Source organism: Columba livia, chromosome 5, assembly GCF_036013475.1.
Source record: "Columba livia isolate bColLiv1 breed racing homer chromosome 5, bColLiv1.pat.W.v2, whole genome shotgun sequence".
NCBI lineage: Eukaryota > Metazoa > Chordata > Aves > Columbiformes > Columbidae > Columba > Columba livia.
Genome location: NC_088606.1, coordinates 24165792 through 24295867, shown reverse-complemented (window position 1 = coordinate 24295867; position 130076 = coordinate 24165792). Strand labels below are relative to the sequence as shown.

At 47.1% G+C, this 130076-nt stretch overlaps 9 protein-coding genes across 17 annotated transcripts; 3 read left to right on the top strand and 6 right to left on the bottom strand.

The window, feature by feature from the left end:
* Positions 1-4715: 4715 nt before the first annotated feature.
* Positions 4716-34903, bottom strand: POMT2 (protein O-mannosyltransferase 2). Of its 4 annotated transcripts, none has more exons than XM_065063798.1 (21): positions 34683-34902; positions 33977-34061; positions 33058-33162; positions 31782-31890; positions 30818-30926; positions 29028-29187; positions 26323-26429; positions 25292-25374; positions 24079-24188; positions 21922-21988; positions 20981-21053; positions 19179-19257; positions 18167-18318; positions 16406-16497; positions 15252-15328; positions 14008-14079; positions 13733-13792; positions 13421-13526; positions 11387-11527; positions 10632-10746; positions 4716-10052 (listed from the first exon to the last, which is right to left on the bottom strand). In XM_065063798.1, the coding sequence occupies exons 1-21, from the start codon at positions 34895-34897 to the stop codon at positions 9947-9949; spliced, it is 2223 nt and encodes a 740-aa protein (XP_064919870.1). In that variant the 5' UTR covers positions 34898-34902; the 3' UTR covers positions 4716-9946. The 4 variants fall into 4 exon arrangements, 3 of the variants coding, with proteins under 3 accessions (XP_064919870.1, XP_064919871.1, XP_064919873.1); XM_065063799.1 differs by having other exon boundaries at positions 20981-21050; XM_065063801.1 differs by lacking the exon at positions 34683-34902 and adding an exon at positions 34477-34623.
* A 14-nt stretch (positions 34904-34917) lies between these two features.
* GSTZ1 (glutathione S-transferase zeta 1) lies at positions 34918-44230 on the top strand. Of its 3 annotated transcripts, none has more exons than XM_021287490.2 (9): positions 34918-35075; positions 38153-38204; positions 38890-38957; positions 39778-39858; positions 40326-40451; positions 40994-41069; positions 41890-41942; positions 43150-43199; positions 43841-44230. In XM_021287490.2, exons 1-9 carry the CDS (start codon positions 35055-35057, stop codon positions 43965-43967), a joined length of 654 nt encoding a protein of 217 aa, XP_021143165.1. In that variant the 5' UTR covers positions 34918-35054; the 3' UTR covers positions 43968-44230. The 3 variants fall into 3 exon arrangements, with proteins under 3 accessions (XP_021143165.1, XP_064919890.1, XP_005502418.1); XM_005502361.3 differs by lacking the exon at positions 34918-35075 and adding an exon at positions 37540-37637; XM_065063818.1 differs by lacking the exon at positions 38890-38957 and having other exon boundaries at positions 35006-35075.
* Positions 44231-45191: 961 nt separating this feature from the next.
* Positions 45192-53826, bottom strand: LOC110358734 (uncharacterized). 2 transcript variants are annotated; one of them, XM_065063802.1, is made up of 13 exons: positions 53615-53820; positions 53079-53255; positions 52691-52796; positions 52071-52193; positions 51314-51533; positions 50276-50299; positions 49349-49471; positions 48167-48354; positions 47205-47404; positions 46794-46885; positions 46429-46483; positions 45656-45753; positions 45192-45510 (listed from the first exon to the last, which is right to left on the bottom strand). In XM_065063802.1, exons 1-13 carry the CDS (start codon positions 53725-53727, stop codon positions 45296-45298), a joined length of 1734 nt encoding a protein of 577 aa, XP_064919874.1. In that variant the 5' UTR covers positions 53728-53820; the 3' UTR covers positions 45192-45295. The 2 variants fall into 2 exon arrangements, with proteins under 2 accessions (XP_064919874.1, XP_064919875.1); XM_065063803.1 differs by lacking the exon at positions 46794-46885 and having other exon boundaries at positions 53615-53826.
* A 1638-nt stretch (positions 53827-55464) lies between these two features.
* Positions 55465-68644, bottom strand: TMED8 (transmembrane p24 trafficking protein family member 8). The gene is made up of 6 exons (XM_065063814.1): positions 68288-68644; positions 66916-66994; positions 64248-64368; positions 63193-63334; positions 62640-62939; positions 55465-61633 (listed from the first exon to the last, which is right to left on the bottom strand). Exons 1-6 carry the CDS (start codon positions 68556-68558, stop codon positions 61416-61418), a joined length of 1131 nt encoding a protein of 376 aa, XP_064919886.1. The 5' UTR covers positions 68559-68644; the 3' UTR covers positions 55465-61415.
* Positions 68645-68646: 2 nt separating this feature from the next.
* On the top strand, positions 68647-71987 carry SAMD15 (sterile alpha motif domain containing 15). Of its 2 annotated transcripts, none has more exons than XM_021287493.2 (3): positions 68647-68980; positions 69063-69161; positions 71485-71987. In XM_021287493.2, the coding sequence occupies exons 1-3, from the start codon at positions 68708-68710 to the stop codon at positions 71749-71751; spliced, it is 639 nt and encodes a 212-aa protein (XP_021143168.2). In that variant the 5' UTR covers positions 68647-68707; the 3' UTR covers positions 71752-71987. The 2 variants fall into 2 exon arrangements, with proteins under 2 accessions (XP_021143168.2, XP_064919891.1); XM_065063819.1 differs by having other exon boundaries at positions 68663-68921.
* An 890-nt stretch (positions 71988-72877) lies between these two features.
* NOXRED1 (NADP dependent oxidoreductase domain containing 1) lies at positions 72878-74246 on the bottom strand (the record flags this gene model as incomplete). Its single annotated transcript, XM_021287495.2, has 2 exons — positions 72878-73377; positions 74014-74246. Coding segments are annotated over 2 exons (525 nt in total), but the record flags the coding sequence as incomplete, so codon positions are not given.
* A 4607-nt stretch (positions 74247-78853) lies between these two features.
* VIPAS39 (VPS33B interacting protein, apical-basolateral polarity regulator, spe-39 homolog) lies at positions 78854-93486 on the bottom strand. 2 transcript variants are annotated; one of them, XM_065063813.1, is made up of 20 exons: positions 93358-93486; positions 93159-93251; positions 92573-92687; positions 91137-91280; positions 90104-90142; positions 89696-89760; positions 86295-86351; positions 85321-85413; positions 84628-84661; positions 84088-84190; positions 83972-83999; positions 83720-83793; positions 83100-83175; positions 82671-82805; positions 82073-82114; positions 81582-81671; positions 81101-81187; positions 80480-80569; positions 80059-80163; positions 78854-79786 (listed from the first exon to the last, which is right to left on the bottom strand). In XM_065063813.1, the coding sequence occupies exons 2-20, from the start codon at positions 93249-93251 to the stop codon at positions 79766-79768; spliced, it is 1491 nt and encodes a 496-aa protein (XP_064919885.1). In that variant the 5' UTR covers positions 93358-93486; the 3' UTR covers positions 78854-79765. The 2 variants fall into 2 exon arrangements, with proteins under 2 accessions (XP_064919885.1, XP_064919884.1); XM_065063812.1 differs by having other exon boundaries at positions 92585-92687; positions 93358-93446.
* Positions 93487-93662: 176 nt separating this feature from the next.
* AHSA1 (activator of HSP90 ATPase activity 1) lies at positions 93663-101326 on the top strand. The gene is made up of 9 exons (XM_065063817.1): positions 93663-93919; positions 94288-94478; positions 94662-94744; positions 95390-95507; positions 97367-97455; positions 97831-97965; positions 98735-98836; positions 99373-99424; positions 99867-101326. Exons 1-9 carry the CDS (start codon positions 93840-93842, stop codon positions 100037-100039), a joined length of 1023 nt encoding a protein of 340 aa, XP_064919889.1. The 5' UTR covers positions 93663-93839; the 3' UTR covers positions 100040-101326.
* A 5853-nt stretch (positions 101327-107179) lies between these two features.
* On the bottom strand, positions 107180-129677 carry ISM2 (isthmin 2). The gene is made up of 6 exons (XM_005502500.3): positions 129200-129677; positions 113588-113848; positions 112752-113106; positions 111766-111906; positions 111210-111287; positions 107180-110710 (listed from the first exon to the last, which is right to left on the bottom strand). The coding sequence occupies exons 1-6, from the start codon at positions 129335-129337 to the stop codon at positions 110193-110195; spliced, it is 1491 nt and encodes a 496-aa protein (XP_005502557.3). The 5' UTR covers positions 129338-129677; the 3' UTR covers positions 107180-110192.
* Positions 129678-130076: the final 399 nt, after the last annotated feature.

Below are 130076 nucleotides of genomic sequence, written 5' to 3'. Positions count from 1 at the left end.
AATGTTTTCAGTTTGCAGTTGGTCTCATGATTGTAGTCTACAGTCCCTTCAAACCACAGTATCAACACTCTTAACTCCTCTTGCCTAGTGTCAGCTTTTCTTGTTCAGTGCCTCAGTTCACCCACAGGGAAAGAACCTTGCCCAATCTCATAGAACAGTGTAACAGAACTGGGAATAAGCTCACAAATGTCAGCCCCCAACCCTATGTTCAGGGTGCCTGGAGAACAGAGCTCCCCCCCCAGAGGCCCCAGTCAGCCTGGCCCTGGGACAGCTGCTTTGCACCTGCTGCTGTGGCACTCTCAGTGTTCATCCCAGCTGCCGTACCAACAAACCCAAATTCCCCTTTGGGCTCCCGCTCATTTCCAGTTCTACATCTGTGAGTCTTCATGAATAATGCCACTCTGATCTAGCTGCTTCAGGCTCCCTGCTTACCTCAGATATGGACTCCTGGGCTTGGCTAATCCCCTTTCTCTTCCCCTGCCCCTGGTCTCAAAACCACAGACCATGACAGCTCCTCTTTTCCCCAAACACCCATCCCATCCTCAGGTGGGAGCAGAAGTCATGACACGTTCCCAGCAGTTTTCTCAAGCCCAATAGCAAAGCAAATCACAAAATACAGTTGCATAACTAGAAGCAAAAGTGATGCAGGAGTGAATAATCTTGCCCATAAAACGATGAAGGCAGCAACTGCAGAGCGTGCTGGCTGCCATGGCGCCTGCAGGGAGAGCAGGGCAGCACTTGAGAATTTGGCCCGAGGGGAGAGGGAGAGGCTGGGGGAGGAGAAACAATGTGTGGGAGAGGATTCAACAGCAGAATAAAATGAAAACATGTCTTTAACTTACTTTTGCTACTAGACATCCCTGGGTTCATCTTGGATCTCCCAGGGTCAGCTGGGGAAATCAGCCTGGTACATCAGCCTGGTACAGGCAGATGAAAACCATCCAAGGCTGAGAAGGCATGAAGTGGGGAGAGAAGCCAAAGGGGACCACACAGAGAGCTGCTAGCCTGAGTATTCCTGCCTTATGAGGCTGCTGGACCAGGTCTGTCACTTACAGATTCTCAGACTTTACCTCATTTGTTATCCCCCTTGTGCTCTCTAGCATAGCAATCATCCACCGGTTGCTACTCCTTCCACCAGGCTGTGTTCTTCCAAGAAGCAACCTCTGCCTTTGGTAAGTCACTTTACCAACGTGAGTTCGAGAAGTCTATCTACTGTGTCAGTCTTGACATACATGCTGAATTGGATCATAAAATGCAACTACAGAGGTGTGCGTGCCCCAGGCCGGCGGAATGCAAACAGCTCTCCAGCCTCATGAGCCCAACATGGTGCTCTAGCTAATGTGACTGGCAACTTGGCAAGAAGCGTGTCAGCACAGTTACCTGGCTTCTGTCCTACCTGGGGATAGCGCACATGGGCTTGGATCTTCCTCAAATTGTCCTTTATACCTCTGGACTGGATCATCTTTCAGCTGCTGAAAAATCATGGCAAAGGCTTGGGGAAAAGATGCTTCACTCCTGTGGTGACTCCTCTTTGTTTTCCCCACTGGATTTGTCTTGTTTCGGAAGTGCTGCTGGTGCTGATCTCTGAACTGCTCATTGATTGTCTACTCTCTGATATCAACTCCATCTGTTCTTTCCCTTCTTCTTGCAATTTCAGTTGTCACTGTTGATCGGGGCATCTCCTATAATCATTTGACCTGCAGTGATTGTCTCGGAGAATAGCATTTGTGATGTGATTTATTAAAGCAAAGATTTTGTATTTAATTGCACCTATTCCTTCATGACAGGGATGTGTGAGCATCACCACCTGTCAGCTTTGCACTCAGACATCTGCTCTTAGGGCAAACCCCATGTGTTACTGCTTCTCTGTATGGCATCCTTTTTCGCTTGAGGTCTTTTCCTCCTTACCTATCCAAGCCATTCCAGTTTTGGGGCTCTGTCAAAAACAATTGTCCAGTTCAGTGAGAAATTTTGCACCTGCAAACTCCAGAGTCGAAAAAGCCTAAGTGTTGAATAAATATTGTGGCTCTGTCTTGAGGAAAATGATGTACTTATGCCACATCATAAGGCACTTTCCAATTCATTAGCAACTAAACAGGATGTTGAACACCAACTGTTAGCAATAAAGACTTAAAACCAGCAGGTGCTGATAGCTTGCACCCATGAGTCCTACAAGAGCTGCCTGAGGGTATCTTCAACCTACTTAGTCATTGTTTTTTAATAATGCTTGAAACAAAGAAGTTTCAGCAGACTTAAAGTATGAAATGTGGCAATACTCAAAAAGGCCAAATAGGATGCTTAAGTAAGGAAGAAACTAACTAGCCTGATAAAAACATAGCACACAGAAAAGAAGGAAAAACCCAGTAAGGAGTTTATTATAAAAGTGCTTGAAGATGCGTGTTCAACTTTTCAGAGTGATCCATCAGTTCAGGCCTTTCCGTCCCTACCAAGTAGTGGTCTGATTCTTGATCCATCTCTTACAACCCATGTCCTGACAGTTTTTCATTAACTTTGTTATTCCTCATTATGTCTTTATTTTGTGAAGCAGCCTTTAGCTTTCCCCTCCACACGACTCTTTCATAGCACCTCTGAGTAATGTGAGTTCTCATTTTATGCATGCTTCTATAACTTTTTACTCAGCTTCTCATCTTGGGATTCTTTGGTTCTCCCCGGCTTTGCTTTGCACTGGGATAGTTGGTGCTTGTGCTCTAAATACCGCTCCCCAGACTCGTTTCCAATGGGATTTTGCCTGGAAGTTATCAAATTGTTCAAATTCATGTTTTTCAGCTGCACTGGCTTTATTTGGCTATTCTCACACAGTTCATAAATCTTAAGATGCGCCATCTTATGCATTTTCCTATTCTCATCTCAGCCAATCCTCCCCACTTCTCAGCTAGTTTCCTTCTCTACCTGGCAACCAAATAGTTATTGTTCCTAAAGCATCCCAAGGGCTCAGCACACTGCCAGGGTGGGACTCAGCTGACCCAACACAGATGCCTTCATGTGGGCAAGTTAACTAAACTCCCTTTCTGGTCAATGGAGAAACCCAAGTACTCCACAACTACCTCATCCTAAAATACATGGTGAAAAAAAAACAGAGTCAGATGAATGAAACCTGAAAACTATCTTCTGTCAGGTGCAAGACAGCAGGGTGACTAGCTTTGGACGAAATCTGGAGATAAAACAATTAGTACAAGAATGCTAAATACGGACAAAGCAATCCACAGCAACCATAACACCTGGTAGACTTTGCCCATTCAGATAAAGCAGAAACTTTCTATCTCCAGACCATGCATTACATGTGCCAGAGCTAGAGACGGCATTAGATAACGACTCTGAAGTGTAAGACAACCACAATCCTTGGATGTAAACAAGAAGCAGTGGTAGGAGCAATGAAGATTTATTTCAGCATATGGAATTGGGGACACTGATGTTGGAAGAGTGTCCAGTTTGGGAAACCATGTGGGTAAGCCAAAGAAAATAATAAACAAGGTCAAGGGCTAGAGAAAGCAACTTGCATTGAAAGTTTCTATCTGGTTAACAAAAAGAAGATTAAGCAGCAGATTGAAGACAGTGCACAAAATCTATATTAAAACACCAGGTTATAAAAAAGCCTCATTCTTGTTGAGGAACATGTAACTGGATGATGGCTGGTATTTAGAAGCGTAGAAACCTGGCAGGTTCAAATCAAATGCCAATGGAAATCAGTCACCAGTGTCCACCCACATGAGATCACTTACCTGCAGAAAGAAGCCATTCTTCCTCTAGGGGACACTGCAAAGTAAAGTTTTACTCCTGATATTATCAGCATTTTCTAAATAATACATTTGTTTCCCTACAGTCTGGTACAGCTTCTGTATCAGCAATCCTTCCTTCCACAACGATAGCCCTGATCAGACAATATCCCATGCCAAATTTGCACTTTGTGAAGCAATACATGACATAAACAGGCTTTTCAGAAACCATCTATTAGCCGGTTGTATCACCATGCAGAGGCCATAGTCCAGTTTCTAGCTGTCTTGGCTTCACTTGGAACATGTCTGCACAGACTGGTTAGCTCTCCTCCAGCACCAACCTGGGCATCAATGTGTAGCCCCAAATAAGAAGGCTGTATTTTGATTTTACCCATCTAGTTCCACCACAAGGCTGGCAACCCCTTGTCACCCTGTACTCAAAAGTACACACTGCCCTGTCACTACAGCCTGCCACAGAGCCAGAGTCTGATTTAAGGCATTCCAGCTTTATTAAATTCTTGCATTTAGTTCACAGCAATGGCCTTATATGTGCACAATCGTGCCTCAGTCCGATGTTATAGACACTACACACTCAACATAAGGATGACTTATAGAAAAATGCTGGGTACCTGAACAAAGTGCTTGATCTGTCAAATGAAGTGTTCACAGGCAACCTACCAGAAGCTTGATGAATATAGCCATTAAACTTGACATACTATAGATATTGAAAATTTTGCATGTCTTTAACATGAAGAAATAAACCCCTTTCAATAGACAGTACTTTATTCTCATGCAACTGTACCAGTTTCACTTCCTGCTGTGCTTATCAGCACATTGAGACTGCAGCACAACCTAACCTCCTAGAACTGCAGTCCAGCAATATTTGTGTGCTAAAAGCTGATGTAAATCACCACTGTCAAACTCTCCAGCGGGTCTGTTTAAAGTTCCTGTTGCTACCCATCAAGTGTGACACGAAGAGAATCCTTGCAATAAGAGATCTTTATTACAAAATTAAATTCCAGATTCTACTTCATTTTCCATGATCTCCTGTACAAAATACATTTATAGCTCAAGGGAACATTCTCCCATCCACACTGTGTGGTGCAGTACTTACACCTCCACTAGAACACATTCAGTTCATGGGCAGATCCACACGCACACACAGCACTAGTAAGAAAGGTTCAGAAAACAGGACAGAATTACAAAAGAACCCCACTCACTGTTGCTCCAAACTCTTGCTCAGTCAGGGGCAAGTTCTCCAAGGATGGTTCTAAACAGCAGCTCTTGTTATATACAATAAACTCACTTGGCAAAGTTTTAGGACCAATTACAAATTCAGTAGGAGTGGTCTGTGTGCTACCATGTCCTCTACCTCAGAAATTACTCATGACAAAAATAGCTCTTGACATAAGGGAGTTTAAAAAGTAAAGCAACCCACAACCAACCATGCAACCAGGGTCTTGATACTTCAAAGAAGACAGAGACAATTCTCAGTCCTGACTGCTTGCAGCCCACAGCCCCCTGAAGAGAGCAAGTGTGCTATGGAGGTGGTGTTCTTATCTTCAGCCTTCCTTTCCCAGCAGGAAGGAGCCTTATGACATTCTAACAGTCCACACATTTTTGATTTCGTGACACACACTTGCCAGTGTGTGAAGTCACTTGAAGAAAAGGGGGAAAAAAACCCCAAACCCTCACCTATCTTGGAGGTAAGTGCTGGTGGAGACACAGGGCACCGCTAAAGAAATTTTCACATTGCCAGTAGGACCCTGAGAGGAGGAAAGAGTGTTATAATGGTCCTCATGCACAGAGTGCCAACCCAGAGGGTCAGTCACACAGGCACGGCCTCTGGAAGGGAAGCTGCTAAGCATGGCAATGGAGAATTTCAGGTAAATGCCTGTGTTTCTACATTGATAAATGGTTCACTCTCAAGTACTTTGAAAAAGATTCTCAGAGATACAGGAAGAAGCCATGAGGATGGAGCCAGGCTCTTCTCGGTGGCAAACGATAGGACAAGGGGTAATGGGATCAAGCTGGAACACAGGAGGTTCCACTTAAATTTGAGAAAAAACTTCTTCTCAGTGAGGGTGACAGAGCACTGGAACAGGCTGCCCAGGGGGGTTGTGGAGTCTCCTTCTCTGGAGACATTCAAAACCCACCTGGATATGTTCCTGTGCGACCTCACCTAGGCGTTCCTGCTCCAGCAGGGGGATTGGACTAGATGATCTTTTGAGGTCCCTTCCAATCCCAAACATACTGTGATACTGTGAAACTGTAAAATAACACATTTGTTTACCTTTCTATAACAAGGTTCTGGTTTTGCTCTCAGTGCATGTGACAGGTATTCATTCACTTGGGATACTATGAGGTGTCCCATCCTACCTTCTTGTTCAGGCACCTGGAAGAAATGGATGTACAGCCTAAAAACTGGAAGAGAAGCAAAGATGTGTCCTGTACTTTTGGCACACCTGAAGAAGCAGAAGGATGGAGTGGGATATAAAAAGGAAGATCCTACCGGTGCATCAACAAGCCCTTCCAATCAAGACACAAAAAGAAAACTCCCTGCAGACAAGAGAATGGTGGTGGCTCTCCCACCTACAGAGCTGTGAATAACACTGGTAAGCGGTGCGTGACACGAAGTCATCCACCTGCACCAAAAGCAACCCTGGCACAGGAACCTCCATTCAAATCCTCCTCACAGTCACAGCTGTGTCTCATAGCACGAGCAGTCTGGTTCCTAGAAACAGGCCAATCCCTGCTGCTGGAATAGGCATGAGGTGGCCTGAAGTGACTGATACTGAAACCTTTTAAGATGGAAGGACTGCCTAGGATGAAGCTAGATGAGCCTAGAGGCCTTCTATCTATCAAAAGACTGAAGAGGTGAGAATAGAGTTTACACATAAAACAGAATTTGAAACAGAGTATCTGGCAGCCTGCAGCTTTTTGTGATTTGAATCCACAGATACAGGTTGATGAAATAATTTGCCAGTGATTAAAGAAGCCCTGTCAAGCCAAGTTCAAAGACAGCAGCTGCTCCAGAGAACAGCATCTTCTGGCCTAAGAGAAAGCACCGTGAGCTATTTTCCACATGACTGGGGAAGAGGACTAATAAGCAATCCTCAAAATAAACCTGAACTCATTCCACAAGCACAACTAGGAAAACTGACTGAAGCAGCCCAAACCCCACTCCAAAAGCAAAAAGTGCCATGCACCCATTGCCTCACATCTGCACCACTCAGACATTTTAAGTCAAAGTCAGTATGGGATTCTTAATTATTATATTTTATTGACCTCACAGAATATTGGTTACTGTTATCTTCCAGCTACATCCCAACAGGTTTTGTTTTGAGAAGCAAACACTGAAGGTCAAATTCTAACTAAAATAATTTTTCAGTGTTTTTTTACTACAAGAAGACAGGGGAACATCAATTTACACTTACTTGAAAACCCAACCCTTAGGTTCCAGACAGTGCAGATGAAATGTCTGCCCTCTAGTCTTCAAATGTAGACCTTTTAATACTTTAAACTTCAGAATAAAAATCACTTTAAAAATTAAAAAAAAAAAAAAGGAAAATATTCTGCTGGAAGTTGCTCCCTCTTGTGGAATTGCTGGTTTTTTTTTCACTGTATGTCTCCATCCCCTTCACAACATCCAAGGCCCAAGAAACAGATTAGTCCCAATGCCAATCAAGTGCTCTCAGAGGATTTCTGAAAAGGCAGTCCTAAAGAAAAATAAACTTCTGTCTGTATTGAAACAGAAACTGGGCTTGTCCATAAGAAGGTGGGATGAGAGCATGACATTTGCCACTTTCAGCTGGCCAATCCCCAAACTCAGCTACCAATCCTCACTCAAAAGATTATTAGCAATAAAGGACAGAGGGACCCTGGCCAAGGAACACACTGGTTCATTTTCTTCAGGCAGCTCCTATAAAGCTGAGCCTTTCATAATAACTGAAGTATCCAAGGTTACTGAGTTGATTTTTGCTTTCCTACAGATTTAAGTTGATGAATAAAGAGTGTTAGAAAGTGTCATTCCAAAGCACACACAAGTTTCTTAGGTTATTGTTTTTGTTGTTAGTGTTAAGGGCAAGTGTGTGATAGCATGTGCTGGGGAAAACTGCACTTTAAATCATGTCTTTTATCTGCTCTTCTGCTAATTCCTCCCCATGGCAATGGGACCACCTTAGGGAATGCTCATATTCAGGAGAGCAAGACGCTAAGCTGATAATCTCACCAAGAGTAGAAGATACTCAATCACATTGCTACAAAGGCAGCACTGCGCTGTCTGCCATGTTGCCAAGAGATCGCAGCTACTGTCAGATCAAGCAGGATCTGAAGAAGTTTGCAGCCTTCTCACTCATCCTTCTTACCTGTGTATCACCTCTGTGAACGCTGGCTCATGCAGGTGGGGGTGCTTCCTGCAATAGCAAGTGGGAAAAAATCATCAAAGCCAGTAGCTAGTTAGTGCCATGACTTCCCACCATTGTACTACCAGCAGGTGATTAACTCAAAACCTTTAGAATCAAAAGCATAGGTCCATACCATCTGAGTTACCATCTACAGGAGGCAGCTTCTGGAGAGAGATGTGACATACCAAGCCAAAGCCTCACACTAGCAAGCAGCTTCCTTACTGAGCAAGGCTGTGGATCTCTGTTACGGGGGAATGAAAGCAAGTCTGACTGGAGTCTCAGTGTGTCCCACAGAACAGCTATGCTAATGCAGCCCTTCTGTGCTGTACAAAATACATTAGAATTCAAGGACTGGTAAGATAAATGAATGCACATTTCATGTTTCAAGACAGACACACTCACCTGCTGCTCTTCCTGTAATTTTGATGCATGGCTGAGAAGCAGAGCAAGAATTCTGAAATGAAATGCTTGAGTTCCTTGAAATATATGCAAAAGTGTTGCACAAATATTATTTCTTGAGACAGGAACACAGCTGGGGTCTAAGTGTCAGTCACACTGGATGCTACGAGGTGCCAACCTTGAACTGTGACAAGAAACTGAAATTGGAATAAAAAGAACATTTATAAAAATAGACCTAACACACAAGAAAGGCACCTGATAAACAGAATTCTGCTTTCTTTGAAGGGGTGGATTCAACAGCCAGTGGCCCTTGACACTTCCCAGACAAAGAATTTTTGCCCGGCCTCACATTTCCTTCAATACAATAATTTGATGGTCAGCCATCTATGAGAGGGAACTTGCTCAATATTGCAAGGCAGTGTGCAGATACCATGGCACCAGCAACCAGTGTGCAGATGCCACATTCATCAAGATGAAGTGTTCCCCCTAAAAGCAGGGGTACTAGCACTGGAATAGCTGGGATCAAAATACCAATGACAGCTGTCTGCAAAATTTCCTAGCTATTATTTCAGTCTCTAGTACACGTCCAAGAAGCTGGTCTTCACAGCATGCTGGGGGAGAAAATAAATCACCTGCTATTTCCACTGTAATTTCCTTAGCAGTTTCAGACAGAAACTGCATAGAAGCTACAAAGTGCTGAGCTGGAACAGTCTCGCTCTGCGCACAGGCTGGCTAGGTGATTGTTACAAGTGATTAAAAGTGATCAGAAAGCAAGGCAGTACAGAGGGATAACAATCTCCATCTCCTCTGTCTGCAGAGGGCCTGTGCGACAGGCAAGGCACAGTGGCTCACAATATTTCAAGGATCAGAACAAAATAAACAACAGACAGCCAGGGCAGGGTAAAATGGAGGTCCCCAGATACTTATGTGAAGTTTTCAAAAACCTCATCATAAGAGAGGTTGTTAATCATGATAAAACTTGTAATGTCTCAGAGACTGTGTGGCTCTCAAACTGCTTAGATTACAAGAAGGAAAACACACACACACAGGAACACGCAGCTACACACAGCCTCCAACTTGTACTGGGTCTGACTGCTGGAATGCCACTGCTGTTTGACTGATATATATTGCTCAAAAGAAATGAGGTTTAAGAAGTCAGATGTCCAGGAATATAACCTAAGGATTCAGGACATAAGCCTTTTTAAGAGAACCTTCTCATTGTCAGTCATCCTCTGCATCTTCCAATGCAGGCAGTGCAAACAAATGTCAAAGCAACAGGGCTACTATACACAGAGTTCTCCAGAGAGGGCATTTTACTGTCACTCGTCTCCAAAGCACCAGAATCAGCCTGAAATGCAGCAGATCTCATGCTTCTCATCTGCTGTTCCCAGGCTCCCTTTGCTTGCTCTAGAACTCCCAGGAGTCCATCCACCGGAGCCCTGCCATGGGGCTGCTAGGATCGGAGGCCATGGGTCCTATCATCCCGTAGGACAGAGGATGGAAGAGGTAGAAGCTGTGGAAAGAACACAAATGCCCATCAGGGACTGTACGATTTTCTGTCTCAAGAACAATGCAGCAGATTAGTCCATACAGATGTTCTATGGGACCTTTGTTTTTGGGCTGCTCTAAGCTCTGCTGGGGACCTTCTAATCCCTGCTGAAGACAGTATAGTAGACAGCTTTAGCACAGGTCGTATATGCTCTTAGAGAGCAGCAGCTTTGGAGAAAAGCCAGCTGATAAAACCTGCAGCAATTAAAAATTTGCCTGCATTTGAGGGATCTGGCACCATCTAGTGCAGGGACCAGAATCAGAAACCACTGAACTGTGGGTTTGGAGAAGAATAGTGTTCACAAGAGTGCTGGGATAAAAGAAAGATTCCCTGCAATGGAAAGATATTTTATAATGCATTACTGGGACACAGATGCTGAGTCTAATAAAATTCGATGGTTTAGGATTGTGCTTGATGATGCCTGAGAAGTTCAGCAGAGAAGAGAGGCAGAGACAAAGGCTAAGGATAATTAACAGGCAATAAGGTTTCCATTGAGGCAGTGACTGTCACACACTCAGGGAAAGCTCAGCTTTCAGCACTCACCTGTACACAATGAGCAAGAACAGTGCCAGGAACCCCGCTCCATATACTTTTCTAGCTGTAGTACTGGATGATAAAAGCCCAGCGCAGAACTTTAGTAGTGTGTCCCAGGTGATTCCTAGGAGAAGGAAGAGGTGGAAGTCAGAAGCAATGGAGAGGCCAAAGAACGGAGCTGCTACATTCAGTCATACACTGGGCTGATAAAGCTCTGTTAACACAAGAAGACCTTGTCAATTTTAAAATTCATTTACCCAGGTAACCTTCAGAACTATAGGGATTGTTTTGTATTAGTAGAAGGTTCTTTTTTCTACTTTTCCATCTGAATAAATGCAAAGGAGATCTGGGCCCCAGCATGCTAACTAAGTTGGTACAAAATCACAGGAAAAAACACCAAGACTGAATTATAAACAGACATGACATAAAAGTGATGGCAGCAAACAAAAGGGAAGTAACTTATATAAAAGCATATACAAGAGCAGTGACACAGCAGAGAACAGGAATAGTTTTGCTAAATTTAAATGCCCCAAGCACTAGGCATGACTGCCTCTTCAGGGTGCTAAAAAAAAAAAAAAAATAAAAGAAGAATTTGGCAACGCAAGCTGCTTTGTGAAAGACATTTTGAATTAGTCGATGTTTTTAAGCACTTTGCACAAGCAAGCAGAAAACCTAATAAATTATACTGTTTAGTCTGCAAACATTCCATTTAATAGAATTTCAGTGTTACTCTGCCTTGTCTTTTCCCCGGCTCTAGAATTTACCTGTCAACATGCTAGAAAAAAGCATGGCAGGAAAGTAGTGGTGAAAGTAGAGAACTCGGCCCATCATAAAAAAAGGGAGGTAATGAAGGAGCCAGCCCAGCATCATCTGCGCTCCACCACATAGCACAACTCTGGACAGTTCTGGAACACAAATAAACAGACTTCAGCAGAGAAAAAAATCAACTACAGTTCCTATTTGCAAGCCTTATCCCAGTAAGTAAACTCAACTGGACTGATCTTTGCAGGAAGTCATGTACTGGTCTGAAACTGTGCCAAGCCTCTGCAACATCCTAGCTGCATTCTTTACGAACATACAAACACTCTTCAGGAGAACCGTTATCAGAGAAGATGTACAAAGACATAAGTCTCAAGGGACTGGCAGGAGGTTGACTACACTCTATGTTAAGACTGACCTTGCAGTTTCTCAGGATGCACATCAGACTAATCAGGCCATTCCAGTTTCTGATGGTTTTTATTCTCTCTGTAATGAGACTACAAGCCACGCAGATCATCACTTTGCCAGCCTTTCCTGGAAGGAAATGCTGCCGAGCTTTCTGAACCTGGAGAAGGGACTGAGAGCTCTGGTGTCTGCATACAGTTTAGCCACTAACTTATTGTGTAATTTTATAGTTTTACATAATATTTTAGAATTCAGTTCCCACAAAGAGATCCACAAAATGAAGCAACCATTGATGTAAACTGGAATGGTCAAAGAATGACTTATTAGGGCTTGTGAAAAGCTCTATATCCTTGGCACTGGACATAATAAAGGATCATTTCATCTCTTATATTTGTCATTTGCTTTGCATAAATACCAGGAAACATTTCTAGTTTCAAACCACCATATTTACTACAGCAGTACAGAGCACATGCAGAGCCTGACAGCAGAGCACTGATTCAGCTGGTCTGTCTCCCTTACAGTGAAAACAGGTAGCCCCTTGCAGTATTTTTTAAAGACCTGCCCTGTTTTTATTAAACTATTTCAGATATGAAACTCACACTCTTTTCCTTGTGGACACTGCTTGATAACCCAAGCTCAGTTGTTTACTAACCTTGACACACACAGTCTTGCCATGCACACCCTTTTAAGGTGCCTGCAAAATGTATTTTTGAAAAGGAAGCCTATTATCAGTAACCTATGTGGGTTAAGTATCTTTACTAGAAAAAACATTCTGGAAGTCTGCAAAGCAGAACAAGCCAAAAGCCATGGGACCAGTAGATCTCTGTATCAGGAAGGTTCCCCTGACACACATTTTATCACCTTTTCTTACTGATATGTCCAGATAAAAGATAGACTTCCCAACAGATACACAGATGATAATTTCTGAGCTGCAGTACTCAATGTAACTGAGAGCACTCGTGGCCACCATCTTGGCCCTTGACCAATTCATAAGCAACTCCCATGCTAAGCTGGGGGCTGACCTGCAAAGCAAGGCTGGCATGTGAGCTACTGACTAATCCAAGTCCTTCTCTCCTACAAGAAAACAAGGCAGCAAAAGCTACTGAGACTCATATCTTTGGATCACCTTAAGATGCCAGCTTACACCCAGGACGGCTCTGTAATCTCCAGCAGAGGAGTGGCAACACTTTTGACAGGCCCCTGATCACATCTCCTGCCTCTGAGTCATGTCCAGAGCTCTTTTCTTTGGCCAAGTAGGTGTCTCAGGGCCTTTGCTGACTTGAGGATTCCTGATCAAGTCTTACAGGCTTAAGAAATTCAGCAACCCATTAAGAATGGCCTGCCATGCAAAAAGCAATACTTGTTCATCAGAGCAATTATTTCTAGTATGGAACCCTTTGTTAACAGTCACACCGTTCAGTGCTACAGTTTCAAAGCACTACATAGCTTAGTGTTTTGTAAACAAAGTTGCCTTGAGTGTATTTTTTTCAACCCCCAAGGTTCTAATACAATATAAAAAAAAAAGACTTTTTTTTTTTTTTTAATACAGGAGTCTCAGAATGAGCTTTCTTGTATCAGGAAACCCAGATAACTGTGATTCTATAGTTCAGGCAGGATACGAAGACTGACCTCACCTTTGAGTTCAGAAGTCAGTTGGACACCTCTCTTCAAGGCCACTGCAGTGGAAACTGCTATCAGAAGATATAACCCAATAGTTACCAGATTTAGCCACCAAATCACCTACATAGGGAAAAAAAAGAAAGATTTGGGACTTCAGGCTGGACATGCACATATGAGAGGAAGAGAAAAGCTACATGCAAACATAAGAGTACAATGAGAAGCAGCCCAATAGAAGGAGGAGGAAGAGAATAATTGTCACTGGCAGAAGTAATAGTAAGCTAAAGTTTGCTAAACACATTGGCTTGAAACCTCCCACTCCAACTTACCGGGTTTCCCAGCAAATAAACCCGATAATCGGTCTCATTGACACCAGAAAAACGCAGGCCCTGAGGAAACAGACCATAAGGGAGTAAAATGGGTTTGCATCAATCAAGTTTGTAATTTGCACAGTGTCCAAGGCGAAACAAATTCCCATCCATGCAGCTCAGGTGCTACAAAGTAAAGCTGACATCATCTCCAATGCCACTGAAGAGGTGCTACACTTAAAGAAGCACAGCAAAAGCACTTGAAAACAGGAAGGAAGGTGGATTGATCAATATACCTGGTAGTTGATGGGCCAGTGCCAAGGTTTGGATGTAACTTCATTGTCCTTTGGTTTGAGGCCGCTGTTTCCCTACAGAAAAGTCAAGATAAAATGTGAATGAGCAGGCAGTTATGCTGCAAAGCCTGCACAGAAATGTCTGGGTACACAAACATACATGAATACTCAAGTAAAGGCTGTTTTCTCACTAACTACATAAACACATCATCTTCTAGAGGTGGTCACAATGAGGAAAATGAATGTTTGAACATTATTGTGCAAGTGAAAATGTTACTTGGGTTCCATTAGAGGCACTAGTCTCTCAGTTCTCCAGCTTTTCTGTCACTGAGGACACATCTTGCATAAGCAAGACCTTTCGTTCATTACGAGACTACTTCAACAGGTTTCTCTGCACTCTGAAATAAAAGCCTCAGAAAGATTATTTCCATGGAAACTCCTGGAAGTGCTTCCTTACCTGAGACAGCATTATCACTGGTTGCCATGGAAATGTTTAGTATTAATAATCATGTTCTTGACTACCTCCTTTCTTTAAGGAATCTGAAAAGAGCTGTACAAACAGCAGCAAATAAAACCTTAGACTCCTTTCTCAAAACAGTAACTTCTCATTCATCAGACAAAGGATTGAGGAGCTGGAAGCAGAAGGGCTGTGGCCGAGAGCACAAAGAATAAGCATGGGGAAGGACCACAAGAGCAGTCCGCCAAAAATATTAACTCCAGCTCCTTCTTATTTTATTTTTTTTAATTCAGGGTTAAATATGGAAGAGGAAAACACAAAACACAGCGTCTCAATGAACTTTTAAAAAAATTAGAAGTTTTCCATTTTCAATCCAAACATTTATTTTTCTCCCAAGATTCTGTTTAGTTAATTTTCCTGTCTCTGACCACATTAATATCCCCTGCCTCACAAATATTAATTTAACTTTAAAACCTTCCAGTAGAGTAGGGAAAATTTTCAATTCTCCTTTACAGTACCAAATTTCAGCAGTGGAGGGATTACACAAGTAGGCAGTATCTAGATCACACCAACAGCGGGGCCAGGCATCAAGTCCAAGGCTTCCAAACTTTTGGAAGATTCAGCTGCAAGACCACCCCTTTTCCTAAATATAAATTCAAGTAGGCTGGTCGGGCATGTAAATTCTGCCCTAGCTTGCAGCAATCATCCAGATATCTCAGAAAATGCTGTTTCTTCTTGATTCCAAAGAAAGAAGGAAGAAAATTGTAATCTAGAATTAATGATATCCTACCCGGATCATAACCATGTGGGATTCTAGCAGAATTTCTGCAAAAGAAGGCTTCAAAACATCCAGGCTGATATTGGGCACTTTAAAAAAAAAAAGAAAAAAGAGAGAAAAATAGATTAGAAGTCTGCATGCTTTACTTTTGTTTGCCTCTTTCATAATCAATTCAACTCTCTACTCCTGCAACAAATCTGTTTCTCGCACTTCTTTTAAGTCCCTACAGAATTAATTCATATTCTAAACATAGAGGTTTGCAGTCAAAAGTACCCCCAATGATTTTCACAACTGATGTACTCCTAGATTTCCTCCTTTACTTCCAGAAGCGAGAGAAACAGATAAAAGAGCATGAAATAAACAGATTGATATTTCGAGCTGAAATTAGAGATATACTGTTCACAGGCTGCTGTTTATCTCTGAATGAGCCACGAGTGTGGGAATGTAAAACACATTACAACAGAAGGGGAAATTCTACCAAGTCAACAGCCCAGGACTCCTTCCCTTTGGTTTGCTCAAAGGATGAAGAGCATCAGTTTTTTTTAATGACTCAGAACTCAGCCCAAGTCATGTGCAACTCATAGGATGAAAATTATATTGAATAATTCAGGCCAAATGATGCTGTGACAGATTTCTAACTCCTGGATGAGGCTGCAAAGCCCATCTGTCCTTATTGGCAAACTCAGTTCTTTCCCCAGCCTCTCTCACACTTCTACTGTCCATTACTTGAAGGTACTGCAAAGTCATTATTTAGCATGGCTCCAACAGAGAATATACACCGGAACAAGGCAGATCCTAACTTTAAAAAAAAAAAAATCATTAAAATCTATACAACATGCTCATACAGTATGTCTTACAGCCTGTACCGCAGTGCCTATAAAACTTCTTGCTTTTGTCATCCATTAAGACTTCAAAATATTTTTATAAGTCTTTATATTCCCACTACACTTGAAGCATTATCACCAGTTTACAGTACAAACAGTGAAGCCAAAAAAGGCCATGCATCTCTCAACAACTGGCCCAAATTCAGCAAGTTTGTACTTGAGCTGAGAAAAACACACAAATCCCAAACACTGAAGGCTGGTTCTTGCCATCTGACAGCTCATCCCAACCTTTAACAGCAAGCCAAGATGCACCCGCGAAGCAAAGGGAAATAAATGCCTTACACTTAGGGTTGATATGATCTTCAAAGTTCCAGAGGGAATTGGGACTCTTCTTCAGGTATGGTGTGCAGGTGACTTCCACTTGCTCCCAACCCCTGAGGAGCAGCAGAACAGTTAGTCACCACCCCACAAAAGATCATTCAGTATTTCCAGTTCACATGAGATTTTGTCCCCATTTAGCTTCACACTTTCCCATAATACCTACTATACTACTCAACCCCAGCAGCTGCACTCTTGCACACTCTTACATGCCCTAAGCACCATGTAGAAAACAAAACAGATTTACAAGGTAGCCAACAGCAAAATTCTACTGAATATTTGAACCATGTTTCTAACTTTGGGCATCAAAACTAAAAAACCTCAGTCTATACACAGGCAGCAAGATTTTTGAAGATGATGCACGCTGACATATAGAAACTACTTCAAGTCGACCTTTACAGTGTCTCCAGAAGAAAATCACCATATTTAAAAACTGTATTACAGAAATAAAAGAATGACTTTAGAGGATCCCACCAACTGTTCATTTAGTCTGTCACCCTATTTCTAGAAGGTCACATCAAGCACTTTGGGAGAAAGTGCATTATACCCTGCAGTAATGTGACAGATTAATAAGGAATTTTCTACCAGTCACCACTTAGCAGGCTTAACTCCACTAATTAATTAATTCCGTTAATTAATCACCACTTAATTCTCTGAAGGACAGTGATTATTCCCCTTTAAATTCCTAAAATATATATATAAAAAAAACAATTAACCATACTTATTTGCATTTAAGTCTTCTTGCCCTCAGCTCTTAATGTTACCAGTATTTTGTGGCAACAACTTCCATTCAGAGGGTAACTTTGCGTTACAGGAAAAAAAAAAACAACAACAACCCCTTTCTCAAATGTTGACAGAGGCAGTGATTTTTTTTTTTCAATCAATTACATTATTTACCCATGAGCCCAGCTTTACTGGTCAAAGACTAAATGGCACTTGCATTCCTGAGCAGGCAGTCACCAGCCTGCGCTCACTATGATTCAGCATCCCCAGGATCCCTCAGAGGCCATTTTTACCATAACACAGTGAAGGGAAACCTCAGCTGGCAGCAACGGCGGCTGCTCTGGAAACAGAAGCGACATGACTGCACAGCCACCTGCTTCAGGATCCATGTGAGCATCCTCCAGAGCACAGCAGCTCTGCAGAGAAGGCAGCTTGCCTGGCACTGCTCTGCACATCTCTGCACACACCTCACTTCAATGATGAAGATATATAATCCAAGGATATATTAAATCACAGCCCTTGCTAAAAGCAGGTTGTTACTGTTGCTCTCACTTTAGATGCTGCGTGGCAGAAGGACTTTCAACCACAAAAGAAATTAATACCAATAAAAAGAAATTTGAAGGATTACAGCATGGAACAGTATGAACTGCCCCAGTTTCTAGTAATCTTTGTGAATCCCAAGGATAAAATGGGCCTTGAAGAACACACCTGTCAACCCCTCCTGGACTTTCCAGATGACAAGATCTACACCCATGCCACTCTCAGATCTCTTAGTACAGGATATTATTTTCCAGAGCTGTATACCTTCACTGTAACAGACTGCACAACACTAACCCAGATCTTCTCCTCTTGTTATATTTTTAGTACCGCTATTTACTTTTTTTTTTTAAGATAAAGAAATGGAAGAAATGTTGTTATTGCATAGTTTAAAAGTACCATTGAGCAAAAGAGCATTTCAACTCAAGGCCTTGCAGGGGTGGAGAAGGATTACAAGCTATTTACCATTTTGGCAGAGTCTTTCCAGAAGAGCCCAATATACACCCCGTGGCCACATGGGTTAGCTGGACCTGACTCCGTAGGACTTTGATGAGCTTCTCAGCCTTTCTGCTCATCACTTCAATCCGCCAGAAATCATTGGAGTCTCCTGTTCCATTCTATCATGCAAACATACCACAGGAGGTTAAATTAAAAAAAAAAAAAAAAAAAAAGCAAAAAACCAAAAACACACTACAAAAAAACCAACCCCCTCCCAACCCAAAAAACCCACAACAACAGCAAAAACACCAAACAAACAAACCAACCCAAAAAAAAAACCACCAAAACCCAACCAAACCACTAACTAGAAGACATACAGGATTGAAGCACTGCAAATAGGAACATCTGAAACTCCAATGGTGGCAAAGCTAAACGAAACAGCCTTCACAGAAGAGATTTTTCCATCAGGAAGAGATTATTCTAGACACGAGCAACTACTCAAAAATACATTTTTATCTTGCCAACCTTAAATTTTTTTTTGTTTCCAATTCATACTTGACTGTGGCTCAGAGTTACATTTTAAACAGGGGTAACTTGGCTGCTTCACAAAAGGGGTTTAGGCAACAGCCCCTTGCATTTGGATATTCAGCCCTCAAAGCAGATTTCATTTTCGTGATTCAAAATTCTGTCATCATTCTGTCAAAAAAGGCACTCGTCTATGTGACAAGGCCAAATACATAAAATAATACTTGTCAGAGCAACTTCAAGTTTGCTTAGTTTGGCATTTATGGAGTTGAACGTTGCCAAAGTTAGACTGGCAGTAAAAGCTTAAGTTATTTTCTTGTCTGTGTTCACACTAAATAGACCTTAAATATGAGATAAGCGATTTCATACTAAATCAATTTTTCCTCCAGTACGGTAGATGCACATCTGTCACCTTGGCTAACAAACTAAAAAAGCAAGAATAAATCCCCTTGGCATGGTATGAACTATCCCCAAAAGAAGGAGCTGCCCTTTTTTAATCTTGCCATTCACTTACTATTCCATAGCCAGTAACCTGAAAATGCTTCTTTGTCAGTGGAGCCTCATGCCGGTGACTGTGAAGGTTTCTAGAAGTTCTGAAATGAAATTAAAAGTCAAATCTTGTTTTATTTTTATGTCTCAGTCAGTTTGTGATACGAACTTTGGTTTGAGCCATTCCCAGAGTTGTCAGCACTTTAACCACTGCGTTCCAGGTGAGGGAGGGCAGGATGCAGCCTTGGGCCACAGAGTGACACTGCTGCTTCCCACCACACGACACTGAGCTCCTGCCACACCAGGCAGTTCTGGAAATGGAGGATAGTATAGAATCATAGAATAGTTTGAGTCGGAAGGGACCTTCAAAAGTCATTTAGTACAACCCCCCTGCCGTGAGCAGGGACATCTTTACCTAGATCAGGTTGCTCAGAGCCCTGTCCAGCCTGGTCTTGAATGTTTCCAGGGATGGGGCATCTACCACCTCTTCGGGTAACCTGTGCCAGTGTTTCACAACCCTCATTGTAAAAAATTTCTTCCTTATACCTAAGTCTAGATCTACCCTCTTTTAGTTTAAAACCATACCCTTTGTCCTATTCATCTTTTCAAAGTCCCCTCTTCTCCCTGTTTCACAAATAAATCTGACCCTCAAGCTACCATCTACTACCTCCAAGTCAAAAAGACTTTGTTGTTTTGGTTTTAAATGAAACATAAGGTGAGACTAACAGTCCTGCTCTTGCAAGAAGCAAAGCAAGATCCCGACCTCTCTTGACTATCAGTTTTACTTTTGAGGAAAAGGATTGTACTATTTAGTCAGGCACAGATTTACTGGGTGCCCCCCATTAGCACAAGCTGTACACGGCGCAGACAAACAGCCTCCCATCCTAACAGGGACTGCTAACAGGGGCAACCAGAAAAAGCTTGCCAAATCCTGCGCAGGCTGGATGAGGTTCATTCACAAGGAGACGGGAGCCACCTGCCGATCTCTTCTGCAGCACTGCAGTGTCACGTCCCATTCCAGAGATCCTATGAAGACCTAACCACTGTTGCCTAATCAAGATGTTATCACCTTCATTATTATACATTGGGTCATAAAACCCAAAATTCAAGGCATTTTTTTAAATATTAAAATAATTTTGGAAACCTAAGCAATGATTTGTGAACACACAGTATTGAATGCAATATGAGATCATTTCCAGGTTCACAAGTTTAGAGCTTCTGTTAAGAAATCAAAGCTGCAACAGCTCAGAGCATCGTGGCACAGTGACATTAGGCTAGATGAAGATTAAATATCAAGTCACTAGGATTCCCCTGCTTCCTCTCAGGTATTGCCTACAGAAAGGGAAGGCACCAGCCAACATTTTTGTTAAGAGCATTTCACTGCTGTGATCTCAGCGCTGTTGAGAACTTCAGCAGGTGGATACTGCCTGCGCACTTAGGAAACAACACTTGCAGTACACTGACAAAAAAACACACTATTTGCCTAGAAAACTCAGAGAGTGGGGACAAGCAACAGAATGAGGGTTTTGAAGTTGCTTCTTTGCAGAAGAGTTACCCTTAATACTGCACCTCACACAGCTGAACAAATGCCTCTGCATTTCTAATGAAGTTGTGTGGTTCTGTTAAAAGTTTCCCATTTAACACCCTTCTAAACATAAACCATCGAAGAAAAACTCCACAAACCCCACACTGGAAATGCAGATATAAAGACACCTCTGTCACAAGGCCTGCTTGTGCCGGCCTAACAATGCAGTCTCCAGCAGGACAAATCTCCCACCAATTTTATTCCATCACGCAATCTCTTTGAATCCCAGAAATCATCCTTACTCTTTATGTTCCAGACGAATAATATCTCCATGCCTCACAAACTCCACAGGGCTTGAGGGGTCTGACAGATCTGCTGAAGGAAGGCAAACTAATCATATCAACACACTGATAAACATATCAAGGTCTTAGAAAGTTTCTTGGGAATGCTCATGCCTCAAGCAGACAACATATGGCAAACTAATTTCTGTTGACTAAGCCTGGTGTAAACCACTGCTCTAGTTTAAAGACCAGCCCTGAGGGCTGCTCCAAGCAACACGGCCCCAAGCAGCACATACTGCCCTTAACTAAAGAGTATGCTTGGTCAGGCTAAACGAACACCAAAACTATAGATATATGTTTGTTCCTCAAGAACTAGAAAATTAGTCTTGCAACACTAATTATAGTTTTGTTATAGCTAAGTTATTTGCATTTTTTGTTTGGAAAGTTCCTGTTAATTTTTACATATACATGCTGCAGGTGAAGAAAAGAAACTCCACCAGGCCAAACATGCCTCAGCTACTCTATATGACATTATAAAAGAACAGATCTATGTACAAACCATCTTGTCCCAGGTAAGTATCCATGGAAATCAGTCAAACACAATGTATCAGAATGTACCAGGACTCAACTTCTCCAGGACCCACAGTCACAATAATATGTTTCACAAAATATTAACTGAGTTCAGATTAATTTCCTCTCTGTTATCTGCAGTCCTACCTAGCTGAAAAGACGCCAATGCAACCATCAGCTGAGAAAACCTTTTTACATCAGCTGTACAATCTGGAGAGAAACCAAAACTACACTAGACACAAACAGCATTAATCAAGATGGAGCCAGATTCCCCTTGTTCCTCCTCTCTCCCTCATATCCCTGAAAGATACTTTGCAATGGAGGGAACCCAGAATATTTATGTGAAAAACTGAAGCAGCAGTTATAAAAGGCACTTTATTGCTATTTGTTACCTGTATCTGAATAACGTTTCTTTATAATCCAGAGGTTATTCAAATCTTTATGTAAGTAGGCAGTGACCTGAAAGCACAGATAATTTATTTTACCAAACAAGAAAAAAGCTGGTGACAGCAGACACACATTTGCCAGCAAACTGAAGTCCCAAATGAATGCACTAATAACAGAAACCCTGGGATGACTTTTATGATACTGCCCCTTAGAAAGTCAGTTGCTGGCCACTCCTTCACTCACATCACACTTCTTGTTCAGCGTAGCCCACGCACTCAGGAGCACTACACTTAATGGCAGCTCACATGCATCGTGAGTAACAGCCTCCAACCACGCAGCTTGACCTCTTCTCACCCTACTTCAGAGGCTCCTTGTACAACAACAGGATACCCAAACCTGAACTTTTGAATAATCACTGGCCAGCACCAGAACCAGGAGGTGGAAAGAGTGTTGGCTTTACAGACGGGCATCATTGGTAGAGACTCCTGACAACAGGCTGCCTGTGACAACCATAATACTTCTGCCAAAGATCCAGGCAAGGTGAGAAGGATTCAAGGATCAACTGTTCAAGCCGCACCTGCTACCCAGATATTCAGGGATCAACTGTTCAAGCCGCACCTGCTACCCAGCTAATCATTACCAGCCTGCTCAGATTCACAGGCCATCACTGCTCCTCCTGGCACCACGGGCCTCTGGCCCTCAGGTGCTGCGACCTTCCCAAGTCGCATGAGGAACTGCGCCCACTTTGCTCACTCTCTTCCAGCAGCACCAACCCTGCTCTGTGGGACCCTAGACCAGTGCCAGACCTCTGCCTCCCACTCAGGTGGGAGCAGATGTCCCCGTGCGTGGCAGGACAGAGTGTCTGAGGGTGGGGGAAAAAAGGAGAGCTGGAACCTCATACCTTAAGGTTGTATCATCAGGTGAGCAAGGAAAGGAACAGGCAGAGGGATCACTGCCTCCATCTTTTCCTCCCTAATTCTCCTCTAAGTTCTGAGCTTCCTTTCCCTCTCCACAGCCCCCAAACTGTCCCAGTCCCCTACCTTGTCCTGCCTCCAGGGCAGGGAGCACAGGGGGGAATCTCCATCCTTTCCCACTTAGCCTCAAGTAAGCTCCCATCACCATTCTCACCAAATCCCCTTTCCCTGCTTTTAGCATCATAAAACATGCTTTGCACTTCAATTTTGCCTATTCTTGAGCCAGTTTTGGCATGACATCGCCACCTACGGTAATAAATATCAGTGTCACATGATAACATCAGAATTTTTGGTTGGGAAGAACAGCAGGAAAAGGAGATTGAGACAAAGTTTTCATTTCTGAAAACTTCTTCCTCACCACAGACACCGAAGGGAGTTAAAAAACAAACACTTGTTTTTATCTGGCAACTTTCTTTCCAGGAGCTCAGAACGAGTTTTAGACACTACACAGGCAAACTGCAAAATACGTCTTGGGAAAGCTGCAAAAGCCGTAAGGCTTGTGAAGCTTGATGATGATGGACAAAAATAAGAAATTCACTTAATTTTTGTACTACTTAATTAGTGATAGTTACATGATTTCTGATTTTTACTCTGATTTATTGCTTAATCACTTAATCAGAAGCCCTTAAAAAGTTCAGATAGTTTAATTATGTCTGGCTTACGAATGTATAGGTATCTAATTTAAATGAGCAAAACCTTACAAATTCTTTGGTGAAACATAAGGAAAAGTAAAGCACCAAAGGAGAGTAATTCATGTAAGGTCACAGAGGCCAGTGAAAACACCACACAGCAGTCCTATTCTGTTGCTTTTAAAACACAGGAATTAAGCCTATAAGATAAAGTAATATATTTGTTTTAAACATAAGTTTTACAGCCTTTCTTGAGGTAACAACAGCACTTTGATTATGGAAGATTATTTTCAAGTCCTCTTGGCCTCCATCTATGGAGGATGGTCTTGGTACAACCATGAAGCCCTGTTACTGTGAATTACCATTGCTGCAATGCAGTAAGCTCTCTTCAAGCATCCTTTTTCCTCGGACTTCCAAGCCAAGTGTACAGTTGTGGCACTGAGAGAGTAACAGATGCTGAGTAAACACATAGCTCCTGTTACAACAGCACCTAACGCTACGTGCAGTGGGAGCAAGTCGACGGTTGTAACCAGAGGCAGCACAGCTGGAGCACACAAACCTGCTGCTGGCGAGCTCCAACGCCCTCCGGGTAGAGATGCCAGTGGGAGTGAAGGTATCCCCCTGCCATCCGAAGGTTCTTCATTGTGACCACAGATCCGTATGCCAAGTCTGTGTGGGAAGGAAGGAGGACAAAAAGTATCAGGCAGCTCTCCTGTAAATATCTCCACCAACTAGTCTGCAGTGCTCTGATGAAGCATGCATTCTCCTGCTTTGTTCTGATGAAAGCTTATTTCCTGCTTGACATGTTCCTGTGCACAGCTCATCACAAGTTTGTCTTCCATCCCCAACCACATTTCAGTAAAACTGTTATGTAATGTTTGGCTGAAACACTTAAAATTCTCCCACCTAGTCTTAACAGAAACAGAAGTGCCAGCTCCTTTGTATGTAATTTCACTAACGAGAGGTTTGACGTAGCTTTCCGTAAGAATATATGGTCAAATTAAAACATTATCAAGTTTAAAAAGCATGTGAGTACTTTGAAGCACTTCATCACCCAGCCCCTGGAGCAGCACACGAGGGAAGGGAGGCAAGCTCAGCTAGCAGCTTGTGGAGCTGATACCCTGGCTTCGCAGCCTCCCAACAGTCTTGGAGAACGGACCTGATGCTCTCCCAGTAGTAGTTCTGGAGCAGGGAAAAGCCAGAGAGAAGCTGAAGTAATCGGAAAGCTAAACCATATCAAAGGCTTAGTAGTCCCCAGCCAGTCTGAGGATTAGGGAATGACCACAGAGCCATCTTTCCCCAAAATTCATATGCATGCTGGAATACAACACAGCTGAACCAGGGGCACGCTGTGTCAGAAAGGAGTTGATAGTTTTCATTTACAAATATTCTGGAAACAAGTCATACATTCAGACACTTACAAACCCAAAGTGAACAGGACAAATCTCTTTTTGTTGTCTTGTGCAACATAAAGGCCAAAAAATACAAAGATGCATGTGCATGAAAGTGTCAAATCTCACAAAATGGCATCTTTCCCTCTAGAAGGAATATGATGAGACAGGTAGTGACCTTGCACTAAACATGGTGTTACTTTCAGTCTTTTTTTTTTCTGCCAATATATAAAACTGCCCAGAGGAACAGCACAGATCTGACCATGACCACAAAGGCATAACCTGCACTGTCCTGCCCTGACTTACAGGAGACACTGTTTTTATTTAAACTCCCATGTACACTGACAACACTCAAAGCAGTTTATTCCTTTGGACACTCACGCTCTGGAATGGAGACGTTATGAAGATTGTTCCCGATCAGTTGGGACTGAAACGCTGAACTGAAGAAACCATCCCCAGGACCACTACAAATGAGAGCAAAGCATGTGACAATTCTAAGTTTGGCAAAACAGGCATACAAAGCTCTATCATACATTACCAAATGGTTTTTACAGAAGGAAAAAGATAAAACCAGACATGGTATTAGGAGAAGACAGACTGCAGTTCCCTTGGATGCACACACCTCTAATGTTGTGAATCACAGTAGACAGAGACAGTCTTGCAGGAAATTGTACAGAGCTTCAAGGACTTGAGGTTATAAAGATGTACATAAAAGCACCATTGACTGTCTTTGGAGGTGTTCTTATGGCAAATCAACTGACTCACTCTCAGGTTAGATAATAACAAAGCTTTTCTCTGTGGCTTCTTAAGTCCCACTTCTGCTAAGAGGGTAGTGGTAAGACCAATTGACTTAAACTGAAAAACAACAGTTTGTTTTGTTTTTTTCCTATGGTGAAATGCTTATTCACCTCATCTCTTAACGCTAGCATATGGAAAAATATTACTTAACCTTACTAGCAGTTGTGCTCTTTGCACATACAAAGCATCCCTTGGTTGCAGGTATTCAGACAAGAGCCCTCCCTTTGGGCACACTCAGACTTTTTTTTTTAATCACAGCCAAAGCCTTTTTCAGGATGACTTTTTTTTTTTTTTAAATAAAAGCAAAAATAAAAAGGATGGAGTCGAGACATTTTCAGGTCCAGGAAAGAGAGGAGGAACAAAAAGGAGACAGAAAGTTTGGTTAGGATACTTGCGTGGCATCTCAGAAAGTCTTAAGCTCAAACTCAGTTTCACTGCCAGTTTAGCCAGAGCCTTTCTCTAAAAACAATGCAAGTGTCTGTGAAGGGAATTAAATAAACACACAGCTTATGGCTGTGCTTCTGACACTGAAAGTAGAGAAATCCATAATCAATAGCCTTTAATTCAAAGCAAATGCAAATTATTCTTCTTCTGGAGAAAAAGATGTGAAATACCTTTTATTTAATACTGTAAAATGAACAGCAAACACAGTCATGTAGAGGGCAAGCGGGAGCAGGATGAGGCAGAGTACACGAGCCAGTAAATGCTTCCCAAACACGACCTGTAACAAACACAACCTGGATCAAACAGTGTAGCTGCAGGAACAACTCCACTCTCTATCTCACAGGACTCTGAGCAGTGGTCCTACAGCAGAAGCCCACCATGCAAGCAAGCCCAGCAGGCTGCAAAACTGCCTCAGAAAGGCCTAGGGAACAGTAAAAGCTTAGGCAGAGCTAGCTGTGCATCTCTGAAAACTGGAGCTGGGGTACCTTTAAATTTCAGGGTCTTGGGAGGAACACAAAAATGGGCAATAGGAGAGTTTAACTTCCAAAAATTCTGGTCATGCCTAACTTTGGCAAAGGAGGTTGGGTGGCTCCCATTGACAACACTTTGAAAACAGGAACCTTAACTTGTTTATCTGAGCAGTACACTTCTTGACACAGAATCACATCAAGGAGATGGCTTCCAGAATAGCAACTGTCAAAGCCAAGCAAAAGGGAAAATGAAAAGATGAAGGCACAGTAGATACAATTCTCCCAACAAGTCTGACTGCAACAAGGAGTTCTTGGGGCCCTAGATATGCTGCATTCACAGAAACCAGCTCACTCAGCCCAGATGCTCTGACACTGTAACTGCTGTTGCTGGTCCTCAGCCAGAAGTTACAGAAAAGGCAGCACCAAAACCTGTGAGTGTTTCTAGCTGTCTCAACACAAAAGCAGAGGATTTTATCTAAAGGTGGCTTGTACACAGATGCTCAAGATGCAATTACATATTCACATCCTACTGACACTGCTGGTAGCAGAGTAAGTATTCTAAAATACAGAGAGGGTAATAAACAGCTGTGGGAGAAGAAGACACCCTAAATAGCAAGAGCTGTTTGCTAAATGTCCACATCTAACTTGAAAGCTGACGAAGGTATATACACTTGCTATCTTCCTTTTTTTTTATGGTACCTATCATTCAATCATTAAGCTCATCATCCTCCATCCCTCAATAACAGATGCAAAGATTTCAGAAGTAATAGAAAAATCTGAAGACATTACAAAACAAAAACCCTACTGAAGTGAAAGGGAGCAGTTGCCCAGCCCAAGTGCTTGAGCAGAACACTTAATAACCACCGGGCATCTGGAAAAATGTTGATTGAGGGTACATTACCAAAATCATGCAGCAGAGAGGCATATGAACTCATGTCCAGTTCCCTGCTCAAAATGACCACAATATGCTTCAATCTTTGTCAAAAGGTTTTCTTTAATTACAGACTTCAATGCAAAGTCACAAAAGAAAATGTACATGAAGGACAGCATCAAGCAAACCAGAACAGTGGCCCAAGATAAGCTGAGAATTCTAGAAATCAAGTTAGTTCCAAAAACCTTGCATGTAAATTATCATGAGTTGTTTCATAACAAATGCAGAGATAAGTTATTCAGGTTTTCAGGGGTTTAATCCTCTCTCCTTTGTTTGTTTTTTTGGTTTTTTTCCCTCCTCAAGCACCAGGGTTGCCAAATAGTTAGTTATTCAGAAAGCATCTACCTTCTGGAGTAAATTTCTTTACATATTCAGGGGTTTGCTGCCTTTGCTGCCAGCAGCATAAATGAAATCACTGTGCAGCCGTCTGCTGGCAGAAAGCTTAGACATGATGGATTTGTTCCATTTCAAATGCAATTAACTGACTTTGCTCAAGGAGTGCATCTCCAGAGCTGGAACACTGCATCTTTGCAGCCCACATTGATTCACATTAATCAGAGAAAACAAATCACACAGCAGGAATAGAAAAAGTTTCCCAAAACCTCCTCTGTTTATGAGACAAACAGGACAAAACCAGTAAGATACAGAAATGTCAAGCTTCAGAACAGGCTGAGACAAAAGGAGAACTGAACACCTTTTAAAAAAGATGTGCTTGAAGAATTTGTTTCCCTGCTGACTTCAAGACAGCAAATGGTTCATCAAGGTATTTTCCTAAATGTTAGATTTCACAGTGCCCAAAAATTAAATGCAATATATTAGAACAAGGAACCCAAACATGTTAGCAAATTTCTTAGAGCTTGTAAGAACTAAATGTGTGTGAAACTGAGCAGACTACAGCTGCCTTCATCGTCACGACTGGCTACAAGAGTACAAGCTGCAGAGCATGCCTGTGACTCATGACAGACACTACTGCTCTGCGGCCTGTGCCCCTCTGCTCTCATGAAGCAGCACTTGAACTTGTGGTGCTTATGCAAACTGGGTGCTGCAAGATGTGCCTGTCTGCCAGGTACAACCTACCCCTCAGAAGGTCGGGTAACTGTTGGACACCATCTCACTTTGGGCCATTGCACAGCGATTCCCAACGAGCATTTTTAACCTAGACTCCATAAAATTCATCCAACTGAAAAGGTAATCATTTCTCTTGAGAAAAAGCAACCACCTTTTTGCTGTGCTCTTATGACATTATATCCTGCTGATATATGTGGGGTTTCTTAAGCATATGGCAATAGTTTTTCCATTGTAACCCTCATCTTTAATCATTGTTATCCATCTCAGATGTTCCTGTTTGCTGCAGACAGAGTATCGCTGTTTGACTAGTTCCATGGTTGTCAATAACTAGGAGAATTACAAAGGCAAAGGAACGCAAAACAAAATAAAGAAACCCTTAATGTAAAGAAAAGGCTTTGACACTCACCAGTGACAGGCTGAGGTCCCCCAGCAAGCCCCATAGGTCAGAGATTGTATTCAGGCCAACAAAGAGGACTACAAAAAGGCCAACAAACTTTACTCCCATTGCTCCAGCAAGGTTCACGCCAGTCAGACTCAGCCAGAACCACCAGGAAGCAGAGAATGGCCTGCAGGAGAGATAGAGCAGGTCAGCAAACAAATGATGGCTACTTGAATGGGCATCTGTGGTCAGGAAAACAAACAGCAGTTTGGTTACCCTACAAAGTTACATTTCTTCTTCATTTCAGGAGCCCATGAGGAATAGAAGGATAATTTTTTCATCAATTTTTGAAAGGCCCAACACTTAAACATGGGCAACCCTAGATGTGCCCTTTAAAGAAGGGAACATAGACACCAGGTATAAGCTAAAACACTACTGTGAAGAAAGCCTGACACAAGGTCTGAAAATAGAAACAGGACTTTTGCTCCATAGAATGCAAACTTACATCTCTCCAAAAGCTAACGACATGGGGGAGAACAGGAGAAAAAGAACAGCTACCTTTCCTAAAGCAGAAAGTCCATAGTGGAAAACACCTACCCAAAGCACAAACAAAAGCTGCAGAAAAAAAGCAAACATATTACAAACTAAACTAAAACTGAACAACAGAGAAAATATGATAGCAGAATGTAAAACCCTTTTATCGACTCCTTGACGCTTCTATTTTGGCTATAAAAAAATCCCCGTGACCTGCTAAACAACACAACAGCTAGAGCTGGCTCTTATTTTGCTTAAAATCAACTAGTTTGAAAACAGGATTAGCTCTAAAACATGAGAAATAAGTTCAGGTCAAGGTACACAGGGCTGATCAAGTACTGCCCCATAATTTAGTGCTTGCACTCCCTAGGGTGCGTGTTGTAGATAAGGATGGCCTTCAATGGCCCCACATAACACTGCAGGCTGCACTTTAGCCATGAATGCTGCGGTCACACTAAGGTTGATGTAATCAGTTCTTGAACACTTCATGAAACAAAAATTGCTCACATATACTACACAGTATTCTAAGATTTTATGCCTTTGAACTCTGGATGCGTTTTTGGGAAATTACTCTGTACAGCCCAGCCACAAAGAAGCCTTTTGACATACCCAAATACCTATAAACCACCATCCCCCTCTGGATGGGTCTACAGCAAATATCCTGAGCAACTTAACTGCATTATTCAGAAACATTCTGGCTATATGTCTCTCAAATTTTTGGTACAAATTTCTCTAAACCAAACAAATTACACTATTTACCTCAGCTAGCAGGATTTCATAAGTGCTTATATGACCACAGTCACACATGAGCTGTTTTTCCCCAGCCTGGAGACAAAGTGACTGGTTCAAGATAACAAATTAATAACTTTGCCATTACAGAGCAAAGCCTTGAACAGGCTCTAACTGTCCTTCATTCCTTCTTCTCTGACCTGCAACACCCTATACTTTTTTTTCCTGTCAAGTTTTAAAAAGCTTTACCCTTCATTTTCAAGATTTGCAGTTCCATAAATACTATTTCTGCTGAAATTTCCTTCCATGCTAAAATAATCTATTTAAGCCTCTCTCCTGGTTTACCCCAGCCACAATATTTTCTCCCTAGTTTCACAAACCCTCATACTAAAAATTTCTCTCCCCTATCATGAGTCACTTTCACCTTCAAATTTCCTGAAATAATCTCATCTCAGCCATTCACCCAGACTACCAGGTGGCAGACATGTTCCAGTATTTTATCTGTGTGAAAGATGAGTACCTATAGTTTAACACAATTATGACCTTTATCTTACCTATCCGCACAGCTGTTACATTTCACCATACTCAGAACAGCTCCCATGAGGAAGAACATCAGAATGGGGTCCAGCAGAATATACTGCGACAAAGTAATACAGCCCGTATCTACAAACAGACACACAACAATGTCAAAGGCTTGCAGTCCCAACCTGAATCTAAGATTGCAGAAAGCCAGTTTCCTCAGTGTAGTCAAGACAAGAGGAACACGGAACATGGGAAATTTTAGAAACAGGAGCAGATGAGAATATTTCAACTTCTATCTGGATAACAAATAAAAAAAAAAATTCACAAAAACCAGGCAGTACAACAGTATCTGTGAAACCCCATTTGGGAGGTGCTGCTGACATATTCAGATGGACAGCATTACAAGCAGCAATGATCCTCCTACTAAGGCACCAGCATGGTGTCAGAGGATGCTACAGGAGAAGACATCTTTCAGATGCTACCTACGAAAAATGCATATGACTTGGATATTTTAAGTCTCCTTACCTCAATATCTGTGTGTTCTTACAGAAACCCAATCTCAGTAACTCCATTTGCAATGTTATTTCCTCCACTTGGCCCAATTCAACAAGGAACTTTTAAAATTTCTTACTGTGAACTCTTCCAGTAAGCTGTTAAATACCTCTATAACTCATATGGGAGACATCAATATTTCACTAGTGGGCAAAATCATTCCTGATCATTGATCTTCTACAAATTCTTAAAATTGAGGTGAACTATAGTCCAACGCTGTGCTTATGCACATAACAGAAGTATCTGTGAACTAAACAAGACTGTAAAATTCTCAAGGGGTACAACAATTAAAAAGTCTCATATTTTTAAAGCAGAATTACTTTGCTTCTGGGAACCTCTCTCAGTAACCCAAATATTCCCTGGCTAGGTAACATACAATAATCCAGCAATTAGATTCTCTGAACAATTAACCTGCTCTAATCTTTCTGGAGAAGGAACACCTACCAAAAATAAGGATGAAAGCTGTGAGTAAGGCTGCCGGCAGTGACTTTGACAGTTCTAACACTGTGAGGTAGGCAAAGGGAACCAGGCAGGAGCCAAGGAATGCACAGAACTGCAGGAGAAAAACAACACAAGATGAGTTATAACCTCATTGAGGGTAAGCACGCACCCATACCTTTTCCCTTCCTTCATCTTCCACATCTACCAACAACAGGAGGTGTTGCAGCAGCCGAATTGACTCACTAAGAACATCAGACAAAAGCCAAATGAACAAAGATTCTGTTCAGAGAAGGAGAGCTGCCTACTCTGTTCTGTCTCTAGAGGTGTCATTAACAACAATTGGAGGTTCTCTTGCTAGACTACATCAGATATTCATAAAAAGACACGGCAAGCAGGTGCACTACACATCCACCATGTTAAACTTTTTTTTAACAAGATATTAGAATATGAAATCTAAGAATAAAATACACCTGTACCTTATATCTTCAGCAGACCAGTATCACCTCCCCTACACAAATGAGACTGAGGATGGTTGGAGGAGGAAGAACATAAACCAAAACAAAAGAAAGCAGCATCACAGTAGAATTTGTTTTCTTCAGTGTCTGGTTCTAATACTTCTCGTACCTTTGGCTCAGGCAAATCTAGAACCACTTATTGCTGGAGACCCAGAAAGTAAACTAAGAAAGTAAGCCTTCCCAGTTTTTATGCTTTTTTCTAGGCACCAGCAATTGGCCACATTTTCCTTTTATGGTTTATGTTATCTGCTGTTTTATGGCTCTCGGTCTTCCTAGACAGCAGTACAGCCAGGGTTTCAGATAGAATACCACTCTGAATAGTAATTTCAGCCTCTCTCCTCCCAGCTCCATCAGCTTACTGAGCTCAGTGTCAAACTGAATGGTGACAAACTGCAGGAAGAAGAAGGATGGTCCTGGCTTTTTGACATCCTTGGCTCTCCAGCAGAGCATCCGGGCACAATGGAGTGTGCAGAAGCCTAAGCCCAGCAATGTTTCCTTTGCAGAACAGGCAAGATATCTGTCCCACTCAGGAGTGCAGTCCCACTAGTCAGCAGCATCTTACCTTCTTACCTGGCCTCTCACAGACAGACATTAAGACTTATTCACCATACAATCACTAAAACTTTTCTAAGGAGCTTAAAGACAAGGCACAAGGCTAAGCAGACCTCTGATCTGATCCAGGAGAGCTGTTCTTCTGACATAACACTTTGTACTGAAAAGCACAGGAGAGGTAACCAGCTTGACACTAGCCTGTAGAGCCTTACCCCTCTCATTCCCATGTAGTTATGCTGCTCATATCTGTCCCCCGGCTTTTGGAAAGGAAATGTGCCATCATATCCACTAAGGTAGCCAGCAAGTCCAATCAGCATCTGAAGAGGAAAAGTGAAAAAAAAAATGGTCACGGAAATCACATTGGAGGAAGGAGTATCCCAGCCAGCAGCATGTAAGATTTTTATAGAAGCCAAGTCTGATCCACAGGACAACTACTTAATTCAGACACATCATCCAAACAAGAGTTTATGTACAGAATTCATATGTATACATATTGCCCTTTGTCTAAAAGCAAAACTAGAAGGGATCAAAAGGGCTCTGGCTGCTGACTATAAGGACGACTGCAGGTTCAAAAGAAATACCAGGTATGGGATTTAGCGCATTCTATCTCTGTAGATTCTCCCACAGCTCCCTATTCCTATAGTTTAAGGCATCTCAGCCTGAAAGGAAGATAATCCTTCTGAGGCAGGAGGAGTGCACCTTCATCAATACTGCACACTGTTGCTAGAACAAGTTATTCGATTACAGAACAGCGAGTCAAGGCTTTCAGGGTCCTTTGTGGCAGGAGTCTCATTTACACACAAGCTATCAGGAACTATTTGGTTCCTTTGAACCGTAGGCTTCTATTAAATATCCCCCCCAAAGCACGTAAGTGCCACGTTCATTTTTTAATGTCCAGCCTTTCTAATACTCAATATGCAATACTGTTTTGTTTTCCTATATCCAAAGCATTTTCATAAAGAAGAAAAGATGCAAGTGAAGTGTCTGGACAGAGATTGCAAATTACCATGATGCCAACAACAGTTGGGAAAGGGTTTGGTGTTCATCACATCCTTCAGCCAGAAGGATGGAGAAAACATTTGCTGGCCCACTGCTGTGGCTCCTAACACATGTAACAGAAGCGCAGTTTACCTTCCCCAAAGGGGGGTGGACATCAAAGAAGAAGGTCCGATTAATGTAGTAACTTCCCATCTTCCCAAAATGAGTTTCATCCCAACTGGAAAAAACAAAAGCACCAAACAACCTCTTAGAATGCTGAAGACAGTAAAAAATTCCAGGAATGTCTTTTTACTCATGCTTTTCACCACGAAGAGGGTGACTGCTGTATATTCCATAGGAAACAATGCATTAAATTCACTGGAAAACCACGGCGAGTACTTCAGCCGTTCTAAGCGGGGTCCTTCCTAAAGAGTTTGACATCAGCACTCCAAATCCTCTAGTCTGCTCTTCCCATTCCAGGCTCAGCTTAGATTTGTTTAAAAAAGAGCCTGCAACCCATGGATTCCCAAACCCGCCCCCCCGACCCCCGATCCCCTCTCGGCACCATGTCCCGAGAGCCGCGGTGACCGCGGGGCCGGGCAGAAATCGCAACCCGCCCCTGTGACCCCGCTGCCGGGATCCCGCCCCAGCACCTGCCGGGTGAACACGGACCCCCCGGCCGGGCAAGGCAGGGGCGGGCGGGGGCTGCGGAACGGGCGAAGGTGGGCGTGTGGGCGCCGAGACCGAACTCCGGCTGTTTCGGGGGCGCCTCCGGGAGGGGGCAGAGACCCACCCACAAGCCCGGTGTCCCCGGGACACTGCCCTGCCGCCGGGACACAGGCCCCGCCCCAGCCCGTACCAGACGTGCGACGGCTCCGCCAGGCGGTGGAAGCGGGAGGCGAAGCTGAGGATGGTGACGAGAGCCAGCGCCGCCGGGCGAGCCGCAGCGGGAGGGGCGGCGGGACGCCCCGGCAGCTGGCGGGACTCCCGCTGCCGCAGCGGGCCCGGCTCGGCCCGGCCGCCCCCCGCCGCCGGCATCCGCGAGGCTCCAGCGCCGGGACGCGCGCGTCGCATCCTGGGAGACGGAGTCCGGGGCGGGCGGGCGCGGGGCACGCCGGGAGATGTAGTCCTGCCGCGGCCGGCCCCAGTGCGCGGAGCCCTGAGGGGGGGGCACGGCCCGAGGTCGGGTCGGCGCTGACAGCGCGGTCCCCGCGGAGGGTCGCGGCGCGGGATGAGCTCTGCCGCGGCCAAGGTACGCGGTTCTGGCTTCCCACTCTCCCTACGGAGCGTCCCCACCGGGCGGGAGGGGAACGCGGGCAGTGGCGGCGCCGGGACTGGAGGGAGCGGGGTCTGGGGCGGCGGCTCCTCGCTACAGCCTCGGCAGCTGCCTGGGATCGCGGCCTAAATCAGCTTCTGGTGCCCCGGACCCCCCGGCAAGGCCGGGATGGTGGTATCCGAGAGGACGGCACCCCCGTGCACAGCACCGCATACACAGCCCTCCGCTGCCCCGGCCTGCACCCCGGCTCCGTCTCAGTGGAGAGCAAGGAATTTGCCCCCATGCTAAATAAAACTAAGGCCTTTCAAAGCAGTGGTGGTGTTTACTTAAGGTAGTTTATCCATGTGAGCTGTTAACACCAATGCCTACTACAGAGATCGTGAGCACTGAGGAGCAAGCCTGTTCCTTCTGCTTGTACCTTTACGTTTCAAGCCAGCAGAATACAAGCCGTGCGGTTTGGACACCGAGGTTTCCACTGTACAAGCCTCCAAGGAGCACTTTCCTCTCGTGTCCCACATGGGCGGGTGCTCTGCAACGGTGTGTGCAGGCTGCTGGGAGCAATGGCTCTCAGGAAAGAGGTGAAAAGACTTTGCCTTTCCAGGTACATCCTGAATGTCACCTGGCAGGAGGTGGTATCCAGAGGAGACCATACTGAAGCGGACAGGCTTGGAAGCCTCAGGGCTCAGCACACAAAGTCTGGGGTGTCTCCTCCATCTTCCTAAACAGTGAAATGCGTATCCCAGATTTTTAGTCTAGATTGGGATTTAAGCCCAAACTTTCCTCACTGCGGCACTCATGCTGGAAATGAAAACAGAACCAAACCAGAAATCTCAGTAGACATGAGGAAAATGTCCCCCTGCTATCCTCCCTTCTGCTGCCAGTCTAACCTGCAGCTTATGGGGATTGTAAATGGAGGCAGTTCTTCCCCGCTACTCCCCTGGCCCATGCTCAGCTTTTAGTCCAAGGAAGACTAGCTGTAACGTCACTCTGGGACCTGTCTATTGAGGATAAAACACGCCTGCTGACTCCAGGCTTTACTTAGCTGATTGTTTTGCCTGTGATCTGCTCTGCTGCTGGGAGCAAATCAGCATGAACTTAAGGGATCATACCAGGCCCAGCCTCTGGAGACACAGTTCCCAGCTGAGAAATGGGTTGTTTTCCGTGCTCATTTTCATAAAATCCCCCGAGGCCTTGAAATTATAGGGCAAAGCAATTAACTTAGAACAATTTATTACAAGTGATAGTACAGGCTGCAAAAACAACAACTGTAGAGAAGATCAGGAGAAATGTGTCTGCCAGCTGAGAGGCCAGAGTCCAAAACAGATGTGGTGAAGGACGTGAATATCTGAGCCAAAAGATCATCAGCAAGGTCCCCAGGAAAAACAAGTAAAAATAGTATGTAACAAATGCTGTATGTTTCCCTTTTGAAGTCATAGTTTATGTATTTTCCTCGGAACCCAGCAGGCTAGACATCTGGAAAAAAAAAAAAAGCATAGCTGAGATTTCTAATGCCCTGGTTCCAGAAGCAGAGAATTTAAGAAAATCAGCGAGTACTTTGTCCACGAAAGTGTTGTCAATACTGCCATCACTTCCTCACATAGAAACCATTTCTCCAGTAAACTCTGACTAGAGTAATTTAATCAAATGCATGCCTCATTTAAAGTTATTTGAACCAATCTAAACTGTAAGAGAAGCATCGAGTTTACAAAGGACTGGAGCACAGAAATCCTTGGGGTCTCTCTGGTTTTCTGGTGACAGGTTGTGTATCAGTGAGCAAATCCCTCTTTTCTGTCTTGCTGTCAGTCTCTGGTATAATTTCTGTGCATTTTGGGAGGGTGGAGGCACAGAGAGCTCCCTGGCATGCCATGGGTTCTGTGGAGGAGAGACATGATTACAGGTTTATTTAGAGACATGCATGAATACCAGTTTCCTGCGTGGAAAGACCATAAGGTGAGCTTCATATTTTGCACAAAGTTGGCCCGGGAGCAGAGCAGCAGCCTCTCACGGGCACGCAGTGTAGCAAACCCTCAGCACCGGCTGGAACTGATGGGAAGAGGGCTACAGGGGTGCCCTGAGGGACCCCCCGCAAAGGCAGCCCCTATTCAGGGAGCTGGCAGTCAGTCCCTAGTGAAACAAATTCTGCACATGCCTTCAGTTTCCTTGTTTCGTTCCCCCCGGCTATCTTTCTGCATTGGCAACTGTGGAGAGCCTGGCAGGCTCCGCAGATATATATTTCTGGACAAAAAGCTGGGGAAATAAAGCTAGTTCTTAAATGTGCTTCCAACCTCAAAGCTGGTTAATGGTTCTGCTATCTGGCTGAGGCTGCACGGCACAGGGATGTGGGTGCAGCTGACAACAGTTGCTCAGGATTGAATCTGAGTGGCTGGTTTCCATGCCCTGGGCACAGATTTGGGGTCATAGTCCTCTCCTCATTGGCTTTAGGAGATAAGGCTTCCTGGCTGAGTTAAAAGGGAAAGCAAAGAGATTGCTTTTATTTCCTGGAGTAGACTGCACATGCTGACCATGGCATCTGAAAAGGTGAGAGCTTGGACAGGGTGGAAGGGTCTGTAAAAGCTGCCTTGGTGCTGCAGTCCAGCTGTCTCAGCATTCATCTGGAACAGCAGTAACTCTTCTTATTTGGAAAGAGGCTTTGGCCTGCCCTGCGTGGCTGGAAAAGCCATTTCATGCCACGCAAATACCCAGAGCAGGTGCTTGGCATAATCAGTGGGCAATTTGCTTAAAAAATTGAAGAGGGGCTAAAAGCAACATCTCATAGAGACAAAGAGGGAAGCTTTGTAGGAGATAACTTTAAAGGCACTGGTGCATTGCTGGAAGCATCAGGTGCAACTCAATATTCAGAGGGCCAGCATGACAAGGACACTACCTGTACATCCAAAACAGGAACAGCCACTTTCAGAAAGGAGCACTCTCTCCCTGAGACCTCACTCTGCAGTCTTGCAGTTCCTGAAACGTCTTCTCTTTGTGCACTGTTCTCCTTACAATACTCTGGTGTTCTCACTATATAACCACTTTATCTGTCTTTCTCTTCTCAGCCGATACTTTATAGCTATTTCCGAAGTTCCTGCTCTTGGAGGGTGAGAATCGGTAAGATCCACTATTGATCTCTGTTTTATTGTCTTGGTGTCATTGCAGTATCCTCCCCTTTGCTAACCCAGTTAATCAGTCACTTATTAAGAGAGAGACATAAGCCAACCTGATCCAGGAGTAGTGGGAAGGAAGGAAATACCACAGCCTATCTGGAGCAGGGAGAAGGGAGAGGAACAGACAGAAAGGCTTTGCTAAGTCTGCAGCTAGTTAGAGGGATCCATGCAGATGACTATTTCTTCCACATTATCTAGAACAGCCCTACGCTCTGTTTTCACACTGAATCTGCCTTAGACTCCGGTCTGCCCAGGTCTTGAGAGCTAAGCAGGACTGGGAATGGTCCCTACTTGGACTGAGACAGTCTTAAGCGAGGATGTGCCTGTGAGCACAGCCCCCCCTGCCCTGTACAAGGCCTGTCAGGAGCAGCTGTGCTGCAGAGTGGCAAAGCTTATTTTGAGTAATGTAGTGTTTTTGCCAGGACTGATCTTTAGTGCTTGGGTCCTTCATTTGCCAGAGCACTATCTTCTTGGTGGACTCAGGCTGCCTGTTCTTTAAGTATTGGGTCTTTTTTGCTTTTAAAGCCATTCTTTTTTCCAAATGGAGATGGTAACATTTCCCTGAGCCCATTAACAATGACACTGGTCTCAGTGTGCCCATCTGAAGCTGTGCACTCTGTTCTCCCTAGCCCTGGCTCTGAAAGGGATTGCCTATGATGTGGTACCCGTGAACCTCCTGAAGGACGGGGGAGAGCAGGTAAGGGTACAGCTGTCATTGCTCTCTCCAGGGGTACCGAACTTGGGGATCATTAGGAGAATTGGATCAGCACTAGAAAGTTCACAGGCAAAGTCACTGAATTCCTCACTGCTTCTCTGTAATTAATAGTTCCTTTAAACCAGTATTTCCTGGCTAGCAGGATGGGAGGAGATGGCTGCAGGAGACTAAAGGTCTTCTCCTCTCTTAAGCATCTGTGAGTGAATTTCATAATGCAAATAATCTTCTGCTTAGCATGATATAACTGAACATACCTGGCACACAGACTTCAGAGAAGCTGCACTGCAGTTTAAACACAGACTGGACCTCATGCAGTTAACGCCAGAAAGTATACGTGGTGGGGAATGGGTATCCAAAAGATGCTAAATGATACAGCAAGGGGCTGCAAAGGGCCTGCCAAAGGAATGGATGGGCTGTCAGAAGAAATCTTCACTGAGAATTTATTTAGGGGGCCTTAACTGAGAGACATGCACCCAGTAGTACCACTGTCTCAATGTGCCACTATGGGCTAAGGCGGAGTTGGAGAACTAGAACTGTGATAGTGACACTGCTTCATCCTGCCATCCTGGCCTTTGTGTTGATGGTTTATCAAGAAGTACAGCAGTGTGGCCTTGGATGTGGTGACCCCTGAGCCCCAGTGAGAGCTTGCTCTAGGCTAATAGTACAGCATAACTTACTGCAAATATTAGTACCGAGGTAGAATGAAAAGCCAGGTAAAAAAATAAATTGGCAATTGGGTTCTAGGGGAAGAAAACAAGGAAGAAGAATTTCTTGTTACAGTAATCTCCATTTCTTTCCACAGTTTTCTGCTGAATTCAAGGCAGTGAATCCAATGCAGCAAGTCCCAGTCTTGAAAATTGATGGCATCACCCTTTCTGAGTCGGTAACTAGCCACATCCCTGTTAACCATTCACTCCAGCTTGCTGCCAGTCTGAAGGGATGGCTTTGCTTCATCTCTTACCCTGAGCTCTCATCTGTGCATTGGAAAAGAGATGGCATTGCTGACAAACAATCCCACTTGGGGCAGATAAAGCACACAGCCTCTGCTGGGAAACCGCTGTCAAGGATTTAAGCTCAATTCAGCTTTGGTTTGTAACTCCACCTTTCCCTGAGCACTTTGTAGTCTGATTTAGATGGCTGGCCAGGGTTTGCCTGAAATTATAGCTGGGCTAAATGACAAGAAGATCCCAAGCCGACATCAAAGGGAATACTCTGCTGCTTGGATTGGTAACAAACTTCCTGTAAAAGCTGTTACGTTCTCTTGTATCAGCTCCCCTTTCCCATGTGTTCAGGATGTGAACTTTTCTTTGGCTCTCCAATAACTTCCCAAAATCTCTTTGCTTGTTACAGCTAGCTATAATTCATTATCTAGAAGATACCCGTCCTAACCCCCGGCTCCTGCCACAAGATCCGAAGAAGAGAGCCCAAGTCAGAATGATTGCGGATCACATTGCTGCTGGCATTCAGCCAATCCAGGTATTGCTTTATCATATTCATACAAATGAGAAAAGCAGAATGGGTTTCCAGAAGTCGGTATATCTGAAAAGTTCTGTCTCTATAAACTGCTGCCAGCCAATGGAGTGCCAAACCTTAAGACTGTGTGTTAGCAGATGAAATCTCTGCTTAGCCTCTTCCTGATCTGCCAATGGCAACAATACAGTATTTCCTACCAAAAAAAAATCCTATAGAGCCCCGGAGTTCTTTCCAAAAACAGCCAAACCCATGCAGTTTCACTGCAGGGTCTAGTGTGTTTTAGAAAGACGACAACTGAACAACAACCGGAAAGGCAGAGGCAAAGGGATACCCTGGCAGCAGGTAGAGAACAGCCCCAGGAGAGAGATACAGTGGGGTGCACGGTGCGGTGAGGGCAAGGTCAAGGGCTGCCCCAGCAGGCTGATCTCAAGCTGGGGGTTCAGGTTTGGCACCTCCCCTTCTCCCCTCTCCTCCACTGGATGAGGTAGTGTGTAAGGTCCAGCCAGCAGCAGTCAGTCTAACCTGGAGTGCACTTGCCTTCACAGAACCTGAGCATCCTGAATAAAATAGGGGAGAAAAAAATGGAATGGGCTCAGAACTGCGTCGTGTCTGGCTTCCAAGGTGCGTCCCACATTCAAAATGATCAGCGCTTCAGCTAACCCTTCAAAATTCTGCACTGCTGGGGTCCTACTTTCCTCCTCAAGCAGAACAACAGATCTCCCTAGGCTGGTATTTTGGGGTCCTGCCCTGCTGGTAGCACTCCAGGGTCTCAGAGGAAAGATACTCTCCAGTGTGCTTCTACTGCTGTGCATGGAAGAAGGAGAGCCTAAGGGCATCCCAGACACTGCAGCAGCTGATGGATCCTCATGCATGAGGGCTGACAGCACTTCTCCTTCCCACCCAGCTGCTGCCAAACTAGTCCCTTTTGCTTTAAAGTTCTATTAGTCTATATTGTTATGCGTTTGTCATCAGAAAAAAATATATCTGATGGAAAACTCCCAGAAATTCTAGCAAGTAGCAGAGTATTTCTTCTCCTCCCTAGGAGAAATAAGGTGCTTTTTGTTTCTTCAAAACCCTTTACCCTATGTGCTGGAATGGCAGGCCCATCTTCACTTCTGCACAGACACAAACTGACTGAACTCTTGCATTTTTCCCTTCCCACTCTCATATCTCTACATTGTCCTCTTAATATTTCAAGTGCATTGCCTGGAGCAGCTGAAATCACCCTTGGTCCCAGAAGGCTGAGGGACCCTAAAGATGCCTATAACTGTGCTGTTGTGAGATACCTGTTCCTTCTAGGTTCTGTCCCAAATTGTTCCTTTTTCATACTCAGCTTAGTGTTAAAATGCCTTTGTTCATAATTCCGAGTCTAAAAGGTCTTGGGTGTCCCTTTTAAATGTGTTTCCAATGCCTCACTCCAGTGTACCACCTCTCTTGGCAGCACTGGAGCAGATTCTGCAGCACACTGCTGGGCGCTACTGTGTGGGGGATGAAGTAAGTATCTGAGAGTGTTGTGTACCACTGGAGAACTGAAAACACCGATATAACTCATAACATATTATAGGAAGGGAACAGCACAACCCCATCCAGTGCTCAGAGTTACATGCGGTGCTTTCACCACAAGTAAAACAGCTGCATGGATCCTACTTAGGCCATTACTGACTTGCAAATAGTTATGGAGATGTTTACCTGTCCCTGCCTGTAAGCTGCTGATGGCCAAATTCTGCAGCTGTATCTAGGATCTGGCTGCTACTAGAGGATGTAGAAACCAATTACATATCCTTCATTTTTAAGAGACTTGGCATTCAAAGTAACCTGTCATAGGACACAAGTTCGGTTCTTAGCTCTGCAGAACCCTTAACCAAGTTGTATTGTATTTTTCTGCTCTGTTCATGCAATTTTAACATGGACAGATTTCAAAGACCTTACATACAAGCTGTTCTGACCCCAAGCTAGAGGCCACTCAGGCCTCTTGCATTTAGTAGCCCTCTTTGGCAGGCACTTGGATCTTTCCTATAAAAGCCTGGCAAAAATGGAAGGCTCCTGCAATAACCTGTGGTGCTGAGGGTTGTCTAATGGAACTGGAGCCCTGGGTGCACAAAGGCTAGTTACGAGATCTTATGCTGGAGAATAACGTGTGCTCTGAAACGCACACAGAGCTTTGTGACCTGGGGAGTGGGCTGGGGGCAGATGCCTCTGTGGATAGGCAGCTGGCTGCATTGTCCTTGAGTCTTCTTGTCAGATTGCAAGTCCCTGAGCCTGTGTTCAAAGGCCCTGTCACGTATCAGGTCTTGACATGGGCTTGATATTCCTGCAATGCAAACAAGCAAAATTTACTCATCTTTTCCCAGCCATGTGAACTCTCCTCCTCCCTCCATTGCCTCCCTCTGCAGCTTGCCAGCAGTTTTGTTTGCTCAGAGGCAGTTGCCATAGAAGCACCGTGTCCTTGAGGTCATGATGCTTAGATGGTAAATATGAAGCTCTCTAAAGGCTGACGGCTTCTACTAGTGACTCCTGTTAAGTTCCTTTCCTTGTAACATTATCATACTATTTATGCTGGATTAAAGAATGGGATTGTTGTGACAACTCCTCTGTAGTGGCTGATAAAATAATTTCCTGCTGTCAAAGGCTGCCACAACAGTGAAGTGTGATGGGACAGGCTCCAAGTTGCTCTCACCCCTTTTCTCTCCTACATTCACAGGTTTCCATGGCTGATCTGTGCTTGGTGCCTCAAGTTGCCAATGCTGAAAGGTAATTAAAGCTAAGCTTGAGGTGCTCTTTAAGGGCACCTACTCCTTATGCTGGGCTGTCGGAGTTTACCTTCTGCTGCTCCTTCTGCCTGCTAGGAAAGCATCCACCCTGCCTGCCCTATCCAGTTATGGATTCTTCTCTGCAGGAATTTTCTTGCATCATAAATTTTGTCTCTTTTGGAAGCTCTTGGAAATAAGGAACTGGGCTTTCTTCTTAGAGGCCCCTAGAGGAAACTCAGTCTATGCCATTAGAAAAGCTAGGACTGCCCATACTCCACATCCTTTCTCCCTGTTTGCCCTGTATTTACATTGCACACAGGGGTGAAGATTAATCTGACTGTATTTGTTGAAAGCCTTAAGCTTATGCAAGTAGTGGCTGAGGATTCCCAGGAAAAAACATAGTGCCTTCTTACCCTGTGCTGTACACTATGTGGAAGCCTAGCGAAGACAGAAGAACTAACCTTTCCTCTAGCATTTGTTTTTAAACCTATAAGGATGAACCTTTTCTCTTAAAGCAGAAGTACCCCAGACTTTGAGTTTCTCCCATACTGGGCAGACACAGCACATTGCTCTGCCCTTCTGCTCACTGCTGCACTGGCTGGCTGCCTCAAGAGTACCTCACAAATTATTTTCCTTTTGCAGATTCAAAGTGGACATGGGGCCATATCCCACAATAACCAGAATAAACAAAGCTCTCCTGGAGCTAGAGGCATTTAAAGTAAGCCACCCATCCCGGCAGCCAGATACTCCTGCAGAGCTGCGAGCTTGAAGCCCTTCTACTTATTAAATCAAGTAAGATAGAGTGTCAAAGAGGACAACAGCTACAGCTTGAGTAGGACCTCAGTGCCAGCAGGAAGCCCTAGTAATGTCTCACTGTCATCTGGATGGGAAGAAAGACAGATGACCTGGAAGTAGCCTTGATGACTTACAGGAGCTATGCCTGCAATGGAAAGCTTGCAGCTACTTCTGACTCTGTTTTGTTCTCTATCTGATGTATCTCCATGAAGCAGATTAAAGCAGAAACATCCATAATTATCAGAAGTCCCCTTTGTATGGCTTTGGGTTGGGGAATGTGGGCACAAACAACTGTGAGGCATTGAGCCAATTCTGGACTCCCCACAGGGGCTGCTTCTTTCTACAACCTACAACAGTAGGGAACCAGTGTACACAGTGTGTTACTCACCTGGTAGGCCTGCTTGTCCTTGTAGCTGCCTCAGAGCTATGGCATAATTGTCAGTGCCATGGATATAAACAGTAAGAGCTGTTCTCTCACAGAAGATAGCTTAATCCCAAACCTTGTTTTGTCTCATGGGTTTTGCAAGAGCCAACAGTCAGCAACTCTGCCATCCCTTGGAATGACAAGTGAATTACTACCTGGGACAGCTGAGTTGTACTTCTTCCTTGTGCCTAGCAGCAGTCTTGCAGAATTTATAATAAAGGTCTCTCTAAAGCAAAGCTAGCTGGTAGCACCAGAGTCAGCAAGACACAACCAGCCCACTCCCATATGCTGAAAACAATGGTGTTCTCTTCCCATCTTCAGTCACCACTCTAGGTGTTTTCCTAGTCCTCGGCTGCAGACTATTTCCCAAGAGGATCCCACCCAGATTCCTTCCAAACCAGAACAACACCTGTACTTTCACTGTGAGGACCCTGCAAGCAGCAGGAGTAAATCCCATTTCACTCATCCCAAATTAAACCCAACCACTGAGTCACCCTCAGAGCTGAAAGCACCCTGGGAATTCCAGCCCAGAAACCTGTAGAGCAAGAAGCAAAACCCCAGAAGCCTCTTAGTGTGTTCTGTGCAGGCTCAGCTCAGATCCCACTGAGTGTTTTGGCACCCAAGCCCAGGTACCACACTAGGCATATGGGAGGCAATTTCTGCCAGGCTGATACTGTGTATCAGCTACTATAAGAGGGCAATACCCACAGCCTTCAGAAAGGCTTAACAAACCCACGATCTCTTGTGTCAAGGCAGCATTCACGTACACAGAGATACCTGGACTGCCACATTGCTTGGGCTCATTTATTGCCATCCATGTCTGTATTCAGGCTGGTGAATAGCCCTTGCTCTTCCAGGCCCATTTTGAGTGTTGTGCATTATCCTAGGTCCAGCTGGATCTTGACTGTGCTGTTGTAAAAGGTCCCAGCACAGTTGGAGCCCCCAAAGACCAACAGTGTGTGCAGGTTATGCTCCTCTTTGTTCTCCTTGTCCACATCCATCAAGTAGGCAGGAGTCAGGTCAAGCAATGTGTGGCCAGCTCGGGGCACAGAACAGAGGTCGTGGTGGATCACTGTGCTCCATGAAAGAGTATCTGAAGCAGAAAGCAGCTGTCAATGCTGACAAACCCATTCTTAGAGCAAGGGATGAAACAAATGAACCAGGCTAGGTCTTCAGAAACACCACTGCAGCGCAGTAGTCACCTTCAGCTACAGAAACCAGGAGGCAGAGTCACTCACCCAGGTGGAAGACAAAGGCATCTTGCAGGGCTCCCTTGGCATTGCAGCCTCCGCTGATCAGAACCTTCTGGTCTGACACAGCCAGAGCTGCGTGAAAACTGCAACAAAAGCAAAGCCGAAAGCTGACTACAGCAAAACCTGCCGGGGCTGCCCCAGTCAGCAATGGGCAAGGGTGGGCAGACTTCAGCAGGAGGCTGAGGGCTTAGGCTGCAGAATAGAAGTTAACTTTGCTGCTCTTCTGCCCTGGCTTACTGAATAACCCTGAAAGAGCTGTTTGTTTGCCTCTGTATGTCAGGCCACAGTCAGGCCTGAAAAGCAGCTCTCAGAAGGAGCTATCAAGTCTCCTATGTTTTGCTCTATGGAGTGAGACAGCAGGCTAGCTGGGCTGTGGTCTGATTTAGATCATCGTTCTAGTGAGCAACAGTGTGCCTTTATGAACAGCATAGTCCTGGTACAGTTTCTTCCTCTCGGTTCGTCTGTTGTGCTCCCAGTACTGTGGATCTCAAACAACAGCGCACTAGCACTTGGCAGAAAAAGTTGCCCAGCCTGACAGGCAGATTTCCAGGGAGACTAAGGGGTCTGCACCCCTCCTCCACAGGCACCAACTAGGACAGGACAGGAATTTCTTGCCTCACAGCAGAGGGGCCATCCACTGTATTTTGACTATTGGGACAGAGATATCTTTGGTCTGATCACAAGCACCATTTAAACCTGGCTTCAAAGAGAAAGGACAGAGGAAGAAAATAGCTCTTGGGTCTGCAGTAGGTTCTTACCAACGTGCAGAAGGCTGTCCTGCAAGGAGGGGCACTGGTGTGTACTCCATGAAACCTGAGAGACAGGAAAAAGGCAGGTGAAATGTACAAAAAGCTCAGCCACAAAAACTTCCATACTCTGCCACATCAATAACCTGCCTTCTCTGTTACCCAGCTTCTTCCAAAAAATCAGTCTCTTGTTTTATCCAGTTACCTTCTGTCTTACCCCAGAAAGGGTTTAGTTACCCCAGAGTTTTCTATCTCCAGTGCCTAGCTGCAAGTTTTTATAATGTTAATGCTACCTTCCTAACCAGCATGCCTCATTCACCTGTCCCTGCCTCAGAACAGACTTTCCTAAGGCTTCTACATGGCACAAACTTTCTTACCCAGATCCAGGATGTGCATGTCACTGAGGTAGAGAGAACTCCTCCGACCCCCAAAAAACAGCAGCTTGTTCTTCAGCAGAGTAGCTGAATGTCTGAGCAAAGAAGCAAGTGAACAAAGCATCTTCAGCAAGTTCCCAAAACTGACACTTCGCCATTGGTTCTGCTCTCGGGCCGCCATAGCTTCAGTCTACACCTGGCTCTGCCCCCAGCCACTGCAGCCCAAAGACAGAATCCCATCAGGATTCCTGACAGGAGGTACTCACAGTCACATTGCCCAAAATATAGCCCTATCTTAAGGAGAAACTGTGGAAAACAATCATCTTCTATTTAGGAAATTACACTAGGGTGGGAGGGAAGGTGAGTGGAGGTTTCCTGCTCTATTCTGGAGGGCTGGAATAAAAGCACTCTCACCCCAGCCTAGGCAGAGGCCTCTCCCCTTCTGAGATGGGCTGGTACCAAATTTCATGCTCTGGATTGAAGACATAGAGCACATTGCTGCAGGGTCCCACTGACAGTGATGCCTTTTTGGGGAAAGTCCCTCCAAAAACAAAGAGCTCCTTGCGGTAGATAGTTGCAGTGTGGTAGGTGAGCATTGGCATCCTCCCTTTAGCCTGGAAGAAGTTCAATACATGTTTTTAATAAGAAGGATATTATTTGCTGCACGACCCATAGAAAAGGGGCACACATCACGCAGTGAGTTCAACAAGTCTCAGTTTTCACTTTATTGTCTCCCCAGACAGATGTTTGCCACACAGGCAAACAGCACATCCTTTGCGTACTCTGCACCACCAGAAAGTTCTGATGAGAGAAGGAAGTCAGCCTCCTACCCCAGCTTCCTCAGAAGATGACAGAGAACTGAAAGACCTCATCCAGGCTTATTCTGTAAAACACATCTTGTGACTTCACCAGGAAAGAAGCAGACCCTTGCAGACAGGGCCCTCTGCAAGGACATGACAGGCATCTAAAGAGCTCTGAGATCTCCTGTGCTCAGAGCAGCCCCTGATTTGAGAAGACCAGTTCTTCATCTCAGCATCCGGTGCAGCTCCTAACAGCATCATATAAAATGAGAGGCCATTTCCCTCTGCTGCTTGTACAGTACCTCCCACCCCCAACCTTGGTCAGACACAGCACTCTGCAGAAACCATTTTTTGCACCTTCATTCATTGTAGGCACAGCCTCTGGTTTCTGCTGAGCTTCTGGCCTTTCAACATAGCCTTCTTAAAGATATAAGTCCCAACTATGCAGCTCAGACAACCTGCAGTGACAGTGGACCACGACTGCTGGAGTCAGGATACAGGCAGATCGATTGCCACATTTAGGCAGGACCTGTCACCCCTCCTGTGCTTTTGTGTTGGAAGAGCTTCAGTACTTACAGCCACAAGGAGCCATTTCCAGGTGACTGTGTCCAGAATGTAGATGCTGCTGTAGTCTTTGTCCTCCCTTATGCCTCCAAAGATGTAGATACGCTTGGTGTCTGGGTCATAGGTAGCTGTGTGACCATACAAGCATGATGGCGTGGCATTTTGTAGCTGGAAACCCATTGGAAGCCAGAAATCACTGTCTGTGGGAGCAACACCAGAGAGATAGTGTGGGAGTTCAAAGATGCTCCCAATTTCTCCAGATTTAAAGAATATATCATAAAATCTTTACTCAAGATTCTATGCTCACTTCATCTCCTCCTCTCTTTTGATTCAGTGATAGAGGAGACTCATACAGAAATGTTTCTGTGTAAGGAATGAAGGAGAATACTAACTAGATGGAAGATGATCAGTGAAATGCAGAAAGCTGCTGCAAGGCACTGGAATTGTATTTCACACTTCTCCACCAGTCATCACACACAGACTGCAAACCGTGCTGTTGCTTTTACCCCTTAAAACTCACCCAGCTCTTCCCAGAACTTATACTTTAGCTCCTGGAGGGCTCCCACATACAACCCCACAGCCTCTCATGGCACCCTATGCTGTCAGGTCAGCTTGGTGCAGCACCAGCAGATGCCCAAGGACCAGGGACACAAATGAAGAATGGGGTAGGAGCAGAAATATTAAAAAAAAAAAAAGGCATCAGCAAATTAAAGCAATGTCTGACAGGTAGAAAGGGATATATGTTCCAGCTGGCTGACTTGCAGTAAAGACAAACCCACCCAGTGTCTGCTGTAGCACGAGACAGTCACACTAGCAAATGGTTGGTCAGAAATTATTCCAGAAAGGGACACCATTGCTCCACGAGCATGGACTATCATTAGAGGGTCTTTGTCCCCTTTCCCTTGGCTGACCTAATCCCTTTACCAAGGCATGGCACAGGGGCCTGACAGGCACAGCACAGCACAGGCAGCACGAAGAGATTGCAGGATCCACGGCAGATGCCCTCCCAACACACTGGGAAATTGCCTTGGAGTGACATCACCACCAGTCACTACCCAGAATTGACCATGCTAGGAGGTGTAACACCTTTGCTGACCCCTCCTCGTGCACAGACCCCTGAGGACCCCCTCCCATCCGCATGAGTTGTCCTCAAACCCCAGTCTCTGTTGTCTTCAGTAGCCTTAAAGTTCCTACCGATTTCCAGCTTCCAGAGTGCATCCTTGCAAGCGTGCTGATTGACACCTTCTCCACCGATCAGAACAGCTGTCCTCAGATCACTGAGGCACATGGCATGGCACCACCGCGCGCTGGGACTGCCTGGGGAGGGGAGAGCACAGGGCTGTGAGCACAGTCAGATGAGACACCCCCAGCTCCCTTCCCTGCTGACAAGAACAGGCAGCTCAGGACTCAGCAGGGAGAAAGGGGAAGGAAAGGCCCCAGGTCCCTTCCCCCTGGGGTGGAAAGAGGCGCTGCTCCCTGGGGAAGATTTTGTCTCGACTTTGGGGAATAATTGCTGTACATGAGAGACATCGCTCACAGAGGGAGGCAGCAAAGAGACAGGCTGGATGTAGGACACATATATGCTGTCACTACAGAGATGGGCAGGTGGGGCAGGCTTGGATCCTCCTCATCAATTACCCATCCCTGGAAGGCTTATCCCAGTTGTGCCATCCCACTGCGTTAACTCCTTGTGAGGAAGGGCTACCCAGTGAGAGCTTGTTGGTGCCTAAGATATAACAACCAGAGGTCTGGAGCTGCTTCCAGAGATATTCCTCCTATTATGCAGTTCCTCCTCATTTCCCCTCCCAGGACAGTTGGCTGAGCAAGCTATAAAGTACTTTTTCATCAAAGTCTATTCCATATTGCCCCAAAGGGCTGCACCCAGAGGTGCGCCTGATATTCAGAGGGGCTACAGAAGCACATTGGAGAGCCCAACAGTACTGGAAGCACCTGTTCTGAGGGCAATTGCATGGAGAGGGATGTATGTACACACAACCTACTTGTTATTTTTGATCACTGGGGAAATAAAGGATCAAGCATGAGAGGCCTGTGACGTTAAAGGTAATGGCATCATCAAGCTGGCTGAAAAGTCAAACCAGGGTCTAGGAACCAGATCCTCACCTTGCAACTCCTCCACCGCCAGATCTGCAGAGGAAACACAGAGATAGCCCCATAAAGAAAGTACCAGCGACATATCCTGGAAAGTGCCTAGCTCCACGGTTTAAGAACTATTTGACCTTCCTTCCTCCAAACCCCAGCACTAAGCTACCTCACTGAAACAAACAAGTTACAAGACCAACTATCCTGAAATCAGTCTGATCAGAAGAAATGCAGGAGTTGGGTAAGAGCAAGGCATACTTCCACTGCCATCATGCTGTCACTACTGCATTTTACCCTTCTGATGGAAGCTCATTTCCCTCCTTCTCCCACTACCTACGGCAGAAGCAACTTTATGACACAGCTACATTTGCTTTTGTGAGAAGCAAGTGAAGTCACTTCACATGGAGACCACTGAGCTATGGTCAAACATTTACACAAAAGCTTGGTCACACCCTAGAGCTGACTTGGAATTTACACTCCAGAAAGCTAAAGATTTTGTTTCCAAATCCCCTGGCAGCTACCTTCTTACTACTGAGGCATCAGTCCAATTATACATGCATTCAATTTTGTATTCTCTGTCCTTTAATAATAACTGTTTAATAATAACTTCATCTTCTATGGACCAAGTGGTATGCTGTTAACAGGGGAACAAACAGAAGGTTTCTGTAACACTGTACACTGAGAAGGGTTACAGAACATCACAGTAGGTAACCTTCTTGTGACTTTGTTTACCCTTTTGTAAAACAAGGCTAACAATGCTTGCCTTCATTTATAAAGCACTTTTAATCATATGAAGAGATAGTCACATTATGTTATGGTACAGAGTGTTGACACTAAGTGCACCCCATGTTCGATTTCTGGCCTTTTCCAATGGACAAAAAATGTATCAGGCAGTTTATTCAGGAAGGAGCAGTTCTTCGTACTTCGCAAGGCAAGACAGACAAACTCATCTTGCCTTGGAGGTACACAGAGAAATGGACTGGGAAGTTGTTGTCAAGCAGCACTGACAGGTTGCTCAGACAAGACCTATAAAATAAACCTGGAAGCCGCCAGAGTTACCTTCTTCATCAAGATCTCTCTCAGACGCAGTGGGTTCAAATAAAATTTTTCTGGGCTTCTTGGGGTGGACAGGACTCTTCCTCCAGGCCTCACTGAGTTCCACTGTGGCAGATGGTGACTTCAGGGCACAGGGTACCACCAGGGTCCTCAATGGTGTGTGCACATCCTTCTTCCCAGGCCTGGAAGCTCTAGCAGTCACCTCTGAGCTCTGACTCTTAACCTGTGACAAAAGTCTCCATCTAATCAGCTCTGAAAAGAGATCTGAGGCTACTGGGAGTTATCTATTGCTGGACCAGAGATTAGTTTCACATCGTGACTGTTTTCAGGCTTGTCTTCCCTTTGAGTCCTAAGGGCCAGCACACCATCGGTATCAGCCACCAAACACACACTGAGCAATGCAGCTACCTGCTGCCGTGTGGCCAGCCAGTGGTCTGCTTTCAGACTGCTGGCTGCAACAGGCACAGCCGGCACGAAGCAACTGGAAAGGCAGAAAGGCCATCTCTGCTAGGAGTAACCAGGCTGATTGATCATGCTGCTGAGGGCTGTTAAATTCAACCCTTTCAAAGGCATTTTAATGGAGAGCAGCACTTTCTTTAGAACAAGTGAATTTTCGGCTCCAGAACTTGTTTAGCCAGGTCTCCACTAAGAGAGCAGCAGCAAGCACTTCTGCTAGACATCAACTGAGCAGATATGAGTGAGGGAGAAGGTACTAAGGAGAGGGTGAAATCATGAGCAGAAGGCTCCAGGATACACATACCACAGTAGGATCCTCCAGGTCCTGACCCAGAGGCACATCATCTGCTGGGAGCACTGGTGACTGGGTGGTCTCTGGGGTGAGGAAGGGGTGGGCAGGTGTACTGCTGGAGACACCTCGGAGAAGCTGTGGCAGAAACAACAACAGTGGGAATAAAAGAACACACAAAGTGTACTGGTCTCCATCCATGGAGGGTGAGCAAAAAAGATGTCTTGCAAGGGACAGATTCCCTGCAAGGGAACAGCCCAGCTTTCATCTCCAGCACCAACGGAACAAAGAGAGAAAAGCAAAGCCAGGCACTGGGAGGTACAAAATCCAGGGGCTTCGGCACAAGGTAAAACATCAAGTACTACAGACCCAGGAGAGAGTGGAACTGGAAGTGAACCACGCTCTTCTGCCTGTCTCCTGTGATACATGAGGTGTTTTGGCAAAACTGTCTTTAGGGAGTAGGCCTGGAGCATCACAGAGGGTTTAGGCTCAGCACAGGTGTGCATTAGCAGATCCACATGAGGCAGCTCTGCCTCGAAGCAGCACAGAGAAAATGAGAGAGGAAGTTCTGTCACTCAGAAGTAACAAGCTTTGGGACCCAGGGCAGGAAGAGAGTAGTAAATCAGTTCTTTTACCTGTCCACTGACAGTCAGGACAAGCTTCACAAAGTTGCCTTCGTCCATCTCTTTCAACGAGGCCAGGAAGATATCAGTTCTCCAGACACCTTCCCACACCAGAGACCTGTGCAGGTGACAACAGATTTTCAGCCCACAAGTGACACCGACCAGGGAAAAATTCCTGTTCCCACACTAGCTGGTAACATCCCAAAGCTGAAAAAGATCCAGCCCTCGTAACAGCTAAAAGGAAGCTGAAAGCATCACTACAGAGAAACACCATAGCAGTGGACCAGCAGGTCTGAGCAGCTTTGGGAGGACATCAGCAAAACCAGGCAGCACCACAGAGCAGAAAGCTTTCCCAACACACCGCTCCTGACACCCTGGCAGCACCAGCTCCCACCATGACCTGCGAGTGGGCTCCAGTGTGCCGAGCCGCTGCGGCGCGATGCCCGGGGACACCAGCATGTCCACTGCAATGCTTGTGTCCGGAGAGTAACAGCTCCAGTCTCCCAGCCCAAACACCACCAGCTGCCTTGGCAACGGCAGGGGCAGCCAAACCTGGAAACCCATCTTGCTGGCCTGGCTGTGTGGGGAGGGAAGAAAAACAACAGAAAATAGAGATAATAATCACGGAGTAAAATGGTAGCTTCATAAAATATAAGAAAATGCTTGAAAACACGTTTATGCCATGGGCAAGCAAAAGGAGAAGGTTGGTGTCATTTAAAGAAAGGATTGCACAGGGGTGTGACGAGTAAGCAGTATCCTGGGAAAGGAGCTGGGGCAGCTCCGCAAAGGGGAGGCAAAGCCAGACATGCGGGTCGCCGCCGGCCCCGGGGGAGCCCACCCTAGAACAGAGGGACCCGGGCCGGCCCCACCGCTCCCTCGCCTCCCCGGGGCAGCTGCTGCAGCGGCGGGACTGCCCCAGGCAGGGCCAGTCCGGACCTGCCGAGCCGCCGCGGCGGCTCCTGCAGTGCCCACAGCACATAGAAGGCGAGGCCGCTCTCCCGGGCGCTGCCCCCCGGCCTGGCCCGGCCGCAGCAGCAGGCGCGCAGCATGGCGGGGGCGACTCCCTGGGCCGCCGGCTGCCGTCATTAAGGCGCCGTGGGGCAGCTGGGGGCGGGCGCCCACCGCCTCCGGGCCCTGCGGCGGCAGCCGGCGAGCCCGCCCTCTCCGCACCGGCTCGGCCGGCGGTAGCAGCGCCCGGGAGCGCAGGGGCAGCCCGGGCAGCAGGGCGGGGGGCGGGTGGGCGAGGCCGGCAGCTCTGGCCGTCCGGAGCCAGGCTGACCCTCGCTTGCGCAGCAAATTAGTCATTGCTAGAGCCCAGCCGCACACCCCTGTCCGGGCAGGGATGCTTTGTTTGCCCACTCCTAAATGATGGTGCCTGTACACGTTGATTGTAGCTCTCATAAAAAGGAGCAGGTGTGAAACTTGCTTATACTTCCCGCAGTCAGGGCTACAACCAAGAGAAGGCAGGATGGTGGCAGAGCCCCCTTAAAGAGTAATTGAATCTGGGTATGGGTTACTACAGAGACTCGACTGCATTTCCAATACCACCTGTATAACAATTAATAGCTCTGCTAAACTCAAAACGGCTGTTGATAACCAAACACCCCTAAAAGCAATCACAAGGCTCCAGCAGCACAAGAGCAATATTCTCCATGTGCAGCTGAAACAGAAGAGTCACTTCCCAGGCAAGGCCAACAAAGCCTGCTGCAACACTTTCACTAAGCAGCTCTGATCTGAGCATTTCTGCTACAGCCCAACCACAAAAATTACAGAAAGAGTGGGAAAGAACTAATGTGAAATTTCACATCACTTCCCTGCTTCCCCAGCTAGTAGCTTAGTTTTCCTCTTGGCCATATGCCTGAGACAAGCACAAGGACAGGGATTTGTAACGAGTGCATGGTAGTCAAGTAACTGTAGCCCTGTGTATCTTCAGTGATCTTAAAATGAAACATCTTTAACTTGTTAGATTCACCTGTCCCTTTGATGAACTTCCTTTATGATTGCTCCTGCCCACCAATTATTTTATAAAAGTGCTCCAAGGAAACACAGGGCTATAACAGAGACAAAGGAACTTCTGCAGCACTTGTCCTATTGAGCCACATAATGAGATAAGTGAGGAAGGATGGCTTGGGCTGCAGGTACCATTCCTCATTTTGACCAGCAGGTGCTTCCTTCCGGCCATGTAAATAGTCTTCATAGTAAGATGAAGCTGATGGGCAAACAGCTATGAGGAGCTACGAAGGGCAAACCCTTCTCTAGATATCAGTACCTGCTAACAGACCGGATGTTTTTAATCCTTCGGCTTGAAAGCTGAAGTAGCGGAATGGCTAACAATAGGGTATCTCTGCAAATGGAGGTGAGAAAGACCAATACAAAGCATTGGAGGATAAAACATACACACTCTACCCACATCCATAATATGAGCTTGGCTACTTGGTTGTTTCTCTCCAGTTCTTCAGGCATTCAGTATAATCTCAAGCGTTACAGAGAATTCAAACAATTTAAAAAATATATCCCAGCAAGTCATTTTAACAGACAGAATATTTTGTGGCTGGAACCAACAGAACATTTTCCTATCCATTTGCAGTCAGAATGTCCAGTACACTGCAAAGTACGTTTTGAGTATTTGTCTCTTCTTTGCCCATAAAACCAAGTTAAATTGTATCTTTGTTTTGCCTCTTCATTGCTCATGAAACTAAGTTTAATTGTATTCTTGTTTTGTTGGAACGTCTGTAGCTCAGTTTCTCATATCAAGACACTCAACTTGCTTTAAACAGAAGACAAAGTTTTAGTTGCATAGTGAAAAGTTTATTTAAAGGGAATATGTTCCAATATACTATTACAAATCAACCACAACACATCAAATATAAACAATACAAACCAAGCATAGAATGAATGCAAGCACACTATAAATATAGTCTTCATATGTGCCCTTCGGCAAGAGGTTCAGTGCTGCATTTTGTTAAAATATCCTCTCCTACGTTTAAAACTCATATATTGGGAGGACATGAAAAGCAAATGGTTGGCGCTGAGAAATCAATTTTGAAGTCACAGGACATCAAAAATATTCACATCACACAGATAAGGCTGACAGACAACCATAACCATTCACAAGAATATGTGTCTGAAAAAGGTATGGCCAGCTACAAGGTGCCCCCCATTGAAAGACTACACGAGCAGCTTGGAGCAGTGAATTGAGAGCAAATTGCTTCCCTGTGAGGGGAGCAGATTGTCACCAGCGCATCCTGGGGGCTGCATGGGGACCATCTCCGGCTACTCATAATTTTCAAATGCAGCTCCTAAACTTCATGGTCATTACCTGGCAAAGCCTCCTAAGCTCTGTGCTTAACAGTTGGCATCCAGCTTCTTTCCCAAGGAACTTGACTTGCCAGTCCAGATGGGCTTAAACCAGATAACCCTCACTCATGGATCACAAAATTCTTCCTCTCTCCCTGCCTGATAAAGGGTACATTTCTCATGATGAAGCTTCTGGGAAAACAACTCGCAAAATCCAGAACAGAATGTAGAAAAGCCAAGGGGAGTCAGACCCACCATCCACACAGCCTGATGTTGCATCTTCAGCTGCAACAGCACAGGTGTTTCAGAATAAGTTGCCAGAGACTCTTTGGAGGCAAACATGGAATAACCCCACAGAAAATTTTCCTCCTAGCAAGATACATTTGAACTCCGCAGTTTTATGTACCTTCTAAAACTTTATTTCACTGATACTTACTGCAAATCAACTTATTTAGATAAATGACTTAGCACTTTGAAAGAAGCCAGGAGTTTAGCAGGAGCCACAGTCTAATTAGTCAATGTATTTAACACAATGAGTTTCCCATTTTTCATTCTGCCAGTTGAGATGTTCAGCTACATCTGCATGACATTGTCACATCCAATATTTTCCCAGATATGAGAAAAGGATAAACAGTCTTTTCTTTCACACTTGTAGACTAAAAAAAAAAATAAACAGCTTTGTTGCTTTGGTCTCTTACCTAGCCTCAACATACATAAGTGAACACCACTCACAGCATTGGATTCAGACACTCTTTTTAGAGAAAATGATGAACAGCCACAAGGAATGCCCTTCTGTGTCTGTGTAGTGTTCCTCTGGTCCTCAGGTTTAGTATCAGCATATCAAAAGGAGTAGTCCTCTCATGTTCCTCGATATCTGACAGCAGCGTATGATTTTAAAAGGCAAAGATTTTATAGCGCAGAGAAACTCAAACACCGTTCTACTATTCATCTTACAGCAAGCAACAAGGCAGTCTAAAGAACAGCTTAAATGTCCAGGAACAGCCTAGATGGGCTCTCCTTGCCTGACCTTAGGAAGTGCCTCCCCTCTACCCAAATGGGCAGAGAAACAAGGAGAAGAAATCCTTTGGGTTAATGACATCTATGGCTCTTATTTCAGACATGCTCCCTGCTCCTAAGGCACCTCGTGATAAATCCTACGCAAAGTGGCTTCAGTAAGGGTAGCAAGACAAGGAAGGGTATAAGCAGTGGGGATAAAAGTAAACTTGGTAAGGGATTCATTCTCTACCCTAATTCCCCACAAGAATAAGTAAGTCTTTCCACAACTAGACATGTGACAAGGTCCGTGTCTAACCCACCTCACCTGGTCCAGCACCACAATAATGGACCAACTGCAGACCACACATCAAGGTTACAGGCACACACAGTTACAAGGAGACAAGCGCACAGAACAGAGCCAAAGGAAAGGCATGTGGCCATCTTTTAGACTCAGCTGCAGAGTGACTCAACTTCTTAGCAGCTGCAGACAACTAAGCTCTTCTATGCATCTTCATCTTAGCTGTTCACGTACACATCTCATTACCAATAATAATCTACATAGCTATTAAGTGGGTCTCAGTTTGCAACTAGCCTACATCTGACACCAATAACCTTTCAGAAACAAGAGTCCATATTACTCACCAACTGTTTGGAGGACTGTAAATTAAATCAGTACAAGTGGTCCCTGTTATAAGCAATTTTAACTCTCTGTCTTCAATAAAACACATCGATTTTAAACTCCTGCTGCTACATTACACTCAAAGGGAAAAAAAAAGAGAAAGCAATGGAAAGCTTATGACCTTCTTTGACATTAAAAAAATGTCCAGACTGTTATATTATAAATAAACAATAATACAAACTAATTTTTATACAAGTCCTGCACTACAGGACTGTCATATCTCTGACTGAACATGTAAATCTTATTTCTAGATCTAAATTATATTCAAAATAAATTTTTTAAAGTGCTCTCATAAAAGCAAACCCAAAATGCAAAAGAAGCTTCTTCCTTGATTTAGCTTTTTGAATGTCTAGACACGGTTTACAGGGAGAAGAAACATACTTGAAAAACCTATCTAAAATCCTCCTTCCACAGAAACAAAGAAGGAATTTTCCTCTCTCAAGAATTAATTTCCCTCTCTGATGTGCAACTGGCTTTTAAATTTATTTTTCTTTCTAAGAGCCAAGGTCTAGTTCCAAAGGCCTCCAATTAAAGTAATAACGGGCAGGATTTGATAGAAATCCAGAAGACACTCCAAACTGAAAAAAAGGTTGCATGAGAAATAAGATTACTTCTTTGAGCCAACTACGGGTTTGACTTTGAATGGGAATGGCTGCTGTTAATCACGAGCAACACAGCCAAGCTATTGGATTTATCAGAAAACGAATGAAGACTATATCCTTCCAAAGAGAAGATGTCACTTGGAGAATGAATGCTATCTGAACACCTGAGAAACAACATAATCATGTAATGTGGAAATTTAAAAAACAACACAAACAAAAAAAGGAATAATCCTGTGCAAGTCTGAAGCTTCTGTTTCCTGCAGATGAAATATTCTGTGCCTAAAACTATCCTGTGTTCATAAAAGATACCAGGTACTTCTGGGAAACTTATGCAGTGAAATAACACACCCCAAATGCTTTCAGTTCCCTGCAGCGGGCTGTCTGTGGGCACACTGCATTTGCAGACTGGGCACATGCTGATGGGGATGACATACCATACCCAGGGCTGCTGTTGGCTTAACGCAATGAGACCAGGAGACGAGCGCAGTTCCAAACAAGTGACCTGCACCTTATTAAAGGCTGGTCCACAGTTCAGAAAGCTCAAACTGAGCAACAGGATTACCACCTACAGCGCACCTTATCTTCACTAAAACCAGTAATGGCTTTAAAACTGGCACATACTATTTATGGCAGTGAGTGATCAAAACTGGTTCTGAGGCAGGCATTGTTAACTTCTTACAACACGACAAAATATATTTTCAACCTTAATATAAGCAACAGGCAGACAGGAGGGGGAAGTAGCTGTGAGTTGTTATAAACAAGGAGGCCACACCATAAGGGAAACAGTTTTTTAGTGGAGATAAACCACCAGTCTGCAATAAGCTGTGCAACTAAGTATCAAGAATTTTAGAATATCTAATGCATGTACGGGTCAGAATTCCCTTCATTGTAAATAAATCCTAATTAGAAAGTGGAGTGGGTGCCAGACAGTGCATCAGACATTAACCAGCAAGTACATGCAGGGTTCTGTGGATCTCACAGCAAAGGACCAAAGGCAGCCATTAAGCGGGACAGTGCTGACATTGCAGTCAGACTGAAGGGTCTTTTCTACCTTCTGTTTAGTGTCTAGAAACTCGACAGACAAAGGATTACAAGAAAAAAAGAAAAAAAAAAGAAAAGGAGAGCGCCCTACCCAAGTTGCTCAGGCTTGTTTCAAGTGCTGTACAAAGGCCACAGGATGGTTCTTCATCTCCCCCAAGAGAAGGAAAAGGAAAGAATAGTCCTCCCCAAGCTGCTAAATGAAAGATCATCTTCTTCTGACAGATATCAAGCTCTACTGTTCTGTCTCCCTGCAAGGTTGTCCTGTGGTTGCCCTGCTTGAATAAGGCAGCTTTGCAGTTTCCCCCCTGCCTAGATGCACACACACTCTCTCTTTTGAGAAGGTTTTCTCCCCATCTCAGGGCCCAACACAGCAACAATTCTGCGCCTTACCCTGATCAACTCTGCTCCCTGCCTGCTCGCCCAGAAAGCCACTGTGCTCCAACCAGCATTCTTCCATTTCCATTCCTCCTGCTCCTACCTTGGGCTGCTCTACAGTACACTGACTGCTCTCTCTTACCGCTTTGACCTAGTAAGTGCTCTGGGGCAGTGAATAAGTAAGGACAGATAGTTAAAAGAAGAGCTTGAATAGGGAGCAAATTGCACAGCATTACAATATAGCCTTAATAGGAAATACGTGGCCCTCCTACAAGAATGAAATCTTTGGCTTTAACTACCCAAAATCATTTTGTCCATCGTTCTCTCTCAGCACAAGGAATGGACCAAGTAGATGTGCTTTACCCTGGGGGATTTAAAAATAAAACTCAGAACTCTACTAGAATACCATGCAAACAGCCATTTTGTGTCTCTGCAAAGAGGTATCAAAATGTAAATACAGCAGTATTCTTAGAAAAGAGAATGATTTCAAGTTAAAAGTATTAAAATAGACAACAGTGACAGATAAACATGATTTAAAATTCATCTCTGAAGGATTAACTTAATCCTTGTTCAGTTCAGCTCTGCCAGAACTTAAGCAGAAGATGATCACTAATGCCATTGCTAGCCACCAAAACATGCCAAGGAACTCCATCCTTTACCATGTGGTCAGGGTTAGCAATGGCCTTGCTGATTCTGGTTCACAGAAAGGATTGGTTAAATCCCACACCTTTTGAGTTTCTGAGTAGAAATGTTCTTTTCTAACAATACCTTTGCAACAGTAATAGCAGCTGACAAGCTACACATCCCTGGGGAGCCTTTTCCGTGCTACATATGGTATTATCCAGCTGGCAGCAATACCAGAGCCAACATGCTGCTACTAAGAAACATTTCCTGTATATTTATCGGTTGTACTCCAACCTTTGTGTGTTTTTTTTCAGCACAGCAGTAAGTAATTTCTTCTGCTTCACATCTGGATCACAGAAAAAAAAAAAACCAACCTTTTGGTAGTCACTGAAGTTTTAATCATCTACATATCCCTGCAGTAAACAGGTATAACATCCAATTCATCTGTAGGAAAACCTTCTAATGGGCTCCTAGGTGAGCACCCTCCCCCCACCCCCAGTTCAAACATGCAGCGACAGCCATTTGGGGTCTGCCTGCTGTACCGTGGTCCAGGCACTGCAGCATGGGCAGGCACTGGCTGGCTGCACCCCTAGCCACACCAGTGCAGGAAGCACTGGCTGCTGGGTACACATAGTGATGGTAGGTGACGAGATTAGCAGTCACTAGGTGACAAGCCAGCTGTGCTTTTGGCTCATTGCAGCTGACAGCTGCCCTCTAGTGATGCAGATACACCAGGAGAGTTGGAAAAGTTATGCACAAAACAGTAACAGATCAAGAACCTTTTAACTTGATTTCGTACCAGCACAACACATCGAAGCCACGACCACCTGAACCCAGCTTCTGGGCATTTACTGGCCATGACATGAAGGCCCAGCCTGTTGCCTGCACAGAGCAGGCCTCCCAAAGTTTTACGGAAAGAGCAGCTGCCTGTGGACAACTAGGCAGTCACAACTACTTTTCTCCAATGGGACGGCAGGAAGAAGGGTGTGGAGAGAAACCAGTTAGCGTCTGAAGAGAAGCTGGCAGAATTGTGACTTGGTTCCGTCACACAGCAGTGCCCATCAGGTAGTAGCCTGCTACACCCACTGTTACCTGCCTGCCATCCCTGCCCCTTCCCATTTCTTCAGCTAGTGTAATAGACATGAAAGAACAGAGTCTTATTGCGGAGGAGAGAGTAGGAGTTATCAAATTTCAGCAGGTAGATGCCCTCGCCTGGGTACTCGTGGCTGCCTGCCTGCACCTCCCGATGGCTGTTCCTCCGATACACGGGCATGATCTCTCCATAACGGTTCCGCAGATAGCTTTTGGAGCCCCTTTCCACATCACCAACAGGGGCAAGGCCTGAGTGGGAGAGAAAAGACAAGTAAGTATGCCAGAGACAGTAAGGCACTAGGTAGTCCAGAAAAAGATCAACAAGACCAGAACGCAGCAGAATCATGCAGTTGTATGCAAGAGCAACTATAACAGCATTACCCATAGTGTCTGTTCCAACCTTTCTGCAAATAATAGTCACAAAGTCCAGCTTTACTTAACATGACAAAGGACATGCCCAGAATCAGTTCCCTTGGAAATAGTGATGGGACAGTTTCCACTTGCCTGCCAGCCTGGTCTCCTCTCTCTGGACTTACCTTTTAGATACCTCACTGCTTTCATACACACAACAGTGGTCTGGTGATATAGATCTGAAGCCAAAGAAAGGTGGGAGAGCCCTTAGCTGTAACCTCACTGTGTTATGTCCTCAAATCACTTCTCCAAGGGGATTCCTTATACAGAAACCTACCCCTCTTTGGAGAACCCACAAAATTAATTTCAGACACACACTCCCCCCCAGCTACACTGGTCACACATACACTGAAGCCACAGAACATGCAACATTGCTGTGTGCTTCACAAGTACAAAGACACAGGTAGCAATCCTCTCTCAAACGCAGTCAGCAAGAGCTACTGATGTACTGTGGGGAAAAAACAACCAAAGAAAAAAACTCCAGGAATAAAACCTTTTTTCTCCTACTCATCACCAGAAATTTCTCAGTCTGAGAAGCTAAGAAAAACAGTTATATTTCAGAGCCTAATCTTTTATCAGCTAGAAATTCAACAAGTGAGTTCTGATTTTATTTTACAATGTGATCAATTTTAAGAACACTCTTGGAGAAGGACAGCCATTGACATATGCTGAAGCAGGAAGGGCTAAATGCCTTCTCATCACAGTCTAACCAAGAACCCAAAAGGCAGCAGAGATAACAAGTGGGCTGAGTAAACAAAGCAGATGGAAATTACAGCATCTGGCAGACGCTCTCATAGCTTGGCAACAAGCACCACAAATTAACCCTTATAAGCTCTGCACTAACCTTCAATTTCTTCCTCCTCCTCTTCATCCTCCTCATCACTGGATTCGCTGACCTGCACAGTAATGGCAGTGCTAGTAACCGCAGTCCAGTCAAAATAGACTCCAAACCCAATGTCGTAGTCATCCGTAGCAAACTCCCAACAAATGCATTTCCCATCAGGATGAGTTGGCACACGGACTGTCACCACCTCGCCTCGCTTCACCACCATCCGGCCATTTTTCTCCCTTCCCATCTTGGCTTTGAATTCCTTTGTCTTCTCTGTGGTCCACATGGTGGGTGGAGCCAGAGGGGGAGGCTGAGCTGAGAAGGGAAAAAGATCATGGGCTCACCTGAGTTTTCACTACTGACAAACCGTTATCTGAAAACAGTGAAGATATTTCTGATAAGGTTTTTGCATTCTGAAGCCTTGGATGTGAAGTTTTCCCACTCGCTAATCAGGAGCCCAGACTTCCAGCAGGCATTAGCAGTATTTCCAGGACAGCCTCTGCTCTTCTCTATCCAAGGCTGGCACTTAAAAAGCAGCCCCAGCAAGTGTTTTCCTTTCAGGACTCACCTTTCCTCTGCTCCCCAAGGAGGTCAGCAGTCTCTAGCTCAGCTGAAAGGATATCCACAGCACCAGTGTGATCTGACTGAATCATGACTATATCCCCTGCTCCTTGAGGTACATGGTAGCTGGTTAATCGAACAGCAGCTTCCTGCACAAAGTACATAAGAACCATTGTCACAAAGACCATCATAGTAAAAAAGTCACCAGCTGGATTTGAAACAACTCGTTCGTAATTCAGACATCTTTCTGAAGCCAAGTCAGCCCCGGCAGAAGTTTCTATTAGTTAAAATGAATTGGCTGGCTCTGACACATCTCTGCATTATTACCCCCACAGCACCAAAGTAATGAACTTTGAAGTAAAATTCTGCATCAGTCTCACAAATTACACACCCCTTGGCCTCTCCAGGAGTCCCCAGGCAGGCACATCTTTGCATCTGCTCAGAGTTAACTGTTGCCTCTCAACAAAGCAACAGCCTTACAGATTTAGCTGCCTACTCTTGGAAAGAATTCCCAAGACACAGTCTCTCTAGGGGAAACCTTTCAGCTCTGTGTGTACCTACTACAGCCACAATCAAACTGTCATTTGCTGTGTTCACTAGCGTCAGCCCTCTGTATATGCAAACTCACAGCTCCTGAACTGGGTGTCACTTGCACAGATTTTCCTGACTTTATCTGTAATGCAAACGAATTGACAGCTCACCAAAGAGAACAAAAGCTGGCAGAGTCACTTTCAGTTCCCTCTTCCATAAATCTGCAGGAAGGGAATTTCCAGAATCCCCAGACAAGAGGCAGAAGGTGAGAATAACTGTGAAAATAACTGCCAAAAACTGCAGGGAAGTGAGGACTACCCAAAGACACAAGAAGGATCTTGCAAATCAGACCAATAACATTTACCTCCCATTAATGTATAGAAAAAAATATAACTTAATCTACCTTAAAACTGCTTTTGTCCTAACACAACCCTTAAAGCCTCAGTCCATAGCCATAAGCACAGCAGCAGAGTGGAAGAATTTTTGCTGCACCTCTTTCCCTGCTTTCAGGCATAAGAAACACCCACCTACCTCTTTGAGGGACTGGATTTGCTTGGGCAGTTTTTCTTCTACTTCCTGGTCCTCCAAAGTGCCAGCACCTTCCTTCGAATCCTCTGTTGTGCCCACACTCACGATTGACCCAATCTGCGACCTTTTGGAGGAAGAGAGCACTAAAATTCAGGACTTGCACCCCAGGCACAGCCAGCAGAGGTATCACTCTGCTCTAAAACTTGAATTCAAAGAGACTGAAGAGCACAAGCTTCTGGTGAGCACCCACCAATGCACAAAGAGTCCTTTGCACCCCAGTCCTGCCTTCATCTCCATATAACCATCTTCCATGTGAGCCAGAGGGAGCCACTTCAGTGAGATATACAAGATTTACTGTCCTTTAGACGGCAGTAATTCAGTGCACTCGCCCCACAGCACGCCAGCTCACCAACACTATACCAAGTACAGAAATCAGTAGCAACCTTTCTGCTCAAGAAAAGACAACTGCTTTTATGCCAGCTACTACATGACATCTGCATATTCCATCAGAGGTCAACTGGATCAGTGAAAGGATTCAGTTCTGACAGCCTGAAAATGCCCTCTATTGAAGTGGCCCATTTTGTCCACCAGTTAGCAATCCCAAGAGATACAGGGAGCACCCACATGTCTCCCTGCCATATTAAAATATGCTGCACAGACAAACAAGCCCTAAGACATACAATGGCAGCACAATAATAGCAAAGGGGTGCAAATACTGCACTGTGACAAGAGGCGAAGGACATGCTAGAACAAAAAGAAAGGTATGGAGCAGGGAAAAAAATATAGCTGTAAAGCATTATCATCCCAAACGAACTCAGACAGATGCCAGAAGAGTCTCCTCTGTTGTACTCTCATATGTGAAACCTCCATGGGAAGCAACCTAGTCTTTAACAAGAATAGAAACAATTGCTCTTTTGAAAAACAAAGCCTTCTGATAGTGCTATAAAACAAATTTCAGCTGCCTTGGTCTAAAGGGTCAGAAACATGAGAACAGAGCAGTAAAGGAAAATATGTGTATTTCCTCAAATTACTCCTTTCACAAATGAGAAATATTCTCATTAGCTAGGGAGCAGACTACCAGTATAGTGTGCAGTAGTTCAAAAAATCATTTAAAAAACCCCATACACAGCTCAACTCAGGCACATTTCTTGCTACACCCATAGAGAAGACTAGAAAAAAAGCAAATGTGGCTTTTGTTTCCCCCTCCTAAGGGGAGTACAGATTTTATCCAGAAATAAAGCCATTTCTTACTTAAATTCTCTCAACAGTGCAGTTTCCTAGAAATGGCACAATACACCAGAAGATCTGCAAGAACAACTCAAATGACCTGAATACCAGGATACACAAAATGGCAGCAGATGGACAATATAAAACAAGGAGGGACACTTGGATGGCACAGATTTAAAGGAAGAGCTCTCAGAGTGCTCTGTAAAAATTTATCTGTCAGCCCAGGAAAAATTGCCATTGTTTTCCAGCCCATGTGCTTTTTAGCTTTGCAGTTTCATGATCGCACCTAGAAGGGCTATTTGGTTACTTGCTACCATAGGTGCACACATATGCTCAGAAGGCTCTCCATCAACATAGGAGCTAACAGCTCAGGAAATTTTTCTTCCAGACGCCACTGAAGCCCAAGAGTCTCACTGGAAGACTAGGAAGCACTACACAAGCTTTATAAGCAGATTTACAAAGACAGAGTTCAGTCAATTCCTCCTCACACAATGCTTTTGGACCACCCCCATCCCTTTCAAAGGGATGTCTAACTTAGACAAATTTATCAGGTAACATTCACAAGTATCCTGCATCTACTTGGGCCATTTTGCTCACAGTCTACGTTATATATCTTCAAAGAAAATTAGAGGGCATAATAAAGAGATGGAAGAACATGTTTGAAGTCAAGAAGGCTGATACAGATGCCATTAGCATCAAGTCAAGATGGTATCAAACTGCTGTTTTAGTAAGTAGGGTGATTTGCTGTTTTGCTAGAATTTCCCCCCGCTTCTTTTTGAATTAGCTTGTGGTTTATCTACTGTCTGATGTAATTAACTCATACATTTCTGAAATTGTAGCCCATGCAACAAATGTACGATGGCAAATGAAATTCCACTGTATACAATATTAGTGCTTGTAACCAATGCAACTACTTGGCCAGAAGCACAAGATGCCCAACAAATAGTAACAAGCCAAACATCTGATAAAAGAGTTGATCAGCATTAATGGAGGAGTTACACAGAAAACAAGAAAAAACTCAAACCATTGCCAAGAAAACAGTAAAAGGTGTTTTCTTGTTCAGCTTCCACCAGGATTATAGACAGTAGGAATGCTTAATTATTAAAGTGTCCTTCAGACAGGATAAAGTTTCCTGATGAAAGTTTATTAGATCTTTTAATGGACTACAAAACATTGCAGGGTTCCTTCCAAGCTGAACGATTCTGTGATTTGAATAGCTGAGCCATGAACTACAATTCACCATTTCACAAGCTTTAAGACAACCTTAAGCCTGTAAGAACAACCCCTTCTATACCAATTCTGATATGTCCTGTTCCAAAGCAGACAATTTAGTCTCCTGTCCCTTCTCCTCACCTGCACAGAATCAACTGCTATGCAGAGGAGGTCATGGGGTCAAACAGGTTGTCGTGCATGTGGGCTACAATACACAAAAATATTTTCCTACCCGGTCCGAGAAGTACTGGACTCTGAAGAATCAACCAGCTGATGTGCGGGCTCTGTCTTTTGCGCTGAGTCTTCATTTTCTAATAAGAAATAGAATATACGGAGAGAAAGTGAAATAAATTTTGGTCTTTAGAATATGCAGACAGGACAAAAAACTACAGCCAGCACTCAAATGTTGACAAGGTCACATGGTTGTGGAACAAAGAGTTGTGCCAACCAGATTTTCATGTTATGAGCTGTATCTAGCACCTTGCAGAACAAAGGTTTTCAATCATCTCAACCCTAGGAAAGGGAGAACAAAAACCCATATGTTTTAGAGCAGAACCACTCTCAGAAGCAGGGTTCATTCCAGAACTGCCAATCCTGGCTTTAGAAGGACAGAACAAGACCAAATTTCATCATGTAAAACTGGGCTGACAAAGCCCTGGAAAAAGCAATCAGGCAGTGGTTCCCACAGGGCACTGATGAGATGGAAATTCCTAGGTCATGGCCGAAAGAAACTGCCTATAAAAATGGCTCCTGATCTCCCCGGAGTCTCCTGAACTCTGGGAAAGCTCTGTCCCCATATGACTGCAGTACGCGTTCCGCAGCCCCGCTGTCTGATCGCATTAAGGCAGTGAACCGGGCATGCACAAGTTCCAGCTCTCGCAGCTCTCCGATCACACACCTGACAGCCGCTGGCCGTTTCACAGGGTCAGTTCGGGGCCGGGAGGCACCTCCAGCCCCGGGCACACAGCACCAGCCCCCGGCCGAGGCCGTACGGCCGGGACAGCCCAGCTCCCGGTCAGACGGGGTCTCTTTCACCGGGGAGAGCATCTTGTCTCTAATAAGTCTCCATCAATCGTTTTTTCAACTTCGGGGAAGAACCACGGGGCACTGCTGCGGTAGCTGCCGGCGCTCCGCGGCGGGTGAGCCGAGTGCCCCGGGCGGCAGCGGCGGTTCGGGTCCCCCCGGCTGCGGGAGGGTGCGCCCGGGCATCGCACCGGCCCCTTCCCGGCAGCCAGCCCGGCGGTACGGCCAGGGTTTGCCCAGGACCAACTCCCGATGCTGCTGTCCGCAAGCGGCACCGTGTGTCACCGAGGCAAATGCCACCGTGGAAAGGAGGGTTCTCCGGGAGGCACGGGGAATCCCACCACGGAAAAGAGACTCGCCGCATTCTCCGGGGTTGCGAGGCCAACGCTAACACACGCGCCTCCGAGCCAGCAGCCTCCCCTCAGGCAGCGCCCCGCAGCCCGCCCGCCGCCGGGGGTTCTCCTCAGGGATCCCGGCCGGGCTGCGAGCGCTTTCCGCCGCCGGGCGGGAAGCGCGCAGCCGGGTAGCCGCTCCCGCTACCCGCCACGGCCCGGCTTCCCCCTCCCCTGCCAAGCCCGTACCTGAGGGGTCCCGAGGCGCGGAGCGGCCGCCCGGCGCGCTGGCAGCCGGGGGCTCGAAGCGGGAGCCGGCGGCGGCGGCCAACACGCCCGACATGGGCAGAGCTGAACGGGCGGCCGGCGCGCGCGGAGCCGAAGGCGGCTGCCCGGCGCGGCGGAAAGAGCCGAGCGGGGCCGAAGCGTTGCGGCCACCGCCGGCGGAAACACCCGAGGGAAGGGGCGGTAGGTGCGTGCGAGCCAGGCAGAAGCGAGAGGGTGGTGCCTCGGTGCTCATCCCTCAGCCTCCCCCATCGAAACGCAGCCAAGCAAAGAGTAGTTCTGCAGAGCCACCATGCGCGAGTCGCAGGCCGTTTCGCAGGCTGACAGCATCGAAGGGGTGGCGGAAAGGAAAACGGGGTACACCTCCCGGAAGTGGAGGTTGCCATGAGAACGGGGCCCCGCAAGGACGCGTTACCGTGGCCGCCCGGGGACGGCTCCGATGGAGCCGGACCCGGAGCCCGCGGGGCCGGGAGCGACCGAGGCGCCGGAGGTCGAGCACGAGGGCGCGGGGGATCCGCGGTCCGCCCGGCCCTTCCTGGCCTGGAGCGCCGAGGAGGTGGCCGAGTGGGTGGTGCAGCTCGGCTTCCCGCAGTACGAGGTGCGGGACTGCCCGCCCCCGCCCTCAGCACCGCCCGAACCGGTGGCCGTGAACTCCGTGTGTGTGTGAAGGGCGGGCGGGGCGGTAGCGGCCGCGGGCGACCCGCAGCCCACCCACCTTTCCTGCCTCTTCCCTGCCCAGGAATGCTTCAGGGCCAACGGCATCACCGGCCGCCGCCTCATCCACGCCAACTGCTCCAACCTGCCCGCCATGGGCGTCACAGATTTCGGCCACATGCAGGTGCGGGCGGCTGCGGGTCCCGGAGCCCCCTCCTCAGCCCCTCGGAGCCCAGCTCTGGCCCTGGCTGCTTGCAAGCAAGCTGGGCCGGAGCCCGTCTGCCGGGCGGATTGCTTGTTCTAAGAGGGAGCCTGAACCTCAGCAGCCAGATTTGTTCAGCCAAACACTTATATTTCTTGAGTGTTTTCAAGTATAAATCCTTAGCCAGCTGGAGGTTGTGGCCTTCCTCTCTGGGACACCATGAGTGCATCAGAAGTGCTTGGCCTTTCTTGAAGCCTATGGTGCTCCTCTTGCCCCATGAAATTGCTTACTGAGGTGCATGCACCTTTCTTAGATATCCCTCAGAATTTATTTTCAGTAATTTTCTTTACTGTCGTTTTCCCCTTACTGATTTGTAGAACTTCTAAAAATCTAGTCAGGTTTAACCTGCAGCAGCTGAGCCACCCATCTCAAGCAGCAGCATGGCAAATCCTTATTACTTCCTTGTTTCACACTTTGCTGAACACAAACAGCATATCTGTCTCTTCCTCATTTTATAAACATTTAATTGGTTATTTTTCTTTCAAAACTACATCTTTTCTTTAACAAACACTGACAGTTAAGCTAACTAGACTGAAGTGTAGCTTTCCAAAGCTTCAGAAAGTAAGGAAGTTGACTTCCCCTCTCTAATGGAAACCACAGAGGAACATGGGGCTGCATTTACAGAGCCAAATAATTTGTTTCATATCGTGATTTAAAGTTGCCTTCCCTACAAGACACAAAGTAGAAGTCCAGATAACCAGGAAAACAAGAAAAATCTTTATGCTCCAGTGGCTAGGGTATGGGCACTGTTTGTTTTATTCCAGAGTGCCAAAAAGCAATTTCACTACAGTTCTGTCTGGCTGCACAATCTCAGCTGTTTTTCGGACCCTTCAAAAGTATTTTTAATACAAGCAAGATACAGCCTTCGTAGTCATTTGCACTTACCAAACACGGCAAGAATTTTATAAGGCTGTATGAGCCTCAGTCTCACGTTGGGATATAGGGGTTATGTATAGTGGTAGTCTAACTGCTGAGGAAACACTAAGCCGTGGGTTAGACATATCACCTGTAACCCATTCTTCCTTCTGTAGAAACTGAAATTCCTCAGGGCTAAGATAAGCGATAGCCAGCATGCTGCAGCCACTTTGAAAATAAGACTGTAATGTTTCCCAAAGCTTGCAAGTGAATTTGGAACACCTTACAGACTTCAGTGGAACCTAGCTGCTAGCTGTTCTTGAAGATCATGCCCTACCCTGCCAGTTATTTGTGGTTTAGAGACCTTCACTCTGATAGAATCCAGGCGTGCAGAGCTCTGGGCAGGATGAGGCCCTTTGGTTCTTTCAGGAAATGTGTACTAGAGCAGGTGCAAAGCTAAGGCCACGATCCTGAGTACATTAGTTTCCCAACATGAAATATCAACAAAAGGCAGCAAACAGTTGAAACCGAGATAGTTACTATAGAAATAAATGTGATAGCATCAGCTCAGTGAGAGAGAAACTTTTTGCAATTTAGGGGAAGTGGCAGTTTTGCAGAGAACTACACGGTGAATTATGTGGAAGATAGGTAGCATGGACAAGTGAAGTTACTACTGGTTTTAATTCCACTGAACTGGTATTTTAAATATCAAAAGCCACTGAAGATACTAGTCTGGTGTTCTTTTGATATCACACAAAGCAGGGTACTGCTCTTGAGAGACAAGCCAAAGTTGGGGGAAGGTTTTGAGCAAATGCTGTGAGAGATCAGTAAAACCTCCTGAACTGTATTTTGAAGCTTCAGTCAAATCAAAAGGTTACATTCTCAGAAGTGACTTTAAAAACAATGGCAAGGCTCTGTTCACTGACAGTTGAAGTCCAGCTGGCTCAGACAGCCAGTCACCCATCATTTTCTTAGTGAGAAATATGGCTTACTGGTCTAATTAGTTTTTCGCATCTTCTGTGTGTAGATTCCGTGATTGACAATATACCTTAGGAAACAACAATGTTTTTGCATTAGGCAGAATAGATTGCAGATCATTCACCCGTAACTTGTTTGTTCTGCAAATACAAAGATGAAAGCAGAGTTATTTGTGCCACTAAGAGACCAGATGTGATGCCATCCTGCACAGTAAATCTGGAGAATGAGCAGTCTGCTCTGCTTTTACAACATCACATGGGGTTCATGGCTTCAGGTCCCTTTCAGGTTGCAACTTCAAGTGTGAAACTGTTCCAAAATTCAGTTCTTTTTCCTACTGCTCTGACACAGAGTGAATGGTATTAGCTATTGCCCCGTGAAATAAGAATTTCTGGTATTTTGTCTTCTATTTCAGGAGATTTCACGACACATACGAGAGTTGCTGGGAATTGAGGAGCCTCTCTTCAACAGATCCATTGCCCTCCCATACAGAGACAACATGGGTCTCTTCCTGGAGCGAAAGTCCCCATCAGGAAAGCAAGCAGATGCTCTCACATTCTCAGAGTTTGTCCAAGAAGCAGGACTCCAGCCCTATAGTACAGTTCCTCCTTTGCAACCAGCCCAGACTGAGGTAGAAGCAGACACTCTCCCTATATCACAGGGCACCCAGAGGCAGGATTAGAGACTCTCATAGCACTTTCACCTTTGTAAGAAGCCCAGCAGGGACAGCAGAATATACCCTTACTTCCTTGAAGTTTGTCCAAGGAGGCACAGTTCCACCTTCTCCTGATTAGAGAAGAGACCACTGCAGCTTTAGCTATTTGATGACAGCAAACACATCCCCACATTGTGAACTAAGTGAAGCAGAAACACATCCCCACATCCGCAATGCTTCATTTGCTTCCAGGAACTAAGTGAAGCAGAAGCTATAAATCAGACTGTACCACTGTCTGTCTTTCATTTCCGCTTCACAGTTGATTAAAAAGAGAAAAAAAACCCAATCATAGACATTTTTTAGACATATTTTAATTACCAATGATTGATAACAACTTCCTTGTAGCCCAAGTGAATAGATTCTTCCCAGGCTTTGGTGTCCGCTGACTGGGCTCACTGTAAAGCCCAGACATAAGATAAATGGCTATACAATAACTGGTATACAGGTGTGGTGCCAGCTGCTGTCAGCAACCATAATTAAGCGAGGGGCCTATTTACAACATGCACAACTAATCCCTGGCCTCACCACAGAAATTATTTCCTGTGAGACAAACCCAGGCCGTGGTTTATCTTAATAAACAGTACTGAAACACAGGATAGATGACAGCAGGAAGTACAAGAAAATACTGTAAGCCGAACTAGAGTATTTAAGGAATAAAAAAATGCTTTGTCCAGGGTGGATTCAGACAGAATATCCAGTTACCTCCTTTTTCCTTGAAAGAAGTATCGTGTAGTCTGTGGTGTGGTGGGGGGGGGGTGCATCACCACCAGCAAGGAAGTATGAATAAGTGCTGATTAAAGCCTGGCTCAACAAAAAGAGTGCTTGTGACTAAGTCATTAGTATTTCGTCTGCCATCAACAGCATCCTCAAGATCCAACATGTAAAAAAAACAAAACAAAACACACAAACAAACAAAAAAAACCCCTGGGTCCAATCCTGTTTAGTACTTTATGCCAAGCTGTAGCCACTATGAAATAACTGCGATTTGGGTTTGTAATTCAGTTTCTATTGAGACTGCAAGAGAAACCCAGTGAAACTGAAGCAGTTCATAGGCCAAGGTGACTATGTAAAAACCAAAGTCAGAATAAAATAAAGCAAGACTCTAGCAGTCAGGAAGAAACAAGCTTGCTGAGCACATCTAGAGAGTGAAACTTGTAGAAGCAAGTGTGTACATAGGGTTATTGGCTGGAATATTTTAAAGAGTCTGGGAGTGAACAGTGCTGGTTTTTGCACCACTCAGTCCCATGGTGGAGTTGGGATGAGAGCTCAGCAAAGCATTTTGCCTTGGGCTTTGTTATAGTTTATGTGGATTTAGAATCATAGTCAGCAGTTTCCTCTGGAGTTTCTGAGAAAATGACAGAAGCAGCTGTGGAAAGTAGAGCCTCATCATCTATTGTCACACCAGGCTCCACTATAGCTGAAGTAAGAGATGTCTTGGTGCTGACCAGCACACATTGCTTTATAGGCCAGTCTCCAGAGGATGCTTGATGCGGTAGAGCAAGATGGCACTGGACAAACTCACTTTTTTCTAGCAGCTGGCTAAAGGGAGACTCTCTCACTTGTGCAGCTGTCAGGTCAAACCAGGGGAAGGTTCTGGGAAGAGGAAACAAGTAGAAACATTTATGGGTAATAACAGTCCAAAGCAGCTTGTTAATAATTTAACAAATAATGGTTTTCTTCAGAGTCTGACTACGAGTCTCTTTCTTGGGTTTCTGAGAAACAATCAGACTCAGAGATTTGAATCTAAAGTGTTTCAGACATTAATTTGCCTTGCGGAGCAAAACTGAGCCTAATAGCTCTAGAACAACCCTGCACAAGCAGGAGTCCTTTCTGTCAAGCACTGTTCCCCTGACTTAACATCCTTAATAGTCTAGTCCATGATCTGCCGTAAGTTCATTACCTATAAGAACTGTCCTCTCTGGATATTCCCATAGGAATTTCTTTTTCTTCACCCAATGCCCCAGTCCTGATCAGTAGCTTCAGACAAGCCTGATAACTAGCCAAACAGGAACCAGGAACAAAGTAATGCAGGATAGTCCAGGTCTTTTATTGCTAATATATCATGTAAGGCAACCTTCTCTCACAGGTGTGTGGTCTTAAGGGCAACACGCAGTTCAGCATCTTCCAACATAGCAAGACAGCCCATGCTTCAGCTGTGGGATGAGGCAAATTTCAGTGCAAAGAGGAAGCCTGGACAAGCAGTACCTCATCGTTTAACCCTTTACTTACTGCTCTTGAGTCACTGAAGAGGCAAAACCTTTGCTGACAAAATTCTTGCACATAAACTGTGGGCAGGAAGTTTTCTGCTCTGCACAGATGGGGCAGCATTCAGGAAAACAGAGTAACTCCAGTGCCTTCTGGTGAGGCAGACCCTGCCACAGGCTGCTGTTCATGGCTGTGTAGAAAAAGGCCACCAGCCATTCAGCATCGACTCTTCCCTGCAGGACAAACAAAATCAAATGTTAATTACCAGTGTGCATACAGATGTGAAGAGATATTCTTATCTCACACTCCTGTGAAGAATTGCACTGGCAATCAGTCAGAGCTGGTTTATTTGGAACCTCTGATCTAGAATCATTTTAGGTGAGGGATGCTGAAGTTAATAGTAACAAGTCTAGTATAGCTTGTATTTTCTGTAGGTCATTCTCATTGAGTAAACAGCACTCTTTTACAGGCTGCGTGTAAAGTCATAGAACCATGTTGCCATCACTGCCTGACGAGCACTGTAGCTGCTTTAAGAGTGTTCAGCAACATGAGAATTACAAGTGCACACAGAAATGTGTAATGAAATTGCGATGGAGGGGGGTAGCAGCCAGCAATAGGAACAGCACAGCCATGGAAACAGAAGTTGAGCCTGAGGGAAAATAAAAATATTTTGGGCCATGTTCTTGCTCAGAAAGTGTATCTCAGCTCCTGCTCACTGATTTAACCTCAGAGCTACTATTGTTTCATGCAGGGAAATGGTAGCTCTAGAAACAGGTGGCAGGTCCATGGACAGCAGTGCTCTTGAAAGAAAGGGCAACCCCTGGGCTCTAAGCAGAAAAATTGGTGAAGAAGACACATAGCCTGTTTTGCCGAAAATAAGACCCACCCTGAAAATAAACCCTAGCATGATTTTTCAGGATTTTTGAGGATGCTCAAAATATAAGCCCTACTCCAAAAATAAGCCCTAGTTACAGTTCATTTTAAAAGTCAATTTAAATAGTGTCCAAACAACTATGCACATAAAAAGTTAAGCATCTTTTGGAGCAAAAATTAATATAAGACCCTGTCTTATTTTGGGGGAAACAGGGTAGCGCCTCATTTTGCCCATCCACTTCTCATGCATGACTACACCCTCTGTGCACCTTACTTCCACTGCAGCTTTAGCTGTGCAGGGGCAGGATTTCTCTCGGAGGGTTTTTTCCCCACACTGCACTCCTAACTAACAAAATTACGGCCAGCCCAGACGCAGCCTTGAGTCGTACAGCCAGGGAAACCATAGTGCACGACTCCTCAGAAGAAGTGCCGCCAACTTTAAGCGAAAAAAGAACTTTTACCTCGGGCAGCGCAGGGCAGGTTGCCTGCACAGCAGCAGGGGCTCGCAGCACCCTGGGACTGTCCCCTTCGCCCCTCACTCACCGACAGGCTTCTGTCCGGGGCTCTGTCACTGCGGCCTCACGGTGGCACTGTGGCAGAAGAGTTGTGCAGCCCGGGAGCGGGGCAGCCGGCGTGGGCAGCACCGGGGCTGGGAAGGGAGGCTCCCGGGCTGCGCGGCGCCGGAGCAGGTGGCCACGCAGCACGGATGGGACCGTGGAGTCTTAAGGCCCTGAGTGAAGGGAACTCAGAGGAAGCCGCAGGGAATGCCCCACCGCACCATCCATGGCTCAGGCAGCGGCTGCTGGGATTCATCCCATTAACGGTTCTTATAATGACTTCTTTCCAACAGCCATCCTAAACAGCTAGAAAGGTGCTTCCTGTTTGATTGACCCCCATTGACTTGTGCTAAAACTGTCCATGGGTGTTAACACTTCCAGTGGAGAGATGGCTGCAGCAGGGTTCTTAATTTTGCCATGTAGTGGTCTTTTTAAAGAAAAAAAAGAACGAAGAAAAAAGGTGCAGTGTGAAAGTCACCACTTGCACTTTCTCCCCCAATGCACATAGGTCATACCACAAATGCAGCGGTGCAGGAACATGTTGAGGTCTGGGTCCCTCCCCACTGCAGGCACATTCCCTCAAGCAAGGTCTCTCCTTCCTCTTCTCCTCTCCTCAGCTGGATGCCCACGACTTGTCTGTCCTCCCTCAGCCCATCAATCAACAGCCAGCATCACCCAGATTTAGCTGATGGGGGAAAAACTAGGTTCATCTGGTAAGGAGGAAGCAGTTATCCTTTGCAGGATCTGTGAACTTTTTGCCAGTAAACAGCCTCACCCATGGCATGAAGAGCAGCGTCATATTTGGCCCCTCACTGGTCACCTCAGCAGATGGCCAGGACTGGCCTGACCACAGGGGCTGGGCACCTGCAGGGGTCAGGAGCAGGGGGCACAGCTCATACCCCTCCACTCAGAGCCCTCAGGAGAGTTACGGCAACAGCTTAAGGCGAAACCTGATGCACTGGGTTTGCTTTTTCGACCATGGAGACTGCAGGCTGCTTCTTTGCACCTTGTTTCCTGCGCTATCTCATGACAGGTTATCTTGCAGTGATAATCTGAGGCCCTGGCCAGAGTGGGGTTTCAATGCCAGCATTGTGTTTTGTCTGGAGCTGCCTTGACTCCTTTTGATCATGTTTTCAGGTTTATAGCCACAAAGTCTACCACTTCCTCTAGACAAACAGGAAGCTGAAACTAAACTGTACCTGTGACTCCAGCAGTTGGGAAGTTGGGGAAGTGACCAACTGTGACAAGGTTTGCAATGACATTTCACAATAAGATTGTGAGGGGCAATAAGAGCCGTGCTCCTGCATGGCTCTGGCTCGGCCAGAGCATGTGCTTTATGCTTGCCCCGTGAGGTCCTAAACAGTAGCACGACCAGGCTCTGAAATGATGTGGTCCGCTTTACCTGAGGAGAGGAATGGCGGTGACGAAGCTGTGCACAACACAGGGTTTAGCGATGGCAGGCTAAATGACTGAGCAGACAGATGGCACATGTGACAGGAGGCAGCAGAGGAACACAATGTCCACACAGGCCACCAGCTGAGCATTGTCATAAAAGCATGTGAGCCCCTGCTTCTGCAGGTCTGCTGCGATGGCAAGGAGAAAGGGACTCAAATGCCCACAGAACCAGCACCTCTGGGCACTGGCAGTGTGGTCACCTGTGCTCTGCCACATGCAAGTGGAACACAAACCACTGCTCCCAGGCTGAGACCGCTGGCTGCCTGCCCAAAGTGGCACAGAGGGACTTCGGTCGCTGCCCACCACGGTTCCCGCATGGCAAAGGGCAGCAGCAGAGCTCCAGGCAGCAGGCAGCCTCTCTGCCAGAAGCAAACATGCACAGCACTCCAGCTGTCTGGCCCCAGTTCATGAGGCTGTTTTAAAGCCTTTAGCAGAAACAACCGAGCCTTGGGATCTGGCTGGCTTTCAAGACCTATAAAAAGCCATTTAATAATCCCTGCTTCCTCTCTGCCCTGAGATTATTAGAAAGAGGATTTTATTGTCCCAAGCATCTCCCTGGAGAACCATCCTCCCTACTTGTTGTGTTTTCTATGAGTTTACAGGGTAGTTGACAGTTTGCAAGCGATCGGTTGCTGCAATGCTGCAGGCTGATCTCCTTTACTGGCTGGATGTTCGGAGCCCTGGAAGAAGCTCAGCTGCTATGACTGACCCTGCAGCCATGAAATAAGGAGAGGGACATCTTCATTTCAGCACTGCCACTCATTTGGGGAGATGTTTTCTCTGTTGGGTGAATATTTAACCACCTGAAGTGTCAGTCACCAACCAGGCTCTTGGCAAATGACTAGGAGTGTTTGGAAGAGAGGGGACTAAACTGAAACAGAACTGAAACAGGCTTTAAACTAGCCAGCATTCAAATAACATGGTTAATGTCTCCACTACACTCAGATGGGACTGGTAAATAGAAGCAAACAACTAAATTAAAGTTTGGTGGATGGTGTATTTCCAACAAAATAAATATATTTTTAAAAACAGCATTCTCTACTTCCCAATAAAAAGGTGGAGTTTCCATACCTCTAATATTTTTGGCAGAAAAACATTATTTAGTGAGTTCTGCCTGAAGTGCTATGAAAAAAAGTGCAGTTGAAAGTCCACAGAAGTGCAGTCCCACTTCCAGGCCCAGGCTGGGGAGCACTCACTCAGACTCTCAGGGCACCTGATGGAAATGTAGATACTGGAGCATCTCCAACCTGTAAAAGGCTCAGGGGGGACTTATCAATTAAGTATCTAACGAGTGCAAATGAAGAAAAGGGACCCAGACTCTTTTCAGCAGTACTCACTGACAACAAGAGTCAGTGGGCATGAACTGAAACACTAGAGTCTGTCTGAAAACAATAAAACACCTTTCTATTGTGAAGGTGGTCAAATTCAGGAACAGCTTGCCCGGAGAAGCTGAGTCATCTCCAGCTGTGGAGATACTGAAAACCCAAATAGACACAGTCCTGGTCTGCCTGTTCCAGGTGACCCTGCTTGAACAGGATTGGACTAGATGATCAAGACGTCCCTTCCAACATAAAAGATTCTGTGAGGAAAAACAACAAACAAAAACTCCAAACAAACAAACAAGAAAAAACCCACACCACAGAAAAAACCCTGAGTGCACAGTGCAGCGGGGAGGCTGGAACCCAAACCTGCCCTCACACTGCTCTCTTACCACAGGTAACCTTCACCTTTGCATGACCACCCCTGCGGCAGCAAACTCTCCTACAACATTACAATTAATTTATCTGTGCTGATGGCATTGAAGGTGTGAAGTAATGCACTACTGCAAGCAAAGCCACTCCACGGTGACACGCACTGTGCTTTTCAGGACATGAGAAAACACCCTGCATACTCACTTTGTGGGAGGTGTGATAAATTGCTCAGGATTAGCACACAAAGTGACAGAGTGCTCAGTGAGGGAAGGAAATAAACAGCCCAAGGAGAAAGAGACAGCTTTATTCAAGGAATTGAAGTGAGGTCTGGAAGGATGAAGCCAGCAGTTGCTTGAGGAGTTGTGTTTCTGAGGAAGTGCAATTCAATCCTTCCTGGCATAACACACTCAAGACAAAATTGCTGCTGGGGCCAGCAGGTTTGTTCCAACTGAGAAGGGTCCCTCCTTGCTCTCCACCCAACCCAGCAGGGCTCTGACCAGCTCCACACTGGGTGCCTGTTCTTCCCTCATAAATGGATCTTTCCAGAGCTGCAAAGTGCCCGCACAAGGATACTAGCAGAAGCTGCTGTCCTGGCTCTCTGCAGGAGTTCATACACCACCTCTTTTCCCAGGGTGAGCCAGAACATACCAACCAAAAAAAAAAAATGGGCTCTGTGGTACAGCTGGTCTTTTCCCCAACACACGCTTTGATGTAGGGCGAACACACTCTAGTGGGCTTCCCTCCAGCCAGAGCCTTGACTGGGCGATGCCCAAGCCAGCTTGAGTGTTACAGGGACTGGTCAGCACTGTCTGGTGGGGAGACCCATGACTGTGATGGACCTGTTCCTCTTGTGAGAATAGGCCCAGGCACCACCCAGGGCAAATGTAACCTTCCTGTGCCCAGCAACGTCCCTCCATAAACAAAAGCTTACAGCTTGGCTTACAGCCAAGTCAAAGGAAATTAGATTCCAAAAAGAATCAACCCTGGTGGATCAGTACCATGGCTTTGCTGGCTACACTGGAGCAGCTGCTTTCAACCAGCCTGAATACCACTGTCCCACAAGCCACGGGCACTCACTGTCACTGGTGAACATTGATCATGCAATGAGTAGTAACAGTTGCTCTGCTGGCACTGGACTGGGTTTTGCAGTTTCCTCTTTCACTGGCAAGGCAAAGGCCAAGCAGGCTGCTTCCCAGGTGCTCAGTTCTTCCATCGGATTTGCTAAAAGAGAGAACGAGACATGGCTAACGTCAGTGCTGAACACAGATTCCTCAGGGGCCAAGTTAACAACTCCCAATCCCTGATAAGGACAACTATGTCCAGAGGTGCTACTTCCATCAGTTTCACCCTTCATTCCTACACTGAATGCAACCCCAAACATAAGAATAGCTTCCCAGCAGGGATAAAAAGCATGTAGGACAGCCATGCCCTTACACTTGATCTATGGCCATTTCTGATGAGAGTCTCTGGAAGAAAAAGTAGGCGTTTCTTACCATGTTGTTGAGAATGCTGTTTATCTTCTCTTCATCTGCAGAGCCTCGCTCCACCTTGCATTTATACGCTGTCAGCTGGATGCGATCCTTCAGATCCCTATACGTCTAGATAAACAGCAAAACCAGTACCCAGCTGAGTGGAGAGGACACTTCCATAGACAGATGGTGCCCTGTAGATGAGCAGGGCAACTCTTCAATTGCCCCTCAAGTTCCCACCACAACACAATTCCACAGCACAAATGGTAGAAGCCACTCTCGTGGCTCACTTGGCTTCCACTGGGAACTGTATCACTGCTCCCAGGCCACAGCAGTAAACAAACTGCACAGACACATGACAACAGGGGCACACGGCAGAGCAGGAAAGCCAGGGAGAAAAAGCAGGCTCTTGTCCCATGTCTTCACACACGCAGCAGGGACCTACCTCAATGACAACATCATGGCACTTGTATTTGGTGGCGAGGTTCAACCGTGTCTCCACATCCTCCACCAGGCGCACATACTCCTGCAGCACCTGTGAGGGAAGGAAGAGCATCTCAGCTCTGTTCTGCAGGTACATCCTGCCTCGTTATCTCAACCGCAGTCACAAAGCCTTTCAAGATAGCTGGTCGCACAGACTTGACCCCTTCCTTCTCACTGCAGTAAGTAATGAGGACAAGACAGCTCAGGACCCCAGAGGCAGTAAAATTTTGTTCACAAAGCTCAGAATCATAGGCTACCTCATTCCTCTAGATTAGGTTAGCCATTGCCAGCCAGATTAAGCCTAAGAACAGCTCATGTAGCAAGCAAAGGTGGCAATGCACTGCGGGGAGAAAGCTGCCACACTGCTCTACGTCTGCTGTCACTCTTGCAGTCAGACCCAGGACTCAGCCCTCACTACCACCCACCCACCAATGCACAGGTCACTCAGCTGAGGGCTGTGCCCTCCAGCAGCTTGACAAGCCGTTCTCCCACTCCCAGCTAGGAAGCAGCTCCCTTGGGGAATCATTCACACCTCAAATCCCAAAAAAGAGCAGGGGGACATAAGCAGCAATTCCTTGCACACCTGCACAGGAGCACTGTTCCTCTGCAAGATCTCCACCACCCGATGGAAGCCAATAGGTGCCTTCTTCTTGGTGTAGCCCAGCCAGTTCTGAAATGAGAGCCAAACCCTACGTTAATCCTAAAGGGCAATCCCTCCATCCACAAGAAAATGTTTTCCCTTGGTGCCAGCAAGGTACACCACCAGCCACCACATGCACCACTGGCAGAGCCTTTCACGCAGTGGCTGGGCATAGGTTGGCAGCAAACCCTTTGGTGACAAAGCACGAGGGCAGCCCCCTTCTCTGACCTTGCTGCTGCAGCCAAGCCAGGCCCAGCAGAGGTCTTAGGCAGGAAGAGGAGGAACATATCAACACTCAGCAGCAGAGGTGCTGGGCCCTGCTGAAATAAAACAAGTCTGTCTGGTAACTCCAGAACAAGCCAGCTATCAGTAGTGGATATCAGAACTTGGAACTGAGTCCCCAGCAAGACCTTCCACAGCTCACCTTGGTGGTGAAGAGGGCATCCACATCGTCCCAGGCTCGCAGCTTGGCACGGGCAGCCAGGGCAGTCAGCACATACTGCTTATCAGGAATCTGCAAGGCAGAAAGCTGCAGTCAGAGCACTAGCACAGCTCAGAAGGCCTGGGTGGGTTGGACAGGAATGGCATCTGCCCCCACCCCTGTCAGGACCCACACCAATAGCCAGGTAAGGAGGTGAGATGCTGCCTGAGGCCAGGGCCAGCACTGTAGAGAGCAGGAAGCAGAGATTTCCAAGTGCTGCTGCAGCCAGGGTACACTCAGTGAAAGCCTCCACATGGCTCCCCACTTGCCTTTCTAAGCCTCTAGAATGGCCCTGCTCAAGGAGAATGCCATGCCCCCCTCCATATCTCAGTGCTGAGCCCCCCAAACTCCTCCTGCCCAGCTCCCTCACCAAATACAATTTGTCTGCCTGCATTTTCAGCTAGTGCTGCCACAACAGCAGGAGATTCACGTACCTTAAATGTTTTCTTCAGGTTAGTCGGGCTGCTGAATGTTCCCTACAGAGAGCAGACAAGTCAGTGTAAATTCAGCAAGAAAGGCCACAGGAGAGGTTCAGATACCTGTTGTAAGGCATTTGCCTTGCACAGGGTAGAATCTCCCTAAGTTTCTACTGCTTTTTGCTCATGTCAGTGCCACAGGAGGAATAGCTGGCAGAAGAAAGCAACTATGCCACCCCATTAGCTCTCCAGTTTGGTTTCCCCTATATCTGTACCTGGTGCACCACCAGCACTTCCAAGACCTGTATCACACACGTCAGCCTCATGGGAATAAAGGTCAATTCTGACTCCTTGGAGCCAGAAGTAAAAGACAGCTGTTTCTAGGAGGCAGGTCCCTGACAGGCTGTCCCAGGTTGAATGTCCCATCTTAGAGCATAAAACTCCAAACCGGTCCCAGATGGGCAAGTGGAACTGGGTTCCTCCAGATCTGTCGGCAGGATGAAATGTGACCTCCATCCCCTTCTTTCCTTAATGTCTCCCAGTTTAACCACCCCACATATTGAGGGCTACACAGATGGGATGTAACCCTTCTCTTCTCCCACTTCTTCATCCTCACCTCAGCCTCTGTGTAGTGGTAGAAACAGGAATAGAAGAGGGTGGTCACTAGCGGCATATTGAGAATTGAAGCTTTGCGAGGATATTTCTGAAATATCTCTGACTGCCCAGCTGCCTCCAAGCGGCGATCATTGGCCTGTGGAAACAGGAAGACAGAAAGGCTGAACATGAGCCAGGGCAACTGCCCAACCCATCTGCGGGGTAAAGACCTGGGGAGAGTGTTGTGATAGCAAGGCTCACGCACAGCTTCAACATGCCATGAAGTCTTAGGTCTGGTATTTCACGTGTGCCTGGCACAGCAGCTTGGATAGCAGTTAAACTACAGTAGCCAGGGTAGGCTGGTTAGATCCAAAGTGGTATAAATCAGGGACAGACAGAGATCTCACAGCGAGTCCCAACCACCTCCCGACCAGCAAGGAAGATTTCATACCTCAATGATGATCTGTCGCTCCAACAGGGTATAATGGTCTTGGATGTGGGAGGTATCCTCAGCTGAAAATGGCAGCCTAGCCAGACACAGAGGAAGGAGACACTGTCAGCAGCTCTTAACACAGTGCACTTAGAAGGATGCTCTTCTCTACCAAACATGTTCCCCACTGGCAGAGATGTAGAGAACACCTCCCATTCTCCTCAACCTGAGTGGCTCCTGCCTCGTTGCCCTCTCCAACTGGCTCTCTTCTAGACAGGCTCCAGAGAAGGAAAAATTATGTGGCATCTCTCACAGAACACCCTAAAGATAGTGCTACCAATTTCTTTCAGTGTTTAGGCACCCGAGCTTTCATCCTTCACAACCTGAAGGGTCAATGATCAGCAGGTCCCTGAAGCATCTTTGTCTCCAAGTAAGCATCAAAAGCTGCTGGACTAGTGATCACTACAAATTCTTCCTCTCTGGTCTACATTGTGTCCACAACACCCCACTCCCACTGAGGCAAAACCAACATCAGCTCTCAAAATACATGAGCTGTGGCACCGGGACAGAGATCTGATTTTCTTACTACCACCTTCTGTGAAGCATCCACATCCCTCCCACCCTCTTGCATTTTTTCTTACCCAATGCAGCCTTTCAGAAATTCCCTCCTTTTTTCTACATCCTGGATGTTCAAATGTTCCCGGTACTGGGACAGCTGGAAGGAGGGGAAAAGAAGCAAATCTCACAGATTTGGGAGACACAGGACTCCAGAGGGCAAAATGGGGATGCAAATCTCTTGCCTGACTATGAGACACCCTGCAGCCTGCCTCCCCCTACCCACTGTACTCCCTCTTCACTGAGGAAAGGGAGCTTCTGCTCCTGGGAATACTCACAGCAACTTCCTCAGTCCGGTCTAGGAACCTGCAAAAGGGAATGAACAGGTATTTACTTGGAGGCAGGTTCCTATGAGCGTGCTTAGCCCCACCACAAAGCTGGGCAAGAGCCTCACCTCAGCAGATCCAGAAGCATCTTCTGCTCACCCGACTCTTTGAGGAAATGGATCAGATGACACAAGGCCACCTGCCGCACCTCCAGCTCCCGAAACAAAATCTCTGCAGGAAAAGAGATACATACAGGTGGGTAAAGTAAGTTAGCAGTACCAAGCTAGAGTGGGCTAAGCATGGTGCATAGAGTTGCAAGCCATTGGCAGGATTCAACCACCTTATCCTGTCTCAAAGCACAGTCTTAGAGGAAAGAGCTCAGAACAAGAGCCCATTCACTAGGCTGCCACCTGAATTCACAGCAGTGTGCTACCGCTATAGATTCATTTTCATTCGCCCCATCACAACCACTGCTTAAAGCTCCTCTCTGGGGCCTTTACAGGCATCACCATCTCCCCTCCCATGTTACACTTGCTGCAAAAATATTTAACGCTCAGTAAAACAGCAATACACCAGATGTTCTCTTTGTGACTTGCACCCAGTGAAAGAACTATCCCCTCTGCCCTTAACTGACACACTATAGAAATCCTGGCCCCAGTCACACTTACCCCTCCTTAGTGTCCGTTTCAGGAATATCAGGACCTGTGAGCACAGAAAGGCAGTTCTTAGCTGACCAGACCAGCCTTCACCAGAATCAAGACAGACAGCAAACTGGTCAAGGCCTGTGGAAGCTTTTGCAAAGGGCCTCTGAAGACACAGCTCTGAACTGAATTCTGCTACCCACTAGACACAGGACAAGCAGTGAGCCAGGGACACAGCCTGGATGCCTGCCTAAGCTCCTGCGCTGGAGCTTAGAAAAGTGAGACCAAGATTTACAAAGAAAATCCTTTCCGTGAGAGATCCAAGGGCTTAAAGGACACGGATGAGGGAAGCTCTGAGGGTCCCATTTGCTGCCTGATGCTTTAGAAGCCAAATAAACTGGAGAGGTCTCTCAAATCTTCTGTGCTGCAATGAACAGATTAACTTCAGCCATCAAGAAGTTGCTGCAAAGGTCTATAAGGCTGAAGGATCAGGTTCCTTGTTATTAACCTGGCATGAATTCTGTGGAGCATCAGAAAGCCAGCAAGAATATGGAACTTCTCAGTCTTAAGCTTTACCACTTTTCAGTAACTTCTTGGTTTTAAGTAAAGAATAACATCCCATCTTGCAAGACCAGGTGGCCAACTGACTGCATTCACACAAGCTCCCTCTGTGGTGTCACCATGGAAGTCCTAGCCCTATATTGCCCCAGCAGGACTCACAGCTGTAATGACATTCCCATCGTTCCCTGCCACAGCTTCATCCAAGAGCACCAGCTTGTCTTGCAGGGAGCGAAATCTCTCTAGAGAGCAGACCTGGAGATAGAGGAGGTATAAGTAGTTGTAAAGCATATCAGAAGTACTACCTATCATTCCCCCATAAGCCAGTCCACAACATGAATAACTGCTCTCCCAACTAGCAGAGAACTTATTTAGCTGAAACCACGTGCTCCATGATCCCAGCAAATCTGCCCACAGGAGCTGCCAAGTTAGCACTCATTACTGTCCAGGCTAGGACAGCAGACATTGCACATTCAGCACCAACACCCTTATAACAAGGCAAAACTTCCTCACACGCCACAAACCACCAGCCTTGAGAAGAGGAAGGAGCTTTGTAGGGCCCTTTCCACAGAAGTTGTAAGACTCTTTCTCCTTTCTTCCTACCCCATAACTGTGGCCTCTCTCAGCCTTTAGTTCACCTTAGCCTTTGAGGAGACACATGCAGTGTGAAACCACAAGCTCCCTGTGTGCTCACTGAAAATGGATGCAGTCGAGACTAAGAATCCAGCTCCAGTGTAACCAAGGTTGCTTCTTCCTCTCTTCATTTGCCACCAACTAAGAAAGGAAGTAAAGCCCCACACCAGATTTTTTTCTGTAAACCCAGCCCAAGGGAGCAGAAAGAGTAGAGAGGGACACAGTGGTACAGATACCTCCTTGTCAGAGCCTAGCTGAGGGGATGACTCAAGTAAAAAAATGCTACAAAACCGTGAAGGTCTCCTGTTACTCCTTAGCTGGTGTGATCCTAGCACTCTGTCACCTGGCAAGGCAGCAGACAGGCAAAGCACCCTCCCCACTACATGCTGCAGACAGCACAGATCCCCTCCCTGCTCCTGGAACAGCCAGGAGTACTGGGAAGTGTGCAACAGCTTAGGACCACCCACCCTCCATCTCTTGCAAGCAGGTGGGAAAGTCCTTACCTTGCCCCTTTGCATCCGCCTGACTGTATCTTTGGGGCTCCAGTCACTGCTGTAATCCTGCCACAAGAAAAATAAAGAGCTTTCAAGCTGCAAGAGACTGCATCACGCCAGCAATTCCCAAGCTGCTTTCTACTTGTGCTGGATCAGACTGATGGCCCACGTGTGACTTCTCAGACTTAGCATTCAGCTGCTCCAAGAGGTTGTTAGGAGGATGTGTCCCTACCGCGTTCACATGCAGATGCTGGGCCCTCAGACCCTGCATGATGGTGGGGACAGAAGCTGGAGGCTCAGACGTTAATGCAGTCTTTCTATTGCCTCAGTAAGGTCCCTAGTCATACCCTTTATAAGAAGTGCACTTCAACAGATTGTCCTCCTTGCAAATTGTGCTGGTTTGACTGAAAATGAGTTAATTTTCTTCATGCACTTAGAAACATTTATTTTTTATAGCTAGCATGGTCATTATTTAGAGTTAGTTCAAGAACAAGAGATAAAAGCCTGGAAAAGAGTTAATGTTTTTAATTGCTCTGGTCTGAGAGCCAAGGACATTCTGAGCCCTCTGCCCACAGGTGTGAGGCATCAAGGAAGGGGGCATGGATGGGGCAGAGCTTGACTGACATCCAGACTCATCAATAAGAATATTCCATCCCATCAGCGTCATGCTTCATATTTAAGGAAACTTGGGAGCTTCTGGTCTCTCTCTCGCTTATTTGCTCTCTTTGTTGGAGTCAGGACAGTTTGGGGGACTTCTCTTTGGGACTTTCTTTAGTTTGGCCTTTTGCCATCCTGCCATTTGCAGAGGCCTCTGGGCCTTTCTGTCTTTTCACTCTATTCTCTCTCTGGGATCGGCTGTTGGCACCAAGTGCTGCTCAGTGTGGATGGAGTTCGTGGGGAATTACATTGAGTATCTTTTATTTTATATTCTATTTCTATTATATATACATATTTACTAGTAGTGTATTAGTATTTTGTTATTTTATTAAACTCTGTTTATCTCAGTCTAAGTTTCTCCCCTTTTGATTCTCTCCCCTGTTTGGGAGGTGGGGAGGAGGGTGAGTGAGCAGCTATCGTGGTTATATTGCTAGCTCAGGTTAAACCATAACACAAATTAAAGCCCGATGTTGCTTTCACAAGGACAAACAAAATACATGCAAAACTGAGAAACCCAAAACTGAAGGGGAAGGAGTCAATTTCTAGCTACAATTTGGACAGATTTCTGCCGGTGAGCCTTCCACAGCAGCGTGGAAACCACAGGGACAACAGCCTCATGCAAGTGCCTGGAGAGTCGCACAGGACTAGTACAATGTGACAAGAGCACTGAACCCTGTAGCTACACCATCTGAAGTAATATGCTACCACTGCTGCAACAACCAGAGTTCTTTCTCTGCAGACACCACATTCTGGAAGCATTGGATAAGACGTGGTGGTGGCCTGAACCACTCCTGAACTCAGGCTCCAAGAAGGCATCTGAGTCTTTGTGAGGCACTCAAGCCAGTGACTGTAATTCAGTCCTCTGCCTCAAAAGAGCCAGAAAAAGGGAGTAATCAGAACCAGCTGTGAGGGTATTGAATTTTAAATTCATTGAAAGCTTACTGAAAGCCCAAGTCTCAGTAAAAAAAGGGCTGACCCAGTCCTACTAGGGGAAAACTGCACGTAAGTCTCTCAAGTCAATATCTAGCTGAGTGTCAAATGTCCTGAGCACCAGGGTTCCCTACAGCACCTCTGGTCAGAGAAAGCTCCTCAGCCTGTCACTGTCAGAGCTGCCACCAACTGTCCCTTCATTGCTCCACCCCACTTAACAATACTCCTACCTGTTTTTAAGGGACTATACCACCCTTCTCCTTCCTACTTCCCTGCCCCTGCAGGCACAGAACACAACAGGGCACAGTTATTTCTCCTGCTGCGCTTTCAGGAAGTGCTGCCTGTTAGGTTAGGTGATTAATGACTAATCAACATAAACCTGACAACCTCGTAGAGGATCAAATGGCCAAGGACAGGTGGAGAAAACTCAGTAACCTAATCAGTGCAGTCTGAGCACACTGACTTGGCCACTCAGTGTCACCATCAAATAAGACAGATTAGGTCATTTCATTACCTGTTGTGTAAAACCCTCCAAGATGAGTAAACCAAAAACAACTTTCTCCAAACACCATGCAACCCTACAGAGGTACAGGACTTAGTATGAGACGCAGGGAAATGATGTCCTAAAAGGATTTTGTAAGTGTGTGAGGCTTGTTAGAGAAGTTTATGGGAAAGACAAAAAGCAAGGAAAGGGAGGGATCAAAATAAATTGGTCAGGAACAAGCATGGGAAAATAAGAGGAAAAAGGGGCCATAGGGTGCCAGCCAAGTTTAAACAAGCAGCTAGTTCCTGTGCCTGTCTGACTAAGCCCTGAAATAGATCACTGCAGTCTTATATTCCCATTAAATTATATATTTAACCACCTTCTGTGTGGGTGGGCTCTCTATTCCAAGTGTATGCGTTTGTATGAACACTAGTGAACACAAACTCAACCAGCCAGTGAGTGGAATAAACAGCCTGAGTACCAGGAACCAGAATGGGAGCATGAAGTCCAGGGGCTCAAGGGTCCAGGTGCCAGCAACTGGAAAAGAAAGGGGTCTGGGATTCAGCTACAAAACAAACTGGATGTGTAAGACCAGCTACTGGAGAGACCCATAGAATGTGTGTACGCTCCACTAGCGGAATTCAGTCCTGGTCAGACAGAAAGGAGGCTCAGGATCACGCTCAAGTGTTGTTTGCTTATGTGTCTGTTGGTTTCTGTTTGCATCAGGCTGTGTGGGCAGCTGTGTTAGTGCTGTGCATGTCTGTATCTGTTTGGAATATGTGTTCCATCCTGTTACTGGAGGGACAGGGAGACATGGACCACAACCTCAAATCTGTAATAGTGGGAGGAATCCACCTGGTTCCAAAATCCACTAGATTCTGCAACACCTAACACTGGCTATCTGCAAGAAGAACATTCCTGCCAACTGGAATTCCACCTCTGTGCAGCTCCCTCTGTGCTGTCCCAGTGACTCATGAACAAGAATTTTAAAAGCCTTTAGATGTAAAAAAAAAATTAAAAAGCACACATGATGCCAATTCATCTGACCCAGCATGAAAGCAGTTTACAGGCAAAGCACTATTTAGAAATCCTTTTAATAAAGACTGCTCAGCCATTCATTAGAACAAGTAACCAAGACCCCCAGCAAAACTCCCTAGTTCCAAGCAAAAGCGGAAAACACCTGAATTACTCTAAGGCTGCATTTTGCAGCTCCCTGTCCTACCTGCATTGCCCTCTGCTGTCTGAAATAGCAATTAATCACTTCCCAAGAAACCAACAGAGCAGGAACTTCTCCTGGCGGTACTCTGATGTCAGCACTCTACAAACACAGGCTGCTCACCTTGTACTCAGCTTTCGGTCTGCGCAGCTCTGGGGCGTAGTTTTTAACTCCTGTGTCAGAGAGGGCTGAGAGGGAAAGGCAAAGCTAAGTAGCGCATCAAAATCCTGATTCACATCCACTTCCAAAAACACCCTTTTCTTGGTTTTTGTGGAAGAAGACCCAAACTCAGGCAACAAATGGCAACACAAAGTTGCTCTAAACCCAACAGTCATCGTTGTACATAAGCAGATCAGCCCAAGCCATCATGCTAATTTGTTCTCTTCTATGCTGAATAACTTTCAGACAACCCAGGTTTCAGGTCCCCTTTCTGCCACATAAGGAAGACGACACTTCCCTTTTTTTTTGGAAACGCTTTGGTTTAAGTAAATCTGCACCTCTCCTAAAATTAGGTGGGGATTCAAAACTTACCATCTGAAAGGGACTGGAAACTTGGAAGTTTGTTTCGTCCTGAAATCAAAGCAAACACTAATGAGAGACAGTCTCTTCACCAGCAACATTTCTTGCAGAGGAAACACAAACCTAGACTGCAAGCCAGTACGCTGCAGCTACGCTACTGTGGAATGAGCCACTCTGTATAGCAATTCACACTACACTGGCAGAGCTGAGGCTCACTTGCGGTCTAAGCCTTTGAAGTTGTCCGTGGCATCACAAACCACATCACACCCTGGTCCGACCTGCCCTCCTGTTTCTGAGGCCAGGGGAGGTGAGAAAGCCTGAATTCACCCATCTACCTGCAGAGCAGAGGCTCAAGCACACAGCGCTAGGCCATGGCAACATGGACAGCTTCGTTCACCAGGGTTGAGATTTGGATGCCTTTCGTTATCACTGTATATCAAAGTTGAGAGTAGAAAAAACACCCCAGAGAGAGAGAGAGAGAGACAAATGAAAGCTGGTTTGTTGTCTGGCTGTGAGACAACAGAGCTGAACTCTTGCAAGCTGTGTAGGTCTCCCTATGGCCTGCTGTGCTGTTCTCCCTCTAACCAGATATGCTACCATTGCTGCTGCCATGTGTTTGTTGAACCAACTACAGCATTAACAACAGCCAGCTGAGCTCCAAATAAAGAATAATCAACCTGTCTATCATACTGAAGATAAAATGAGGGGCACAGGGGTCGAGCCAGTCCCTTTGTAACTTTCTCTTTTCCACCAAACAGACTGCTGTACAGTGCTGTGCTCTACCTTGCTGTTCTATGGAGTCTGGCTTTTAAGACGCCATAATCTCCAAAGCCCCCTCCTGTACCACAAGAGCATGCAATCTTCTGCATGAGACCATCTCCAATTTCTGACCAGTGATACACTCTCACACTAAGGAGAGATCTCAGCTTCCCTGCTTTGCAATTAATACACTTAAGATAAAATGATTTTTGTAAGATAACACAATTGCCTCTTGACACTCTTGAGGGAAAAGCCATTTGTCCATATTGTACAAGATGAACCTTACCTTTGAATAGGCTGCTTAGGGAGTAGGAAGAAACTTGTTTTGGTAAAGCAGCATAAGAAGAAGAGCCCTTCTGTAGGCTGGAGTCTCGGCCCTCCAGCGAGCTGTTGCTACTGGAGGCTGTCTCTTTGATGGACCAGGAGATACCTATGTGCAGACAGAGGTCATTTATAACAGAGAAAGAGAAAACCAGTCTGTAAAGAACGATCTTACGGCACAGCAGGATGTTACTAAGTGTGTCCTGGTCAGTTCTGTACTAGCACATCCCGATACCTTTGACCCTTGGCACTAAGTAGATGCAGCACACAGGATCCCAATCTTGTGTAATACTGCTTGTTAAACAGTTGTGCATTGTCCTCCAGAAATGGTTATTTCAGCAGTATTGTACAGCTGTTTATGGCTTTCATAAAAAAAAAGTATAGATCACCAAACATTTACATGTTGTTGCATGTAGTAAAGCATAATCCTTGCTCTAAAGGTACAGAGCAAGACAGAGAATCCCGGGCTTACCTCAAATTACAGATGCATTAAGAGCGTAACTGCCTGAACACTGGAACACTAAGATAGTTTTGCTCCCCATGCACACAAAACAGCTATCAATGTGCATATGCTGCTGGCAGCGATGCATATGTCTCCCTCCTGTGTCTCCAGACACAGCTTTCCCTTCTTTTCAAGCAGCTGCACAACACGCACATTTTAGGACAGGGTGAAAGAGCAAAAAAGCTGATAGGTAGAGACCTCAGATGAGAAAGAAACAGCCTGAATCAGAAGGAGGAGCAACAGCACAGGACAAAAAGAACAGACTGTTGAAGGTCCTCTGGGTGATCCAAATGTAAATTTTCACTGTTTGGCACCAGCTAGCAAGTGCCACATAGTGTGTGGGTCCTGAACTCCAAAGTGTGGCAGACAGTATTGTGCGTGTGTCATGAGATCATTCCAATCATCACTAAAACCGCATTTGCTTAATGCTTACAATTCCCTTTCAAACTTCAAGCATAAGGGTCAGTCTACAAACACACAACCTTGGAATATCTCCTTAAAGTGCTGTGTGGACAAAGCACAGATAATTTTATGGGGTGCTACTTCAGGCAGCAGTATGACGGAAATGATCACGTAGAATCTCGCAGGCCAGGTGAGTATGATGAATATCAAGCCATAACCTCCAAAATATCTGCTCTAAGATGGGCTACATATTGGGAAAAACACAATGAACTCCCTTCACTTGTGTGAACACTTTTATGTAATTTGGGCTTCTGCTCACTCTCTTTTCAGTAGATCCACACAGGTAAATCAAGTGGCTCACAATGTGACCTGAGGAGGCTAGAATTAGAATAGATACACAGGATTTGATAGCAAGTAGCACTCCTGATCTCAACTAAAACGACATTATTTAAGTGGTAATTTTAAACTCCCTCTGCCTCAAGGATAACTTGCAGTACCTCTGCACTTACTTCCCACAGGTTCTCCGCTCCAGCTGACTCTCTCAAGGTCGTCATCGTCATCATCATCGACGATATCCCGAAGGCTATTCACTGCCCGTTTGGATTCTTTTAGCTATGACGAAACGTAAGAGCTTGCATAAAAACCAGCCATGTTGCAGAGTGTGTTTTGTTTCCTATTACTCTCGAACAATCTCCCTCAGAACTCCGAGCACAGCTTCTTCAGCTTGCACCACATCTTCTGGAGAGGATATTTTGTGCCTGTGGGTGCCATTCCTCACCACGGGGGATGCAAAGGCCACTGACACCTACACAGACACTGCCAGCTCAAACAGCAGGAGATGCAGACGGGTGCACAGGCGTGGCAACACGGTCCTAACGGGACACCGGAGTGGGTGCTGGGGGGGGCGAACCGGGAGCCCCCAGCGGCCTCCACACAGGGAGGAGGGAGCGCCCTGCCCTTCCCTCCCTCGGAGCGCGGAGGAAGCGCCAGGACAAGGCCCGGGCTCAGACGGCCGTGCGGGGTCCTGCCCGGGGGAGTCAGGCCGGGCCGCGGTGCCCCTGCAGACCTGGGACCGGACCCTACCTGCGAGAGCTCGTCATCCTCGTCGTCGAAGGTGAAGGCCCGGAACTTGGAGCTGTGCCAGTACTCCTCCTCGTCCGCCCGCGCCCTGCTCATCTGCAACGGCACCGCGCGGCTGCCTGAGGGCAGCGGCTGTCTGCGGGGAATCACGTCCCGTGTCCCGGCTCCCGGCCCCGCCCCGCCGCCCCCCGGCCCCGCTCACCTTCCCGCGCCAGGCGCCGCCACCGGCCGGGCACGGAGGGGGGGGACAGGGCGGCTGCCGCAGGGCACGCTGGGACACGTAGTCCCCCCCGCCGCGGCCCGGCCCGGCGTTTCTCCGCTCGCGCACTACGAGTACCGACGTGCCCTGCGCGCCGCCACCGCGCCCGGACTACAGGTCCCAGGGGGCCGCGCCGGGCGCTGCGGTGTTTGGTGTCGAGCTGCTGGCAGCTGGGTTCGGGGCGGCTGCGAGGGGTGGCGTGGCCGGCTCCGGGGGCTGTCGGCCGGTGGGGACAGAGGAGGAGCCCGTGGGCCGAGGCAGCGCGGCGGAACCAAGAAGCGAGGCGGGGCGGGGAAGGAAGGAAGGAAGGAAGGGCGCCGGAAGGGACCGTGCCGGTGGCGGAAGCCGGGAGGTGGCGCGGCGGCCGGCGGTTCTAGCAGTTTCCACGGGCGGTCGGTGCGGAGGAGGCGGCGGCGGCGGTCCCGATGGCCAAGTGGGGCGAGGGAGACCCGCGCTGGATCGTCGAGCAGCGGGCGGACGCCACCAACGTCAACAACTGGCACTGGTGAGCGGGGCGGCCCCGCCCGCCGGCGCTGAGACCCGCCCGGGCCGCCCCGCGGGAGACCCCGAGCGCAGGGGGGCTGCGGGGCCGGTGTCCCGGGGAGCGGTTCTCCCTTGTCCCCTCCCCTACGTGCGTGTTGGTGCTGAGGTGGCGGTGTCCGGGCTGATGCCCCGGGAAGGCCCTACCTCCGTATGCGGGGGGGGTGCCCGAGCTGCTGTGTTGGAGGCGCCGGGGAACGCCTGGGGCCGTGTGTGTGCCTGTGCGGTGGAGCGGGGCAGGCAGGGAGGCTCTGGGGCGAGCCCCGGGAGTCCTGCCGTGTGCTGGCAGTGCCCCAGTGCCCCAGTTCCTCACTGCGCCCGGTTTTCCTGCAGGACGGAGCGAGATGCCTCCAACTGGTCCACAGAGAGGCTGAAAACCCTGCTTCTGCCTGTCAGAGTGGAGAGTGAGGAGGGGGCATGTGAGGTGACAGAAGTGAGCAAACTGGATGGAGAGGCCTCCATTAACAACCGCAAAGGGAAGCTTATCTTCTTCTATGAGTGGGCTATCAAGCTGGCATGGACAGGTGAGTGATATTCTCTCCTCCTGTTTCAAGGCCAGACTCAAGTATAATACTAAACATAAGGATACTTAACTGATTTAGGAAGTAATAATAAAGGGAAGTGTTGTATTGTGATACAGCACAAGTTTATTTTTACAGCAACCAGGGTAAGAAATGTTGATCTGAACAACATAATTTTAATTGCAGGCACCTCAAAGACAGGAGTGAAATACAAAGGTTATGTGGAGATTCCTAATCTCTCAGATGAAAATGATGTTGATGAAGTTGAGGTAAGTACAGCTAAAGGTTAATACTACTGGCTGTGTGGCTGTTCTAACAGGAATCCTTACAGCATTAGTATGTCCTTCAACGTTCCCTTTTTTAGAACATTTGCTTTAACTTTTTTAGTGTTAAAGACTGTTTAAATTAATAGAATCACAGAATGGTTTGGGTTGGAAGGAACCTTATCATCCAGTTCCAACATCTCTGCCATGGGCAGAGTCACCTTCCACTAGACCAGGTTGCTCAAAGCCCCATTCAGCCTGGCCTTGAACACTTCCAGGGATGGGGCATCCACAGCTTCTCTGGGCAACCTGCTCCAGTGTCTCACCACTCTCACAGTAACTTATATCTAATCTAAATCTGCTCTCTTTCAGTTTGAAACTGTTAACCCTCATCCTGTCGTTATACTCCCTGGTAAAGGGTCCCTCCCCATCATGTTGTACCTTTATCAAATTCATTCATGTCTTCTAGATAGCAGATGAAGCTGTTTGGGTACATGCATACGTTACTATAGGCTGAGAGATTAAGTGAAAGATAATCAACTGCACTGCTGCTTGTAAAAGAGTTTATTTGAAGTCTAACGTGATCTTGAATTGAGTAATAAAAGGACCGTGCAAGTATGGCTTTGTTAATCAGCACTTGTCCTTGTTTAGATCCATGTCAGCCTTGCTAAAGACGAGCCTGACACTAACTTGAAGACCCTGATGAAGCAAGAGGGTGCAAAAAAAATTAGAGATGCAATGAAAACTTACATCAGCACTCTCAAAACAGGTATGTAACTGAAAGGGAGATGTGTTATGGGAATCCATGTGGGCTAATGCTAAAGAAGACATGGGGGTAACGAGAGAGTGAATATTGCTTCTTCACTCCATTTCAATGGGAAGGTAACAAAGCAACAGCGGTAACTTTTCTGTCTCTTTTGAAATAGTTGGCATTTGGCAAGAAGCACTTCTTCTGTCTCTAGACACTGTAGAGCAGCCCAGAAATATTGTTTTTGGTGATAACCCTATAATAAAGAGCATTTCTGGATTTATATCTTAAAACTGAGAATGTCCATCACACACTGAAGCTTAGCTATAGAGAAAGTAAAGCCAGTAAAATGTGTTTGATACCCTAGTGACACAGAGCATCAGTCACTGCATGTTGCACAATCTGGCCTTTAGTTTGCTTACTTCCCTGGAAGGTGATATCTTTGTTCTAGTTTGTTGTTTTTTCTCCTTTGCCACACTAATGAAAGTATCTAGTGTTATTTGAATTTGAGAATAATTTGCAACTGGAATTGCTCAGCAGGTTTTGTTGGTGCCATTGAATGATCTATCTCAGCATCTGGATTAAAAGTATTTTTTAGAAGATAAATCTGATTCCAGCAGTTGGAGTTAAGTCGGTGTGCTTTGGTTGAGTTTAGCTTTGCTCTCTAGTACAGTCTGGGAATGCAACAGTTGCTTTTTTTTTATCCATTTACCTCTATTACACGACACGTGCTAGATACTCAACTTCTGCTTTTTTGTATAAACCACCACTGACTGCTGTTTTTCCAGGGTCAAATTTCTGTACCTATGTTTTTTTTCAGGTCTTTTAGTGTTCCAGGTGGGAGATGTAGTCGCCCAGTGTATGATGAGAATATTATTCGGGAAGAACTGTATGCTCTTGTGGGCTGCAATAGATAAGAATAGGTGGGAACTAAGTATTGCAGGATACAAGAATATACACGTATAATAAAATTCTGCTATGTAATGGAATTTTGCTAGTTTGAACAGATAAAGAGGAAGGAGAAACATCAAACTGTTTTATAATTGCTAAATGCAGAAGTGATAGATCTGGAGAAGAAACAAAATGCTGAAAGAGGGTGGAGCTTCTGGTGGAGTTAAAGTGCTAGAACTGCTGCACAGGGCACTGGTGAGACCTTCCCTGGGTTTCTGTGTGTAGGCCTGGCATCTCATGTCAAAAAAAATTAATGGAAGATGGAATTGGAAGTAACTTTATTCTGTACTGCGATATGAGAAATGGAGAACCAGTTGGAGAAGAAATGGAAGCACTTGGTTTAGTTTGTCTGAAAGTATTTGAGATGTGATTGCTGTTTATATTAGAGCAAGGGTGTCAAACTCATTTTCACCTGGAGCCACATCAGCCTCATGGTTGCCTTCAAAAGGCCAAATGTAATTTTAGGACTTTATAAATGTAGGACTAGCTACATTTATACAGTCCTGGGATTACATTTGGCCCTTTGAAGGCAACCGCGAGGCTGATGTGACCCCAGGTGAAAATGAGTTTGACATCCCTATATTAGAGAGTGAGAGAGGAAAAAAGCTACATAAGAGTAAGGCTAACATTCATATGAGAGCAACATGTGGAAGATAGTGATTGATATGTCTGGGCTGGGAAGAGGAGGTAAACTCCTGTTAGTGGAGGCAGTTTCTGATATGGCCTTTGGTGGAGAGTAGAGAGGGCAAGAAGAATTAATTTATTGTAAAAAGAGGTCTGTTTACTTTTTAAAAAACTTTCAGGTTACAGGTGCTAGCAAGAGCAGGGGAGAAACGAGGAAGCACTTTTTGACTGTGTATTTCAAAGAACAGTTTAAAAGTTTTACTTGGTCTTCAGTTAGTTTCATGGACACATTCCTGTCTTTCCAGAATTCACCCAGGGCATGATTTTGCCCACAGTGAATGGTGAACATATGGACACAACACCTCCGGTGGCTCCTAAAGCAGAAGACCGCAAGGTAAATAAAACTGTGCAAACATGGTTTTGGATCTCTGAAGACAGGTACACAGTATTAGATTCTGGGGCTTACAAAACCAACATATGCTGTTTATAGGAGAGAAATATATATAATTATAATACATACACATTATAGGAGTTACACAGATATTCAGGATTTGGCAATCTGTGGTGTAGGCCTGACTGGTTTTGATTTGCAGCACATGATATTTCTTAATGCAAGCAGAGCAATCTACTTCTTACACTCAAATATGGTTGTATCTAATTATGTTTTTACCAAAGGCCTTTGTTACTTTCTCTTGCATACATGAACCACTTGTTGAATTTTTTGTGGAAAAAAGTATGTGTGTGGTTTTTTTGCTTGTTGTTTTGCTAGACGGCCACTGGCAGCAGTCCTGCCACATCGCAGTCTAAATCCATAGGAGTCAAGATCCCTACATGCAAGATCAGCTTGAAGGACACCTTTTTAACATCTCCTGAAGAGCTCTACAGGGTGTTTGTTACTCAGGAGGTAATGCCAGGCTTGTTCTGAGAATTGTTCTTTGCACATAAGAGGTTGTTCCTAAGAAGCTTTTCAAGGCATTCTGTAGGATACTCACAATCCACGAGAGTGGAACAAGAAGGCTGGTCTGGAGAACAGTTGCTTGAAGCTCATGTACGCATCTTTTCACGCAGCTGACAAGAGGGGATTAATGCCAGCCAGAAGCCAGTTGCAGAGTGCTGTCAGCACCTCTCTGTACGTGTATCACTTACTGCATGTGGTCAGATCTCTTGGGTTTTACAGCTGTGTGCATTTGGGCTTTGTTTTGTTTTTTCCTTTTAAGGTTAGGTGGTCTCAAAATGTACTTTGGGAATAGCTTTCACTCTCTTGCACGCTATTACATAAGTTTAAGGAGAGCAACATAGTATTATTGTTTAGCATGGTCTTAGTCTTTTCTTCCTCCTTTTTTTTTTCTTTTCAAAAGGGGCAAAAAATATGACCTTTTCTTAGAACTAGGTTTCATTAAGGAATGAACAGAGTAAATAAAAGTGTGGCTTACAGAACGCTGCACAGAGTGTGAAAGTGAGTGGTTCTTTTCCCTTGGCAGGCAGAATGCTGCTGTAATAGCTATGACCTTGCTTTCCTGGCCAGGGCAGCGGTTTTGTCTTTTCTTGAAGACCTTACACTATTCACTTACCTCCTAATACAGAACTTATGTAGCTGAGTGGGAGGCATTAGGCAACAAGCTTGCAAGCAGATGATGTCAGGTAATACAGGTTTCCTCCTGAATTTTTTTCAGATGGTCCAAGCTTTCACCCACGCACAAGCCACCTTGGAAGCTGATAAAGGAGGCAAGTTCCAGTTGCTGGATGGCAGTGTCACAGGAGAGTTTGTTGACCTAGTAAGTATTGACAAGTGCTGGTGTGTCTTGCTCAAGGGCAGCCTTTTTATTTTTGAGGTATCAATTCTGTAACAATGCTTAATTTAGCTAATTATGGAGTTCTACCTGGTGCCCAATAGTTATCTGTAATTGTTGTGGCTATCGAAGCATTCCTTATGGCATGGAGTAATGTATGGGATTTCAGTCTGGGGAGAAAATGTCTTCCAGTCATGCATCTGCCCTGTCTTTGTGTAATTTTTTATTTTTTTTACTTACTTATTAGGCAGGTGAGGGCTGGTAAAAATAATGACTGGCCCTTTTTAGCCCTCCTGCCACTAAAGTCTTGTGGACAGGGACACTGTCTCAGTGTTTGGAGCTGTACTGTGGCCTGCCTTCCTAGAAGAGGAGTGGAAGGAAAAGGACACAAAACCTCTTTTCCTCTATGTGTGTGTTTCTCAAGGCATGTCTAAGGCTTCAGATCAACACAATTCTAGCTGTTTTCTATTAGACTGTGGGATTTGCAAAAAATTGCTACTCAGTCTTTCTCTCTTTTCAAGGTCCCTGAGAAGCAACTTGTTATGAAATGGAGATTTAAATCTTGGCCAGCTGGTAAGTAGTCCAAAAATGGACTATAGTGTTACAGCCCTTGCCTGTGTTTGAAGGATTCCAGCCCCATTTGCCACGCTGCACTCTGGCTCGTGACTGGGGAACACACAGTTTTGTGGGAACTGCACCAGCCTTATCCCAGCTTCATATCCCACATGATCAGGTCAGAATCATCCGCCACCACTTAGAACAGCAGCCAGGGATTAGGAATTATGAAGTAGCAGTTTGCTCAGCTGTGGCTGCAACTGCTTCAAACCCCACAAAGAGGGAGCCCTCTCCTCGCTCTGTTTCTGAGGAAGGCCCGCAGCTGTCATAAATGGATCCTCTGGGAAGGATCCTGAGGAGTCTTTTAAGGGGTGCTGTGTGAGAAGAGGAGCAGAATAGCTCTTTGGGGCAGCATATGATATACTGCACACTGCTGACAGATTTGCTTTGGTTCCTCTAGGGCACTTCGCAACAATTACCTTGAACTTCACTGACAAAGGTGGCGAGACAGAGGTGTGCTTGGAAGGCAAGGGCATTCCTGCCAGTGAGGAAGAAAGAACAAAGCAAGGCTGGCAGCGCTACTACTTTGAGGGCATTAAACAGACATTTGGCTATGGCGCCCGCTTGTTTTAATACCAGTTGCTGGGAAGGCTCTGCCTTGAAGACTCTGTCACGTGGACTGATACATTTCTCTCCTGTCCATTTCTAATCTTGGCCCTGCTGCCGAGTAAAGTTGGATGACAGGTGATGAGGATGGCAATTGAGCAGCACCACTTTCAGTCCCTCACTGCTTTGTGCATGTCTCGTGCTGCAGGGGATTCTCTTACATGTACATACTTCTATTGCTAAATAAACCTAACTTAAAAAAAACACTGTGGAACTTGTGTCCTCAGATCGGCTTGAGTTCAAAGGGTTGGTTGATAGGCTTAAGGAGGGATCTGCCTGAAAAAACACCGATCAATGAGGAGTGCTGGTCTCAATGTGGCTTACTCCTCACTTCTGGGGGAGTAAAGAGCATGAGCCTGATGCAGTTTTTAGTTAGAGCAGCTGCTCATTTTCTCTCTGCTTTTGATCTGCCGCTAATAAGTGTTTCCAACCCTTCCCATTTCTGAAGAGATCTAAGATCCTGTTCAAGCTATTCCTTTCCTCCCTTGCATGTGCCCTTCCTCAACACAATCCTTTCTTACACTAGCCTGCTGTAAAAGAATGCTGATCATTTAGTCACCTGATGTCCAGGGCAGTCAGCAAACCACTGCTAGGGAAAGTCCCACCTACAAAACAGTTCTAGCAGGTTCTCTGGGGCCCAGGGTCAGCCACCTCCAAGAGGGTCAGGCCAAAGCAAACTAGTCTCAATGGGGGTGGGATTTATTCCTGTAACATAAACAAGGTGCACTACTTTTGCCTGACCCCACTTCAGCTGTTGCTTTGGCTGGTGACAAAGGGAAAACTACTCATTCTCTCCAGCTAATATGGTTAGGTCCCAGGGTTGTCTTCTAAAGCAGTGGACTTGTTTATACGATAGGGAGCAAATCTAGTTCTGGTCAGAAGTGTCAATCCGTTTAACCTCATGGGTGACTGAAGTGCTTAGTTTTTCCCTTTGAGGCATGAGCGTCTCTTGCATAGTGTGTTTTCTGCAGAGCACTGCTAGTAAGTAGTGTTATTGGCTGTCAATTAGTGTTTTGGGGATTTTTTTTTTTTAAATCTGAATGCCACAGTGTAGCCATCCCTTTCAGTAGAGTAGACAGCAAAAATCTTCAGTGCCTGTTTTAAAAAACCAAATGTAATTGTTTGAGTTGCCTTTTAAACTATGGAGAGCATTTCTAGCCTTTTCCTTTTGCTATTCTGAAGTGATTATTCATGGTAAAGTGTGTACAGACATCAAGAGTGCAGTATGAAACTAAGTTCTGTATTGTGTACTTACCCCTGTGCTCGTCTGTGATCGCAGAGGAAGCTGTACGAAGAGCGGGCAACTGTAGGTGCTGTAGGGCTTCCATATATCCTGTGAGGCTGTCTTCTTAAAGTACTGTCTTGCTGGGAAACGGGTTGCAGGCATTTTGCCAGGATTCTTATGCACCAATGAACTATGGCCTACGTTTGGTAGGCTGTGGGAGTGTAACGTGGTGTAAGCACACCGATGTCACTGTGCAGCATGCATGTTTGGTTTTCTGTTTGGGAAACCTTGAACAACAGGGCTAGTGTGTTCACAGCCAAGGCAAGGGCTTTGGTAAGAGAGGAGCATTATGTGAAAACTGAAGAAACGAGCTCATTCTAAATTAACTCGAGACAAACTCGACAGCTGGATCATGATGTCCTCACTGTGCTTGGGCAGCCCGGCCGGCAGCGAGCCGTGCTGCGGCAGCAGCAGCAGTGCTCTCTGCAGCGGGGCTGCGCTGTCTCAGCTGGGCAAAGGCAGCAGAAGGCAGCCCTGTTAATCACCTGCTGCTGGAAGGTTAGGAAGTGGGACAGGAAGGCAGCTGATGTGGAATTTTAATTGCCTTCCTTTCATCACAACCAGGGTTTACTTTGGGCATCCTGCTGCTACTCTAATAGGACACGCTTTGGCCTCAGCCAGCAACCCACATTCATGGGGCTCACGGACTCAGGGCTTTGCTCAGAGGCTGTTTGAGGGCTCTTCTTCCTGCAAAACTGGCTGCCCCGAGTTATGGTGCTGCTGTGCCAGCTGGCTCCCTGCCCCTCTGGCTGGAAATTGCCATCCCCACAGCAGTACAACAGGCTGTGTAGCGGTGTAGCCGTGCCTTGGCTGCCGTTCACAATTGAGTCTATTGGACTAACCTGCCAGAGAAGGAAAGCTTGAGCTAAAAGGGCAGGCTGTGAGCTAGTGCCCAGCCTGAGGCATGGAGCGTGTCAGGATACACCAACTGACATGGCATAGCAGTGGTAATGCCTTATACCATTTCAGCCCTTTACTTGGCGGAGGTGATCGGAGCCTTAAGTTGCTGCATGCCCTGCGCTGGTCTCCGCGCTATCTCCACCTGCTTGCTGTGAAGAGACCCTCTACTTCAGCTACAGCTAACATCTGGTGCAGCTCTACAGATGCTAATGGAAAACCCCAGACTTTTGATTTACTTGGAAGTGTCAGGAGAGCTGGACACGCTTTGCAGTCCTTCAGCTATATAAGGGAGGGAGGGCCATATAAGATGAGGAAGAAAAATGAGGTCCAGTGTACTCCTGCCCAAAGGCTTTTCAAGAATCTGAACTGACACATAATAAGAAGGAAAGTCTTGTGAATTAAATAAAACAAAGGTTAAAAAAAACCAGAAAACAGTGAATTTTTCACAGTGATGAGAGGTCAGAGGTGGATGTTAGCTGGCTACACACTTATGACGCACATGGAGATGAGGAAGGAACAACTATCAAACAAGAGACTATGGGATCCCAGACAAAGGGGTCACGGAACACATTTAGTGGATTCTGGAATTCCTTGCAGCTGGTGTTATGGTACCGCTAAAAATTTACATGGATTCAGAACAGGAGTGGAAAAATTTGTGGAAGAATAAAGCAACCAGGGGCTATTAAACAGAATGACCATCACATCTGGCTCAAGAAACCTCTTGGCCGTCAGCTGGTGGCAACAAGGGAAGTGCTTCAGGGAAACAGTGACACGTGTTGATTGCTGTCAGACTGGATGCTGGCTTAAGTGGACTGGTGTTGTGAGTCACTTGGCCATTTCTTGTGTAGTTTGATCATTTATGTATGTGAAACTATGGAAAAATAAGGCCACAAAACAAAGAGACTGAAAGCCCCTCGCCTAAGTAACCATTAAAATTGCTTTGAAACATCGTCTCAACCCTACTTCAATGGCAAAATGGGAAGAACTTATATAAAATACCTTTTAAAAAAGCTAAAGTAAAAGTAGTTGGATGTTTCCCACATGACAGGGCCTGATGCGGTTTACCCTAGAAGACTTACATGGGAAAGTGGAGCAATTTTTCAGAATTCAGTGAGGAATAGAGCTGGGGAGAGAGAGAAGTGAAAGCCAAGGGAATTGTGCAGTCTGCTCTAGGTGAACCTGCTTTAGCAGGTGGGTTGGACTGGATGATCTCCAGAGGTCCCTTCCAACCACAACCATTCTGTGATTCTGTGAATTACATCAGTTGGCAACATCAATTAATGAGAAGATACCGAAAAATGCAGTCAGTAACCTGTAAATCAGGTAAAAAGTAATGACCAGCACACCTGTATAACTGCTACATCAAGCACAAATATCAAGTCAACCTGATGCCTTTCTTTGGCAATATCTGGGCTTTATTAAGACTTTAGGCAATGCTTTATATGTAAATAAGGGAAGGCCTAATAGAGCTGTAATAAATCCAGTGTGTTTCAATATAGAAGATAATATAACTTATAACTTTAAAGTCCAAAATAATTTACATCACCACTGGTGCTGTAAAACACTTAGAAGACAAGTTTAGGATTGAAAATGATCTTTACCAAGTAGAAAAGTGAGTATATTTGACCTCACTGAACTGCAAAGTTTTACACTGAGGCAGAAACCACCAGTAATGTGTACAAGAGGGGAAGCAACAGGCTTGGCAGCACAAATGTGAAGGATCACAGTATCACAGTATCACAGTATGTTTGGGATTGGAAGGGACCTCAAAAGATCATCTAGTCCAATCCCCCTGCTGGAGCAGGAACGCTTAGGTGAGGTCGCACAGGAACATGTCCAGGCGGGTTTTGAATGTCTCCAGGGAAGGAGACTCCACAACCTCCCTGGGCAGCCTGTTCCAGTGCTCTGTCACCCTCACCATGAAGAAGTTTTTTCTCAAATTTAAGTGGAACCTCTTGTGTTCCAGCTTGATCCCATTACCCCTTGTCCTATCATTGTTTGCCACCGAGAAGAGCCTGGCTTCATCCTCATGACACTCACCCTTTATATATTTATAAACATTAATGAGGTCCCCCCTTTGTCTCCTCTTCTCCAAACTAAAGAGACCCAGCTCCCTCAGCCTTTCTTTATAAGGGAGGTGCTCCACTCCCTTAATCATCTTCGTTGCCCTACGCTGGACCCTCTCCAGCAGTTCCCTGTCCTTCTGGAACTGAGGGGCCCAGAACTGGACACAATATTCCAGATGTGGTCTCACCAGGGCGGAGTAGAGGGGAAGGAGGACCTCTCTCGATCTACTAGCCACCCCCCTTCTAATACACCCCAGGATGCCATTGGCATCAAGGATGTTTAAGCTGGGCAGGTTATGGTGAATTTTCAAACAAACTTAAATGTAAAACATCATGGAGGAGAACAAAAGCTGCCTGGGCAGGCTGGGGTTTGTAGGTCTTGTGAAGAAGTCTTTCCATATAGCATTAAGAAAGCCCCAGATAAGACCCCGTGACTTCAGTTCTGGGCTCCATATTTCAAGAAAGATGCAAATGACTTGGAGCAAGCCCAGCGGTGGACAAGGAGACTGACTGGAGGTCTATAAGTATGGTTTCTGAGGAAAGCTTGAAATAATTGCATTTGCTTAGTCTAGAGAAGAGCAGGTGGAAGAGAAGCAGGAGCACAATGATAGGGAGCACAATGATAAAATTCAGAAAAACATGAGAGTTAGGAGCAAGTAAGGCAATAATATGCTCTCTGTGACCACTGCAGATAAGATGCAGTGGGCTTAAAATAAAGTAGGAAGGATTTAGACTGGCAGCTACTAAAATATTTCTCCCTGCAGGAACAGTAAAGCTGAGGGTTACAGTGGCATCTCTGTCACTGGAGAGCTTGAAGGCCAGGAGAGAGCGGGATCTATTGGTGAGGAACGATTTGCACGCATCCCATGGCAGGAACACATAGTTTCTCAAGACCTCATCTAAATCCTTTTTCTGTGGTATATCCTGTGTGCGAAGGCTGAGATGCTTGGGGGGGGCAGGCTGGCTTTCTCCTGGCTCTTCAGAAACCTCCTGAAACTCCCTGCTGCTGCCGCTCAGCTCCCACAGCACAGACTAGCCCAGCTGGGGTCAGGGCTGGCAGGGTCCCTTTACAGACCAGGAACAGGGTGACCTGAAAGGCTTTTTTCTCTCCAAACCTTCAGTTTTAGCTTGAAGTCCACAGACCATGACAACATCACTTTGCTCTTTTCTAGGCTAAGGCCAAACCTTGCAGTTCAGGTCTGCTCCGCAGGCTTTGACCAAACATTTGGCCTGACATTATCACCCACTGTCTTCTTCTCCCAAAGCTGCTCCGTCTGCTCCCAGCTGGGCTTTTTGTTTTATTTTGCAATAAGCAAATTCTTGGAGCAGGAGCCCTGTAAAAAAGCAGACAGCGAATGGGATCTCTGTTGCTGTATATATGTTTCTATGACATCTTATATTCATCCCTGAGAGGTACACTCACTCCATATGTCCCCATGGCAGCTGACCCCACACTCGAGCCTTCAAGGTGTCATTTGCAGTCAAGAGGTCTTTGCACAGCTTGCTCCTGACTTGTCTGGCGCCAAGAGAAGAGGTCAGCAGGAACAAACACATGGTGACCCTTATGGCCAGCAAAATCTGGGGACAGCTCCTTCTGCATACAAACTAACTCAGCTGCAAGTCAGATGCCAGAGAACTGGTACAACTGAGCCACATGAAACTCCAGTCCAGGCCGGCAAACTGACACAACTCAAGTGGTCAAGATTTCCTGTGTTCAAAACAGTAGGCAAAGGTGCAGACTGAAACTTTGCCGCAGACTTGTGCCCTGATTTCAGGTGACATCTCCAGGTCTTGAGCACCTGCAGAATTAGGGCAGCAATTCTTCCTGCTTACATCCTCTGTCTGTAGGATTTCTACAGTCCAGGAGTTTCACAGCAAGGCTCATCATCCAGCACAGCAAGGACCTTGATGCAGAGGGTAAAGGCATGTTAGGCATCTTATGTACACAGTAGCACCTGCAGAAAGAATGATCTTTCTCTGTGCTGCTTTTCCTGCAGAGCAGAGCTCACCCTGCTCCCCCTGGCTTGGGCTCCATGCAGCAATGTTTTTGATGTTGCAGAAGACCAGCAGGGAGCTCAGAGCATCCTTCCCTGAGAGGAGCCATCTGCTCCACCCAGGCAAGGGCCAGTAATGGCGCCAGGGAGCTGCAGAACACAGCCCAGTGCTGGAGTGGCAGATAACCCTTGACAGATGTGCAGCCAGCACAAAGCAAAAGGAGCAAGAGAGAAGGAGGGAAAACAGCTGGAAATGGCAAGAACTTGGAAGTCGTCGCAATTTACACAGCAAATTAACAGCAAAAAATGTTGTTATCCCTGGAAATCTTTGCAAATCCCCCTGCTATTGTTATCTGTCAGCTCTGGAGGTGGTTTGCCAAAGCAGTTTTCCAGCTGGGATGATGCTGTTTATTGGTTTGTTTTATTTTGTTTTTTCATCTGCTCCCATGCTCAGCGTCTGCTTAAAGCAGTGTGCTGGTGCAAGGCTGGCCAGCATCCAGCTCTGGCCAGGCTGAACATGGAATAAAACCTGGGGTCAGGGCTGAGCCACAGACAATGCATTTGCTTCTTAGCACTGACCCTGATGGTCTTCTTGCAGGAGGCTTCCTTCCCTGTGAGCAGAACTTCACATAGCCCATGGCTGTGGCAGCAGGCTCTGGACAGTCTGTGTTAGCTGCGATTCTTGCAGCCAGACACCATCAAATGCCGATGGTGAGGGAAGGAAGCAAAGCCACCAGGGTCATGGCAGTACAGCTGGGCCTGGGGACCCAAGACACTTTTCATTCAACATAGTGTCGATCCTCTCAGCCAAAACAAATAGCAACACATGCTTCAGTCCGAACTGAATGACATCGGCAACACGTACATACATAAAGTGCTTTATTGCAGCATCAGAATAAAGAATTCTTCTCTGTGAAATTTTGTAGGAATAAAAGATATTTTTTATATATTATATATTAAAAACACAATAAACTTAAGGAGTGGAAGTTTAGAGATTCATCACTTAAATAGCAGTGGGCTGGACAGAATCTTTGATAGGATATAAAAATAAACGCTTGCTTAATGTCTACCTTTCTCACGATTCCCCGCAAAGTCTCCCAGTGTGTAAGGTGCTCATGTGAGGAACAACACTGCTTCTCATTTCTCATGCTCCAGTTCATGCCTGTATCATCCAAACCATAGAGGCAGAGAGGCAGAACAGCCACTCACCTTTCAACCAGCTTTAAGGGGTGGGGCTCAATGCAAGAAAATTTTCAACTTGCCCTTGAATGGGAACTCCATTTATTACAGAAATTATAGTTTCTTTTTTGGGGGTTAGACTGGTTGAAATACCCAGTATATAGAGGAGGAGGGTGCAAATCCTGGGTAACAGTCCTTATTATAAGAGCACTTGCCCCCAAAGCAGCCAGTCTGACAAACAAATTGGCAGAGCTGTGGAAATTCTCCTTCAAGAAAGGCTGTTTGTAGAGGTCCTGCTTCCATGTGTGGGTCTAATACTGGACACTAGGCACATTTAACAGGAGGTTGTTTTAAAGAAGCCTGTGTACTGATGATAAGCTCCTCTGAGAGTCTGCTGATGCTAACGATGACATACAAGAAAAAAAAAAATGAAGATGCTCTACCAAATGACAGAAGATAACAAGCTCATCCTTCCACGGCTTCAGCTGCTCAGTTTACGTCCCATACAAATGCCTCCATGTCTGCTGCTGAGCCTCCCCACACACATCCCAGGCTCCCAAAACCAAGCCACTGGATCACTGCAACCCCCTCTTGACCACCTCCTTATGAGCTACCTCTTTACCAGAAACTAGTGAGCAAATGGCCATTTGAGGTAGGGAACATGTAATCATCAAGACAATTTACCAGGGTCTGGGTCTCCATCTGTGTTTATTTGGTTGTGTCTTCCTTCTCACTCATAACACTGGCCATCTACAACCACATGCCTATTGGGAAATGAATGGTGTTTGCCTAGGTTTCAATAGCACTCGTAAGTGGAGTCTGGGGATACAAGTGTGGAATAGTAGTTAAATACAAAAAAATCAGTGATAACTTCATTAATAGTTTTGTTTTACTAGTAATGAAGTCTTAGGTGCTGATGACCAAGAATGCAATATTCAATCAATAACCAAGTCAAAAGGATCAACATCCACTCAACACATGTAAGACACTCTCAGAAAGACTCCCCAAAGAGCTATCAGACCATGAACATTCACTGGCCCTGGAGAAAGCCCCTGAAGGGACAGACCTAGCACAGGACAGTCAACCAAAGACCTGTGCACCCAGATGTTGTTTTTGTCCAACAGTATCCTGCAGAAAAACATGAAGCAGCAAGTAGCCTTGGGTGAAACCACTAGTCTAGAAATAACATTCTTCTTTACATGTGCTTGACTTGCTCTTTTATTTCCTCTGACACATAAAATTTGCTAAATAAAAGCTATGAACAGTTTCTGCCAGGTTCAGTGACTGAATGTCCAGGGATAAAGGTGCTCAGCCTAGTTTCTCTGTGGGAAACTTGGGAGCTTACACTACATGCTGGGAGAAACTGCCATGGACCTGTGGAAAGCTGAATAAAACCCAGACATGACAGAAGTGCTAATGGGGAGCATCATGATCCATGATGTGCAGACACCAGGTACTGACATTATTAGCATGGGCGTGTCTTCCTCTTTTGGAGCCACACTTGCTCACCTGGCCAGGCAACAAGCCTGAGGAGCACAGGGTGCACCCACAACTCGCTTTCTTTGGGCTTCCTCTCGCTGGGGACCTGGGAAGATACAGCACATAGCAGGGTTCAAGGCCAGCAGCAGACCAGAGAGGGGCAATGCTGGGTACTCCCAGTGGTACCTGCCTTGTTCCTATCCCCACTGAGAACTTGGATCGGTGCTTTTTGCTCTTCTCCAGCAATGGCACAAGGGATGGCTGAGTTGTCTCCTGCCCCTGGCAGGACTGTGGGTGGGAAACGCAGAACTTTCTGCTGGGCCATATCATGGATGCACTCAAGCACTGAAACCGGCTGAGGGGCTTGACAGGGAGCTAAGACGTGGAGATGGGCTAGTGGTGGGACTTGCATGGGTACTACCACCCTGCTCCCCTAAGCATTGAGACAGAGGGACTGAAATACATACAGGTGGTGTTCTCTCTGTGCTGACCTCCTCTGAGGTCCACCCGTGTCTGGCTCTGGCATTCAGTTCTCCCTTTCATAGCCAAAACAGTGTTGGCAAGGCAATCTTGCCAAGGGAGCCCAGGTGGTCACTTTCCTCCTGCCCCACACACTCCCTGGACCCATGAAACCCTGCCAAGCTTCCCCTTGCTCCTTCCCAACTGTGCATGCAAAATCCAGAGGAGAGGGGTGGTCCCGTGGCTGGGACAGCCCTGACCCTCCCTAGGAGGACCCACCCCCAGTTTCAGAAGCAGACCAGCGTGTGCCAGGGCAGGCGTACAGGAAAGAGCCCGCAACTGCCTGCAGCAGGCCAGCTCCTCAGATGCACCGTGAGGCCAGCAGGAGCCGAGGCCATTTTACCCTGCAGACACTCAGCTTTCAGGCTACACTGAAAGACTGTAGAGAATAAAAGCAGATGGGAGCAGCCCCCCATTCACTTTATGCCTCCCATCCCTTGCAGCTTTCCGTGCACCAGACCAGGCACTCTGGCGTGCGGGTGGTATGGCAGGGATCGCACCGTACCACCGCCATAACCTCCGGTGCCCTTGGAAATCCAAGCGGGGCTGAGGCACCCTCTGAGGGGATGACATGGACAGCGCATCCTCCCCACTCTGACCAGCACCAGTGAGGAGCCCATCAGCAGGGCCTGGACTTCGCTGGGCTGGGCCAGGATAGGAGCTGGCAGTGGCCATGGCTCCTCTGAGCATGGCTGTGGCTAGTACTCCTTGGCCTCCTGCAGCTGGGAGAGGTACTCCTCCTCAGGGGGGTTATCAGCACACTGGCGCCCATTGTTGGGGGGCCGGACGGCGTGGTAGCGGCTCCAGTCACCCTTGCAGAGGATCCAGGGCAGCATGTCCACCTTGTAGTGCAGCTCTGGGGAGAACTCGGTGCTGATAAGGTTGGGGACGCCAGCCCCTTTGCCACGGGTGATGAGGCGGGTGTGCTCGTCATAACAGCAGTGCTGGGCAGCCAGGGTGGTGCTGTCGAGGGAGAGCATGGAGCGCAGGCAGAAGCGTGCTGTCGGCTTGTAGATGTCCAGGCGCTCCTTGGGGCCGCTGGCATCCCGCCATCGGAAGCTCTTGCCCTGCTGCTCATCCCGCAGGTTGACAGCACTGTAGACGGCCTCCAGTGGATAGGAGCAGGGGCAGCTGGGCAGGTCCGTCAGCACCTTGCTCAGGTACTTGGTGAGGAAGTCGCTCTTGCAGTTCAGCCACTTCTCACAGCTGTCCACCTCTGGGGGGAGGGTACCGAAATGATGAGGGCATGCAAAGCCTGCACCCTGCTTTACCCAGCTGCTGTTTGCCCATGGCCTTGCCAGCACCACTGGCCAGGCAGGAGCAGCCAGGCTCCTGGGACGGGCTGGAGCCAGGCTCCATCACCGAGGCAGTAACAGAGTGAGAGGGTTTCATGCTGGAGCAGAGCTGCCCCTCACAGGGGCTCTGCCCCAAGCACCCATTGCTACAGGGGCTGGGTTGGCATCATCCCCCAATGGGAGACGGCACATGGCAAGCTGGCCTCAACCACTGTGCTGTAAAGCAGGACTCTTTTGCACCAGGGCTGTGGAAGGAAGTGGGTTTCCCAGCATGACTGCCAAAGCCTGCACATGGTAGAGGTTTGGGTGACTTAGGTCGGGACACCAGACGCAGGAGCCCTTGGCAGAGCCCTCCCCACCAGCCAGCTACACCCCCCATGGGGTCTGGCACCGAAGCCCCAGTGCGAGGCAGAGGCTGACCTGAGTTGAACAGCTCTGTGGTGTTGTCACTTCTGAAAGGAGTCTCCTCTGTGGGGAAGACCATTTCCCCCTCGGCTCCTTGAGAGGGGAAAAAAAAAGAGCCCGGTTGAACAACAGGAGGAGTGGTAGCATTTTTTCCTTTGTAAGGGCACCAACTATCTTTCACCCCCTGTCCCACCACTGCTTTGCCTGGAAGGAAGGGAAAGCAGCAAGACACACAGGACAGACCCACCCAAGGCTGTGGGTTATGTAAATCTCAGTTGATGGAGCCACCTGTCAGTATGCCTCAGGAGAGGATTTCAAGCTCCCAGTACAGTAGAAGTGCAAAGAGTCACACACTGAGCTGGATGCCAGCTCTACCACCCTTGGGCACCATGTAACTGCCTGGGGAGCCATGAAGCCCCATCAGAGCTTCTTTGTGGAAACAGAACCCCACAGTCATAACCCTAGATCACATTAAACATAACCAGTTCTTGAAGCATGACCAACATCCAGCCCGCAGCAGCAGGATATCAGCCCACATCAGGGTCAGACAGTGCCCAAGCCAAGGGCTCACCAGGGCAGCGTGGCAGGTCGCAGGTCCTCGACTCCGTTGCTGTGCAGGCATAGCCACAGGACCGGGTCCTCTTCTGGTTGCCACTGCCACAGGTGATGCTACAAGGGGACCATGGGCTCCACTCCTCCTCATCTTCATAGTCTGCATGGCAATGGAGAGGCAGAGAGGTGGACCCAGCAAAGCCCCAGGAGGAGGGAGCCAGCAGCCACCAAGTACCTCCCTCAGAAACTCCCCATCTCTGGGATGTCCTTTACAGAGACACAGGGCCACCGCTGCCTGGGGCACACGGAGGTGCCTGACCACATGATGACATGGGCCAACCCCATCCTCACTGGCAACTTCAGGGAAGCAGCCCCTGAGCAAAGGCTCTGATTACCACAGCTCCACTCATGGTGGTAATGACCCAGCCAGGCATGGCTGCCCATCCCCATCCTCATCAAACCTGCCTGATGCACTGGCCATGATGCTGAAGCATCATGCATTAACAAAGGTTGACTGGTTTGGGGCCTGTGGCTGGGAAGCTACAGGAGGGAGCTGCTGCAGTGCCCTGGCCTCTCTGCCCACCAGCACCTACCATCTACCCCTCCACAGCTCCTCTCCTAGGGGTGCCAAGGCCTGGGGCAAAGGCTTCTGGCACTGGTGTCACTGCAGGAACCCGAGTGCATGGCAGCAGCACCTGCCATTAAATATTTATACCGTATTTCTCATCTGAGCATGCCTTCACTACAGTCCACGCTGCAGTATGATCACATGCAAGGGCAATTCCCGCTGGGATGCTGGTGTGCCTGATTGCTGACAGCCCAGCTGGGTGCTGGCCTTGATCCTCAGCATGCTTGCTTATTTTCTAAGCAGGTACTGAGCACCAGTGTGCTGTGATTCCCAGCACAGGGCTGCTTCCCTGACATGAGACAGGGCTGCAGGGCAGGCAGGGCAGTGAAGGGCAGTGTCGGTCTGCAGGGCAGCTCCATATGCCCAAGAGGACTCACCGTAATTATATTTTTCCTTAAAGATCCAGTTCTTCTGCCCAGGCCACTGCTGGTCCCAGTCACCTCCCACTCCACTGAGCATGGACTCCTCTTCCTCATACTCTGCTGTGTAATCTTCATCCTCCTCTTCCTCTTCCTCCTCCCTGTCCCCTACATCCAGGTTGTCATCCTCTTCATCTTCCTCCTCCTCCTCCTCTTCTTCCTCAGTGGGGTCAGTGTATTCCCAGAAGAGGGGCCAGAAGAGATCCTTGTGGGACAACCACTCAGAAGACGTCAGGGACCAGTCATTGCTCGTCTCCTTCAACAAGTCCATCTCCATCTCAGCCTGAGGATCATCCACCACTTCAATGGTCACCTGGAGACCCGATATGAGGCAGAGCAGTGAGCTGGGGCACAGCCCTGGGACAGATCTACTAGCATATGCACTGGTTCCTGGCCCGAAAGGCCAGACATGCTTGGGGCTACACGACCATGCAACAAGCACAAGAGGTCTTGCCTCATCCAGAGAGACTGACCAGGGGCAGAGCAGGAGGTACAGGGGGGCTGGTGGTCACCCACAGGGACCAACACCACCCTCAGAAATTGAGAGGTCCTCCCACAGGAGCATTTATGGAGAGGGGCTGTTGGGGTACAGGGAAAAGGCCATGAGCAAATTCCTCTGGCAAGGAGCTTGTCTGTGCCAGTTACTTGCATCTTGTAGTTACCAAGAAGACAGAAGGAAGCAGCCACACGGACCCCACTCATGTGATCTTTCCTCTTAGGGAACCCATCAAAGCTGGGGAACATGTGGTGCTCGCGTGCACCCCCACCATGGCCCACCCAGACCCGCTCCCCACCTGGATGTTGGGGTTCTGGGCGCTCAGGTCCACGTTGGCCAGCCCCGGCAAGCTCTGCAGGTCCAGCACAAAGGGCAGGCTCTCTTCCTGGCTGGCGCTGTCAGGGTTGGGCACTGCCAGGCTCCTGGCAGCCTGCTGAGCCACCCCACGGCGCCGGTGCCGCCGTGGGCCAGCCTGCCCGCTCCGCCTCAGCCCCCGTGCCTTGCCCGATGGCGGCAGCTCTTTGTCCCCTGCTGAGTGGGGGTCAGATGAGGCAGAGACCTGGAGAGGGAAGAGGCAGTGAGGAAATCTCCTGAGGGTGGCTCTGTGGGGAGCAAACCACTGCCCAGAAAAGCAGAGTCCCATCTCCTGCACCAAATGTCTCCTCCACCTTGTCTCATCACAGCATTGGAGTAGGGCAATGATTAAGACGTTAATTAATTAATCAAGTTAATACCCAGTGGTATGTGCTGTGCTGAGGCTCAGCCTTGCTGCACCTGAGCAACCTACAGGTCTCCTGAGGCTGGTGCTTCCCATTTCTGCGACCACCCTGTCCACATCCCTTTGCCCACCTCACCTGGCTTACCACTTCTCGCTCTCCCTTTTTGGCCATCTCTTCATCTCTGGAGATGGGTAGTGGCAAGGGCTGCTTCTGGACACAGAGTTACCACAGCTCATATTTAATAATTTTATATACTTATATATAAAATTTATTAACAAGGGATTTATGACAAGGGGGGAAAACTAAATAAACCGTTCTGTGCTCTCAATGTTAGTGCAGGTGACTTCAAGCAACATAGTTTTAGCTTTCAGTGAGATTTCAGATGCTGTCCACAGGCTATCACCAGGAGGGAAAGAAACTGCTGGTAGATATAACCCAGCTGCCTTTACCTCCTTGGCAAAGGGAAGATGCCCAGCCCAATACAACACAACTTACTTGCCAGTGCTGCCAGTGGCTCTAACTGCTGCTGCCACTGCAGTGGCAAGTGGCACTTTGTGGCCAGCCCTGCCCAGGAGGAGCAGGTGGAGCAGGCAGGGAGCAGGCAGGGAGCCTCGCCGAGGTGGCAGTGCTGGCTGGCCAGGAGCTCGGGGAGGCATCCAGTGAAGTCTGTCGAGCAGCCGGGCTCACTCTGAGTTCCCACGTTCCTCGTCCCTGCACTCAGCGCGCACCGGCATAAAAGAGTATGAGTCAAAGGGCCAGCAGGCTCCAGTGCGCCCGAGAAACCGGAGATGGGAACAACTGGCAAAGCCCCCCCGCAGCACAGGCTCTCCCTGGGAAGGTCTGTGGGGCCCTGTGGATCAAGGCCGGGAGTGGAGGTGCCCGAACCCCCAGCATCTCCACCAGTGGCTGCCTATTTCTGGCTGCCCAGCTGAAACTCCCTTTTGTTCAAGCTCTTGCCCTTTGCGTCAGCGCAGCCGAGTGCCCCGGGATTAACGAAGAGAGCGGCATGCCCCCTCCCCACGGGGGATGCAGAGAGGCATTTCTACCTGCAATTAGAGCCAGATGGTTTGGGGAAGGACTCCCCTCCCTTTCATCCTGATCACTGGAGCACTTCAAAGGCAGCTGGAGCCTGGCCAGGCTCTCATGAGCGCACACAGCCTGTCCCCAGCCCTGTGCCCGCACATCAAAGTGCGCGACACCCCCATCCCTGGGGGAGGGAAAAGAGCAGCGGGGATGCTGCTGGTCCCTTGGCTGCTGACCAGAACAGGCTGGGCATGGAGAAGGGCTGGTGACAGACTTTGCCAGATGGGCCTGGAGGAGAGAGGGCTTCAGAGAGAAGAGAGCTTGGGCTGCCCAGCGAGAGACTTTGGGGTTCACTCCTCTCCCTGGCTGGGAGGGCTTCTGTGGCACTGCTGGCAGCTAATGTGGGCACAGACAGATCCCTCTGCCTGCACCTTCCCCTCCCAGCTCCCTCTGCCCCAATGCAAAACCACAGTAGTTTTGGGAAGGACCCACAGGAAGAATGCTCAGCTCTGACCCAGCCTGTTTCCTGGTGCCTTAACCCCTCATCAGGTCTCTTCTTATGCCCAGGGACTCCCTGGCAGGTAGCAAGAAGGAGCCCAGACAGAGCAGAAACAGTAAGGGAGACTGAGCAGGCAAACTTGGCCATGCCTCGTGGCTGGACGCACGACACCACCCACTGGTGCTGCGTTTGCTGCCAGCTGCACGTGTCCAATGCAGCCCCTGCACAAGGGGCTGCCAACAGCTCTGCGAGCCTGGCACTCTTGCCTCATTTGTAAGGAGCTTATCAGGGCTGGGTAAGCTCATTTCACAGACAACCCAAATTTAATACACATGGAAAGTGAGGTCTCCTCTAGCAACAAGATCTGAGCTCACCCAAGGACATCAGAGCACGCGAGCCAGGAACAGACTCCAAGTCTCCAAACTTACACTCAGTGCCTAATTCAGATTTTACGCCTAAACAAGCTCAAGAAATTCAGAGTACTGTTCCCACAGGGAATATATAAAACTACCCCAGGGGAACTGGTTGTGAGACTATCACAGGGTGAACAGAGCTCCCTCAGCTCCCAAATCCTCCAGAGGTACAAAGACCCCAGGGGTGTCTGCCCTGAATGGCACTGTGTCCTTCAGTGACAGTCACTACACCGCACTACCTAACCCTTCCCTCCTGCTAAAGTTTGCATTGCTCTGAGGCTTCACTGGATTAAAATTTGTCCCTGTGTCAGAAGATGTCCCTCCTGAGCAAGGTCCTGCTCAGTGCCCTACCACAGCTGATCAAGCCACAGAATTTAGCAAGGTCCTATGAGACCCAGTGCTTCCTCCAGGTCAGAGCATCTATGGCACCATGATCCTGACAGGCAGATGTGTCTTTTCTGTATCACCAAGGGCTCCTGCCAGCCACACAGGCAGCTGCCCTTGGGGGCCACACTCCTGTCACAACACCCACCTTCTCCTCTGCTCTGCCTGAGGGACAGCTGGATAAAGCTGCCAAGCCTGGAGCTAAGCCACTGCAGTGCATCAGCTCGGGGAGGAGAAGAGCTGGCCTGTCCAGGGTGAAAACTCTACTCCTCCACTCTCCGTGGAGCCCAGAAGAAGGGCTGCAAACCATCACTGGGCAGCTCCATTCTCGTTCTTCTGCTAAGGAAGGACATGGGCTACCACATTGCAGACGCAGAGAGAGCAGTGCTGGGAAGCCATCAATATCTCGCAGGCGAGCTCCAGCCTTCTCCTGTGACCAGCCAGCACCAAGCAAAGGAAAAAGCTGAAGGGGGAATTGCCGCAGCTCCTCCTGCATACACTTGGGATATCCTGCCTGTCTGGGAATAAGGGTCTCCAGGGCAGGAACCTGAGAGAAACTCTGGAGCAGCACTTGGGAAAGTGCATGAACTTTCTGTTTGTGAAGACCATGTTTAGACTGAAGGCTATAAGCAGGATCACACCTGCCTCCTTATCAGCCCAAGATCTCTTCCCACATAGTCCAGGCTCTCCTGCTTGTAGGACTGACCACCTAAACACCCTGAGGCACAAGCTCAGCAACAGTATTAGGAAGTGGAAGGAACTCATCAACAATTCACCCCAGCGTCATGCCTACTTTGTACATAACACGGGCAACAGGGTCTATGAGAAAGGTGTGGGGAAAGGCTGATACTCTAGAGAGTAAAGGCTGATCCCATTTCTAGTCTACACACCTCTATTAAAACTGCTCGGGAATCTGAAGATCATGAAGAGAGCAGCCACAAAACCCATCCCCATGAAGGAAAGGGTGGAAAAACTTTTCCAGTGAAAGACTGGAATGATTCAATTTGTCATGTTAAAAAGAGAAAGCAATGACTTGATTTCCCAGTTCTTTAAGGCAATAATCCATCAGGCACCAGAGACTCTCTAATCCAGAACAGAAACACATAATAGAAACCAACGTGTTCAAGTCAAAGCCAGACAAATCCAACTGAGGAATAAGGATCATGCTTTTAACACTGTAAGTGACTAACCACAGGAACAAGCTAACAAGGAAAGTAGCATTATCTCTTGTGGAGACAGTCAACCCATGTCACTGGGCTCAACACACATGTATTGCATCTGTGCTAGGGAAGAAATTCAAGGATCTAATGATTTCTCTGGTCTTAAAATCTGTGATTTTGCTATAAACTTCTCTAAGACTCTGAACTAAACTTGGCTTAAGAAAGCAAATGACCAACATTCACGTGCTTGCAGCTCTTACACAAAAATGATTAGAGACATGACATCACAGATCCTACAGCAGTTTAAAATGTGAACAGACTATTTCCTGTGCCATACTGCCCTTTGGCAACCAGAGACACCACTATTCTGCCACCACAACCACAGGTACTTGTCCCTCCAGCACATTCTTCAGCATCTCTGCATGCATTGCGAGTTACCAGCGAACCCACTGCAATGCTCTTTTTAGCTACATATAATACATTGCTGAGCAGAGCTGCTCTTCATCATGGGGCTAAACCCCAGCCAAGTATGCTTGAGATAACTCCTGGAGGAGGGAAGCACTGCTGGAGCCCGTGCACGAGAAGCACAGAGCAAGTGAGTCCCCAGCATAGGACAAGCTCAGAGGATGCAGCTTCCACCCACGCCTATTCTGAGCCAATTAGTAATCACATACACTCATTCAGCTTGCATCAAACCAACCCGTGTACGCGGGAGTCGGGTCAGAGGCAATGTTCGGGCTGTGCTTTGGGTTTGTTAACACTGCAGTGAAGAAAATGACGTATTTGCTAAAGGTTGGTATTGCACTGGGCTATAATTATAAGGAACGGGGGGGTTTTGTTGCTTAAACATTACTGCTTGTGTTAGGTTTCCTTTGAACAGTTTTACCAAGCTGTACTGAAATGAGTACTCCACCAGAACTACTCTTCTTTTCCTGAAGAGAGCTGAATCTACACAAGCCTCTTTCTACTCTTTCCTCCAAGCTCCCAACAACATTGTTTTAAAATCTGTCATGCAGTTTGTTGCAAATTTGCCCACTTATGAATTAGCCAAATATAAAATAGAAATCAGAACTTTTCTTGTATTTTCTAGCCTTTTTTTTTTTTTTCCCCCCACCTAAATGAGCTTCAATGATCTACAGACCACCTTCCAATGAAATTTATATTTGGAGTGAAAGTGGGCTGGAACAACTCCAGAGCTGGGTTTTGTTATAAAGCTATGGAAGTAGAGGGACAAGGGTTGGATGCTTCAGAAGGAAGCCCAGCCTGTCTGTTGGCAGCTCTGGGGCTACAGTTTACAGAAAGGTTGAGGACAGTTGTCACTGGTGGGAGTGGAGAAAAGGAAGATTTTCCCAGTGCTAACAAGTAACACTATTAAGTCTCTAAAATAAAAGGTTGAACAGCAGGGTAATCAACAAGAACAAATGCAGCATGCCATGCTGCCTCCCTCCCATAGCGCTGGGCATATTCTCTCCTTGATGACACCACCACAGACACTGCTCAAAGAAAGGGCTTGTTTAACCCAGCCGTCCGAGACTGCCTTAGCCTCCGGGGGGCTGCAGTTTGATCCTCCTGGCTCATCCACCATCAGAGTCCTTCAGCCAGATGGAAAATACACTGGTCGCACATCAGGCAAGTGACCTCTTTTACCCATCGGCTCATCACCTGCTTAACAGATTTCCCAGAGCCGTGCCAAAGCACAGCATGCTTCTAGAGGTGCTTAGAACCAGGTGGCACCCATGAGAAAACAGGGAAGGCGAAGATGCCACCCAGTCCCTGTTAACATCTGTGAAATCTCCCGAGCCACAATCTCAATGATCAAACACAACACCTTTAGACTTATAGACAGTTGGTTTAGCAGAAGCCATCACCCAGGGTTTTGATAGGTGAGCTCTGGATGATCTGCCAGAGGTAACTGAAGGCAGTGGACACCTCCAGCTGCTTTCCTCTTCTTCTGCCCTGGGTTACACTCCTGCCTGCAAAGGGGCTGTGGCACAAGTGAAGAGCAGGACCACGATCTCCCAACTGCTCTACTCACTGGTCAACCTCAGGATCAACTCACACTTGAGTGCTAGTTTTTGTTGCTGTGTTGTTTTTTTTTTTTTTTCCTTTTGTTGTTGTTGGTTGGTTGGTTTTGATTTGTTTTGAATAAAGACACAAGCATCTCCCTTCAAGTTTTGGGAGAGCTCTGCAAGTGCTCGCGGAACAGACAAAGCACTTGGTTAACATGCCTGCGTGGGCAGATCCTGTTTATGACAGACCAGCAGGAGTCAGCAGCAAACTGTGGGCTGTGCAGATAATTATTCCACCCTCATGATTATAATTTTAATGCAGTTATCAAAATACTTTAGATCATATGGAATCACTCTCTTGTAACTAGCTTCATCCCAGCTGTCTTGAATAGCGAGCTGCAGGAGGCAGCATCAAAGGCTTCCTCATGTGTCTCATTTATTTTCATGTCTCACATTTATTTTCATGTCTCACAATTGCAACAACTGTAATCTGAAAACACTTTCCAAGGTCGGTGACTTGGTTGCCCCTGAGGCAGTCAGCCCTGGAGCAGAAGACACAACAGCACAGAGAATCACCAGCACCACAAGGAGCAAGGACACAGCGTAGCTGACTTTGTACAAGACTGAAAACAGGGCAGTTGGCCACGCTGCCATCAGTGCTCCTCACTGCATGTCCCCATGGGCACGACCCAACCCTTCTCATTGGAATCATCTTTCCTGCGGGTGCGTGGATAAGTAACTTGTCTGTAACATCCTCAGCCAACTCCCCAGGTCACTTGTGACATGAGAAGGACAAGGAAAAGCCTGGTGGCTTTTCATCTCCCACCATGCCTGGCTGTTGCCCTCCTCAATGTCACACTCAGGTGCTTCTCTACCATAAATATCTTCCCCCTCTTTAACACTGAGACAAATTCTGTAAGACCTCCATATTGCAAACAAAGAAAGTGACCTGCCCCAGGTCTCTCAGGAACCCTGCAGCAAGGCCAGGAATAGACACAGGTCTCCCACGTTGCACATCTCAGGAAGGTCACCACGGCTCAGTTTCTCTTCCTCACCTGCCCCTCAGGAGGGACTGCCTTGCCTCCCACATGGATGAACCACACAGGCCTTGCAGTGGAGAAGCTGGGGCATCTGGTCAGCACCACTGACGTGTCCCAGCACAGCAGCCGGGGCTGTCCTCACACTGGAGACAAATGCATGGGTCCAAGGGCCAACTCTTGCTTCGAAGAGCCCAGGTTGTGGCAAGGCACCCTCACCCGAGGAAGAAGGTACATCTGAGACCTCTGCTGCAGCCTGGCCAGCTGGGAGCTGCTCAGACAGAGCATGGTGGTGAGTGCGGAAGCAGGGCCCCCACATGGACTGCACGGGGAGGTGCCCCTGGAGAGACAGACAGACACACATCCATACCCTCTGGTGCAAACGCTCCTGCTAGGGCACATGTTTTCTGTTAGCATAGTTGAGCTGTAATACGCATAAGCTCTTAATGCATCAGACTGAGTTGCTGTTAACTTGTTCCAGCTCTAAACCCCATGTGCTTCAGCAACCATTAACTTGTTCCAGCTAATGATGCACATTTGTTAGCCTGCACACTGTAACCCTCCAGCTGCCCTAGTTGCTGCTTCCTTCCCCACTGCAGCCCAGGCAAAAATGCAACAGGAAAAAAAAACCCACCACAAATATAGCAAAGCAAGTGCAGAAACTGGAGGGACCAGAGCAACGCCAGCCTCCCCCTGCACACCAGCCAGCTGGAAGATATCGCAGTGTGGGGGGACGCAGGGGAGGTGGGATGCTCCCCTGTGCAGGCAGGGAAGGCAGCTGATCCTCCCCAGGTATGCCTCAGCCCCCTGGAGCTGGGAAAAGCCAAAGCAGAAGCAATGGGGCTAGCCACAGAGCTGCCACTTCCGTGGCTGGGGTTAGACATTTGCTGGAGAAAGGAAACTGAAGAGATGTAAATTGGTCGGGGATTGCTTCAACAACAGACAAATTAGGCACTTGCGCTGGACACGGAGCATCTCCATTTCCTGCATGGGCATTGATCCAGGCAGGGATGCTGCATCTCGGCCTCCTGAGGGAGCAAAGCTGGGGTGACTCGCAGGCAGCAGCCCCTGCCCCACGTGCTTGGCTGCAGCTCCCCAGCCTGGGGTGAGCTCGGATTTAATGCGTCCCACACATAAATGTGGGTTGGAGAAAGGGTTTCAGGAAGAGGAAACTTTCCTCTCTGGCTCCAGTCTGTGTTGTTCATAATTCACTTGTTCATAAGCTTTTCCAGGATGGCCTCTGCTACTTCTAAATGTCTCAAAAAAAAAAAAAAAAATACTGCTTTTTTTTCCCCACCAGGTGGGAGTCTGAGGCTTGCAGGGCTGCAGAGGCAAATCCAAAGTCATAGGACAGCTAGGGCACATCCCAATGGGGAGCCCTGCTTCCTCAGCATCTTAGCCCCCAGTTGACCCCTCCTTTTCCCTTCAGCTGCTTATTTCCAAGTGGGACCACACTGTAACCTCAGGACCAGTCCCCAGGGAGGGCACAAACATGCAATAGCCAAGCTGTAAATCTGGGTATGGGGGAAGCCAAGCTGCCCCTGAGATGGCCACAGCACCTCTGGGCAGCCCTGTATCTCCTCCACTGGTGACACCAAGGGGTCCACCCTGTGAATGCTCCCCAGGAGAGAAGAATTAGTTGCTCCCCTAAGGGGGATCTTTGATTTTCAGGAAGCAGCCAGCTTAACCATGTAATACAATCACAGTGTCCCCAGAGGGCAAGGGCAGAACAGCAGATGTGAAGACATCTGCTGTAACTGTACAACTGTACAACTGCTGTTACTGTACAACACCTTGTCCTGCTTGAGGTGCTGCATGGCGTGGTACAACTGTCCTCCCCTGGGATTTTGGCTGCTGTGCGAGTGGTTGCAGGTGAAGGGGAGGGCAGAAGGGCAGCAGGAGAGAGCATTGAAGGGGTGGGGAAGAGAGAACATCCTAGGGAGATCATAGAATCATAGAATGCTAGGGATTGGAAGGGACCTTGAAAAATCATCTAGTCCAATCCCCCTGCCGGAGCAGGAACACCTAGATGAGGTTACACAGGAATGTGTCCAGGAAGGTTTTGAATGTCTCCAGAGTAGGAGACTCCACAACCTCCTTGGGCAGCCTGTTCCAGTGCTCTGTCATCCTCACTGAGAAGTTGTTTCTTCTCAAGTTTAAGTGGAACCTCTTATGTTCCAGTTTAAACCCATTACCCCTTGTCCTACCATTGTTTGTCACCAAGAAGAGCCTGGCTCCATCCTTGTGACACTCACCCTTTGTATATTTGTAAACATTTATAAGGTCACCCCTCAGTCCCCTCCAAACTAAAGAGACCCAGCTCCCTCAGCCTTTCCTCATAAGGGAGATGCTCCACTCCATCATCTTTGTTGCCCTGCACTGGACTCTCTCCAGCAGTTCCATGTCCTTGAACTGAGGAGCCCAGAACTGGACACAATATTCCAAGTGTGGTCTCACCAGGGCAGAGTAGAGGGGGAGGAGGACCTCTCTTGACCTACTAACCACCCCCCTTCTAACACACCCCATGATGCCATTGGCACTCTTGGCCACAAGGGCACAGTGCTGGCTGGCTCATGGTCATCCTGCTGTTCATCAGGATCCCCAGGTCCCTCTCCCCTACACTGCTCTCTAATGGATCATTCCCCAACTTATACTGGAACCTGGGGTTGTTCCTGCCCAAAGAGGTGCTGACTCTCCACTGATGGGGCATGTCCTGCAGCACCTCCCAGCCACCCTCCCCTTGCCTGGCGAGTGCCTTGGGGCTCAGCTGCCAGGAAGGCGCTGGGGCTCGCTTGCTCACTCCCAGGCTGAAGCTGTTGGAGGGCAGATGGAGGATGGCACCCCTGTCATGCACCAGCCTCCCATGGCACCCAGCATGATGGAGGCTCCCGTGGCTGGGGACACATTCCCAGCCCTGCCTCACACCCCAAGTCCTGGGCACTAGATAAGGCCCTGTCAGATCTTGTTACCCAACAGCTCTTAATGCAACATAAACCCACGCCTCACCACCACTTCCCTGCGCACACTCCTGTTTCCTGGCTATCTGCAGCCAGGTCCTCCCCTCATGTCCATCCAGTGGCACTGGGGACCAGCAGAAGGCAACAATTAACTGCATTTTGTTCCCTTTGAAATGGTATCATTTCTCTGGAGACTAAAACAACCTGCAGCCCAGGAGGCAATGGTACCCTTCACACCAACAGCCACCTAGGACTCAGAAGCAGGTAGGTCACCATCTTTCTGGTGTCTGCGTTTCATAAGTACTGAGACGAAGTATATCTCACAACAGCTTCTCAGACAAGCCCCAGGACCTCCCTCCTTCCAAAGAAGGTTCCCTGCAAAAATGATCTACTAAAAATGTCCTTGCACTCTTTCAAGCTTCTGTCTGAAATTGAAACATTTTCACACCGAAATATGGCTGCAATCTTTTCCCTACTTCTTGGCTACAGGCTCCGGTATTTTATACTAAAACCAAGCCTCTGGCTGATGACATTTGTTTTGGAGGAGCTGGCAGCACTGTCCACTTTGCTGTCATGACTGTCGCCCAGTTTGTTCAGGCTTCCCTATGGGAAGTGTTTGTTCTGGCATCTTGTTTTGGGGATCATTCTGAGTGGAAGAATATTTATTGACGCTATGGAAAACAGAAGATCTGAGTTTGTGCTCCCTATCCCTAAAACACTAATGAGGAAAGTAGGAATTAATCCCAGCAAACTCTCTCCATCACCTTGCTGGGTTTGGAGGGACCACGGTTGAAGGCAGGATGAGTCCCCCAGCCTGCCTGTCTTTAAAGAGAAGGTCAGCAAATGCCGGTCACTTTTGGGACCCCAGAGAAAGGGCTGGGCAATGCCCTGTGGAGCGATTTATGCCTAATCTCTTCCCCTTACATGTGCCTTTTACAGGAACCCCTTTGATTGTGACAATGGGAAGGCAGCAGACCTATTTGTGCAGTGAAAAGGGAAGAAGACCCCTTGTTGGGCAGCTTCCCTACACCCAGCTCCTCTTTGTTTCTGCTCTTGCCTCAGCCCCAGGGCGGGAGGGTTTTCAACTGTGTTGACTAAGATAATTTGGCACTTCTCAAAAGGAAATTTGCTACAAAGGGCGAAGTACCTCCCTGCGCACAAAGAGCCCCTTTCAAAGCGGAAGGATGCTTCAGTGCACGTTTTGTACCCACAAATCCGACCTCTGCCAAGGACAAAGCCAGGGACAAGAACGCTTAATTGCTGAAGAAATGAAAAGGTAAAAAGCACATCCGCAGGCAAAATGACTCCGCTACTGACACAGCCCGCAGTGGCTGTGGGGATCTGGCTGTGCAGGCAGCCAGCACCAACCTGCAGACCACCTGCACCCGGGCTGAGCTCTCTCAAGAGGTATCCCCATGCAGGGCAGACGTGTGACAACACAAGCTGGGTGAGATGGCTCTGGGGAAAGTGAGACCCTCTTCCCATCCAGACACCCCCGGGGGTCAAGAGGGACCAGGACCTGGGTGGAGGCACCTGGGAGGCTCCTGCAGGACTCTGTGCCAGCCCATCACCACACTCGCCTGCCCACACCGTGTATCTGGGCTACATTAGGGATCCCAAATGACAGGGCTACCTCAGCTTACAGTTGACAAACCCCACTCAAGCCCAGCTGATATTTCCCTTTAACACTTTTTATCTAGTACAGCCATGCCAGGTTGCCTTGGAGCTCCCTAACTCTCTGCTTGCTGACAACTGGAGCCAGGCATCATGCCTCTGCTATACATTTAGTTCTTATGCATTCCTCCACACTTGGACTCCCTATGCACAGGGCAGGTCAATTTAAATCAAGACGGCTGCTGCTGATTTTTAATCAGCAAGCAAAACATCTCAGTGTAGAGCTTCAGTTTTAAACATAGTTTCCTGTCACTGCTCTCCCTACCTGATAACCAATAAATAATACATACTGTTGTTATTAATTTCCTTAATTTTCAGGGGCCAGGAGCCAGTCATACTGTACAAACCCAAAGATTTGCAGCCAACTACAGCCCTTACGCTACGCTTGATATTTCTTTTGTTGCTCTCTGTTATCTCTTATCGCAGACACCAGGTTTTCTTTGCTCGCAGCTTCAGACCAGGGGAACTCCGACAGCAAGTTCCAGCCTGGATTCTCACCCTGCCCCCGTCCCAGCCCTGCAGTAACACCCTGGGTGCCTTGGGGAGCTCCGAGTGGTTCCCTCCTGCAAAGGAGCACCCACCAAGCACCCACCAAGCCCACCAGAGTGGGGCCGAGCAGCTTGGACCCTCCATAAACCGCTGCTGCCTCACTTTGCCGCCCTCCAGCACCACTGGGATGCTCACTACCAACACCCCATCACCATCACCGCTGGTACTTTTATTTCTATGCACAGTCCTTTAAGTGGTTGTGTTGGTTCACACAGATCTAATAACTTCTAACGTTTACATTTCTAGCATGTTAGAACATTAGTTATTTTCTGTTTACTAGAAGAGCACTGGAACCGACTGGTATCGGTCGGAAAGAATCCAAACATCTATTAACAATGCACAAAGCCAATATTCTGAAATCCAACGAGTTTATCAAAACATATTTTGCATTTAACCCCCGACTTCATAAATAAACAGAGCATTAAGCAATGTGATGAGCTGTCCTTTGTCTCCACAAGGGACACAAGCTTTTCCAAGTATTCAGTTACCCAGAGCCGCTGGCATGGGGTAGCACTTGGACCTGCCACATTTATGCCCACATCAGAGAGAGATGCATCTAACGTGCAAAGGCACTTTGAAAAACCCTGCTGTACACCCGCCTGCTGCTTTGGAGCCCACCCGCCTTCCCATACATACGCAAAAAGCCTCAGAATCAGCAGACATCATATCTCTGTAGGTTTTTTGTAGACACAGTTTGGAAAGAAAATATTCTGCCTTTCAGCTTCCAGTCAAATAGACTGAAGCAACTACAGCTGTTGCTTATGCTGCACTCAAAGTAACTCAGGCAAAACTTTTCTGCACACTATCACAGCTGAAAATATGTAAACGCAAGTGCTCGCTCCTTTGGTAATGTCTGGAAGTAACGGATCCTAACTGAAGTATAGGGCTTTGGGACATGTGGATAAGGCTATTGCCCAAAGATAAAACATGTTCCCTTCAGCCTCCCTGCAATGAAAAGGCTTTCTAACAAAAAAATGCTGAAAACCTGAATATTTTTGATTTTTCTAAATTATTTAATATAGAAGCGTAACTCTGAGGCTCAACACAGATTATAAAAATTCCCATTCAATTCCAAACCAAGGCAAAATGTTTGCTTTAAGTAAAGATGTTAAATTAAAATAAGTCAGTTATATAATTGTTTAATGGTTTTGATTGTCTATCTGCTCTGCTCTGTCAGTTCTATTTTTCTCCTCCCGGCCCCCTTCATTCTACCCACATCTGTAGGGCATTACCCAGAGTGTAACCAATACTCCAGCTGTGGCTGCCCTGCTGCCATAGAGACAGGGCCTATCAGCACAGCAACAGGAACCATCTGTGCATATGACCCAAAATCACTCTGTTTCTTTTTTTTTAAACCATCATACTGCTGCGTTTGTGCTCTCTGCTTTAGTTCAAACAGCCAGGCACAACTGCTCCAAACTCCCCCCCACGCAGACCAGAAACAGAGGATTTCCTCCCCAAACTAGAAGACACGTGCCAATATCTACCGCTTTCTCCCTGCCATGTGCGCTGTGCAGCCGGTGCCCCGAGGGATGCAGGGTGTGTACAGGAGCACCAACAGACCTCAGACACAACCATTCTTCATCTTCCTCTGTGCTCCTGACCTCCACCCTCAAACCTTTGCCTGTAAACTTCTTAAATGTTTGTATTTCTGCGAGAAGTAAAGGTCCTGGGGACAGAGGCTCCGCTGTGTAAGTGCCGTCTGTGATCTTTGGCTGGCTGCACAACGCTCCCCATTCACAAATTGGGATTGACAGCAGCTCGCCCCGCTTCCTGATGCATTTTAGGCATCAGATAAAAAGGAGCCCGCGATGATACTGCAGGGTCTTCTGGTGGGGACCTGCACAGCTTCCTGACATACATTTTGCCCCTATCCTATGCCCCCTGCCACAGGGCTGCAATATTTTTCAGGATTTCAAGCGTAAATCCCTACTCTCTCTGCACGTGGAGCCTGAGCACACTCTGCCTGGCATTTCTCTGGTGAGTCAACCGGCATCTGCATCTGTGCTTGAAAGATCACAAGCAAAGTACAGCACCAACATGGTATCGCCAGCACTACAGCAAGTAACATCCTCTGCAGTCCTATTTGCATCTGTTCACTCTATTGTCCAGTCAAAACCATTACCAGGCTCAACTGGTGGCACTTGGCTGGATGCAACCTGTGCCCTCTATTGCCCATTGAACAGGCTTTCTGCACAGCAGATTCTTTCTTCACACTTGTTCCCTGGACTTCATGCTGGAATGGAGTTTAATGCATCCCACAGCAGGTGCCAGCATCACTCTGCCATAGGTCACCACCATGTTTTGACAATAACTATCAGTAAGGTACATCCCCATCACCTCCTCTGCCAGTCTGACTGACCCTGCAGATCAAACCTGCTGCTCCCCATACTGCTGTGTGTCACCAGCAAGGGCTGAGCTGCCCTCACCCTGTCCTGCTCAACCTCCTCCTATCGCCGTCACTTTATACACTTCTTTCTTTCGCCCACTTTTATCAATAGCACTCTTCAAAAGGGTATTTTTTAAACACAGCTCTGCTGCTTGAAATGCTTTTTCTCCGGAGAACAGTTTCAACACGGAAACAACTTTTTTTAACCATTCAGTTGTCTTTCTTTCTTACTCAAACCCTCTTCCAGCTCTTCTGGTAGTTTGTTTCTTCCCCATCCCCTTCCTTATGGTCCCCATCAGGTCCCACCAGTTGGTTCCTAGTCTGACCAGTCCCTCACTGACGACTGAAATTCCCGCTCCAAAGCCAGAGCTGGCCCGGATCCGGCTCTCAGAGGAGCGAGCAGCGCAGAGGTCTGTTGCAGACCTCCCCACAGCCCGTGGGGGCTCCCGAGGCCGCCTGCCCGGGGATGCTGGACGGGGTGCAGGCTGCTGAGATGAAAACGAAGCATGACCACTCTGGAATCTGCCCCAGGCTCGTCCCAGCGGGAAGAAGAGACGGTGGCTGAAATCTGTCACGTCTTATTTCTGTAGTAGCGAAGTTTTGGAGTTCCTGGCAAGCCACCAACCTTACTAATTTTACTGCAGGTCGGGTTGTGGCCGAACTCCTGTCTCTTATGAGGGATGTTGCCCTCTGGAGGCAGATCTTCCCGGGCACTGGGTCACGGTACTCGGTGCTGATCTCTAAGCACCTAGAACTGCCCCTTTCCTTCAGCCTATGTGCAATGCAAAGACCTGGGGCTAGCCGAAAATCCCGGAGGCCGGGAAAGGGCTCGGCCCCTCAGCGTGTGAAGAACCAGGCCAGAAGAGGGGAAGCACGAAAGCTGCATCTCCTGGCTGTTGCTTTTCCTCCCGGGGCTCCGGGCTGCCTGGCCGCGGGGACACGTGTTGGATGCTGCTCCCTTTAGAGATGCACAACGGCCTCCGCGGGAGCCCTGGGTGGCCGGCTGCCTTCCTCAGCCTTCCCGGGCAAGGGAGAGGGTGAGGAGGACTCGCCCCAGCACCCTGTTGCTCCCCATCCTTCCCCAAAGGCTGCCTTACCTCCGCCAGCTTGGAGCTCCTCTCCTTTGGGCTGTTGCTACGCTGTTTCCTCACGGGCAGCCCTCGCACCGCAGCCAGGAAAGTTGTCAGAAAGACGAAGCCGAGGATGAGCACAACTTTCCCTCTAATCACAGGCATCTCTTCCTCCCTCTCTCGCCCCACCTCGCACGCCCAGGGCAGGCAGCCCGGCAGCGCGCCCGCCCCGAAGCTACAAAACCTGCCCTTCCTCGAGAAAGCGAGAGGAGCGGCGAAAAAAATAAAACAACAACAATAACAAGAATATATAAAGTATCGCAGGCGGGAGGTGCAGTCCCCCGCGGGTGCGGGCAGGGGCCGAGGCAGGGTCTGCCGGCCCGGGCCGCTCCCGGCCGCTCCGCTCCCTCTGATCTCTCTTGCAGTTAGCCGAGCACGTTTCGGTGTCGCTACTCCCCCGGGCTCGCCGCCGGTGCCACTGATGCTGAAGGATAACTCTGAAAAGCTTCACAAGTGTGTGCGGGGAGGGCGGAGTGGGGGGGGGGAAGAGAGGGCTTCGCCTCCCCACCCCCCTTCCTAATCCTTTCGGCAATCTGATTTCTTTTCCTCCTCTTCTCCTCCCCCCGCCGAATCACTTCTCGGTGCTGCTGCGGCTCTTCAAGCGACGCCGGGCACCGCAGGGCGGGCGGGCGGCCGCTCCCCGCCGCTCGCCCGGGAGAGGCTCCTTGTTTCATGAGGCGCGGTCAAGCCCCTCCCGGGCGAGCGGCGCGGCAGCCGGCCCCGGGCACGGCCCCGCCGCGCCCCTGCCCCACTCGGGGGCTGCCGGCGCTGCCAGACCTCCCCCCAGCTCCCTCCGAGCGCTGCCCCTCCGGGGCGCCGCCGGCCGCTCCCCGCTCCGGGCAGC

Coding starts and splice junctions, on each gene's coding strand:
- SAMD15 (XM_021287493.2), top strand. CDS start 68,708: ATGAGAACGGGGCCCCGCAAGGACGCGTTACCGTGGCCGCCCGGGGAC. Junction 68,981..69,062: donor CCGGTGGCCGTGAACTCCGT/GTGTGTGTGAAG, acceptor TTCCCTGCCCAG/GAATGCTTCAGGGCCAACGG. Junction 69,162..71,484: donor CAGATTTCGGCCACATGCAG/GTGCGGGCGGCT, acceptor CTTCTATTTCAG/GAGATTTCACGACACATACG.
- VIPAS39 (XM_065063813.1), bottom strand. CDS start 93,251: ATGAGCAGGGCGCGGGCGGACGAGGAGGAGTACTGGCACAGCTCCAAG. Junction 81,672..82,072: donor ACCTGAAGAAAACATTTAAG/GTACGTGAATCT, acceptor TCTGCCTTGCAG/ATTCCTGATAAGCAGTATGT. Junction 81,188..81,581: donor ATGCCCTCTTCACCACCAAG/GTGAGCTGTGGA, acceptor CTCTCATTTCAG/AACTGGCTGGGCTACACCAA.
- GSTZ1 (XM_005502361.3), top strand. CDS start 37,614: ATGCTGACCATGGCATCTGAAAAG. Junction 40,452..40,993: donor CTGGCATTCAGCCAATCCAG/GTATTGCTTTAT, acceptor TTGCCTTCACAG/AACCTGAGCATCCTGAATAA. Junction 41,070..41,889: donor CGTCGTGTCTGGCTTCCAAG/GTGCGTCCCACA, acceptor CTCTCTTGGCAG/CACTGGAGCAGATTCTGCAG.
- AHSA1 (XM_065063817.1), top strand. CDS start 93,840: ATGGCCAAGTGGGGCGAGGGAGACCCGCGCTGGATCGTCGAGCAGCGG. Junction 97,966..98,734: donor GGGTGTTTGTTACTCAGGAG/GTAATGCCAGGC, acceptor AATTTTTTTCAG/ATGGTCCAAGCTTTCACCCA. Junction 99,425..99,866: donor ATTTAAATCTTGGCCAGCTG/GTAAGTAGTCCA, acceptor TGGTTCCTCTAG/GGCACTTCGCAACAATTACC.
- LOC110358734 (XM_065063802.1), bottom strand. CDS start 53,727: ATGCTGCGCGCCTGCTGCTGCGGCCGGGCCAGGCCGGGGGGCAGCGCC. Junction 51,534..52,070: donor ACCTGGAGGATCCTACTGTG/GTATGTGTATCC, acceptor CTTTTGTCACAG/GTTAAGAGTCAGAGCTCAGA. Junction 45,754..46,428: donor GGACAGCCTTCTGCACGTTG/GTAAGAACCTAC, acceptor CTTTTGTTGCAG/TTTTCACGCAGCTCTGGCTG.
- TMED8 (XM_065063814.1), bottom strand. CDS start 68,558: ATGAGCACCGAGGCACCACCCTCTCGCTTCTGCCTGGCTCGCACGCAC. Junction 66,995..68,287: donor CGCGCCTCGGGACCCCTCAG/GTACGGGCTTGG, acceptor ATTTCTTATTAG/AAAATGAAGACTCAGCGCAA. Junction 61,634..62,639: donor GGAGGAGGAAGAAATTGAAG/GTTAGTGCAGAG, acceptor TCTCCCACTCAG/GCCTTGCCCCTGTTGGTGAT.
- POMT2 (XM_065063798.1), bottom strand. CDS start 34,897: ATGCGACGCGCGCGTCCCGGCGCTGGAGCCTCGCGGATGCCGGCGGCG. Junction 33,163..33,976: donor TCCACCCCCCTTTGGGGAAG/GTAAACTGCGCT, acceptor TTTCCTCTTCAG/ATGCTGATTGGACTTGCTGG. Junction 26,430..29,027: donor GGGACCTCAGCCTGTCACTG/GTGAGTGTCAAA, acceptor TGTTTGTTACAG/GTCGTGTTTGGGAAGCATTT.
- ISM2 (XM_005502500.3), bottom strand. CDS start 129,337: ATGCCTGTGATTAGAGGGAAAGTTGTGCTCATCCTCGGCTTCGTCTTT. Junction 113,849..129,199: donor GGAGCTCCAAGCTGGCGGAG/GTAAGGCAGCCT, acceptor TTCCCTCTCCAG/GTCTCTGCCTCATCTGACCC. Junction 111,288..111,765: donor CGACCTGCCACGCTGCCCTG/GTGAGCCCTTGG, acceptor TCCCCTCTCAAG/GAGCCGAGGGGGAAATGGTC.